Source organism: Eriocheir sinensis, unplaced genomic scaffold, assembly GCF_024679095.1.
Source record: "Eriocheir sinensis breed Jianghai 21 unplaced genomic scaffold, ASM2467909v1 Scaffold240, whole genome shotgun sequence".
NCBI classification, from domain to species: Eukaryota; Metazoa; Arthropoda; class Malacostraca; order Decapoda; family Varunidae; genus Eriocheir; species Eriocheir sinensis.
Window position 1 is genome coordinate 191,834 of NW_026111544.1, and position 144,179 is coordinate 336,012.

Below are 144,179 nucleotides of genomic sequence, written 5' to 3' on the forward strand. Positions count from 1 at the left end.
AAAAAAAAAATTCCGATGAAAGAACGTATATTTGTAGGAAAATAAATATACAAAATACACATAAAATTACGAAAATTTGAATAAAAATATATACAAAAAAACGAAAAAAAAATTTCAATTTGTATGAAAAAAGATATACAAAATACACATATAATTAGTTAAATTTGTATTTAAATACATGTACAAAATACACATAAAATAATGTAAATTTGTATGAAATGAAAACAAATTCACTTAAAATAACGTGCATTTGTATAGAATACATATACAAAATATACATAGAATAATGTAAAATCGTATCAAAATAAATACACAGAATATCAATAAAATAATATAATTTTGTATGAAAATAAAGATGCAAAATACCCATAAAATAAAGCATATTTTGTTTTAAAAACATATACAAGAATACACATAGAATAATAAAATTTGTATTAAAATTAATATACAAAATGCACGTACAATAAGGGAAATTTGTATTGAAAAAATATGCAAAATACACATAAAACAATGTAAATTTGTTTCAAAATATATACACGAGTACACATAAAATAACGTAGATTTCTATAGAAATATATATACAAAATACACTTGAAATAATGTAAATACGTATAAAAATATATATACAAAATACTCATTAAATAATGTTAATTCGTGTCAAAATAAATAAACAAAAAATCATGAAAAGAATGTGTATTTGTATGAAAATAGATATACAAAATACACATAAAATAACCTAAATTTGTATAAAACTGTAAACAAAAATACACAAAAATAATTTAAACTTGTATGAAAATAAATATGCAAAAAACACATAAAATTAGGTAAATTTGTAATGAAATACATATACAAAATACACATAAAATAATGTAAATTTGAATGAAAATATATAAACATATAGACTTTAAATAACGTAAATTTGTATCAAATATATATACAAAAAAAACATTAAATAATGTAAATCTGTATAAAAAATATATATACAAAACACAAATAAAATAATGAAAAATCGTATGAAAATAAATACAGAAAATATTAATAAAATAATGTAAATTTGTATGAAAATTAAGATGCAAAATACCCATAAAATAACGCATTTTTTATAAAAATATATATACGAAAAAACATAAAAAATTTGATTTTGTATTAAAATAAATAGATATACAAAATACACATAAAATAAGCTAAATTTGAATTGAAATATATATACAAAATACATAAAATGATGTAAATTTGTATCAAAATACCTATACAAATACACATATAATAACGTAAATTTGTAAAAAAATATATAAACAATATACACATTAAATAATGTAAATACGTATAAAAAAAAGTAAAAAATACACAAATAATCATGTAATTCGTATCAAAATAAATAGACAAAATACCAATAAAATAATGTAAATTTCTATGAGAAAACATATACAAAATACACATAAATATCGCAAATATCAATAAAAATATATATAATATAATATATTTTTATACATATTTAAAATATTTAATGTATATTTTGTAAATATATATTTTATCCAAAATTACGTGATTTTATATGCATTTGTTTATATATTTTCATACAAATTTACATTATTTATGTGAGTTTTGTATATATATTTCAATACAAATTTGCCTAAATTTATGTGTATTTTGCATATCTATTTTCAAACAAATTTTAATTATTTTTGTGTATTTTTGTATATATTTTTATACAAATTTTAGTTATTTTATTTGTTTTTTGTATATATATTTTACTACAAATATACATTATTTTATTTGAATTTTGTGTATTTATTTTTTTACGAATTTACATTATTTTATGTGTATTTTGTATATATATTTTTCTACGTATTTAAACTATTTAATGTGTATTTTATATATACATTTTCATAAAAAAATTACGTTATTTTATTGTGTGTATTCGTATATATTTAGAAACAAATTTTATACAAATTCATATTATTTTATGTGTATTTGTATATATATTTTCATACAAATTTATATTATTTATTCTTTCATATATTTTATTACAAATTTACCTTATTTTATGTTTATTTGTATATTTATTTCAGTCAATTTTAAATTATTTAATGTGTATATTTGTATTTGTATTTAGGCTACTTTATGTGTATTTTCTATATATATTTTCATCCAAAATTACATTATTTTATTGTTATTTTCTTAATTAACTCGATACGAATTTAGATTTTTTCATAGGTATTTTGTATGCATATTTTTATACTCATTAACATTATCTAATGTGTGTTTTGTATATATTTTTTTATGCAAACTAATTTTATGTGCATTTTTATACATATATTTTTATAGAAACTTAAAACGTTATTTTATGTGTATTTTGTATATGTTTTTTCATACAAATTTACATTATTTAATTAGTTTTTTGTTTATTTATTTTGATACGAATGACTTGATTATTTGTGTATTTTGTACATATTTTTTATACGTATTTACATTACTTAATGTGTATTTTTTATATATATTTTTTACAAATATTATATGTGTATTTGTTAAAAACATTTTGAAACGAATTTACTTTATTTTATGTATTTTATATATATATATATATATATATATATATATATATATATATATATATATATATATATATATATATATATATATATATCTATATATATATATATATATATATATATATATATATATATATATATATTTCAATTCAAATTTAGCTTATTTTGTGTGTATTTTGTATATCTATTTTCATACAAATTTAATTACTTCTGTGTATTTCTGTATATAGTTTTATACAAATTTACGTTATTTTATGTGCATTTTGTATATTTATATTTATACAAATACACATTCTCTTATTATTTTTTTCTTTATTTATATTTATACGAATTTACATTATTTTAAGTGTATTTTGTGTATGTATTTCAATACAAATTTACCTAATTTTATGTGTATTTTGTATATTTATTTTCATAAAAATTTAAATTATTTTTGTGTTTTTTTCTATATACAGTTGGAGTAAATTTTTATGAAATAATATATTCAAAATACATATAAAATTATGTAAATAAGTATAAAAATATATATATCAAATACACCTAAAAAATTAAAATTCGTATCAAAATAAATAAACAAAACTCCGATACAAGAACGTATATTTGTAGGAAAATAAATATACAAAATATACATAAAATTACGAAAATTTGAATAAAAATATATACAAAAAAACTAAAAAGTAAATTTCAATTTGTATGAAAATAGATATACAAAATACACATATAATTAGTTAAATTTGTATTTAAATACATTTAAACACAAATAGAATAATGTAAAATCGTATCAAAATAAATACACAGAATATTAATAATACAATGTAAATTTGTATGAAAATAAAGATGCAAAATACCCAATAAATAACGCATTTTTTATTAAAATATAGATACCAAAATACACATGAAAAAATTAATTTGTATTAAAATAAATACACAAAATACACATACAATAAGGTAAATCTGTATTGAAATAGATATGCAAAATACATATAAAACAATGTAAATTTGATTCAAAATATATATACGAATACACATAAAATAACGTAGATTTGCATAAAAATATATATACAAAATACACGTAAATACGTATAAAAATATATATACAAAATACATATCAAATAATGTAAATTCGTGTCAAAATAAATAAACAAAATATCATGAACAGAATGTGTATTTGTATGAAAATAGATAATAGATAATAAATTTGTATCAAATATATATGCAAGATACACATTAAATAATGTAAATATGTATAAAAAAAGTATATACAAAAAACAAATAGAATAATGTAACATCGTATCAAAATCAATACACCGAATATTAATAAAACAATGTAAATTTGTATGAAAATAAAGATGCAAAATTCCCATAAAATAGCGCATTTCTTATAAAAATATATATACCAAAATACACATAAAATATTTAAATTTGCATTGAAATAAATATACAAAATGCACATACAATAAGGTAAATTTGTATTGAAAGAGATATGCAAAAATACATATAAAACAAAGTAAATTTTTTTCAAAATATATATACGAATACAAATAAAAAAACGTAGATTTCTATAAAAATATATATACAAAATACACATAAAATTAAGTAAATACGTATAAAAAAAATGTATACAAAATAGACATAAAATAACTTAATTTCGAATTAAAATAAATGCAAATTTGAATGAAAATATATAAACAAATACACTTAAAATAGCGTAAATTTGTATAAAATATATATGCAAGATACACATTAAATAATGTAAATGCGTATAAAAAAATATATACAAAAAACAAATAGAATAATGTAAAATCGTATCAAAATAAATACACAGAATATCAATAAAATAATGTAAATTTGTATGAAAATAAAGATTCAAAATTCCCCAAAACTATCGCATTTTTTATAAAAATATATATACCAAAATACACATAAAATATTTAAATTTGTATTGAAATAAATATACAAAATACATATAGAGTAAGGTAAATTTGTATTAAAAGAGATATTAAAAAAAAATATAAAACAATGTAAATTTGTTTCAAAATATATATACGAATACACATCAAATAAAGTAGATTTCTATAGAAATATATATACAAAATACATATGAAATTAAGTAAATACGTATAAAAATATATATACAAAATACATATCAAATAATGTAAATTCGTGTCAAAATAAATAAACAAAATATCATGAAAAGAATGTGTATTTGTATGAAAATAGATAATAGATAACAAATTTGTATAAAATATATATGCAGGATACACATTAAATAATGTAAATATGTATGAAAAAAAGTATATACAAAAAACAAATAGAATAATGTAAAATCGTATCAAAATAAATACACCAAATATTAATAAAATAATGTAAATTTGTATGAAAATAAAGATGCAAAATTCCCATAAAATAGCGCATTTCTCATAAAAATATATATACCAAAATACACATAAAATATTTAAATTTGTATTGAAATAAATATACAAAATGCACATACAATAAGGTAAATTTGTATTGAAAGAGATATGCAAAAATACATATAAAACAATGTAAATTTGTTTCAAAATATATATACGAATACAAATAAAAAAACGTAGATTTCTATAAAAATGTATATACAAAATACACATAAAATTAAGTACATACGTATAAAAAAATGTATACAAAATACACATATAATAATGTAAATTCGATTTAAAATAAATAAACAAAATACCAATAAAAGAATGTGTATTTGGATAAATATAAATATACAATATACATATACAAAATAAACATAAAATAAGGTAGATTTGTAATAAAATATATGTACAAAATACACATAAAACAATGTAAATTTATATGAAAATATGTACAAATACACATAAAATACCATGAATTAGTATAAAAATATATATTCATAATAAATATTAAATAATGTAAAAGCGTATAAAAATTTATATACAAAGTACATATAAAATAATGTATATTCGTATCAATATAAATCAACAAAACACCAATAAAATAATATATATTTGAATGAAAATAAATTTACAAAATACACATAACATAACTAAAATTTGTATTAAAATATATACAAAAATACATAGAAATAATTTGAGTTTGTATGAAAATAGATATACAAAATACACATCAAACAGGTAAATTTCTTTTGAAATGTATATACAAAATAGCCATAAAATATTGTAAATTTGTGTCAAAATATATAAAGAAATACACATAAAATAACGTAAATTTGTATGAAAAATATATACAAAATACACATAGAATAATGTCAATTCGTATCAAAATTAATGAGCAGAATATCAATAAAATAACGTAAATTTGTATGAAAATAAAGATGCAAAATAACCAAAAAATAAAGCATATGTTTATAAAAATACAGATAAAAAATACACATCGAATAATTAAATTTGTATTAAAATTACTATACAAAATGCATATACAATAAAGTAAATTTGTAATGAAAAAATATGCAAAATGCGTATATAGTTTTATATAAATTTACGTTATTTTATGTGTATTTTGTATATTTATATTTACAAATACACATTCTTTTATTGGTATCTGTATTTTGTTTCCATTTTTTTATACGTATTTACTTAATTTTATGTGTATTTTGTATATATATTTTTATAGAAATCTACGTTATTTTTTGTGTATTCGTATACATATTTTGAAACAAATTTACATTCCTTTATATGTATTTTGCATATCTATTTCAATACAAATTTACCTTATTGTACATATAAAACAATGTAAATTTGTTTCAAAATATATGACGAATACACATAAAATAACGTAGATTTCTATAAAAATATATAAACAAAATACACATAAAATTAAGTAAATACGTATAAAAAAAGGTAAACAAAATACACATAAAATAATGTAAATTCGAAACAAAATAGATAAACAAAATACCAATAAAAGAATGAGTATTTGTATAAATATACATGTACAAAATACACATACAAAATAAACATAAAATAAGGTAAATTTGTAATGAAATATATGTACAAAATACACATAAAATAATGTAAATTTATATGAAAATATATATACAAATACACATAAAATACCATTTATTTGTATAAAATTATATATTAAAAATAAATATTAAATAATGTAAATGCGTATAAAAATATATATACAAAGTGCATATAAAATAATGTAAATTCGTATCAATATAAATCAACAAAATACCAATAAAATATTATATATTTGAATGAAAATAGATTTACAAAATACACATAACCTAACTAAAATTTGTATTGAAATATATACAAAAATACATAAAAATAATTTGAGTTTGTATGAAAAGAGATATTCAAAATATACATAAAACTAGGTAAATTTCTTTTCAAATATATATACAAAATACCCATAAAATATTGTAAATTTGTGTCTAAATATATAAACAAATACTCATAAAATAACGTAAATTTGTATGAAAAATATATACAAAATACACATAGAATAATGTCAAATCGTATCAAAATGAATGAGCAGAATATCAATAAAATAACGTAAATTTGTATGAAAATAAAGATGCAAAATATCCATAAAATAAAGCATATTTTTATAAAAATACATATAGAAAAATACACATACAATAATTAAATTTGTATTAAAATTAAAATACAAAATGCATATACAATAAATTTAAATTTGATTATATTAAATGAAATAAATATACAAAATAAACATAAAATAAGGTAAATTTGTAATAAAATATATGTAAGAATACACATAAAATGATATAAATTTGTATGAAAATATATATACAAATACACATAAAATAACATGAATTTGTATAAAATTTGTTTCAAAATAAAATAACGTAAATTTTTATGAAAATGTATATATAAAATACACATAAAATAATTTTAATACGTAGAAAAATATATATACAAAATACACATAAAATAATGTAAATTCGTAAAAAAATAAATACACAAAATTCCAATAAAAGAATGTATATTTGTAGGAAAATATATATACAAAAAACAAATAAAATAACTAAAATTTGTATAAAAATATATACAAAAATACTCAAAAATAATTTAAATTTGTTTGAAAATATATATGCAAAATACACATAAAGTTAGGCAAATTTGTATAGAAATACATATACAAAACTCACATAAAATAATGTAAATTTGTTTGAAAATATATAAACAAATACATATAAAATAACGTAAATTTGGATAAAATATATATACAAAATATACATTAAATATTTTAAATATGTATAAGATTATATTATATTATATATATTTTTATTAATATTTGCGTTATTTATGTGTATTTATATATTTTCTCATAGAAATTACATTATTTTATTGTTATTTTCTATTTATTTTGATACAAAATACATGATTATTTGTTTATTTTCTACATTTTTTTATACGTATTTACATTATACGTATTTACATAATTTCATATGTATTTTGTATATATATTTCTATAGAAATCTACTTTATTTTATGTGTATTCGTATATATATTTTGAAACAAATTTACATTGTTTTATCTGTATTTTTTAACATCTCTTTTAATACAAATTTACCTTACTGTATATGCATTTTGTATATTTATTTCAATACAAATTTAAATATTTTACGTGTATTTAGTATATATATTTTATAAAAAAGATAATTTATCTTTATTTTCATACAAATTTACATTATTTTATTGATATTCTGTGTATTTATTTTGATACGATTTTAATTATTCTATTTATTTTTATATATTTTTATACACATTTACATTATTTTATGTGTATTTTGTATATATATTTATACAAATTTACGTTATTTTAAGTGTATTTGTTTTATATTTTCATTCAAATTTACATTTATTTTAATTGAAATTACATTATTTTATGTGTATTTTGTATACATTTTTGATTCGTATTTACTTAATTTTATTTGTATTTTGTATATATATATTTATAGAAAACTACGTTATTTATGTGTATTCATATATATTTTTTGAAACAAATTTACATTGTTTTATATGTTTTTTGCATATCTATTTCAATAAAAATTTACCTTATTGTATGTGCATTTTGTATATTTGTTTTAATACAAATTCAAATATTTTATGTGTATTTTGGTATATATAATTTTATAAAAAATGCGTTATTTTATAGGTATTTTGCACCTTAGTTTTCATACAAATGTACTTTATTTTATTATTATTCTGTGTATATATTTTGATACGATTTTATATTATACTATTTGTATTTTGTATATATTTTTTTTATACATATTTTCATTATTTAATGTGTATATTTATTTTATACGAATTTACGTTATTTTATACAAATTTAGTGTATTTTTGTATATAATTTTATACAAATTTACGATATTTTGTGTATTTTGTATATTGATATTTCAAATACACATTCTTTTACTGTATTTTGTTTATTTATTTGTATTTTGTATTCATTTTATACGTATTTAATTCATTTATGTGTATTTTGTATATATTTTTATAAAATCTACGTTATTTTATGTGTATTTGTATATATATTTTGAAACAAATTTACATTATTTTATATGTATTTTGCATATCTATTTCAATACAAATTTAAATTTACTTTATTTTATGTGCATTTTGTACATATATACAAATGAAAATAAATAAACAAAATATACATAAAATAAACTATATTTGTTTAAATATATATACAAAATACATAAAATTACGAAAATTTGAATAAAAAAATATACAAAAAAACAAAAAAATAAATTTCAATTTGTATGAAAATAGATATACAAAATACACATATAATTAGTTAAATTTATATTTAAATACATTTAAACACAAAAAGAATAATGTAAAATCGTATCAAAATAAATACACAGAATATTAATAAAACAATGTAAATTTGTAGGAAAATAAAGATGCAAAATACCCATTAAATAATGCATTTTTTATAAAAATATAGATACCAAAATACACATGAAAAAATTAATTTGTATTAAAATAAATATACAAAATACACATACAATAAGGTAAATCTGTATTGAAATAGATATGCAAAATACATATAAAACAATGTAAATTTGTTTCAAAATATATATACGAATACACATAAAATAACGTAGATTTGTATAAAAATATATATACAAAATACACGTAAATACGTATAAAAATATATATACAAAATACATATTAAATAATGTAAATTCGTGTCAAAATAAATAAACAAAATATCATGAAAAGAATGTGTATTTGTATGAAAATAGATAATAGATAATAAATTTGTATAAAATATATATGCAAGATACACATTAAATAATGTAAATATGTATAAAAAAGTATATACAAAAAACAAATAGAATAATGTAACATCGTATCAAAATAAATACACTGAATATTAATAAAATAATGTAAATTTGTATGAAAATAAGGATGCAAAATTCCCATAAAATAGCGAATTTCTTATAAAAATATAAATACCAAAATACACATAAAATATTTAAATTTGCATTGAAATAAATATACAAAATGCACATTCAATAAGGTAAATTTGTATTGAAAGAGATATGCAAAAATACATATAAAACAATGTAAATTTGTTTCAAAATATATATACGAAAACAAATAAAAAAACGTAGATTTTTATAAAAATATATATACAAAATTCATATAAAATTAGGTAAATACGTATAAAAAAAATGTATACAAAATATACATAAAATAATGTAATTTCGAATTAAAATAAATGTAAATTTGAATGAAAATATATACACAAATACACTTAAAATAACTTAAATTTGTATAAAATATATATGCAAGATACACATTAAATAATGTAAATGCGTATAAAAAAATATATACAAAAAACAAATAGAATAATGTAAAATCGTATCAAAATAAATACACAGAATATCAATAAAATAATGTAAATTTGTATGAAAATAAATGAAAATTTTAAAATTATCGCATTTTTTATAAAAATATATATACCAAAATACACATAAAATATTTAAATTTGTACTGAAATAAATATACAAAATGCATATACAGTAAGGTAAATTTCTATTAAAAGAGATATTCAAAAATACATATAAAACAATGTAAATTTGTTTCAAAATATATATACGAATACACATAAAATAAAGTAGATTTCTATAGAAATATATATACAAAATACATATGAAATTATGTAAATACGTATAAAAATATATATACAAAATACATATCAAATAATGTAAATTCGTGTCAAAATAAATAAACAAAATATCGAAAAAAAATTGTATTTGTATGAAAATAGATAATAGATAATAAATTTGTATAAAATATATATGCAAGATACACATTAAATAATGTAAATATGTATAAAAAAGTATATACAAAAAACAAATAGAATAATGTAAAATCGTATCAAAATAAATACACCAAATATTAATAAAATAATGTAAATTTGTATGAAAATAAAGATGCAAAATTCCCATAAAATAGCGCATTTCTTATAAAAATATATATACCAAAATACAGTGTAAATTTGTTTAAAAATCATATATACGAATACACATAATATAACGTAGATTTCTATAGAAATATATATACAAAATACACATGAAATGATGTAAATACGTATAAAAATATATATACAAAATACACATTAAATAATTTAAATTCTCGTCAAAATAAATAAACAAAATATCAATAAAAGAATGTGTATTTGTATGAAAATAGATATACAAAAAACTCATTAAATTATTTTGTATATCTATTTTATACAAATCTATTAAAAAATTTAATTTAAATAATTTACATTATTTAATGTATTTGTATAAATATATATATACAAATTCATACACAAAATCTACTTTTTTTTTTTGTAAATTTCTATTGATATAATTATACAAAATACACATAAAATAATGTAAATTTGTATGAAAATATATATACAAAATACATATAAAATAAAGCAATTTTATTTTCAAATAGATGTAGAGAATACACTTAAAATAATGTAAATTTAAATAAAAATACAAATACAAATGCACATAAAATAACGTAAAATCGTATCAAAATAAATACACAGAATATTAATAAAATAATGTAAATTTGTATAAAATACATATACAAAATACACATTAAATAATGTATTTTTATGAAAATAAATATAACAAAATACCAATAAAATAATGTAAATTTATATAAAAATACATATACAAAATAAACATAAAATAAGGTAGATTTGTAATAAAATATATGTACAAAATACACATAAAATAATGTAAATTTATATAAAAATATATATACAAATACACATATAATACCATGAATTTGTATAAAAATATATATTCAAAATAAATATTAAATAATGTAAAAGCGTATAAAAATATAAATATAAAATAATGTAAATTCGTATCAATATAAATCAACAAAACACCAATAAAATAATATATATTTGAATGAAAATAAATTTACAAAATACACATAACATAACTAAAATTTGTATTAAAATATATTCAAAAATACATAGAAATAATTTGATTTGTATAAAAATATATATACAAAAATACACATAAAATAACTGTATTTGTATTACAATAAATATACAAAATACACATAAAATATTGTAAATTTGTATCAAAATATATATACAAATACATATAAAATAACGTAAATTTCTATGAAAATTAATATACAAAATGCGTATATAATAAGGTAAATTTGTATTGAAAAAATATGCAACAAACACGTTTACTCATACAAATTTATATTATTTTATTAGTATTTTGTTTATTTATTTTCATACGAATTACATGATTATATGTGTATTTTGTACATATTTTTTATACGTATTTACATTATTTAATGTGTATTTTGTTTATGTATTTTCATGCAAATATACGTTATTATATGTGTATTTGTATAAATATTTTGATACAAATTTACTTTATTTCATGAATTTTGTATATATATTTCAATTCAAATTTAGCTTATTTTGTGTGTATTTTGTATATATTTTCATACAAATTTAATTACTTCTGTGTATTTTTGTATATAGTTTTATATAAATTTATGTAATTTTATGTGTATTTTGTATATTTATATTTATACAAATACACATTCTTTTATTGGTGTTTTGTTTATTTATTTTGATACGAATTTACATTATTTTATGTGTATTTTGTATACATTTTTTTATACGTATTTACTTCATTTTATGTGTATTTTGTATATATATTTTTATAGAAATCTACGTTATTTTATGTGTATTCGTATATATATTTTGAAACAAATTTACGTTGTTTTATATGTATTTTCCATATCTATTTCAATACAAATTTTCCTTATTGTATGTGTTTTTTGTATATTTATTTTAATACAAATTTAATTTTTTGATGTGTATTTTGGTATATATATTTTTAAAAAAAAGCGTTATTTTATGGGTATTTTGCTTCTTTATTTTCATACAAATTTACATTATTTTATTAATATTCAGTGTATTTATTTTGATACGATTTTACATTATTCTATTTGTGTTTTGTACATATTTTTTTATACAAATTTACGTTATTTTAAGTGTATTTGTTTATGTATTTTCATTCAAATTTACATTATTTTATGTGTATTTTGTGTATGTATTTCAATACAAATTTACATAATTTTATGTGTATTTTGTATATTTATTTTCATACAAATTTGAAATATTTTTGTGTATTTTAGTATATAGTTTGATACAAATTTAGGTTATTTTATGTGTATTTTGTATATCTATTTTCATACAAATACACATTCTTTTATTGATATTTTGTTTATTTATTTTGACGCGAATTTTATGTCAATTTGTTTTCATTTCATACAAATTTACATTATTTTATATGTATTTTGTACATGTATTTAAATACAAATTTAACTAATTATATGTGTATTTTGTATATCTATTTTCATACAAATTGAAATTTATTTTTTTGTTTTTTTGTATATATTTTTATTCAAATTTTCGTACCAAAATACACATAAAATATTTAAATTTGCATTGAAATAAATATACAAAATGCACATACAATAAGGTAAATTTGTATTGAAAGAGATATGCAAAAATAAACAATGTAAATTTCTTTCAGAATATATATACGAATACAAATAAAAAAACGTAGATTTCTATAAAAATATATATACAAAATACACATAAAATTAAGTAAATACGTATAAAAAAATGAATACAAAATACACATAAAATAATGTAAATTCAATTTAAAATAATTAAACAAAATACCAATAAAAGAATGTGTATTTGGATAAATATAAATATACAAAATACACATACAAAATAAACATAAAATAAGGTAGATTTGTACAAAAATATATGTACAAAATACACATAAAATATGGTAAATTTATATAAAAATATATATACAAATACACATAAAATACCATGAATTTGTATAAAAATATATATTCAAAATTAATATTAAATAATGTAAAAGCGTATAAAAATATATATACAAAGTACATATAAAATAATGTAAATTCGTATCAATATAAATCAACAAAACACCAATAAAATAATATATATTTGAATGAAAATAAATTTACAAAATACACATAACATAACTAAAATTTGTATTAAAATATATACAAAAATACATAGAAATAATTTGAGTTTGTATGAAAATAGATATACAAAATACACATAGAACTAGGTAAATTTCTTTTGAAATGTATTTACAAAATACCCATAAAATATTGTAAATTTGTGTCAAAATATATAAAGAAATACACATAAAATAACGTAAATTTGTATGAAAAATATATACAAAATACACATAGAATAATGTCAATTCGTATCAAAATGAATGAGCAGAATATCAATAAAATAATGTAAATTTGTATGAAAATAAAGATGCAAAATACCCAAAAAATAAAGCATATGTTTATAAAAATACAGATACAATAATACACATCGAATAATTAAATTTGTATTAAAATTAATATACAAAATGCATATATAAAAAGGTAAATTTGTATTGAAAAAATATGCAACATACACGTTTACTCATACAAATTTGTATTATTTTATTGGTATTTTGTTTATTTATTTTGATACGAATTACATGATTATATGTGTATATTGTACAGATTTTTTTATACGTATTTACATTATTTAATGTGTATTTTGTTCATATATTTTCATACAAATTTACGTTATTATATGTGTATTTTATAAATATTTTGATACAAATTTACTTTATTTCATGTATTTTGTATATATATTTCAATTCAAATTTAGCTTATTTTGTATGTATTTTGTATATATTTTCATACAAATTTAATTACTTCTGTGTATTTTTGTATATAGTTTTATATAAATTTTCGTTATTTTATGTTGATTTTGTATATTTATATTTATACAAATACACATTCTTTTATTGGTATTTTGTTTATTTATTTTGATACGAATTTACATTATTTTATGTGTATTTTGTATACATTTTTTATACGTATTTACTTCATTTTATGTGTATTTTGTATATATATTTTTATAGAAATCTATGTTATTTTATGCGTATTCGTATATATATTTTGAAACAAATTTACATTGTTTTATATGTATTTTGCTTATCTATTTCAATACAAATTTACCTTATTGTATGTGTTTTTTGTATATTTATTTTAATAAAAATTATTTTTTTTGATATGTATTTTGGTATATATATTTTTATAAATAAAAAAAATGCGTTATTTTATGGGTATTTTGCTTCTTTATTTTCATACAAATTTACATTATTTTATTAATATTCTGTGTATTTATTTTGATACGATTTTACATTATTCTATTTGTGTTTTGTACATATTTTTTTTATACAAATTTACGTTATTTTAAGTGTATTTGTTTATGGATTTTCATTCAAATTTACATTATTTTAAGTGTATTTTGTGTATGTATTTCAATACAAATTTACCTAATTTTATGTGTATTTTGTATATTTATTTTCATACAAATTTAAAATATTTTTGTTTATTTTTGTATATAGTTTGATACAAATTTAGGTTATTTTATGTGTATTTTGTATATCTATTTTCATACAAATACACATTCTTTTATTGATATTTTGTTTATTTATTTTGACGCGAATTTACATTATTTAATGTGTATTTTGTATATATAATTTTATACGTATTTACATTATTTCATGTGTATTTTGTATAGTTTTAAACAAATTTATATTATTTAACATGTATTTTGTATATATATATATATATATATATATATATATATATATATATATATATATATATATATATATATATATATATACAAATACACATTCTTTTATTGGTATTTTGTTTATTTATTTTGATACTAGTTTACATTATTTTATGAGTATTTTGTATACATTTTTTATACGTATTTACTTAATTTTATGTGTATTTTGTATATATATTTTTATAGAAGTCTACCTTATTTCATGTGTATTCGTATATATATTTTGAAACAAATTTACATTGTTTATATGTATTTTGCATATCTATTTTTGTGTATTCTGTATTGAAATATATACAAAAATACATAAATATAATTTGAGTTTGTATGAAAATAGATATTCAAAATATACATAAAACTAGGTAAATTTCTTTTGAAATATATATACAAAATACCCATAAAATATTGTAAATTTGTGTCTAAATATATAAACAAATACTCATAAAATAACGTAAATTTGTATGAAAAATATATACAAAATACACATAGAATAATGTCAAATCGTATCAAAATGAATGAGCAGAATATCAATAAAATAACGTAAATTTGTATGAAAATAAAGATGCAAAATACCCATAAAATAAAGCATATTTTTATAAAAATACATATAGAAAAATACACATAGAATAATTAAATTTGTATTAAAATTAATATACAAAATGCATATAGAATAAATTTAAATTAGATTATATTAAATGAAATAAATATACAAAATAAACATAAAATAAGGTAAATTTGTAATAAAATATATGTAAGAATACACATAAAATAATATAAATTTGAATGAAAATATATATACAAATACACATAAAATAACATGAATTTGTATAAAATTTGTTTCAAAATATATACGAATACACACAATAAAATAACGTAAATTTTTATGAAAATGTATATATAAAATACACATAAAATAATTTAAATACGTAGAAAAATATATATACAAAATACACATAAAATAATGTAAATTCGTAAAAAAATAAATACACAAAATTCCAATAAAAGAATGTATATTTGTAGGAAAATATATATACAAAAAACAAATAAAATAACTAAAATTTGTATAAAAATATATACAAAAATACTCAAAAATAATTTAAATTTGTTTGAAAATAGATATGCAAAATACACATAAAGTTAGGCAAATTTGTACTGAAATACATATTCAAAACTCACATAAAATAATGTAAATTTGTATGAAAATATATAAACAAATACATATAAAATAACGTAAATTTGGATAAAATATATATACAAAATATACATTAAATATTTTAAATATGTATAAAAATATATTATATTATATATATTTTTATTGGTATTTGCGTTATTTATGTGTATTTTGTATATGTTTTCTCATAGAAATTTATATTATTTTATTGGTATTTTGTCTATTTATTTTGATACGAATTACATGATTATTTGTGTATTTTCTACATTTTTTTATACGTATTTACATTATTTAATGTGTATTTTGTTTATATATTTTTATACAAATTTACGTTATTATATGTGTATTTGTATAAGTATTTTAATACAAATTTACATTATTTTATGTATTTTGTATATATATTTCAATTCAAATTTAGCTTATTTTATGTGTATTTTGTATATCTATTTATTTTAATACAAAATCAAATATTTTATGTTTTTTCGTATATATATTTTTATAAAAAATGCGTTATTTTATGGGTATTTTGCATCTTAATTTTCATACAAATTTACATTATTTTATTAATATCTTCTGTATTTATTTTGATACGATTTTACATTATTTTATTTGTGTTTTGTATATTTTTTTTATACATATTTACATTATTTAATGTGTTTTTTGTATATATATTTGATACAAATTTACGTTATTTTAAGTCTATATGTTTATATATTTTCATTCAAATTTACATTATTTTCAGTGTATTTTGTATATGTATTTCAATACAAATTTACCTAATTTTATATGTTTTTTGTATATTTATTTTCATACAAGTTTAAATTATTTTTGTGTATTTTTGTTTATAGTTTTATACAAATTTAGGTTATTTTATATGTATTTTGTATATCTATTTTCATACAAATACACATTCTTTTCATGATATTTTGTTTATTTATTTTGACACGAATTAATATTATTTAATGAGTATTTTGTATATATATTTTTATACGTATTTACATTATTTCAAGTGTATTTTGTATATATATTTCTATAGAAATCTGCGTTATTTTATGTGTATTCGTATATATATTTTGAAACAAATTTACATTGTTTTATATGTATTTTGCATATTTTTTCAATACAAATTTACCTTATTGTATGTGCATTTTGTATATTAATTTTAATACAAATTTGATTAATCTATGTGTATTTTTGTATATGTATTTTTATAAAAAAATTGCTTTATTTAATGGTTATTTTGCATCTTTATTTTCATACAAATTTACATTATTTTATTGATATTCTGAGTATTTATTTTGATATGATTTTACATTATTCTATGTGTATTTTGTATATATATTCTATATAAATTGTATTTGTTTTCATTTCATACAAATCTACATTATTTTATGTGTTTTTTGTACATGTATTAAAATACAAATTTAACTAGTTATATGTGTACTTTGTATATCTATTTTGTATGTATATTTTCATAGAAATTTACTCTATTTTATGAGTCTTCGTATATATATTTTGATACAAATTTACATTATTAATGTGTATTTTGCATATCTATTTCAATACAAATTTACTTTATTGTACGTGCATTTTGTATATTTATTTTAATACAAATTTAATTATTTTATATGTATTTTTGTATTTATATTTTTATGCAAATATGCGTTATTATATGGATATTTTGCATCTTTATTTTCATACAAATTTACATTATGTTATTAATATTCTCTTTATTTATTTTGATACGATTTAACATTATTCTATGTGTTTTTTGTATATATATATATATATATATATATATATATATATATATATATATATATATATATATAAATATATATATATATATATATATATATATATATATATATATATATATATATATATTTACATTATTTAATGTTCATTTTGTATATATATATTATCCAAATTTACATTATTTTATGTGTATTTGTTTATATATTTTCATACATATTTACATTATTTTATGTGTTTTTTGTATATATATTTTTCTACTTATTTAAATTATTTTATGTGTATTTTGTATATATATTTTCATAAAAAAATTACGTTATTTTATTGTGTGTATAAGTATATATTTTGATACAAATTTTATACAAATTCAAGTTATTTAATGTGTATATGTATATATATTTTCATACAAATTTATATAATTTTATGTGTATTTTTTCATATATTTCATTACAAATTTACCTTATTTTATGTTTATTTTGTATATTTATTTCATTCAATTTTAATTTATTTTATGTGTATATTTGTATTTGTATTTAGGTTATTTTATGTGTATTTTGTATATATATTTTCATCCAAAATTACATTATTTTATTGGTATTTCTTAATTTAATTCGATACGAATTTAGATTATTTCATAGGTATTTTGTATACATATTTTTATACTCATTTACATTATCTAATGTGTGTTTTGTATATATATTTTTATGCAAATTTATCTAATGTTCATTTTTGTACATATATTTTTATAGAAATTTGCGTTATTTTATGTATATAGTTTTATATAAATTTACGTTATTTTATGTGCATTTTGTATATTTATATTTATACAAATACACATTCTTTTATTGGTATATTGTTTATTTACATTTATACGAATTTACATTATTTTATGTGTATTTTGTATACATTTTTTTATACGTATTTACTTAATTTTATGTGTATTTTGTATATGTATTTTATAGAAATCTACGTTATTTTATGTGTATTCGTATATATATTTTGAAACAAATGTACATTATTTTATATGTATTTTGCATATCTATTTCAATACAAATTTACCTTATTGTATGTGCATTTTGTATATTTATTTTAAAACAAGTTCAAATATTTTATATGTATTTTGGTATCAATAATTTTATAAAATATGCGTTATTTTATAGGTATTTTGCATCTTTATTTTCATTTTATATGTACTTTGTATATATATTTTTATACGCTCTTACATTATTTAATATTTATTTTGAATACATATTTTTATACAAATTCATGGTATTTTTATGTGTATTTGTATATATATTTTCATATAAATTTACATTATTGTATGTGTATTTTGTACATATATTTTATTACAAATCTATCTTATTTTATGTTTATTTCGTATGTGTATTTCGTATATTTATATTTATCCAAATACTCATTCTTTTATTGGTATTTTGTTTATTTATTTTAATTCGAATTTACAATATTTTATGTGTATTTTGTATACATTTTTTTATACGTATTTACTTAATTTTATGTGTATTTTGTATATATATTTTTATAGAAATCTACGTTTTTTTTATTTGTATTCGTATATATATTTTGAAACAAATTTACATTGTTTTATATGTATTTTTGCATATCTCTTTCAATACAAATTTACCTTATTGTATGTGCATTTTGAATATTTATTTCAATACATATTTAAAAATTTTATGTGTATTTTGGTATATATATTTTTATAAGAAATGCGCTATTTTATGGGAATTTTGCATCTTTATTTTCATACAAATTTAAATTATTTTATTAATATTCGGTGTATTTATTTTGATACGATTTTACATTATTCTATTTGTTTTTTGTATATACTTTTTTTTATACATATTTACATTATTTAATGTGTATCTTGCATATATATTTTATTCAAATTTATTATCTATTATCTATTTTCATACAAATACACATTCTTTTCATGATATTTTGTTTATTTATTTTGATACGAATTTACATTATTTGATATGTATTTTGTATATATATTTTTATACGTATTTACATAATTTCATATGTATTTTTTATATATATTTCTATAGAAATCTACTTTATTTTATGTGTATTCGTATATGTATTTTGAAACAAATTTACAATGTTTTATATGTATTTTTGAATATCTCTTTTAATACAAATTTACCTTAATGTATATACATTTTGAATATTTATTTCAATACAAATTTAAATATTTGATGTGTATTTTGGTATATATATTTTTATAAAAAATGCGATAATCTTTGGTAATTTTGCATCTTTATTTTCATACAAATTTACATTATTTTATTGATATTCTGTGTATTTATTTTCATACGATTTTACATTATTCTATTTGTTTTTTGAATATATTTTTTTATACACATTTACATTATTTAATGTGTATGTTGCATATATATTTGATACAAATTTACGTTATTTTAAGTGTATTTGTTTATATATTTTCATTCAAATTTACATTTATTTTAATTCGAAATTACATTATTTTATTTGTATTTTGAATACATTTTTTTATACGTATTTACTTAATTATATGTGTATTTTGTATATGTATTTTTATAGAAATCTACTTTTTTTTATTTGTATTCGTATATATATTTTGAAACAAATTTACATAGTTTTATATGTATTTTTGCATATCTCTTTCTATACAAATTTACCTTATTGTATGTGCATTTTGTATATTTATTTCAATGCAAATTTAAATATTTTATGTGTATTTTGGTATATATATTTTTATAAGAAATGCGCTATTTTATTGGAATTTTGCATCTTTATTTTTATACAAATTTACATTATTTTATTAATATTCGGTGTATTTATTTTGATACGATGTTACATTATTCTATTTGTTTTTTGTATATACTTTTTTATACATATTTACATTATTTAATGTGTATCTTGCATATATGTTTTATACAAATTTATTATTCGTATTTACTTAATTTTATTTGAATTTTGTATATATATTTATAGAAATCTACGTTATTATATGTGTATTCGTATATATATTTTGAAACAAATTTACATTGTTTTATATGTATTTTGCAAATCTATTTCAATACAAATTTACCTTATTGTGTGTGCATTTCGTATATTTATTTTAATACAAATTCAAATATTTTATGTGTGTTTTGATATATATATTTTTAAAAAAAATGCGTTATTTTATGGGTATTTTGCATCTTTATTTTAATGCAAATTTATATTATTTTATTAATATTCTGTGTATTTATTTTGATACGATTTTACATTATTCTATTTGTGTTTTGTATATATTGTTTTATACATATTTACATTATTTAATGTGTATTTTGTATATATATTTCATACAATTTTACGTTATTATAAGTGTATTTGTTTATATATAATTTCTTTCAAACTTACATTATTTTATGTGTATTTTGTATATGTATTTCAATACAAATTTGCCTAATTTTATGTGTATTTTGCATATCTATTTTCAAACAAATTTAAATAATTTTTGTGTGTTTTTGTATATATTTTTTTACAAATTTTAGTTATTTTATTTGTATTTTCTATATATATTTTCCTACAAATATACATTCTTTTATTGGAATTTTATCTATTTATTCTGATACGAATTTACTTTATTTTATGTGTATTTTGTATATATATATATATATATATATATATATATATATATATATATATATATATATATATATATATATATATATATATATATATATATATATATTTTTTTTTTTTTTTTTTTTCTACGTATTTACATTATTTTATGTGTATATTGTATATATATTTTATAAAAAATTACTTTATTTTATTGTGTGTATTCGTATATAATTTGATACAAATTTTATACAAATTCATGTTATTTTATGTGTATTTGTATATATATTTTCATACAAATCTACATTATTTTATATGCATTTTTACATATATTTCATTCCAAATTTACCTTATTTTATGTTTATTTTGAATATTTATTTTCTACAATTTAAAATTATTTTATGTGTATATATGTATTTGTATTTAGGTTATTTTATGTGTATTTTCTATATATATTTTCATAAAAAATTACATTATTTTATTGGTATTTTGTTAGTTTAATTCGATACGAATTTAGATTATTTCATATTTATTTTGTATACATATTTTTATACGCATTTACATTATTTAATGTGTGTTTTGTATATTTATTTTTATGCAAATCTACTTTATTTTATGTGTATTTGTATAAATATAAATATACAAAATGCACATAAAATAAGGTAAATTTATGTAAAACAATATATAAAGATACACAAAAGTAATTAAATTTGTATGAAAATAGATATACAAAATACGCACAAAATAAGATTAATTTGAATTGAAATATATATACAAAATACATAAAATAAAGTAAATTTGTATCAAAATATTTTTACAAATACACATATAATTACGTAAATTTTATATAAAAATATATAAACAAAATACACATTAAATAATGTAATTACGTATAAAAAATATATATAAAATACACATATAATCATGTAAAAATTACGTAGATTTGTATAAAAATATTTATACAAAATACACATAAAATGAAGTAAATACTTATTAGAAAATGTATACAAAATACACATAAAATAATGTAAATTCGTATCAAAATAAATAAACAAAATACCAATAAAAGAATGTGTATTTGTATAAATAGAAATATACAAAATACACATAAAATAACGTAAATTTGTATAAAACTATATACAAAAATACACAGAAGTAATTAAATTCGTATGAAAATAGATATACAAAATACAGGTAAAATAAGCTAAATTTGAATTGAAATGTATATACAAAATACATAATATTTATAAAAATACATATAATAACGTAAATTTTGATACGATTTTACATTATTCTATTTGTGTTTTGTATATATTTTTTATACATATTTACATTATTTAATGTGTATTTTGTATATATATTTCATACATATCTACGTTGTTATATGTGTATTTGTTTATATATTTTCTTTCAAATCTACATTATTTGATGTGTATTTTGTATATGTATTTCAATACAAATTAACCTATTTTTATGTGTATTTTGTATATTTCTTTTCATACAAATTTAAATTATTTTTGTGTATTTTTGTACATAATTTTATACAAATTTAGGTTATTTTATGTACGCATTTACATTATTTAATGTGTGTTTTGTATACATATTTTTATCCATAGTTACTTTATTTTACGTTCATTTTTGGACATATTTTTATAAAAATTAGCGTTATTTTATATGTATTTGTATATGTTTTCTCCTATAAATTTACATTATTTTATTGATATTTTGTTTATTTAGTTTGATACGAATTACATGATTATATGTGTATTTTGTAAATATTTTTTATACGTATTTACATTACTTAATGTGTATTTTGTTTACATATTTTTAAACAAATTTACGTTATTATATTTATTTTTATAAATATTTTGATACAAATTTACATTATTTTATGAATTTTGTATATACATTTCAATTCAAATTTAGCTTATTTTATCTGTATTTTGTATATCTATTTTCATACGAATTTAATTACTTCTGTGTATTTTTGTATATAGTTTTATACAAATTTACGATATTTGATGCGTATTTTGTATATTTATATTTATACAAATACACATTCTTTTATTGGTATTTTGTTTATCTATTTTGATAAGAATTTACATTATTTTATGTGTATTTTGTATACATTTTCTTATACGTATTTACTTCATTTTAAGTGTATTTTGTATATATATTTTTATACAAATCTACGTTATTTTATGTGTATTCGTATATATATTTTGAAACAAATTTACATTGTTTTATATTTATTTTGCATATCTATTTCAATACAGATTTACCTTATTGTATGTGTATTTTGTATATTTGTTTTAATACAAATTAATTTTTTCATGTGTATTTTCGTATATATATTTTTATTAAAAATGCGTTATTAAATAGGTATTTTGCATCTTTATTTTCATACAAATTTACATTGTTTTATTAATATTCTGTGTATTTATTTTGATACGATTTTACATTATTCTATATCTGTTTTGTATATATTTTTTTTATACATATTTACATTATTTAAGGTGTATTTTGTATATTTTAAAACAAATTTACGCTATTTTATGCGCATCTGTTAAAATATTTTGATACATATTTACATTATTTTATGTATTTTGTATATATATTTCAATACAAATTTAGTTTATTTTATGTATATTTTGTATATCTATTTTCATTCGTATCAAAATAAATAAACAAAATAGCAATAAAATAATGTAAATTTGTATGAGAAAACATATACAAATACACATAAAATAACACAAATTTCTAAAAAAAATATATGTACAAAGATGCACATAAAATAAAGTAATTTTGCATAAAAATATATATACAAAACACACATTAAATATTGTAAATGCTTACATAAAATAACCTAAATTTGTATAAAACTATATACAAAAATACACAAAAATATTTAAAATTTGTATGGAAAGATATATACAAAATACACATAAAATTAGGTAAATTTGTATTGAATACATATACTAAATACACATAAAATAATGTAAATTTGAATGAAAATATATAAACAAATACACTTAAAATAACGTAAATTTGTATAAAATATATATGCAAGATACACATTAAATAATGTAAATGTGTATAAAAAAAATATATACAAAAATAAATAGAATAATGTAAAATCCTATCAATATAAATACACAGAATATCAATAAAATAATGTAAATTTGTATGAAAAGAAAGATGCAAAATTCCCATAAAATAGCACATTTTTTATAAAAATATATATACCAAAATACACATAAAATTTTTAAATTTGTATTGAAATAAAAAACAGAATATAAATAAAATAATGTAAATTTGTATGAAAATAAAAATGCAAAATACCCATAAAACAAAGCATACACATAGCATAATTAAATTTGTATTAAAATTAATATACAAAATGCATATACAATAAGGTAAATTTGTATTGAAAAAATATGCAAATTACACATAAAACAGTGTAAATTTATTTCAAAATCTATATATGAATACTCATAAATCAACGTAGATTTCTATAGAAATATATATACAAAATACACATCAAATGATGTAAACACGTATAAAAATATATATATAAAATACACATATAATCATGTAAAAATTACGTAGATTTGTATAAAAATATATATACAAAATACACATAAAATGAAGTAAATACGTATAAGAAAATGTATAGAAAATACACATAAAATAATGTAAATTCGTATCAAAATAAATAAACAAAATACCAATAAAAGAATGTGTATTTGTATAAATAGAAATATACAAAATACATATACAATAACGTAAATTTGTATAAAACTATATACAAAAATACACAGAAGAAATTAAATTCGTATGAAAATAGATATACAAAATACAGGTAAAATAAGCTAAATTTGAATTGAAATGTATATACAAAATACATAAAATAATGTAGATTTGTATCAAAATATTTATAAAAATACATATAATAATGTAAATTTTGATACGATTTTACATTATTCTATTTGTGTTTTGTGTATATTTTTTTATACATATTTACATTATTTAATGTGTATTTTGTATATATATTTCATACATATCTACGTTATTATATGTGTATTTGTTTATATATTTTCTTTCAAATCTACATTATTTGATGTGTATTTTGTATATGTATTTCAATACAAATTAAACTATTTTTATGTGTATTTTGTATATTTCTTTTCATACAAATTTAAATTATTTTTGTGTATTTTTGTACATAATTTTATACAAATTTAGGTTATTTTAAGTACGCATTTACATTATTTAATGTGTGTTTTGTATATATATTTTTATCCATAGTTACTTTATTTTACGTTCATTTTTGGACATATATTTTTATAGAAATTAGCGTTATTTTATATGTATTTGTATATGTTTTCTCATATAAATTTACATTATTTTATTGATATTTTGTTTATTTAGTTTGATACGAATTACATGATTATATGTGTATTTTGTACATATTTTTTATACGTATTTACATTACTTAATGTGTATTTTGTTTACATATTTTTAAACAAATTTACGTTATTATATTTATTTTTATAAATATTTTGATACAAATTTACATTATTTTATGTATTTTGTATATACATTTCAATTCAAATTTAGCTTATTTTATCTGTATTTTGTATATCTATTTTCATACGAATTTAATTACTTCTGTGTATTTTTGTATATAGTTTTATACAAATTTACGATATTTGATGTGTATTTTGTATATTTATATTTATACAAATACACATTCTTTTATTGGTATTTTGTTTATCTATTTTGATAAGAATTTACATTATTTTATGTGTATTTTGTATACATTTTCTTATACGTATTTACTTCATTTTAAGTGTATTTTGTATATATATTTTTATACAAATCTACGTTATTTTATGTGTATTCGAATATATATTTTGAAACAAATTTACATTGTTTTATATTTATTTTGCATATCTATTTCAATACAGATTTACCTTATTGTATGTGTATTTTGTATATTTATTTTAATACAAATTAATTTTTTCATGTGTATTTTCGTATATATATTTTTATGAAAAATGCGTTATTAAATAGGTATTTTGCATCTTTATTTTCATACAAATTTACATTGTTTTATTAATATTCTGTGTATTTATTTTGATACGATTTTACATTATTCTATATCTGTTTTGTATATATTTTTTTATACATATTTACATTATTTAAGGTGTATTTAGTATATTTTAAAACAAATTTACGCTATTTTATGCGCATCTGTTAAAATATTTTGATACAAATTTACATTATTTTATGTATTTTGTATATATATTTCAATACAAATTTAGTTTATTTTATGTATATTTTGTATATCTATTTTCATTCGTATCAAAATAAATAAACAAAATAGCAATAAAATAATGTAAATTTGTATGAGAAAACATATTCAAATACACATAAAATAACACAAATTTCTAAAAAAATATATGTACAAAGATGCACATAAAATAAAGTAAATTTGCATAAAAATATATATACAAAACACACATTAAATATTGTAAATGCTTACATAATATAATCTAAATTTGTATAAAACTATATACAAAAATACACAAAATATTTAAAATTTGTATGGAAAGAAATATACAAAATGTGAAATTTGTATTGAAATACATATACAAAATACACATAAAATAATGTAAATTTGAATGAAAATATATAAACAAATACACTTAAAATAACGTAAATTTGTATAAAATATATATGCAAGATACACATTAAATAATGTAAATGTGTATAAAAAAAATATATACAAAAAAAATAGAATAATGTAAAATCCTATCAATATAAATACAGAGAATATCAATAAAATAATGTAAATTTGTATGAAAAGAAAGATGCAAAATTCCCATAAAATAGCACATTTTTTATAAAAATATATATACCAAAATACACATAAAATTTTTAAATTTGTATTGAAATAAAAAACAGAATATAAATAAAATAATGTAAATTTGTATGAAAATAAAAATGCAAATTACCCATAAAATAAAGCATACACATAGCATAATTAAATTTGTATTAAAATTAATATACAAAATGCATATACAATAAGGTAAATTTGTATTGAAAAAATATGCAAATTACACATAAAACAGTGTAAATTTATTTCAAAATCTATATACGAATACTCATAAATCAACGTAGATTTCTATAGAAATATATATACAAAATACACATCAAATGATGTAAACACGTATAAAAATATATATATAAAATACACATTAAATAAAGTAAATTCGTGTCAAAATAAATAAATACAATATCAATAAAAGAATGTGTATTTGTATGAAAATAGATAAACAATATACACATAAAATCACCTAAATTTGTATAAAACTATATACAAAAATACACAAAAATAATTTTAATTTGTATTAAAATAAATATACAAAATACACATAAAATTAGGTAAATTTGTATTGAAATACATTTACAAAATACACATAAAATAATGTAAATTTGAATGTAAATATATAAACAAATACACTTAAAATAACGTAAATTTGTATAAAATATATATAAAAAATACACATTAAATAATGTAAATATGTATAAAAAAATATATTCAAAACACAAATAGAATAATATAAAATCGTATCAAAATTTATACACAGAATATTAATAAAATAATGTAAATTTGTATGAAAATAAAGATGCAAGATACCTATTTAATAACGCATTTTTCATAATAATATAAAATATTTGAATTTGTATTAAAATAAATATACAAAATGCACATACAATAAAGTAAATTTGTATTGAAATAGATATGCAAGATACATATAAAACCATGTAAATTTGTTTCAAAATATATATACGAATACACATAAAATAACGTAGATTTCTATGAAAATAAATATACAAAATACACATAAAATGAAGTAAATACGTATAAAAAAAGGTATACAAAATACACATAAAATAATGTAAACTCGTATGAAAATAAATAAACAAAATACTAATAAAAGAATGTGTATTGTATAAATATAAACGTACAAAATTCAAATAAAATAACGTAAATTTATATAAAACTATATGCAAAAATACACAAAAGTAATTAAATTTGTGTGAAAATAGATATACAAAATACATGTGTATTTTGTATATTTATTTTCATAAAAATTGAAATTATTTTTGTTTATTTTTTTATATATTTTCATACAAATTTTAGTTATTTTATGTGTATTTTGTATATTTATTTTTTCTACAAATATACGTTCTTTTATCTGAATTTTGTTTATTGAATTTGAAACGAATTTACCTGATTTTGTATATCTATTTTCATACAAATTAAAATACTTCTGTGTATTTTTGTATATAGTTTTATATAAATTTACGTTATTTTATGTGTATTTTGTATATTTATATTTATACAAATACACATTCTTTTATTGGTATTTTGTATATTTATTTTGATGAGAATTTAAATTATTTTATGTGTATTTTGTATACATTTTTTTATACGTATATACTTCATTTTATGTGTATTTTAAATATATATTTTTATAGAAATCTACGTTATTTTATGTGTATTCGTATATATATTTTGAAACAAGTTTACATTGTTTTATATGTATTTTGCATATCTATTTCAATACAAATTTACCTTATTGTTTGTGTTTTTTATATATTTATTTTAATTCAAATTTAATTTTTTATGTGTATTTTGGAATATATATTTTTATAAATAAAAAAAAATGCGTTATTTTATGGGTATTTTGCCTCTTTATTTTCATACAAATTTACATTATTTTATTAATATTTTGTGTATTTATTTTGATACGATTTTACATTATTCTATTTGTGTTTTGTATATATTTTTTTATACAAATTTACGTTATTTTATGTGTATTTGTTAGTCTTTTCATTCATATTTACATTATTTTATGTGTATTTTGTATATGTATTTCAATACAAATTTACCTAATTTTATGTGTATTTTGAATATTTAATTTCATACAAATTTAAAATACTTTTGTGTATTTTTGTATATATTTTGATACAAATTTAGGTTATTTTATGTGTATTTTGTATATCTATTTTCATACAAATACACATTTTTTTATTGATATTTTGTTTATTATTTTGACGCGAATTTACAGTATTTAATGTGTATTTTGTATATATATTTTTATACGTATTTACATCATTTCATGTGTATTTTGTATATATATTCCTTTAGAAATCAACGTTATTTTATGTGTATTCGTATATATATTTTGAAACAAATTTACACTGTTTTATTTATTTTGCGTTTTTTTTCAATACAAACTTACCTTATTGTATGTGCATTTTGTATATTAATTTTAATACAAATTTAATTATTCTATGTGTATTTTTGTATATGTATTTTTTTAAAAATATGCTTTATTTTATGGGTATTTTGCATCTTTATTTTCATACAAATTTAAATTATTTTATTGATATTCTGTGTACTTATTTTGATACGATTTTACATTATTCTATGTATAACAAAAATAAATACAGAATACACAAAAATAGATATGCAAAATATATATAAACAATGTAAATTTATTTCAAAATATATATACGAATACACATGAAATAAGGATTTTGTATATATATTTCAATTCAAATTTAGCTTATTTTGTGTGTATTTTGTATATCTATTTTCATACAAATTTAATTACTTCTGTGTTTTTTTGTATATAGTTTTATACAAATTTACGTTTTTTTATGTGCATTTTGTATATTTATATTTATACAAATACACATTCCCTTATTGGTATTTTGTTTATTTATATTTATACGAATTTACATTATTTTATGTGTATTTTGTATACATTTTTGATTCGTATTTACTTAATTTTATTTGTATTTTGTATATATATATATTTATAGAAATCTACGTTATTTTATGTGTATTCGTATATATATTTTGAAACAAATTTACATTGTTTTATATGTATTTTGCATATCTATTTCAATACAAATTTACCTTATTGTATGTGCATTTTGTATATTTGTTTTAATACAAATTCAAATATTTTATGTGTATTTTGGTATATATAATTTTATAAAAAATGCGTTATTTTATAGGTATTTTGCAACTTAGTTTTCATACAAATGTACATTATTTTATTAATATTCTGTGTATATATTTTGATACGATTTTATATTATACTATTTGTGTTTTGTATATATTTTTTTATACATTTTTTCATTATTTAATGTGTATTTTTATATATATTTTATACAAATTAACGTTATTTTAAGTGTATTTGTTTATTTAATTTCATTCAAATTTACATTATTTTAAGTGTATTTTGTATATGTATTTCAATACAAATTTACCTAATTTTATGTGTATTTTGAATATTTATTTTCATACAAATTTAAATTATTTTTTGTGTTTTTTTTGTATATACATATAGAGTAAATTTCTATGAAAATATATATTCAAAATACATATAAAATGATGTAAATAATTATAAAAATATATATATCAAATACACCTAAAAAAATGAAAATTCGTATCAAAATAAATAAACAAAATTCCGATAAAAGAACGCATATTTGTAGGAAAATAAATATACAAAATACACATAAAATTACGAAAATTTCAATAAAAATATATACAAAAAAACAAAAAAATAAATTTCAATTTGTATGAAAATAGATATACAAAATACACATATACCTAATTAGTTAAATTTATATTTAAATACATGTACAAAATACACATAAAATAATGTAAATTTGTACGTTTTTTATCGGAATTTTGTTTATTGATTTTGATACGAATTTTCATTATTTTAGGTGTATTTGATATATATATATATATATATATATATATATATATATATATATATATATATATATATATATATATATATATATATATATATATATATATATATATATATATATATTTTTATTTTTTTATTTTATTTTTTTTTTTTTTTTTTATACTTACATAGTTTTATATGTATTTTTAATACATATTTTCATAGAAATTTACTCTATTTTATGTGTATTCGTATATTTATTTTGATACAAATTTACATTATTTATGTGTATTTCGCATATCTATTTCAATACAAATTTTCTTTATTGTATGTGCCTTTTGTATATTTATTTTGATACAAATTTAATTATTTTATGTGTATTTCTGTATATATATTTTTAAACAAATATGCGTTATTATATGGGTATTTTGCATCTTTATTTTCATACAAATTTACATTATTTTATTGATAGTCTGTGTATTTGTTTTGATACGATTTTAAGTTATTCTGTGTATTTTGTATACATATTTTTAGACATATTTACATTATTTAATGTATATTTTGTACATATATTCTATGGAAATTTACGTTATCTTATGTGTATTTGTTTATATAGTTTTATACAAATTTACATTATTTTATGTGTATTTTGTATATGTATTTCAATAAAAATTTGCCTAATTTCATGTGTATTTTGCTTATCTATTTTCAAACAAAATTAATTTTTTTTTGTGTATTTTTGTATATATTTTTATACAAATTTTTGTTATTTTATTTGTATTTTGTATATATATTTTCCTACAAATATACATTCTTTTAGAGGAAATTTTGTTTATTTATTCTGATACGAATTTACATTATTTTATGTGTATTTTGGATATATATTTTTCTATGTTTTTACATTATTTTATGTGTATTTTGTATATATATTTTCATAAAAAATTACGTAATTTTATTGTGTGTATTCGTATATATTTTGATAAAAAATTTCATTATTTTATGAGTTTTTTGCATGTCTATTTCAATAAAAATCTACCTTATTGTATGTGTATTTTGTATATTTATTTTAACACAAATTCAATTATTTAATGTGTATTTTTGTATATATTTTTTTTTAAATATGAGTTATTTTATGGGTATTTTGCATCTTTAATTTTATAAATTTTTACATTACATACATATCTTTTATACGTATTTACATTATTTAATGTGTATTTTGTTTATATATTTTTATACAAATTTACGTTATTATATGTGTATTTGAATATATATTTTGATACAAATTTACATTATTTTATGTATTTTCTATATTTATTTCAATTCAAATTTAGCTTATTTTATGTGTCTTTTCTATATCTATTTTCATACAAATTTAATTATTTTTGTTTATTTTTGTATATAGTTTTATACAATTTTACGTTATTTTATGTGTATTTTGTATATTTATATTTATACAAGTGCACATTCTTTTATTGGCATTTAGTTTATTTATTTTGATACGAATTTACATTATTTTATGTGTATTTTGTATATATATTTTTATAGAAATCTACGTTATTTTATGTGTATTCGTATATATATTTTGAAAGAAATTTACATTGTTTTATATGTATTTTGCATATCTATTTCAATACAAATTTACCTTATTGTATGTTCATTTTGTATATCTATTGTAATACAAATTTAAATATTTTATGTGTATTTTGTTATATATATTTTCATAAAAAATGCGTTCTTTTATGGGTATTTTGCATCTTTATTTTCATACAAATTTACATTATTTTATCAATATTCTGTGTATTTATTTTGATACTATTTTACATTATTCTATTTGTCTTTTGTATATATTTTTTTAATACATATTTACATTATTTAATGTGTATTTTATATATATATTTCATACAAATTCACGTTTTTTTAAGTGTATTTGTTTATTTATTTTATGTGTATTTTGTATATGTATTTCAATACAAATTTACCTAATTTTATGTGTATTTTGTATATTTATTTTCATACAAATTTAAATTATTTTTTGTGTATTTTTGTATAGAGTTTTATACAAATTTACAATATTTAATGTGTATTTTGTATATCTATTTTCATACAAATACACATTCTTTTATTGATATTTTGTTTATATATTTTGACACGAATTTACATTATTTAATGTGTATTGTGTATATATATTTTTATACGTATTTACGTCTTTTCATCTTTTTTTTGTATATATATTTCTATAGAAATCTACGTTATTTTATGTGTATTCGTATATATATTTTGAAACAAATATACATTGTTTTATGTGTATTTTGCATATTCTTTCAATACAAATTTACCTTGTATATATATATATATATATATATATATATATATATATATATATATATATATATATATATATATATATATATATATATATATATATATATATATATATATATATATATATATATATTCCTACAAATATACATTCTTTTATTGGAATTTTGTTTATTTATTTTGATTCGAGTTTACATTATTTTATGTGTTTTTTGTATATGTATTTTTCTACGTATTTACATTATTTTATGTGTATTTTGTATATATATTTTCATAAAAATTTACGTTATTTTATTGTGTGTATTTGTATCTATTTTGATACAAATTTACATTATTTTATGTGTATTTTGCATTTCTATTTCAATACAAATTTACCTTATTGTATGTGTATTTTGTATATTTTTTTTAATACAGATTTAATTATTTTATGTGTATTTTTGTATATATTTTTCTTAAATATGAGTTATTTTATGTGTATTTTGTATATCTATTTTCATACAAATTTAATTACTTTTGTGTATTTTTGTATATACTTTTATATCAATTTATGTTATTTTATGTGTATTTTGTATATTTATATTTATACAAATACACATTCTTTTATTAGTATTTTCTTTATTTATTTCGATACGAGTTTACATTATTTTATGTGTATTTTGTACACATTTTTTAATACGTATTTACTTCATTTTATGTGTATTTTGTATATATATCTTTATAGAAATCTGCGTTATTTTATGTGTTTTCGTATATATATTTTGAAACAAATTTACATTGTTTTATATGTATTTTGCAAATCTATTTCAATACAAATTTACCTTATTGTGTGTGCATTTCGCATATTTATTTTAATACAAATTCAAATATTTTTTGTGTGTTTTGGTATATATATTTTTATAAAAAATGCGTTATTTTATGGGTATTTTGCATGTTTATTTTCATGCAAATTTATATTATTTTATTAATATTCTGTGTATTTATTTTGATACGATTTTACATTATTCTTTTTGTGTTTTGTATATATTTTTTTATACATATTTACATTTTTTAATGTGTATTTTGTATATATATTTCATACAATTTTACGTTATTATAAGTGTATTTGTTTATATATAATTTCTTTCAAACTTACATTATTTTATGTGTATTTTGTATATGTATTTCAATACAAATTTGCCTAATTTTATGTGTATTTTGCATATCTATTTTCAAACAAATTTAAATATTTTTTGTGTGTTTTTGTATATATTTTTATACAAATTTTTGTTATTTTATTTGTATTTTCTATATATATTTATATATATATATATTTATCTATATATATATATATATATAAATCTATATCTATATGTATATATATAGATATATATATATATATATATATATATATATATATATATATATATATATATATATATATATATATATATATATATATATATATATATATATATATATATATATATATATATATATATATATATATATATATATATATATATATATATATATATATATATATATATATATATATATATATATATATATATATATATATATATTTCTACGTATTTACATTATTTTATGTGTATTTTGTATATATATTTTCATAAAAATTTACTTTATTTTATTGTGTGTATTCGTATATAATTTGATACAAATTTTATACAAATTCATGTTATTTTATGTGTATTTGTATATATATTTTCATACAAATCTACATTATTTTATGTGCATTTTTACATATATTTCATTTAAAATTTACCTTATTTTATGTTTATTTTGAATATTTATTTTCTTCAATTTTAAATTATTTTATGTGTATATATGTTTTTGTATATAGGTTATTTTATGTGTATTTTCTATATATATTTTCATCAAAAATTACATTATTTTATTGGTATTTTGTTAGTTTAATTCGATACGAATTTAGATTATTTCATAGGTATTTTGTATACATATTTTTATACGCATTTACATTATTTAATGTGTGTTTTGTATATTTATTTTTATGCAAATCTACTTTATTTTATGTGTATTTGTATAAATATGAATATACAAAATGCACATAAAATAAGGTAAATTTATGTAAAACAATATATAAAGATACACAAAAGTAATTAAATTTGTATGAAAATAGATATACAAAATACACACAAAAGCTTAATTTGAATTGAAATATATGTACAAAATACATCAAATAAAGTAAATTTGTATCAAAATATTTTTACAAATACACATATAATTACGTAAATTTTATATAAAAATATATAAACAAAATACACATTAAATAATGTAATTACGTATAAAAAAATATATACAAAATACACATATAATCATGTAATTCGTATCAAAATAAATAAACAAAATACCAATAATATAATGTAAATTTGTATGAGAAAACATATACAAAATACATATAAAATAACGCTAATTTCTTTAAAAATATATGTACAAAAATGCACATCAAATAAAGTAAATTTGCATCAAAATATATATACAAAACACACATTAAATAATGTAAATGCGTATAAAAAAATGTATAAAAAATACCTTTGAAATAATCTAAATTCGTATCGAATTAAATGAACAAAATACCAATAAAATAATGTAGTTTTGGATGAAAATATATATAGAAAATACAAATAAAATAACCTAAATGAAGTACAAATATACACATTAAATAATTTAAAATTGCATGAAATGAATATATGAAACAAACATAAAATAAGGTAAATTTGTAATGAAATATATGTAAAAATACACATAAAATAATTTAAATTTGTATGAAAATATGTATTCAAATACACATGAAAAAACATGAATTTGTATAAAATTTGTATCAAAATATGTACGAGAGCACACAATAAAATAACGTAAATTTTTATGAAAATATATATCCAAAATACACATAAAAGAATGTAAATACGTAGAAACATATATATACAAAAACACATAAAGTAATGGAAATTCGTATCAAAATAAATAAACAAAACTGCAACAATAGAATGTATATATGTAGGAAAATATATATACAAAATACAAATAAAATAACTAAAATTTGTATAAAAATTTATACAAAAATACGCAAAAATAGTTTAAATATGTTTGAAAATAGATAGGCAAAATACACATAAAATTAGGCAAATTTGGATTGAAATACATATACAAAACACTCATAAAATAATGTAAATCTATATGAAAATATATAAACAATGTATTTAAATACATTTACAAAATACACATCAAATAGTGTAAATTTGAATTAAAATATATATACAAATGCACTTAAATTAACGTAAATTTGTATAAAATATATATATAAAATCACATTAAATAATGTAAATATGTATACAAAAATATATACAAAGCACAAATAGAATAATGTAAAATCGTATCAAAATAAATAAACAGAATATTAATAAAATAATATAAATTTGTATGAAAATTAAGATGCAAAATACCCCCAAAATAGCGCATTTTTTATAAAAATATATATACCAAAGCACTCATAAAATATTTGAATTTGTATTAAAATAAATATACGAAATGCACACACAATAAGGTAAATTTGTATTGAAATAGATATGCAAAATACATATAAAACAATGTAAATTTGTTTCAAAATATATATACGAATACACATAAAATAACGCATATTTTATAAAGATATATATACAAAATACACATAAAATGAAGTAAATACGTATAAAAAAATGTGTACAAATTACACATAAAATAATGTAAACTCGTATCGAAATAAATAAACAAAATACTAATAAAAGAATGTGTATTTGTATAAATATAGATATACAAAATACACATAAAATAACGTAAGTTGATATAAAAGTATATACAAAAATACACAAATTTAGTTTATTTTATGTGTATTTTGTATATCTATTTTCATACAAATACACATTTTTTATTGGTATTTTGTTTATTTATTTTGATACGAATTTACATTATTTTATGTGTATTTTGTATACATTTTTTTATACGTATTTACTTCATTTTATGTGTATTTTGTATATATATTTTTATAGAAATCTACGTTATTTTAGGTGTATTCGTATATATATTTTGAAACAAATTTTACATTGTTTTATATGTATTTTGCATATCTATTTCAATATAAATTTAGTTATTGTATACAAAATACACATAAAATTAGGTAAATTTGTATTGAAATACATATACAAAATACACATAAAATAATGTAAATTTGAATGAAAATATATAAACAAATACACTTAAAAAAACGTAAATTTCTATGAAATATATATATAAAATACACATTAAATAATGTAAATATGTATAAAAAATATATACAAAAGACAAATAGAATAATGTAAAATAGTATCAAAATAAATACACAGAATATCAATAAAATAATGTAAATTTGTATGAAAATAAAGATGCAAAATACCCATAAAACAACGCATTTTTTATGAAAATATATATACCAAAATACACAAAATATTTAAATTTGTATTACAATATATATACAAAATGAACATACAATAAGGTAAATTTGTATTGAAAGAGATATGCAAAATACATATAAAACAATGTAAATTTCTTTCAAAATATATATACGAATACACATAAAATAACGTAGATTTCTATAAAAATATATATACAAAATACACATAACATGAAGTAAATACGTATAAGAAAATGTATACAGAATACACATAAAATAATGTGAATTCGTATCAAAATAAATAAACTAAATGCCAATAAAAGAATGTGCACTTGTATAAATATAAATATACAAAATCCACATAAAATAACGTAAAATTGTATAAAACTATATACAAAAATAAAAAATAAATAAATTTGTATTAAAATAGATATACAAAAGACACTTAAAATCAGCTAGATTTGAATTGAAATAAATATAGAAAATACATAAAATAATGTAAATTTGTATCAAAATATATATTCAAATACACATATAATAACGTAAATTTGTATAAAAATATATAAACAAAATACACATTAAATAATGTAAATACGTATAAAAGATATGTACGTAATGTAAAAATTTATAAAATTAAAGATGCAATATACCCATAAAATAACTCATATTAAAAAAAATATATATACAAAAATATACATCAAATAATTAATTTTGTATTAAAATAAATATACAAAATACACATACAATAAGGTAGATTTTTATTGAAATAGATATGCAAAAAACATAAAATAAAGTAAATTTGTATCAATATATATACGAATACACTAAATAAAATAACGTAAATTTTATGAAAATATATATACAAAATACACATTAAATAATGTAAATACATAGAAAAATATATATACAAAATACACATAAAATAATGTAAATTCGTATCAAAATAAATAAACAAAATTTCCTCTAAAAGAATGTATATTTGTAGGAAAATATATATACAAAATACAAATAAAATAACAAAATTTGTATAAAAATATATACAAAAATACACAAAAAAATTTAAATTTGTTTGAAAATAGATATGCAAAGTACACATGAAATTAGGCAAATTTTTATTGAAATACATATACAAAATACACATAAAATAATGTAAATTTGTATGAAACTATATAAACAAATACACATAAGATAACGTAAATTTCCATAAAATATATGTATTTATATACATTAAATAATGTAAATATGTCTAAAAATATATATACAAAATACACAGAATAACGTAAAATCGTATCAAAATAAATAAACAGACTATCAATAAAATAATGTAAATTTGTATGAAAATAAAGATGCAAAATACCCATATAATAACGCATATTTGTTTAAAAATATATATACAAAAATACACATAAAATAATAAAATTTGTATCAAAATAAATATACAAAAGGCACATACAATAAAGAAAATTTGTATTGAAACAGATATGCGAAATACACATAAATAATGAAAATTTGTATCAAAATATATATACGAATACACATAAAATAGAGTAAATTTCTATAAAAATATATATTAAAAATACATATAAAATTATGTAAATAAGTCAATACACATTCTTTTATTAGTATTTTGTTCATTTAATTTGATACGAGTTTACATCATTTGATGTGTATTTTGTATACCTTTTTTTATACGTATTTACCTCATTTATGTGTATTTTGTATATTTATTTTCATAGAAATCTACGTTATTTTATGTGTATTCGTATATATATTTTGAAAAAATTTACATGGTTTTATATTTATTTTGCATATCTATTTCAATACAAATTTATCTTATTGTATGTGCATTTTGTATATTTATTTTAATACAAATTCAAATATTTTATGTGTGTCTTGGCATAAATATTTAAAAAAAAATGCGTTATTTTATGAGTATTTTGCATCTTAATTTTCATACAAATTTACATTATTTTATTAATATTCTGTGTATTTATTTTGATACGATTTTATATTATTCTATTTGTGTTTTGTATATATTTTTTTATACATATTTACATTATTTAATGTGTATTTTTTATATATATTTTATACAAATTTACGTTATTTTAAGTGTATTTGCTTATATATTTTCATTCAAATTTACATTATTTTATGTGTATTTTGTAAATATATTTCAATACAAATTTACCTAATTTTATGTGTATTTTGTATATTTATTTTCATACAAATTAAAATTATTTTTGTGTATTTTTGTATATAGTTTTATACAAATTTAGGTGATTTTATGTGTATATTGTATATCTATTATCATACAAATACACATTCTTTTATTGATATTTTGTTTATTTATTTTGACGCGAATTTACATTATTTAATGTGTATTTTATATATATATTTTTATACGTGTTTACATCATTTGATGTGTATTTTGTATATATATTTCTATAGAAATCTACGTTGATTTATGAGTATTCGTATATAGATTTTAAAATAAATTTACACTGTTTTATGTTTTTTTTGCATATTTTTTCAATAAATTGACCTTATTGTATATGCATTTTGAATATTAATTTTAATACAAATTTAATTATGCTATGTGTATTTTTTTATATGTATTTTTATAAAAATATGCTTTATTTTATGGGTATTTTGCATTTTTATTTTCATACAAATTTAAATTATTTTATTTATATTCTGTTTATTTTTTTTTAAATAATTTTACATTATTCTATGTGTATTTTGTATATCTATTTTTATACGTATTTACTTAATTTATGTGTATTTTGTATATATATTTTTATAGAAATCTACGTTATTTTATGTGTATTCGTATATATATTTTGAAACAAATTTACGTTGTTTTATATGTATTTCTGCATATCTCTTTTAATACAAGTTTACCTTATTGTATGTGCATTTTGTATATTTACTTCAATGCAAATTTAAATATTTTATGTGTATTTTGGTATATATATTTTTATAAGAAATGCGCTATTTGATGGGAATTTTGCACTTTATTTTCATACAAATTTACATTATTTTATTAATATTCGGTGTATTTATTTTGATACGATTTCACATTATTCTATTTGTTTTTTGTATATATTTTTTTTTATACATATTTACATTATTTAATGTGTATCTTGCATATATATTTCATACAAATTTATTATCTATTATTTAGTTTCATACATACATTTCATACATTCTTTTCATGATATTTTGTTTATTTATTTTGACACGAATTTACCTAGATATGTATTTTGTATATATATTTTTATACGTATTTACATAATTTCATGTGTATTTTGTATATATATTTTTCTAGAAATCTACGTTATTTTATGTGTATTCGTATATATATTTTGAAACAAATTTACTTTGTTTTATATGTATTTTTGAATATCTCTTTCAATACATATTTACCTTACTGTATATGCATTTTGTATATTTATTTCAATATAAATTTAGATATTTGATCTGTATTTTGTTATATATATTTTTATAGAAAATGCGCTATTTTATGGGAATTTTGCATCTTTCTTTTCATACAAATTTACATTATTTTATTGATATTCTGTGTATTTATATTGATAGGATTTTACATTATTCTATTTCTTTTTTGTATATATTTTTTTATACACATTTACATTATTTAATGTGTATCTTCCATATAACGTAGATTTCTATAGAAATATATATACAAAATACACATGAAATTGTGTAAATACGTATAAAAATATATATATAAAATATATATTAATTAATGTAAATTCGTTACAAAATAAATAAACAAAATATCATGAAAAGAATGTTTATTTGTATGAAAATAAATAGTAGATAATAAATTTATATGTAATATATATGCAAGATATATTTAAATAATGTAAATATGTATAAAAAAATATATATATACAAAAAACAAATAGAATAATGTAAAATCGTATCAAAATAAATACACCGAATATTAATAAAATAATGTAAATTTGTATGAAAATAAAGATGCAAAATTCCCATCAAATAGCGCATTTCTTATAAAAATATATATACCAAAATACACATAAAATATTTAAATTTGTATTGAAATAAATATACAAAATGCACATACAATAAGGTAAACTTCTATTGAAAGAGATATGCAAAAATACATATAAAACAATGTAAATTTGTTTCAAAATATATATACGAATACACATAAAATAACGTAGATTTCTATAAAAATATATATACAAAATACACATAAAATTAAGTAAATACGTATAAAAAAATGTAAACAAAATACACATAAAATAATGTAAATTCGAAACAAAATAAATAAACAAAATACCAATAAAAGAATGTATATCTATTTATTTTAATACAATATCAAATATTTTATGTTTTTTCGTATATATATTTTTATAAAAAATGCGTTATCTTATGGGTATTTTGCATCTTAATTTTCATACAACTTTACATTATTTTATTAATATTTTCTTTATTTATTTTGATACGATTTTACATTATTTTATTTATGTTTTGTATATATTTTTTTATACATATTTTTATTATTTAATGTGTTTTTTGTATATATATTTGATACATATTTACGTTATTTTAAGTTATTTTATGTGTATTTGTTTATATATTTTGACACAAATTTACAATATTTTATGGGTATTTTGTATATATATTTCAAAAGAAATTTACCTAGTTTTATATGTATTTTGAATATCTATTTTCATACAAACTCAAATTATTTTTATCTATTTTTGTATATATTTCAATACAAATTTTAGTTATGTTATGTGTATTTTGTAAATCTATTTTCATTCAAATATATATTATTTTATTGGTATTTTGTTGATTTATATTGATACGAATTTACATTATTTTATATATACTTTGTATATATATTTTTATACGCATTTACATTATTTAATATTTATTTTGAATATATAATTTTATACAAATTCATGGTATTTTATGTGTATTTGTATATATATTTTCATATACATCTACATTATTTTATGTGTATTTTGTACATATATTTCATTACAAATTTAACTTATTTAATGTTTATTCTGTATGTGTATTTTGTACATTTATATTTATACAAATACACATTCTTTTATTGGTATTTTGTTTATTTATTTATTTTGTATATATATTTTTATAGAAATCTACGTTATTTTATGTGTATTCGTATATATATTTTGAAACAAATTTACATTGTTTTATATATATTTTTGCATATCTCTTTCAATAGAAGTTTACCTTATTGTATGTGCATTTTGTATATTTATTTCAATACAAATTTAAATATTTTATGTGAATACATGTACAAAAAATACATTAAATAATGTAGATTTGTATGAAATGAAAACAAATACATTTTATATAAAATATATATACAAAATACACATAGAATAATGTAAAATCATATTAAAATAAATACACAGAATATCAATAAAATAATGTAAATTTGTATGAAAATAAAGATGCAAAATACCCATTAAATTAAGCATATTTTTATAAAAATACATATACAAAAATACACATAGATTAATCAGATTTGTATTAAAATTAATATACAAAATGCACTGACAATAAGGTAAATTTGTATTGAAAAAATATGCAAAATTCACATTAAACAATGTAAATTTGTTTCAAAATATATATATGAATACACATAAAATAACGCAGATTTCTATAGAAATATATATACAAAATACACTTGAAATAATGTAAATACGTATATATATATATATATATATATATATATATATATATATATATATATATATATATATATATATATATATATATATATATATATATATATATATATATATATACAGTATACACATTAAATAATGTTAATTCGTGTCAAAATAAATAAACAAAATATCATGAAAAGAATGTGTATTTGTATGAAAATAGATATACAAAATACATAAAATAACCTAAATTTGTATAAAACTATATACAAAAATACACAAAAATAATTTAAACTTGTATGAAAATAAATATACAAAAAATATATAAAAATAGGTAAATTTGTATTGAAATACATATACAAAATACACATAAAATAATGTAAATTTGAATGAAAATATATAAACATATAGACTTAAAATAACGTAAATTTGTATCAAATATATATACAAAAAAACATTAAATAATGTAAATATGTATAAAAAAATATATACAAAACACAAATAAAATAATGTAAAATCGTATCAAAATAAATACAGAAAATATTAATAAAATAATGTAAATTTGTATGAAAATTAAGATGCAAAATACCCATAAAATAACGCATTTTTTATAAAAATATTTATACGAAAAAACATAAATATTTGATTTTGTATTAATATAAATAGATATACAAAATACACATAAAATAGGCTAAATTTTAATTGAAATATATATACAAAATACATAAAATAATATAAATTTGTATCAAAATACCTATACAAATAGACATATAATAACGTAAATTTGTATAAAAACATATAAACAAAATACACATTAAATAATGTAAATACGTATAAAAAAATGTAAAAAATACACAAATAATCATGTAATTCGTATCAAAATAAATAGACAAAATACTAATAAAATAATGTAGATTTCTATGAGAATACAAATAAATAACGCAAATATCAATAAAAATATATATATATATATATATATATATATATATATATATATATATATATATATATATATATATATATATATATATATATATATATATATATATATATATATATATATATATATATATATATATATTTTATCCAAATTTACGTGATTTTATATGTATTTGTTTATATATTTTCATACAAATTTACATTATTTTATGTGAGTTTTGTATATATATTTAAATACAAATTTGCCTAACTTTATGTGTATTTTGCATATCTATTTTCAAACAAATTTAAATTATTTTTGTGTATTTTTGTATATATTTTTATACAAATTTTAGTTATTTTATTTGTTTTTTGTATATATATTTTCCTATTGGAATTTTGTGTATTTAATTTTTTACGAACTTACTTTATTTTATGTGTATTTTGTATATGTATTTTTCTACGTATTTAAACTATTGGAATTTTGTGTATTTAATTTTTTACGAATTTACATTATTTTATGTGTATTTTGTATATATATTTTTCTACGTATTTAAACTATTTTATGTGCATTTTATATATACATTTTCATAAAAATTTACGTTATTTTATTGTGTGTATTCGTATATATTTTGAAACAAATTTTATACAAATTCATGTTATTTAATGTGTATTTGTATATATATTTTCATACAAATTTATATTATTTTATGTGTATTCTTACATATATTTCATTACAAATTTACCTTATTTTATGTTTATTTTGTATATTTATTTCATTCAATTTTAAATTATTTACTGTGTATATATGTATTTGTATTTAGGTTGTTTTATGTGTGTTTTCTATATATATTTTCATCCAAAATTACATTATTTTATTGTTATTTTCTTAATTTAACTCGATACGGATTTAGATTATTTCATTGGTATTTTGTATACATATTTTTATACTCATTTACATTATCTAATGAGTGTTTTGTATATATTTTTTTATGCAAACTAATTTTATGTTTATTTTTGGACATATATTTTTATAGAAACTTAAAACGTTATTTTATGTGTATTTTGTATATGTTTTCTCATACAAATTTACATTATTTAATTAGTTTTTTGTTTATTTATTTTGATACGAATGACTTCATTATTGGTGTATTTTGTAAATATTTTTTTATACGTATTTACATTACTTAATGTGTATTTTGTTTATATGTTTTTTTTACACATTTACGTTATTATATGTGTATTTGTTAAAAATATTTTGAAACGAATTTACTTTATTTTATGTATTTTGTATATATATTTCAATTCAAATTTTGCTTATTTTGTGTGTATTTTGTATATCTATTTTCATACAAATTTAATTACTTCTGTGTATTTTTGTATATAGTTTTATACAAATTTACGTTATTTTATGTGCATTTTGTATATTTATATTTATACAAATACACATTCTCTTATTGGTATTTTGTTTATTTACATTTATACGAATTTACACTATTTTATGTGTATTTTGTATACATTTTTGATTCGTATTTACTTAATTTTATTTGTATTTTGTATATATATATTTATAGAAATCTACGTTATTTTATGTGTATTCGTATATATATTTTGAAACAAATTTACATTGTTTTATATTTTTTTTGCATATCTATTTCAATACAAATTTACCTTATTGTATGCTCATTTTGTATATTTATTTTAATGCAAATTCAAATATTTTATGTGTATTTTGGTATATATTATTTTATAAAAAATGCGTTATTTTATAGGTATTTTGCATCTTAATTTTCATACAAATGTACATTATTTTATTAATATTCTGTGTATATATTTTGATACGATTTTATATTATACTATTTGTGTTTTGTATATATTTTTTTATACATATTTTCATTATTTAATGTGTATTTTTTATATATATTTTATACAAATTAACGTTATTTTAAGTGTATTTGTTTATATAATTTCATTCAAATTTACATTATTTTAAGTGTATTTTGTATATGTATTTCAATACAAATTTACCTAATTTTATGTGTATTTTGTATATTTCTTTTCATACAAATTTAAATTATTTTTGTTTTTTTGTATATACATATAGAGTAAATTTCTATGAAAATATATATTCAAAATACATATAAAATTATGTAAATAAGTATAAAAATATATATATCAAATACACCTAAAAAAATGAAAATTCGTATCAAAATTAATAAACAAAATTCCGATAAAAGAACGTATATTTGTAGGAAAATAAATATACAAAATACACATAAAATTACGAAAATTTGAATAAAAATATATACAAAAAAACAAAAAAATAAATTTCAATTTGTATGAAAACAGATATACAAAATACACATATAATTAGTTAAATTTGTATTTAAATACATGTACAAAATACACATAAAATAATGTAAATTTGTATGAAATGAAAACAAATTTACATAAAATAACGTACATTTGTAAAAAAATAGATATACAAAATATACATAGAATAATGTAAAATCGTATCAAAACAAATACACAGAATATCAATAAAATAATGTAATTTTGTATGAAAATAAAGATGCAAAATACCCATAAAATAAAGCATATTTTTATTAAAATACATATACAAGAATACACATAGGATAATTAAATTTGTATTAAAATTAATATACAAAATGCACGTACAATTAGGTAAATTTGTTTTGAAAAAATATACAAAATGCACATAAAACAATGTATATTTGTTTCAAAATATATATACGAATACACATAAAATAACATATATTTTTATAGAAATATATATACAAAATACACATGAAATGACGTAAATACGTATAAAAATATATATACACAATACACATTAAATAATGTAAATTCGGATCAAAATAAATAAACAAAATATCAATAAAAGAATGTGTATTTGTATGAAAATAGATATACAAAATACACATAAAATATTGTAAATTTGTATAAAACTATTAAAAAAATACACAAAAATAATTTAAATTTGTATAAAAATATATATACAAAATACACATAAAACTAGTTAAATTTCTATTGAAATACATATACAAAATACACATAAAATAATGTAAATTTGAATGAAAATATATAAACAAATACACTTAAAATAACGTAAATTTGTATGAAATATATATAGAAAATACACATTAAATAATGTAAATATGCATAAAAAAATATATACAAAACACAAATAGAATAATGTAAAATAGTATCAAAATAAATACACAGAATATTAATAAAATAATGTAAATTTGTATGAAAATAAAGATGCAAAATACCCATAAAACAACGCATTTTTTATGAAAATATGTATATCAAAATACACATAAAATATTTAAATTTGTATTACAATAAATATACAAAATGCATATACAATAAGGTAAATTTGTATTGAAATAGATATGCAAAATACACATAAAACAATGTAAATTTGTTTCAAAATATATATACGAATACACATAAAATAACGTAGATTTCTATAAAAATATATATTCAAAATACACATAAAATGAAGTAAATACGTATAAGAAAATGTATACAAAATACACATAAAATAATGTAAATTCGTATCAAAATAAATAAACTAAATGCCAATAAAAGAATGTTTACTTGCATAAATATAAATATACAAAATACACATAAAATAACGTAAAATTGTATAAAACTATATACAAAAATAAACAAAAATAATTAAATTTGTATGAAAATAGATATACAAAAGACATAAAATAAGCTAAATTTGAATTAAAATAAATATAGAAAATACATAAAATAATGTAAATTTGTATCAAAATATATATTCAAATACACATATAATAACGTAAATTTGTATAAACATACATAAACAAAATACACATTAGATAATGTAAATACGTATAAAAGATATGTACGTAATGTAAAAATTTATAAAATTAAAGATGCAAAATACCCATAAAATAACGCATATTTAAAAAAAAAATATATACAAAAATACACATCAAATAATTGAATTTGTGTTAAAATAAATATACAAAATACACATACAATAAGGTAGATTTTTATTGAAATAGATATGCAAAAAACACATAAAATAATGAAATTTTTTATCAAAATATATACGAATACACACATTAAAATTACGTAATTTTTTATGAAAATATATATACAAAATACACATAAAATAATGTAAATACATAGAAAAATATATATACAAAATACACATAAAATAATGTAAATTCGTATCAAAATAAATAAACAAAATTTCCTCTAAAAGAATGTATATTTGTAGGATTATATATATTCAAAATACAAACAAAATAACAAAATTTTTTATAAAAATATATACAAAAATACACAGAAAATAATTTAAATTTGTTTGAAAATAGATATGCAAAATACACATGGAATTAGGCAAATTTTTATTGAAATACATATACAAAATACACATAAAATAATGTAAATTTGTATGAAAATATATAAACAAATACACATAAGATTACGTAAATTTCCATAAAATATATGTACTAAATATATATTAAATAATGTAAATATGTCTAAAAATATATATATACAAAATACACAGAATAACGTAAAATCGTATCAAAATAAATAAACAGACTATCAATAAAATAATGTAAATTTGTATGAAAATAAAAATGCAAAATACCCATATAATAACGCATATTTGCTTAAATATATATATATACAAAAATACACATAAAATAACTAAATTTGTATCAAAATAAATATACAAAAGGCACATACAATAAAGAAAATTTGTATTGAAATAGATATGCGAAATACACATAAATAATGTAAATTTGTATCAAAATATATATACGAATACACATAAAATAGAATAAATTTCTATGAAAATATATATTCAAAATACATATAAAATTATGTAAATAAGTATAAAAATATATATATCACATACACCTAAAATAATGAAAATTCGTATCAAAATAAATAAACAAAATTCCGATTAAAGAATGTATATTTGTAGGAAAATAAATATACAAAACACACATAAAATAACGAAAATTTGAATAAAAATATATACTTAAATACACAAAATTAATTTCGATTTGTGTGAAAATAGATATACATAATACACATATAATTAGTTAAATTTGCATTTAAATACATGTACAAAATACACATGAAATAATATAAATTTGTATGAAATGAAAACAAATTCACATAAAATAACGTTCATTTGTATGAAATATATATACAAAATATACATAGAATAATGTAAAATCGTATCAAAATAAATACACAGAATATCAATAAAATAAAGTAAATTTGTATGAAAATAAAGATGCAAAATACTCATAAAATAGAGCTTTTTTTATGAAAATACATATACAAAAATACACATAGAATAATTAAATTTGTATTATTTTATATGTACTTTGTATATATATTTTTATACGCATTTACATTATTTAACATTTATTTAATGTAATTACTTCTGTGTATTTTTGTATATAGTTTTATACAAATTTACGATATTTTATGTGTATTTTGTATATTTATATTTATACAAATACACATTCATTTATTGGTATTTTGTTTATTTATTTTGATACGATTTTACATTATTTTATGTGTATTTTGTATTCATTTTTTTATACGAGTTTATTTCATTTTATGTGTATTTTGTATATATTTTTATAGAAATCTACGCAATTTTATGTGTATTCGTATATATATTTTGAAACAGATTTACATTGTTTTATATGTATTTTGCATATCTATTTCAATACAAACTTACAAAAATGCACATAAAATAAAGTATATTTGCATTAAAATATATATACAAAACACACATTAAATAATGTAAATGCGTACATAAAATAACCTAAATTTGTATAAAACTATATACAAAAATACACAAAAATAATAAAAATTTGTATGAAAAGAAATATACAAAATACACATAAAATTAGGTAAATTTCTATTGAAATACATATACAAAATACACATATAATAATGTAAATATGAATGAAAATATATAAACAAATACACTTAAATAACGTAAATTTGTATAAAATATATATGCAAGATACACATTAAATACTGTAAATGTGTAAAAAAAAAATATATACAAAAAAGAAATAGAATAATGTAAAATCGTATCAAAATAAATACAGAGAATATCAACAAAATAATGTAAATTTGTATGAAAAGAAAGATGCAAAATTCCCATAAAATAGCGCATTTTTTCTAAAAATATATATACTAAAATACACATAAAATATTTAAATTTGTATTGAAATAAATATACAAAATGCATATACAGTAAGGTAAATTTGTATTGAAAGAGATATTCAAAAATACATATAAAACAATGTAAATTTGTTTCAAAATATATATACGAATACACATAAAATAACGTAGATTTCTATAGAAATATATATACAAAATACACATGAAATTATGTAAATACCTATAAAAATATATATACAAAATACATATTAAGTAATGTAAATTCGTGTCAAAATAAATAAACAAAATATCATGAAAAGAATGTGTATGTGTATGAAATCAAATAATAGATAATAAATTTGTATGAAATATATATGCAAGATACACATTAAATAATGTAAATATGTATAAAAAAATATATACAAAAAACAAATAGAATAATGTAAAATCGTATCAAAATAAATACACCGAATATTAATAAAATAATGTAAATTTGAATGAAAATAAAGATGTAAAATTCCCATCAAATAGCGCATTTCTTATAAAAATATATATACCAAAATACACATAAAATATTTAAATTTGTAATACACAAAAAAAATTTGATTTGTATTAAAATAAATATATAAAAAACACATACAATAAGGTAAATTTGTATTGAAATAGATATGCAAAATACATATAAAGCATTGTAAATTTGTTTCAAAATATGTATACGAATTCATATAAATTACGTAGATTTCTATAAATATATATATATATATATATATATATATATATATATATATATATATATATATATATATATATATATATATATATATATATATATATATATATATATATATATAAGTAAATACGTATAAAAAAAATGTATACAAAATACACATAAAATAATGTAAATTCGTATCAAAATAAATAAACAAAATACCAATAAAAGAATGTGTATTTGTATCAATATAAATATACAAAATACACATAAAATAACGTAAATTTATATAAAATTATATACAAAAATACACAGAAGTAATTAAATTTGTATGAAAATATATATAAAATACACACAAAATAAGCTAAATTTGAATTAAAATATATATACAAAATACATGAAATAAAGTTAATTTGTATCAAAATATTTATACAAATACACATATAATAACGTAAATTTGTATGAAAATATATAAACAAAATACACATTGAATAATGTAAATACGTATAAAAAAATCTGTACAAAATACACATATAATCATGTATTTCGTATCAAAATAAATAAACAAAATACCAATAAAATAATATAAATTTGTACGAGTAAACGTGTATGTTGCATATTTTTTCAATACAAATTTACCTTATTATATACGCATTTTGTATATTAATTTTAATACAAATTTAATTATTAGATGTGTATTTTTGTATCTGTATTTTTATAAACATATGCTTTATTTTTCGGGTATTTTGCATCTTTATTTTCATACAAATTTACATTACTTTATTGATATTCTGCTCATTCATTTTGATACGAATTGACATTATTCTATGTGTATTTTGTATATATTTTTCAAACAAATTTACGTTATTTTATGTGTATTTGTTTATATATTTTGACACAAATTTACAATATTTTATGGCTATTTTGTATATACATTTCAAAAGAAATTTACCTAGTTTTATGTGTATTTTGTATATCTATTTTCATACAAACTCAAATTATTTCTATATATTTTTGTATATATTTTAATATTTTATACGCTTTTACATTACTTAATATTTATTTTGAATATATATTTTTATACAAATTCATGGTATTTTATGTGTATTTGTATATATATTTTCATATAAATTTACATTATTTTATGTGTATATTGTACATATATTTTATTACATGTGTATTTTGTAAATTTATTTTCATTCAAATATATATTATTTTATTGGTGTTTTGTTGATTTATATTGATACGAATTTACATTATTTTATATGTACTTTGTATATATATTTTTATACGCTTTTACATTACTTAATATTTATTTTGAATATATATTTTTATACAAATTCATGGTATTTTATGTGTATTTGTATATATATTTTCATATAAATTTACATTATTTTATGTGTATATTGTACATATATTTTATTACAAATCTACCTCTTTCAATACAAATTTACCTTATTGTATTTGCATTTTGTATATTTATTTCAATACAAATTTAAATATTTTATGTGTATTTTGGTATATATATTTTTATAAGAAATGCGCTATTTTATGGTAATTTTGCATCTTTATTTTCATACAAATTTACATTATTTTAATAATATTCGGTGTATTTATTTTGATACGATTTTACATTATTCTATTTGTTTTTTGTATATACTTTTTATACATATTTACATTATTTAATGTGTATCTTGCATATATATTTTATACAAATTTATTATCTATTATCTATTTTCATATAAATTCACATTCTTCTCATGATATTTTGTTTATTTATTTTGACACGAATTTACATTATTTGATATGTATTTTGTATATATATTTTTATACGTATTTACATAATTTCATATATATTTTGTATATATATTTCTATAGAAATCTACTTTATTTTATGTGTATTCGTATATATGTTTTGAAACAAATTTACATTCTTTTATATGTATTTTTGAATATCTATTTTAATACAAATTTACCTTACTGTATATGCATTTTGTATATTTATTTCAATACAAATTTAAATATTTTATGTGTATTTTGGTATATATATTTTTATAAAAAAATGCGGTAATTTTGGGGAATTTTGCATCTCTATTTTCATACAAATTTACATTATTTTATTGATATTCTGTGTGTTTATTTTGATACGATTTTACATTATTCTATTTGTTTTTTGTATATATTTTTTTATACACATTTACATTATTTAATGTGTATCTTGCATATATATTTTATACAAATTTACGTTATTTTAAGTGTATTTGTTTATATATTTTCATTCAAATTTACATTATTTGATGTGTATTTTTTATATGTATTTCAATACAAATTTACCTAATTTTATGTGTATTTTGTATATTTCTTTTCAAACAAATTTAAATTATTTTTGTGTATTTTTCTATATAGTTTTATACAAATTTAGGTTATTTTATGTACGCATTTACATTATTTAGTGTGTGTTTTGTATATATATTTTTATGCAAATTTACTTTATTTTATGTGCATTTTTGTACATATATTTTTATAGAAATTTGCGTTATTTGTATTTGTTTTCTCTTACAAATTTACATTATTTTATTGCTATTTTGTTTATTTATTTTGATACGAATTACATGATTATATGTGTATTTTGTACATATTTTTTATACGTATTTACATTACTTAATGTTTATTTTGTTTATATATTTTTAAACAAATCTACGTTATTACATGTATTTGTATAAATATTTTGATACAGATTTACATTATTTTATGTATTTTGTATGTACATTTCAATTCAAATTTAGCTTATTTTAGCTGTATTTTGTATATATATTTTCATATAAATTTAATTACTACTGTGTATTTTTGTATATAATTTTATACAAATTTACGATTTTTTTATGTGTATTTTGTATATTTATATTTATACAAATACACATTCTTTTCTGGTATTTTGTTTATTTATTTTGATACGATTTTTATGTATATTTTGTATTCATTTTTTTATACGTATTTACTTCATTTTATGTGTATTTTGTATATATTTTTATAGAAATCTACGTTATTTTATGTGTATTCGTATATATATTTTGAAACAAATTTACATTATTTTATATGTATTTTGCATATCTATTTCAATACAAATTTACCTTATAGTATGTGCATTTTTTATATTTATTTTAATACAAATTTTAATATTTTATGTGTATTTTGGTATATATATTTTTATAAAAAATGCGGTATTTTATGGCTATTTTGCATCTTTATTCTCATACAAATTTACATTATTTTATTAATATTCTGTGTATTTATTTTTGATACGATTTTACATTATTCTATTTGTGTTTTGTATATATTTTTTTATACATATTTACATTATTTAATGTGTATTTTGTATATATATTTGATACAAATTTACGTTATTTTAAGTGTATATGTTTATATATTTTCATTCAAATTTCCATTATTTTATGTGTATTTTGTATATGTATTTCAATACAAATTTACCTAATTTTATGTGTATTTTGTATATTTATTTTCATACAAATTCTAATTATTTTTGTGTATTTTTGTATATAGTTTTATACCAATTTAGGCTATTTTATGAATATTTTGTATATCTATTTTCATACAAATACACATTCTTTTATTGATATTTTGTTTATTTATTTTGACGAGAATTTAAATTATTTAATGTGTATTTTGTACATATATATTTTTATACGTATTTACATCATTTCATGTGTATTTTGTATATATATTTCTATAGAAATCTACGTTATTTTATGTGTATTCTCATATAGATTTTTAAACAAATTTACACTTTTATGAGCATTTTGTATATTTTTTCAATACAAATTTACCTTATTGTACGTGCATTTTGTATATTAATTTTAATACAAATTTAATTATTCTATGTGTATTTTTGTACATGTATTTTTAAAACAATATGCTTTATTTTATGGGTATTTTGCATCTTTATTTTCATACAAAATAACATTATTTTATTGATATTCTGTGTATTTATTTTGATACGATTTTACATTATTCTATGTATATTTTGTATATCTATTTTATACAAATGTACGTTATTTTATATGAATTTGTTTTCATTTTATACAAATTTACATTATTTTATGTGTATTTTGTACATGTATTTAAATATAAATTTAACTAATTATATGTGTATTTTGTATATCTATTTTTATACAAATTGAAATTAATTTTTTTGTTTTTTTGTATATATTTTTATTCAAATTTTCGTAATTTTATGTGTATTTTGTATATTTATTTTCCTACAAATATACGTTCTTTTATCGGAGTTTTGCTTATTTATTTTGATACGAATTTTCATTTTTTAGGTGTATTTGATATATATATATTTTTACTTATTTAAATAATTTTATATGTATTTTGAATATATATTTTCATAGAAATTTACTCCATATGTTTTTACAAAAAAACACAAAAAATAATTTAAATTTGTATGAAAATAAATATACAAAATACACATAAAATTGTGTAAATTTGTATTTAAATACATATACAAAATACACTTAAAATAATGTAAATTTGAATGAAATTATGTGTATTTGTATATATATTTTCATATAAATTTACATTATTTTATGTGTATTTGGTACATATATTTTATTACAAATCTACCTTATTTTATGTTTATTTTGTATATGTACACATACAAAATAAACATAAAATAAGTTAGATATGTAATAAAATATATGTACAAAATACACATAAAATAATGTAAATTTATATGAAAATATATATACAAATACACATAAAATACCATTAATTTGTATAAAAATATATATTCAAAATAAATATTAAATAATGTAAAAGCGTATAAAAAAATATATACAAAGTACATATAAAATGAAAATTAAGATGCAAAATACCTATAAAATAATGCATTTTTTATAAAATTATTGATACCAAAATACACATAAAATATTTGAGCTTGTATTAAAATAAATATACAAAATGCACATACAATAAGGTAAATTTGTATTGAAATAGATATGCAAAATACATATAAAATAATGTAAATTTGTTTCAAAATATATATACGAATACACATAAAATAACGTAGATTTCTAAAAAAATACATATACAAAATACACATAAAATTAAGTAAATACGTATAAAAAAATGTATAAAAAATAAACATAAAATAATGTAAATTCGTATAAATGTAAATAAACAATATACCAATAAAAGAATGTGTATTTGTATAAATATAAATATACAAAATGCACATAAAATAACGTAAATTTATATAAAACTATATACATAAAATAACGCAAATTTCTATAAAAATATATGTACAAAAATGAACATTAAATAAATTTGCATAAAAATATATATACAAAACACACATTAGATAAAGTACATGAGTATAAAAATATGTATACAAAATACCTATGAAATAATCTAAATTCGTATCAAATTAAATTAAGAAAAAACAATAAAATAATGTAATTTTGGATGAAAATATATATACAAAATACACATAAAATAACCAAAATACAAATACAAATATACACATAAAATATTTAAAAATTGAATGAAATAAATATACAAAATAAACATAAAATAAGGTAAATTTGTAATGAAATATATGAAAAAATACACATAAAATAATATAAATTTGTATGAAAATATATATACAAATACACATTAAATAACATGAATTTGTATAAAATTTGTATCAAAATATATACTTATACACACAATAAAATAACGTAATTTTTTTATTAAAATTTATATAAAAAATAAAAATAAAATAATTTAAATAATTATAAAAATATATATAAAAAAAAAAAATAAAATAATTTAAATATTTATTAAAATATATAAACAAATACACATAAAATAATGTAAATTTGGATAAAATATATATACAAAATGAACATTAAATAATGTAAATATGTATAAAAAAAATATATACAAAAAACACATAGAATAATGTTAAATCGTATCAAAATAAATAAAGAGAATATCAATAAAATAATGTAAATTTGTATGAAAATAAAGCTGCAAAATATCCATATAATAACGCATATTTGCATAAAAATATATATACAAAAATACATATAAAATAATTAAATTTGTATTAAAATAAATATACAAAATGCACGTATTGTATTGAAATAGATACGCAAAATACACATTAATAATGTAAATTTGTATCAAAATATATATACGAATTCTCATAAAATAGAGTAAATTTCTATGAAAATATACATACAAAATAGATATAGAAAATACACATATAACTAGTTAAATTTGTATTTAAATACATGTACAAAAAACACATAAAATAATGTAGATTTGTATGAAATGAAAACAAATACATTTTATATAAAATATATATACAAAATATACATAGAATAATGTAAAATCATATCAAAATAAATACACAGAATATCAATAAATTAATGTAAATATGTATGAAAAAAAAGAAGCAAAATACCCATAAAATAAAGCATATTTTTATAAAAATACATATACAAAAATACACATAGATTAATCAAATTTGTATTAAAATTAATATACAAAATGCACATACAATAAGGTAAATTTGTATTGAAAAAATATGCAAAATACACATAAAACAATGTAAATTTATTTCAAAATATATATACGAATATACATAAAATAACGCAGATTTCTATAGAAATATATATACAAAATACACTTGAAATAATGTAAATACGTATAAAAATATATATACAAAATACACATTAAATAATGTTAATTCGTGTCAAAATAAATAAACAAAATATCATGAAAAGAATGTGTATTTGTATGAAAATAGATATACAAAATACATAAATAAATTTGTATAAAACTATAAACAAAAATACACAAAAATAATTTAAACTTGTATGAAAATAAATATACAAAAAACATACAAAATTAGGTAAATTTGTATTGAAATACATATACAAAATACACATAAAATAATGTAAATTTGAAAGAAAATATATAAACATATAGACTTAAAATAACATAAATTTGTATCAAATATATATACAAAAAACACATTAAATAATGTAAATATGTATAACAAAATATATACAAAACACAAATAAAATAATGTAAAATCGTATCAAAATAAATACAGAAAATATTAATAAAATAATGTAAATTTGTTTGAAAATTAAGATGCAAAATACCCATAAAATAACGCATTTTTTATAAAAATATGTATACGAAAAAAAAAAAAATTTTGATTTTGTATTAAAATAAATAGATATACAAAATACACATAAAATAAGATAAATTTGAATTCAAATATATATACAAAATACATAAAATAATGTAAATTTGTATCAAAATACCAATACAAATACACATATAATAACGTAAATTTGTATAAAAATATATAAACAAAATAAACATTAAATAATGTAAATACTTATAAAAAAATATACAAAATACACATAAATAACGCAAATATAAAAAAAAATATATATAATATAATATATTTTTATACATATTTAAAATATTTAATGTATATTTTGTATATATACTTTATCCAAATTTACGTGATTTTATATGTATTTGTTTATATATTTTCATACAAATTTACATTATTTTTTGTGAGTTTTGTGTATGTATTTCAATACAAATTTGCCTAACTTTATGTGTATTTTGCATATCTATTTTCAAACAAATTTAAATTATTTATGTGTATTTTTGTATATATTTTATTTGTTTTTTGTATATATATTTTCCTACAAATATATATTCTTTCATTGGAATTTTGTGTATTTAATTTTTTACGAATTTACATTATTTTATGTGTATTTTGTATATATTTTTTTCTACGTATTTACATTTTCATAAAAATTTACGTTATTTTATTGTGTGTATTCGTATATATTTTGAAACAAATTTTATACAAATTCATGTTATTTTATGTGTATTTGCATATATATTTTCAAACAAATTTATATTATTTTATGTGTATTCTTACATATATTTTATTACAAATTTACCTTATTTTATTTTTATTTTGTATATTTATTTCATTCAATTTTAAATTATTTAATGGGTATTTTTGTATTTGTATTTAGGTTATCTTAGGTTATCTTAAGGTTACCTTATTTTATGTTTATTTTGTATATTTATTTCATTCAATTTTAAATTATTTTATGTGTAAATTTGTATTTGTATTTAGGTTATTTTATGTGTATTTTGTATATATATTTTCATCCAAAATTACATTATTTTATTGGTATTTTCTTAATTTAATTCGATACGAATTTATGTGTTTTGTATATTTATTTTTATGCAAATTTATTTTATGTTCATTTTTGTACATATATTTTTATAGAAATTTGCGTTATTTTATGTATATAGTTTTATATAAATCTACGTTATTTTATGTGCATTTTGTATATTTATATTTATACAAATACACATTCTTTTATTGGTATATTGTTTATTTACATTTATACGAATTTACATTATTTTATGTGTATTTTGTATACATTTTTTTATACGTATTTACTTAATTTTATGTGTATTTTGTATATGTATTTTTATAGAAATCTACGTTTTTTTATGTGCATTCGTATATATATTTTGAAACAAATTTACATTATTTTATATGTATTTTGCATATCTATTTCAATACAAATTTACCTTATTGTATGTGCATTTTGTATATTTATTTTAATACAAGTTCAAATATTTTATGTGTATTTTGGTATCAATAATTTAAAAAAAAATGCGTTATTTTATAGGTATTTTGCATCTTAATTTTCATACAAATTTACATTATTTTATTAATATTCTGTGTATATATTTTGATACGATTTTACATTATTCTATATGTGTTTTGTATATATTTTTTTATACAAATTTACATTATTTAATGTGTATTTTGTATATATATTTCATACAAATTTACGTTATTATATGTGTATTTGTTTATATATTTTCTTGCAAATTTACATTGTTTTATGTGTATTTTGTATATGTATTTCAATACAAATTAACCTAATTTTATGTGTATTTTGTATATTTCTTTTTATACAAATTTAAATTATTTTTGTGTATTTGTGTATATAGTTTTATACAAATTTAGGTTATTTTACGTACGCATTTACATTATTTAATGTGTGTTTTGTATATATATTTTTATCCAAAGTTACTTTATTTTACGTTAATTTTTGGACATATATTTTTATAGAAATTAGCGTTATTTTATATGTATTTGTATATGTTTTCTCATACAAATTTACATTATTCTTTTATTGATATTTTGTTTGTTTATTTTGACGCGAATTTACATTATTTAATGTGTATTTTATATATATATTTTTATACGTGTTTACATCATTTGATGTGTATTTTGTATATATATTTCTATAGAAATCTACGTTGATTTATGAGTATTCGTATATAGATTTTGAAAAAAATTTACACTGTTTTTTGTGTATTTTGCATATTTTTTCAATACAAATTTACCTTATTGTATATGCATTTTGTATATTAATTTTAATACAAATTTAATTATGCTATGTGTATTTTTGTATATGTATTTTTATAAAAATATGCTTAATTTTATGGGAATTTTCCATTTTTATTTTCATACAAATCTACATTATTTTATTTATATTGTGTATTTTTTTTAAACAATTTTACATTATTCTATGTGTATTTTGTATATCTATTTTTATACGTATTTACGTAATTTTATGTGTATTTTGTATATATATTTATAGAGAAATCTACGTTATTTTATGTGTATTCGTATTTTGAAACAAATTTACATTGTTTTATATGTATTTTTGCATATCTCAATACAAGTTTACCTTATTGTATGTGTATTTGGTATATTTATTTCAATACAAATTTAAATATTTTATGTGTATTTTGGTATATATATTTTTATAAGAAATGCGCTATTTGATGGGAATTTTGCATCTTTATTTTCATACAAATTTACATTATTTTATTAATATTCGGTGTATTTATTTTGATACGATTTCACATTATTCTATTTGTTTTTTGTATATATTTTTTTTATACATATATACATTATTTAATGTGTATCTTGCATATATATTTCATACAAATTTATTATCTATTATTTATTTTCATACAAATACACATTCTTTTCATGATATTTTGTTTATTTATTTTGACACGAATTTACCTAGATATGTATTTTGTATATATATTTTTTTATGTATTTATATAATTTCATGTGTATTTTGAATATATATTTCTATAGAAATCTACGTTATTTTATGTGTATTCGTATATATATTTTGAAACAAATTTACTTTGTTTTATATGTATTTTTGAATATCTCTTTCAATACATATTTACCTTACTGTATATGCATTTTGTACATTTATTTCAATGCAAAGTTAAATATTTTATGTGTATTTTGATATATATATTTTTATAAAAAATGCGCTATTTTATGGGAATTTTGCATCTTTCTTTTCATACAAATTTACATTATTTTATTGATATTCTGTGTATTTATATTGATAGGATTTTACACTATTCTATTTCTTTTTTGTATATATTTTTTTATACACATTTACATTATTTAATGTGTATCTTGCATATATATTTTATACAAATTTACGTTATTTTAAGTGTATTTGTTTATATATTTTCATTCAAATTTACATTATTCTATGATTATTTTGTATATGTATTTCAATACAAATTTACCTAATTTTATTTGTATTTTGTATATTTCTTTTCATACAAATTTAAAATATTTTTGTGTATTTTTGTATATAGTTTAATACAAATTTAGGTTATTTTATGTACGCATTTACATTATTTAATGTGTGTTTTGTATATATATTTTTATGCAAATTTACTTTATTTTATGTGCATTTTTGTACATATATTTTATGAGAAATTTGCGTTAATTTATGTGTATTTGTATATGTTTTCTCATACTAATTTACATTATTTTATTGCTATTTTGTTTATTTATTTTGATACTAATGAAAATAGATATACAAAATATATATAAAATAAACTAAATTTGTATTGAAATATATAAACAAAATACATAAAATAATGTAAATTTGTATCAAAATATTTTAACAGATGCGCATAAAATAACGTAAATTTGTTTTAAAATATACAAAATAAACATTAAATATTGTAAATATGTATAAAAAAATATATACAAAACACAAATAGAATTAAAACTATACAAAATACACATGAAATGATGTAAATACGTATAAAAATATATATACAAAATTCACTTTAAATAATGTAAATTCGCGTCAAAATAAATAAACAAAATATCAATAAAAGAATGTGTATTTGTATGAAAATAGATATACAAAATATACATAAAATAACCTAAATTTGTATCAAACTATATACAAAAATACACAAAAATATTTTAAATTTGTATTGAAATACATACACAAAATACACATAAAATAATGTAAATTTGAATGAAAATATATAAACAAATACACTTAAAATAACGTAAATTTGTATAAAAAAATATGTACAAAACACAAATAGAATAATGTAAAATCGTATCAAAATAAATACACAGAATATTAATAAAATAATGTAAATTTGTATGAAAATAAAGAAGCAAAATACCTATAAAATAACGCATTTTTTTATTTATGAAATTATATATACCAAAATACACATAAAAAAATTGAATTTGTATTTAAATAAATATACAAAAAACACATACAATAAGGTAAATTTGTATTGAAATAGATATGCAAAATACATATAAAACAATGTAAATTTGTTTCAAAATATATATACGAATAATCATAAAATAACGTAGATTTCTATAAAAATATATATACAAAATACACATAAAATGAAGTAAATACGTATAAAAAAATGTATACAAAATACACATAAAATAATGTAAATTCGTATCAAAATAAATAAACAAAATACCAATAAAAGAATGTTTATTTGTATAAATATAAATATACAAAATACACATAAAATAACGTAAATTTGTATAAAAATATATACAAAAATACACAGAAGTAATTAAATTTGTATGAAAATATATACAAAATACACACAAAATAAGCTAAATTTGAATTGAAATATATATACAAAATACATGAAATAAAGTAAATTTGTATGAAAATATTTATACAAATACACATATAATAACGTAAATTTGTATGAAAATATATAAACAAAATACACATTAAATAATGTTAATACGTATATAAAAATATGTACAAAATACACATATAATCATGTAATTCGTATCAAAATAAATAAACTAAATACCAATAAAATAATATAAATTTGTATGAGTAAACGTGTATGTTGCATATTTTTTCAATACAAATTTACCTTATTATATACGCATTTTCTATATTAATTTTAATACAAATTTAATTATTCGATGTGTATTTTTGTATCTGTATTTTCATAAACATATGCTTTATTTTTTGGGCATATTGCATCTTTATTTTCATACAAATTTGCATTATTTTATTGATATTCTCCTCATTCATTTTGATACGAATTGACATTATTCTATGTGTATTTTGTATATATTTTTCAAACAAATTTACGTTATTTTATGTGTATTTGTTTATATATTTTGACACAAATTTACAATATTTTATGGGTATTTTGTATATACATTTCAAAAGAAATTTACCTAGTTTTATGTGTATGTTGTATATCTATTTTCATACAAACTCAAATTACTTCTATGTATTTTTGTATATATTTTAATACAAATTTTAGTTATGTGTATTTTGTAAATTTATTTTCATTCAAATATATATTATTTTATTGGTGTTTTGTTGATTTATATTGATACGAATTTACATTATCTTATATGTACTTTGTATATATATTTTTATACGCTTTTACATTATTTAATATTTATTTTGAATATATATTTTTATACAAACTCATATTATTTTATGTGTATTTGTATATATATTTTCATATAAATTTACAATATTTTATGTGTATTTTGTACATATATTTTATTACAAATCTACCTTATTTTATGTTTATTTTGTATGTGTATTTTGTATATTTATATTTAACCAAATACACATTCTTTTATTGGTATTTTGTTTATTTATTTTAACTCGAATTTACATTATTTTATGTGTATTTTGTATTCATTTTTTTTATACGTATTTACTTAATTTTATGTGTATTTTGTATATATATTTTTATAGAAATCTACGTTTTTTTATTTGTATTCGTATATATATTTTGAAACAAATTTACATTGTTTTATATGTATTTTTGCATATCTCTTTCAATACAAATTTACCTTATTGTATGTGCATTTTGTATATTTATTTCAATGCAAATTTAAATATTTTATGTGTATTTTGGTATATATATTTTTATAAGAAATGCGCTATTTTATGGGAATTTTGCATCTTTATTTTTATACAAATTTACATTATTTTATTAATATTCGGTGTATTTATTTTGATACGATGTTACATTATTCTATTTGTTTTTTGTATATACTTTTTTATACATATTTACATTATTTAATGTGTATCTTGCATATATATTTTATACAAATTTATTATCTATTATCTATTTTCATACAAATACACATTCTTTTCATGATATTTTGTTAATTTATTTTGACACGAATTTACATTATTTGATATGTATTTTGTATATATATTTTTATACGTATTTACATAACTTCATATGTATTTTGTATATATATTTCTATAAAAATCTACTTTTTTATGTGTATTCGTATATATATTTTGTAACAAATTTACATTGTTTTATATGTATTTTTGAATATCTCTTTCAATACAAATTTATCTTACTGTATATGCATTTTGTTTATTTATTTCAATACAAATTTAAATATTTTATGTGTATTTTGGTATATATATTTTTATAAAAAATGCGATAATTTTTGAGAATTTTGCATCTTTATTTTCATACAAATTTACATTATTTTATTGATATTCTGTGTATATATTTTGAAACGGTTTTACATTATTCTATTTGTTTTTTGTATATATTTTTTTATACACATTTACATTATTTAATGTGTATCTTGCATATATATTTTATACAAATTTACGTTATTTTAAGTGTATTTATTTATATATTTTCATTCAAATTTACATTATTTGATGTGTATTTTGTATATGTATTTCAATACAAATTTACCTAATTTTGTGTATTTTGTATATTTCTTTTCAAACAAGTTTAAATTATTTTTGTGTATTTTTGTATGTAGTTTTATACAAATTTAGGTTATTTTATGTACGCATTTACATTATTTAGTGTGTGTTTTGTATATATATTTTTATGCAAATTTACTTAATTTTATGTGCATTTTTGTACATATATTTTTATAGAAATTTGCGTTATTTGTATATGTTTTCTCATACAAATTTACATTATTTTATTGCTATTTTATTTATTTTTTTTGATGCGAATTACATGATTATATGTGTATTTTGTACATATTTTTTATACGTATTTACATTACTTAATGTGTATTTTGTTTATATATTTTTAAACAAATCTACGTTATTATATATATTTGTATAAATATTTTGATACAGATTTACATTATTATATGTATTTTGTATGTACATTTCAATTCAAATTTAGCTTATTTTAGCTGTATTTTGTATATATATTTTCATACAAATTTAATTACTTTTGTGTATTTTTGTATATAGTTTTATACAAATTTACGATATATTTTGTGTATTTTGTATATTTATATTTATACAAATACACATTCTTTTACTGGTATTTTGTTTATTTATTTTGATACGATTTTTATGTGTATTTTGTATTCATTTTTTTATACGTATTTACTTCATTTTATGTGTATTTTGTATATATTTTTATAGAAATCTATGTTATTTTATTTTGAAACAAATTTACATTGTTTTATATGTATTTTTGAATATCTCTTTCAATACAAATTTACCTTACCATATATACCAAAATACATATAAAAAAAAAAAAATTGTATTAAAATAAATATATAAAAAACACATACAATAAGGTAAATATGTATTGAAATAGATATGCAAAATACATATAAAACAATGTAAATTTGTTTCAAAATATATATACGAATACACATAAAATAACGTAGATTTCTATAAAAATATATATACAAAATACACATATAATGAAGTAAATACGTATAAAAAAATGTATACAATATACACATAAAATAATGTAAATTCGCATCAAAATAAATATACAAAATACCAATAAAAGAATGTGTATTTGTATAAATATAAATATACAAAATACACATAAAATAACGTAAATTTATATAAAACTATATACATTTGTAGAAAAAATAGATATACAAAATACACATAAAATATCGAAAATTTGTATGAAAATATATAAAAAAATAAACAAAAATAATTTCAATTTGTATGAAAATAAATAAAATTAGGTTAATTTGTATTGAAATACATATACAAAATACACATAAAATAATGTAAATTTGAAAGAAAATATATAAACAAATAAACATATAATAACGTAAATTTGTATGAAATATATGTACAAAATACATATTAAATAATGTAAATATGTATAAAAAGATATATACAAAACACAAATAGAATAAAGTAAAATCGTATCAAAATATATACACAGAATATTAATAAAATAATGCAAATTTGTATGAAAATTAAGATGCAAAATACCTATAAAATAACGCATTTTTTATAAAATTATTGATACCAAAATACACATAAAATATTTCAATTTGTATTAAAATAAATATACAAAATGCACATACAATAAGGTAAATTTGTATTGAAATAGATATACAAAATACATATAAAATAATGTAAATTTGTTTCAAAATATATATACGAATACACATAAAATAACGTAGATTTCTATAAAAATACATATACAAAATACACTTAAAAGTAAGTAATACTTATAAAAAATGTATACAAAATACACATAAAATAATGTAAATTCGTATAAATGTAAATAAACAATATACCAATAAAAGAATGTGTATTTGTATAAATATAAATAACAAAATGGACATAAAATAACGTAAATTTATATAAAACTATATACATAAAATAACGCAAATTTCTATAAAAATATATGTACAAAAATGAACATGAAATAAATTTGCATAAAAATATATATACAAAACACACATTAGATAATGTAAATGAGTACAATAAGGTAAATTTGTATTGAAATAGATATGCAAAATACATATAAAACCATGTAAATTTTTTTCAAAATATATATACGAATACACATAAAATAACGTAGATTTCTATGAAAATAAATATACAAAATACACATAAAATGAAGTAAATACGTATAAAAAAAGGTATACAAAATACACATAAAATAATGTAAACTCGTATCAAAATAAATAAACAAAATACTAATAAAAGAATGTGTATTGTATAAATATAAATATACAAAATACAAATAAAAAAACGTAAATTTATATAAAACTATATGCAAAAATACACAAAAGTAATTAAATTTGTGTGAAAATAGATATACAAAATACATGTGTATTTTGTATATTTATTTTCATACAAATTGAAATTATTTTTGTTAATATTTTTATATATTTTCATACAAATTTTCGTTATTTTATGAGTATTTTGTATATTTATTTTTTCTACAAATATACGTTTTTTTATCTGAATTTTGTTTATTGAATTTGAAACGAATTTACCTTATTTTGTATATCTCTTTTCATACAAATTAAAATACTTCTGTGTATTTTTGTATATAGTTTTATATAAATTTACGTTATTTTATGTGTATTTTGTATATTTATATTTATACAAATACAGATTCTTTTATTGGTATTTTGTATATTTATTTTGATACGAATTTACATTATTTTATGTGTATTTTGTATACATTTTTTTATACGTATCTAATTGATTTTAAGTGTATTTTGTATATATATTTTTTATAGAAATCTACGTTATTCTATTTGTGTTTTGTATATATTTTTTTATACAAATTTACGTTATTTTAAGTGTATTTGTTTATGTCTTTTCATTCAAATTTACATTATTTTATGTATATTTTGTATATGTATTTCAATACAAATTTACCTATTTTTATGTGTATTTTGTATATTTATTTTCATACAAATTTAAAATATTTTTGTGTATTTTTGTATATAGTTTGATACAAATTTAGGTTATTTTATGTGTATTTTGTATATCTATTTTTATACAAATACACATTCTTTTATTGATATTTTGTTTATTTATTTTGACGCGAATTTACATTATTTAATGTGTATTTTGTATATATATTTTTATACGTATTTACATCATTTCATGTGTATTTTGTATAGTTTTAAACAAATTTATATTATTTAATGTGTATTTTGTATATATATATTTATACAAATACACATTCTTTTATTGGTATTTTGTTTATTTATATTGATACTAATTTACATTTTTTTTTGTGTATTTTGTATACATTTTTTATACGTATTTACTTAATTTTATGTGTATTTTGTATATATATTTTTATAGAAATCTACCTTATTTCATGTGTATTCGTATATATATTTTGAAACAAATTTACATTATTTATATGTATAATTAAATTTGCATTAAAATTAATATACAAAATGCATATATAATAAGGTAAATTTGTATTGAAAAAATATGCAACATACACGTTTACTCATACAAATTTATATTATTTTATTGGTATTTTGTTTATTTATTTTGATACGAATTACATGATTATATGTGTATTTTGTACATATTTTTTTATACGTATTTAAATTATTTAATGTGTATTTTGTTTATATATTTTCATACAAATTTACTTTATTTCATGTATTTTGTATATATATTTCAATTCAAATTTAGCTTATTTTGTGTGTATTTTGTATATATTTTCATACAAATTTAATTACTTCTGTGTAATTTTGTATATAGTTTTATATAAATTTACGTTATTTTATGTGTATTTTGTATATTTATATTTATACAAATACACATTCTTTAATTGGCATTTTGTTTATTTATTTTGATACGAATTTATATTATTTTATGTGTATTTTGTATACATTTTTTTATACGTATTTACTTCATTTTATGTGTATTTTGTATATATATTTTTATAGATATCTACGTTATTTTATGTGTATTCGTATATATATTTTGAAACAAATTTACTTTGTTTTATATGTATTTTGCATATCTATTTAAATACAAATTTACCTTATTGAATGTCTTTTTTGTATATTTATTTAAATACAAATTTAATTTTTTGATGTGTTTTTTGGTACATATATTTTTATAAATAAAAAAATGCGTTATTTTATGGGTATTTTGCTTCTTTATTTTCATAAAAATTTACATTATTTTATTAATATTCTGTGTATTTATTTTGATATGATTTTACATTATTCTATTTGTGTTTTGTACATATTTTTTTTTATACAAATTTACGTTATTTTAAGTGTATTTGTTTATGTATTTTCATTCAAATTTACATTATTTTATGTGTATTTTGTGTATGTATTTCAATACAAATTTACCTAATTTTATGTGTATTTTGTATATTTATTTTCATACAAATTTAAAATATTTTTGTGAATTTTTGTATATAGTTTGATACAAATTTAGGTGATTTTATGTGTATTTTGTATATCTATTTTCATACAAATACACATTCTTTTACTGATATTTTGTTTATTTATTTTGACGCGAACTTACAGTATTTAATGTGTATTTTGTATATATATTTTTATACGTATTTACATCATTCGCGTCAAAATAAATAAACAAAATATCAATAAAAGAATGTGTATTTGTATGAAAATAGATATACAAAATACACATAAAATAACCTAAATTTGTATCAAACTATATGCAAAAATACACAAAAATAATTTAAATTTGTAAGGAAATAAATATACAAAATACACATAAAATAAGGTAAATTTGCATTGAAATGCATACACAAAATACACATAAAATAATGAAAATTTGAATGAAAATACATAAACAAATACAATTAAAATAACGTAAATTTGTTTAAAAAAATATGTACAAAACACAAATAGAATAATGTAAAATCGTATCAAAATAAATACACAGAATATTAATAAAATAATGTAAATTTGTATGAGAATAAAGAGGCAAAATACCCATAAAATAACGCATTTTTTTATTTATAAAAATATATATACCAAAATACACATAAAAATTAAATTTAAATTAATATAAATATATAAAAAACACATACAATAATGTAAATTTATATTGAAATAGATATGCAAAATACATATAAAACAATGTAAATTTGTATCAAAATATATATACGAATACACATAAAATAACGAAGATTTCTATAGAAATATATATACAAAATACACATTAAATAATGTAAATTCGTGTCAAAATAAATAAGGAAAATATCAATAAAAGAATGTGTATTTGTATGAAGATACATATACAAAATACACATAAAATAACGTAAATTTGTATAAAACTATATATATAAATACACGAAAATAAATTAAATTTGTATGAAAATAAATATACAAAATACACATAAAATTAGGTAAATTTGTATTGAAACACATATACAAAATACACATAAATAATGTAAATTTGAATGAAAATATATAAACAAATACACTTAACGTAAATTTGTATAAAATATATATACAAAATACTCATTAATTAATGTAAATATGTATAAAAAATTTATATACAAAACACAAATAGAATAATGTAAAATCGTATCATAATAAATACACAGAATGTAAATAAAATAATGTAAATTTGTATGAAAATAAAGATGCAAAATACCCATAAAATAACGCATTTTTTATAAATATACAAAATACACATGAAAGGATGTAAATACGTATAAATATATATACAAAATACACATTAAATAAAGTAAATTCGCGTCAAAATAAATAAACAAAATATCAATAAAAGAATGTGTATTTGTATGAAAATAAATATACAAAATACACATAAGATAACATAAATTTGTATAAAACAATATACAAAAATACACAAAAATAATTTAAATTTGTATGAAAATAAATATACAAAATACACATAAAATTAGATAAATTTGTATTTAAATACATATACAAAATACACATAAAATAATGTGAATTTTAATGAAAATACATAATCAAATACACTTAAAATAACGTAAATTTGTATAAAAAAATATATACAAAACACAAATAGAAAAATGTAAAATCATATCAAAATAAATACACAGAATATTAATAAAATAATGTAAATTTGTGTGAAAATAAAGAAGCAAAATACCCATAAAATAAAGCATTTTTTTTATAAAAATATATATACCAAAATACACATAAAAAAATTAATTTGTATTAAAATAAATATACAAAATACACATACAATAAGGTTAATTTGTATTGAAATAGATATGCAAAATACATATAAAACAATGTAAATTTGTTTCAAAATATATATACACATAAAATATTTGAATTTGTATTAAAATAAATATACAAAATGCACATACAATAAGGTAAATTTGTATTGAAATAGATATGCAAAATACATATAAAACCATTTAAGTTTTTTTCAAAATATATAAACGAATACACATAAAATAACGTAGATTTCTATGAAAATAAATATACAAAATACACATAAAATTAACTAAGTACGTATAAAAAAAAGGTATAAAAAATACACATAAAATAATGTAAACTCGTATCAAAATAAATAAACAAAATACTAATAAAAGTATGTGTATTGTATAAATATAAATATACAAAATACAAATAAAATAACGTAAATTTATATAAAACTATATGCAAAAATACACAAAAGTAATTAAATTTGTGTGAAAATAGATATACAAAATACATGGGATTTTTGTATATTTATTTTCATATAAATTGAAATTATTTTTGTTTATTTTTTATATATTTTCATACAAATTTTCGTTATTTTATGTGTATTTTGTATATTTATTTTTTCTACAAATATACGTTCTTTTATCTGAATTTCGTTTATTGAATTTGAAACGAATTTACCTTATTTTGTATATCTATTTTCATACAAATTAAAATACTTCTGTGTATTTTTTAATATAGCTTTATATAAGTTTACGTTATTTTATGTGTATTTTGTATATTTATATTTATACAAATACACATTCTTTTATTGGTATTTTGTATATTTATTTTGATACGAATTTACATTATTTTATGTGTATTTTGTATACATTTTTTATACGTATTTACTTCATTTTATGTGTATTTTGTATATATATATTTTTATAGAAATCTACGTTATTTTATGTGTATTCGTATATATATTTTTGAAACAAATTTACATTGTTTTATATGTATTTTGCATATGTATTTCAATACAAATTTACCTTATTGTATGTGTTTTTTATATATTTATTTTAATACAAATTTAATTTTTTATGTGTATTTTGGTATATATATTTTTATAAATAAAAAAAATGCGTTATTTTATGGGTATTTTGCCTCTTTATTTTCATACAAATTTACATTATTTTATTAATATTCTGTGTATTTATTTTGATACGATTTTACATTTTCTATTTGTGTTTTGAATATATTTTTTTTATACAAATATACGTTATTTTAAGTGTATTTGTTTATGTCTTTTCATTCAAATTTACATTATTTTATGTGTATTTTGTATATGTATTTCAATACAAATTTATTTAATTTCATGTGTATTTTGTATATTTATTTTCATACAAATTTAAAATATTTCTGTGTAGTTTTGTATATAGTTTGATACAAATTTAGGTTATTTTATGTGTATTTTGTATATCTATTTTCATACAAATACATATTCTTTTATTGATTTTTTGTTTATTTATTTTGACGCGAATTTACAGTATTTAATGTGTATTTTGTATATATATTTTTATACGTATTTACATCATTTCATGTGTATTTTGTATATATATTCCTATAGAAATCAACGTTATTTTATGTGTATTCGTATATATATTTTGAAACAAATTTATACTGTTTTATGTGTATTTTGCGTTTTTTTTCAATACAAATTTACCTTATTGTATGTGTATTTTGTATATTAATTTTAATACGAATCTAATTATTCTAAGTGTATTTTTGTATATGTATTTAAAAAAAAAATATGCTTTATTTTATGTGTATTTTGCATCTTTATTTTCATACAAATTTAAATTATTTTATTGATATTCTGTGTACTTATTTTTATATGATTTTACATGATTCTATGTATAACAAAAATAAATACAGAATACACAAAAATAGATATGCAAAATACATATAAACAATGTAAATTTGTTTCAAAATATATAAATACATGTACAAAATACACATAAAATAATGTAAATTTGTACGTTCTTTTATCGGAATTTTGTTTATTGATTTTGATACTATTTTCATTATTTTAGGTGTATTTGATATATATATATATATATATATATATATATATATATATATATATATATATATATATATATATATATATATATATATATATATATATATATATATATATATATATATATATAAATAGATATATATATTATATATATTTTATTTTTATGTATTTTTAGTATATATTTTTATAAAAACTTAGTCTATTTTTGTGTATTCGTATATATATTTTGATACAAATTTACATTTTTTATGTGTATTTCGCATATCTGTTTCAATACAAATTTTCTTTATTGTATGTGCCTTTTGTATATTTATTTTGATACAAATTTAATTATTTTATGTGTATTTTTGTATATATATTTTTATACAAATATGCGTCATTATATGGGTATTTTGCATCTTTATTTTCATACAAATTTACATTATTTTATTGATAGTCTGTTTATTTATTTTAATACGATTTTACGTTATTCTGTGTATTTTGTATACATATTTTTAGACATATTTACATTATTTAATGTATATTTTGTACATATATTTTATGGAAATTTACGTTATCTTATGTGTATTTGTTTATATAGTTTCATACAAATTTACATTATTTTATGTGTATTTTGTATATGTATTTCAATAAAAATTTGCCTAATTTCAAGTTTACTTTGCATATCTATTTTCAAACAATTTTAAATTTTTTGTGTGTATTTTTGTATATATTTTTATACAAATTTTGTTATTTTATTTGTATTTTGTATATATATTTTCCTACAAATATACATTCTTTTAGAGGAAATTTTGTTTATTTATTTTGATACGAATTTACATTATTTTATGTGTATTTTGTATATATATTTTTCTATGTATTTACATTATTTAATGTGTATTTTGTATATATATTTTCATAAAATTTACGTTATTTTATGGTGTGTATTCGTATATATTTTGATACAAATTTACTTTATTTTATGTTTTTTGCATATATATTTCAATAAAAATCTACCTTATTGTATGTGTATTTTGTATATTTATGTTAATACAAATTTAATTATTTTATGTGTATTTTTGTATATATATTTTTTTTTAATATGAGTTATTTTATGGGTATATTGAATCTATAGTTTTATAAATTTTTACATTACGTACATATCTTTTATACGTATCTACATTATTTAATGTGTTTTTTGTTTATATATTTTTATACAAATTTACGTTATTATATGTGTATTTGAATATATATTTTGATACAAATTTACATTATTTTATGTATTTTCTATATTTATTTCAATTCAAATTTAGCTTATTTTAAGTGTCTTTTGTATATCTATTTTCATACAAATCTATTTTTTATTTTATTTTTGTATATAGTTTTATACAATTTTACGTTATTTTATGTGTATTTTATATATTTATATTTATACAAGTGCCCATTCTTTTGTTGGCATTTAGTTTATTTATTTTGATACGAATTTACATTATTTTATGTGTATTTTGTATACATTTTCTTATACGTATTTACTTCATGTTATGTGTATTTTGTATATATATTTTTATAGAAATCTACGTTATTTTATGTGTATTCGTATATATATTTTGAAAGAAATTTACATTGTTTTATATGTATTTTACATATCTCTTTTAATACAAATTTACCTTATTGTATGTTCATTTTGTATATCTATTGTAATACAAATTTAAATATTTTATGTGTATTTTGGTATATATATTTTCATAAAAAATGCGTTGTTTTATGGGTATTTTGCATCTTTATTTTCATACAAATTTACATTATTTTATTAATATTCTGTGTATTTATTTTGATACTATTTTACATTATTCTATTTGTCTTTTGTATATATTTTTTTATACATATTTACATTATTTAATGTGTATTTTATATATATTTTATACAAATTAACGATATTTTAAGTGTATTTGTTTATATATTTTCATTCAAATTTACATTATTTTATGTGTATTTTGTATATGTATTTCAATACAAATTTACCTAATTTTATGTGTATTTTGTATACAATTAGGTAAATTTATATTGAAATAGATATGCAAAATACATATTAAACAATGTAAAATTTGTTTCAAAATATATATACGAATACACCTAAAATAACTTAGATTTCTATAAAAATATATATACAAAATACACATAAAATGAAGTAAATACGTATAAAAAAAATGTATACAAAATACACATAAAATAATGTAAATTCGTATCAAAATAAATAAACAAAATTCCAATAAAAAATGTGTATTTGTATAAAAATAAATATACAAAATACACATACAATATTGTAAATTTATATAAAACTATATCCAAAATACACAAAAGTAGTTAAATTTGTATGAAAATAGATATTCAAAATACACATAAAATAAACTAAATTTGTGTATTTTTGTATATACTTTTATATCAATTTACGTTATTTTATGTGTATTTTGTATATTTATATTTATACAAATACACATTCTTTTATTAGTATTTTGTTTATTTATTTCGATACGAGTTTACATTATTTTATGTGTAATTTGTACACATTTTTTTATACGTATTTACTTCATTTTATGTGTATTTCGTATATATATCTTTATAAAATATGTTTTATTTTATGTGTATTCGTATATATATTTTGAAACAAATTTACATTGTTTTATATGTATTTTGCATATCTATTTCAATACAAATTTACCTTATTGTGTGTGCATTTCGTATATTTATTTTAATACAAATTCAAATATTTTATGTGTGTTTTGGTATATATTTTTTTATAAAAAATGCGCTATTTTGGGGGTATTTTGCATCTTAATTTTCATACAAATTTACATTCATTTATTAATATTCCGTTTATTTATTTTGATACGATTTTAAATTATTCTATTTGTGTTTTGTATATATTTTTGTATATATATTTACATTATTTAATGTGATTTTATATATATATATATATATATATATATATATATATATATATATATATATATATATATATATATATATATATATATATATATATATATATATATATATATATATATATATTTTATACAAATTTACGTTAATTTAAGTGTATTTGTATATATATTTTGATTCAAATTTACACTATTTGATGTGTATTTTGTAAATGTATTTAAATACATTTTTTATATATTTTCATATAGATTTACATTATTTTATGAGTGTTTTGTATATGTATTTATATCCAAATTTGCCTAATTTTATGTGTATTTTGCCTATCTATTTTCAAACAAATTTAAAATATTTTTGCGTATTTTGTATAAATTTTTATACAAATTTTAGTTATTTTATTTGTATTTTGTATATATATTTTCCAACATATATACTTTCTATTATTGCAATTTTGTTTATTTATTTTGAAACGAATTTCCATTACTTTATGTGTATTTTGTATATATTTGTTTCTACGTATTTACATTATTTTATGTGTATTTTAGATATATATTTTCATAAAAATTTACGTTATTTTATTGTGTGCTCTCGTATATATTTTGATACAAATTTTATACAAATTCATGTTATTTTATGTGTATTTGAATACATATTTTCATACAAATTTAAATTATTTCATGTGTATTTTCCATATATTTCATTACAAATTTACCTTATTTTATGTTTGTTTCATATATTCATTTCATGCAATTTTAAATTATTTTATGTGTATATTTGTATCTGTATTTAGGTTATTTTATTTGTATTTTCTATATACATTTTTATCCAAAACTACATTATTTTATTGGTATTTTGTTAATTTAATTCGATACGAATTTAGATTATTTCAAAGGTATTTTTTATACATTTTTTTATACGCATTTACATTATTTAATGTGTGTTTTGTATATATATTTTTATGCAAATTTACTTTATTTGATGTGCATTTTTGTACATATATTTTTAAAGAAATTAGCGTTATTTTATATGTATTTTGTATATGTTTTCTCATACAAATTTACATTATATTATTGGTATTTTGTTTAATTATTTTGATACGAATTACATGATTATATGTGTATTTTCTACATATTTTTTTATACGTATTTACATTATTTAATGTGTATTTTATATATATTTTATACAAATTAACGATATTTTAAGTGTATTTGTTTATATATTTTCATTCAAATTTACATTATTTTATGTGTATTTTGTATATGTATTTCAATACAAATTTACCTAATTTTATGTGTATTTTGTATACAATTAGGTAAATTTATATTGAAATAGATATGCAAAATACATATTAAACAATGTAAAATTTGTTTCAAAATATATATACGAATACACCTAAAATAACTTAGATTTCTATAAAAATATATATACAAAATACACATAAAATGAAGTAAATACGTATAAAAAAAATGTATACAAAATACACATAAAATAATGTAAATTGTATCAAAATAAATAAACAAAATTCCAATAAAAATGTGTATTTGTATAAAATAAAAATACACATAAAATATCGTAAATTTATATAAAACTATATACAAAAATACACAAAAGTAGTTAAATTTTTATGATAATAGATATTCAAAATACACATAAAATAAACTAAATTTGTGTATTTTTGTATATACTTTTATATCAATTTACGTTATTTTATGTGTATTTTGTATATTTATATTTATACAAATACACATTCTTTTATTAGTATTTTGTTTATTTATTTCGATACGAGTTTACATTATTTTATGTGTAATTTGTACACATTTTTTTATACGTATTTACTTCATTTTATGTGTATTTTGTATATATCTTTATAGAAATTTGTTTTTTTTTATTTTTATTCGTATATATATTTTGAAACAAATTTACATTGTTTTATATGTATTTTGCATATCTATTTCAATACAAATTTACCTTATTGTGTGTGCATTTCGTATATTTATTTTAATACAAATTCAAATATTTTATGTGTGTTTTGGTATATATATTTTTATAAAAAATGCGCTATTTTGGGGGTATTTTGCATCTTAATTTTCATACAAATTTACATTCATTTATTAATATTGTGTTTATTTTTGTTTATACGAGTTTAAATTATTCTATTTTTGTTTTTTATATATATTTGTCTAGATATTAAAATTATTTATAGTGATTTTATATATATATATATATATAGATATATATATATATATATATATATATATATATATATATATATATATATATATATATATATATATATATATATATATTTTATACAAATTTACGTTAATTTAAGTGTATTTGTATATATATTTTGATTCAAATTTACACTATTTGATGTGTATTTTGTAAATGTATTTAAATACATTTTTTATATATTTTCATATAGATTTACATTATTTTATGAGTGTTTTGTATATGTATTTATATCCAAATTTGCCTAATTTTATGTGTATTTTGCCTATCTATTTTCAAACAAATTTAAAATATTTTTGCGTATTTTTGTATAAATTTTTATACAAATTTTAGTTATTTTATTTGTATTTTGTATATATATTTTCCTACATATATACTTTCTATTATTGCAATTTTGTTTATTTATTTTGATACGAATTTCCATTACTTTATGTGTATTTTGTATATATTTGTTTCTACGTATTTACATTATTTTATGTGTATTTTAGATATATATTTTCATAAAAATTTACGTTATTTTATTGTGTGCTCTCGTATATATTTTGATACAAATTTTATACAAATTCATGTTATTTTATGTGTATTTGAATACATATTTTCATACAAATTTAAATTATTTCATGTGTATTTTTACATATATTTCATTACAAATTTACCTTATTTTATGTTTGTTTCATATATTCATTTCATGCAATTTTAAATTATTTTATGTGTATATTTGTATCTGTATTTAGGTTATTTTATTTGTATTTTCTATATACATTTTTATCCAAAACTACATTATTTTATTGGTATTTTGTTAATTTAATTCGATACGAATTTAGATTATTTCAAAGGTATTTTTTATACATTTTTTTATACGCATTTACATTATTTAATGTGTGTTTTGTATATATATTTTTATGCAAATTTACTTTATTTGATGTGCATTTTTGTACATATATTTTTAAAGAAATTAGTTATTTTATATGTATTTTGTATATGTTTTCTCATACAAATTTACATTATATTATTGGTATTTTGTTTAATTATTTTGATACGAATTACATGATTATATGTGTATTTTCTACATATTTTTTTTATACGTATTTACATTATTTAATGTGTATTTTGTTTATGTGTTTTTATACAAATTTACGTTATTATATGTGTATTTGTATAAATATTTTGAGACAAATTTACATTATTTGATGTATTTTGTAAATATATATATATATATATATATATATATATATATATATATATATATATATATATATATATATATATATATATATATATATATATATATATATATATATATATATATATATATATATATATATATATATATATATATATATATTTTAATTCAAATTTAGTTTATTTTATGTGTATTTTGTATATCTATTTTCATACAAATTTAACTACTTTTGTGTATTTTTGTATATAGTTTTATATAAATTTACGATATTTTATGTGTATTTTGTATATTTATTTTTATACAAATACACATTTTTTTATTGGAATTTTGTTTATTTATTTTGAAACGAATTTACATTATTTTATGTGTATTTTGTGTACATTTTTTTATACGTATTTACTTCATTTTATGTGTATTTTGTATATATATTTTTATAGAAATCTACGTTATTTTATGTGTATTCGTATATATATTTTGAAACAAATTTTACATTGTTTTATGTGTATTTTGCATATCAATATAAATTTACCTTATTGTATATGCATTTTGTATATTTATTTTAATACAAATTTTAATTTCTATATGTCTTTTGGTATATATATTAAAAAAAATAATGCGTTATTTTATGGATATTTTGCTCCTTTATTTTCATACAAATTTACATTATTTTATTAATATTCTGTGTATTTATTTTGTTACGATTTTACATGATTCTATTTGGGTTTTGTATATATTTTTTTATACATATTTACATTACTTAATGTGTATTTTGTATATATGTTTTATACAAATTTACGTTATTTTAAGTGTATTTGTTTATATATTTTCATTCAAGTTTACATTATTTTATGTGTATTTTGTAAATGTATTTCAATACAAATTTACCTAATTTTTTTGTGTATTTTGTATACTTATTTTCAAACAAATTTAAATTATTTTTGTGTATTTTTGTATATAGTTTTATACAAATTTACGTTATTTTATGTGTATTTTGTATATCTATTTTCATACAAATACAAATTCTTTTATTGATATTTTGTTTATTTATTTTGACACGAATTTACATTATTTAATGTCTATATTGTATATATATTTTTATACGTGTTTACAGCATCTCAAGTGTATTTTGTATATATATTTCTATAGAAATCTGCGTTATTTTATGTGTATTCGTATATATATTTTGAAACGAATTTACATTGTTTTATGTGTATTTTGCATATTTTTTTAATAAAAATTTACCTTATTGTATGTGCATTTTGTATATTAATTTTACTACAAATTTAATTATTGAATGGTTATTTATGTATATGTATTTTTATAAAAATATGCTTTATTTTATTGGTATTTTGCATCTTTATTTTCATACAAATTTACATTATTTTATTGATATTTTGTGTATTTATTTGGATACGATTTTACATTATTTTCTACGTGTATTTTGTATATATATTTAATACAAATGTACGTTATTTTATGTGTATATTTTTCATTTCATACAAATTTACATTATTTTATGAGTATTTTGTACATGTACAAATTTTGTACAAATTTAACTAATTATATGTGTATTTTGTATATCAATTTTCATACAAATTGAAATTATTTTTGTTTTTTTTTGTATATATTTTTATACAAATTTTCGTTATTTTATGTGTATTTTGTATATTTATTTTCCTACACATATACGTTCTTTAACGGAATTTTGTTTGTTTATTTTGATACGAATTTACATTATTTTAGGTGTATTTCGTGTATATATTTTTATACTATTTACATCATTTTATATGTATTTTGTATGTATATTTTCATAGAAATTTACTCTATTTTATGTGTATTCGTATATATATTTTGATACAAATTTACATTATTGATGTGTATTTTGCATATGTATTTCAATACAAATTTACTTTATTGTATATGCATTTTGTATATTTATTTCAATACAAATTTAATTATTTCATGTGTATTTTTGTATATATATTTTTATGCATATATTCGTTATTATATGGGTATTTTGCATCTTTCTTTTCATACAAATTTAAATTATTTTATTGATATTCTGTCTATTTATTTTGATACGATTTAACATTATTCTATGTGTATTTTGTATAACTATTTTTATACATATTTACATTATTTAATGTATATTTTGTATATATATTTTATCCAAATTTACGTTATTTACGTTATATATTTTCATACAAATTTACATTATTTTATGTGTATTTTGTATATGTATTTCAATACAAATTTGCCTAACTTTATGTGTATTTTGCATATCTATTTTCAAACATATTTAAATTATTTTTGTGTATTTTTGTATTTATTTTTATACAAGTTTTAGTTATTTGATTTGTATTTTGTATATATATTTTCCTTCAAATATAAAATCTTTTATTATAATTTTGTTTATTTATTTTGGTACGAGTTTACATTATTTTATGTGTATTTTGTATATATATTTTTCTACGTATTTACATTATTTTATATGTATTTTGTATATATATTTTAATAAAAATTTACATTATTTTATTGTGTGTATTCCTATTTATTTTGATAAAAATTTTATACAAATTCATGTTATTTTATATGTAATTTGTATATATATTTTCATATAAATTTATATTATTTTACGGGTATTTTTACATATTTTTCATTACAAATTTACCTTATTTTATGATTATTTTGAATATTTATTTCATTCAATTTTAAATTATTTTATGTGTATATTTGTATTTGTATATACGTAGTTTTATGTGTATTTTCTATATATATTTTCATCAAAAATTACATTATTTTATTGGAATTTTCTTTATTTAACTCATTCGAATTTAGATTTTTTCATAGGAATTTTGTATACATATGTTTATACTCATTTATATTATGTAATGTGTGTTTTGTATATATTTTTTAATGCAAATTTATTTTATGTCTATTTTTGTACATATATTTTTATGGAAATTTATTTATTTATGTGTATTTTGTATATGTTTTCTCATAAAAATTTACATTATTTTATTGGTATTTTGTTTATTTATTTTGATACGAATTACATGATTATATGTGTATTTTGTATATATTTTTTATACGTAATTACATTATTTAATGTGTATTTTGTTTATATATTTTTATATAAAATTTACGTAATTATATGTGTATTTGTAAAAATATTTTGATACAAATTTACTTTATTTTATGTATTTTGTACATATATTTCAATTCAAATTAATCTTATTTTGTGTGTATTTTGTATATCTATTTTCATACAAATTTAATTACTTTTGTGTATCTTTAAATATTGTTTTACATAAATTTACCTTATTTTATGTGCATTTTGTATATTTATATTTATACAAATACACATAAAATAAAGTAGATTTGCATAAAAATAGATATTCAAAACACACATTAAATAATGTAAATGCGTATAAAAGTATGCATACAAAATACCTATGAAATAATCTAGATTCGTTTCGAATTAAACTAATAAAATACCAATAAAATAATGTAATTTTTGATGAAAATATATATAGAAAATACACATAAAATAACCTAAATACAAATACATATATACACATAAAATAATTTAAAATTGAAGAAAATAAATATTCAAAATAAACAATAAATAAGGTAAATTTGTAATGAAATATATGTAAAAATGTACATAAAATAATGTAGATTTGTATGAAAATATGTATACAAATACACAAAAAATAACATGAATTTGTATAAAATTTGTATCAAATTATATACGAATACACACAATAAAATAAAGTAAATTTTTATGAAAATATATATACAAAATACACATAAAATAATGTAAATACGTAGAAAAATATATATACAAAATACACATAAAATAAAGTAAATTCGTATCAGAATAAATAGATAAAATTCCAATAAAAGAATGTATATTTGTAGGAAAATATATATAGAAAATACAAATAAAATAACTAAAATTTGTATAAAAATATATACAAAAACACACAAAAATTATTTAAATTTGTTTGAAAAAAGATATGCAAAATACACATAAAATTACGCAAATTTGTATTGAAATACATATAGAAAATACACATAAAATAATGTAAATTTGAAAGAAACTATATAAACAAATACACTTAAAATAACGTAAAATTGTATGAAATATATATACAAAATACACATTAAACAATGTAAATATGTATGAAAAAATATATACAAAACAAAAATAGAATAATGTAAAATCGTATCAAAATAAATACACAGAATATTAATAAAATAATATAAATTTGCTTGAAAATAAAGATGCAAAATACCCATAAAATAACGCATTTTTTATAAAAATATATATACCAAAACACACATAAAATATTTGAATTTGAATTAAAATAAATATACGAAATGCACACACAATAAGGTAAATTTGTATTGAAATAGATATGCAAAATACATATACAACAATGTAAATTTGTTTCAAAATATATAAACGAAAACACATGAAATAACGCAGATTTCTATAAAGATATATATACAAAATACACATAAAATGAAGTAAATACGTATAAAAAAATGTGTACAAAATACATATAAAATAATGTAAACTCGTATCAAAATAAATAAAGAAAATACTATTAAAAGATTGTGTATTTATATAATTATAAATATACAAAATACATATAAAATAACGTAAATTGATATAAAAGTATATACAAAAATACACAAAAGTAATTAAATTTGTATGAAAATAGATATACAAAATACACATAAAATAACTCATATTTAAAAAAAAATATATACAAAAATACACATAAAATAATTAAATTTGTATTAAAATAAATATACAAAATACACATAGTATAAGGTAAATTTGTATTAAAATAGAAATGCAAAATACACATAAAATAATGTAAATCTGTATCAAAATAGATACGTTTATATACAATATATAATATATATATATATATATATATATATATATATATATATATATATATATATATATATATATATATATATATATATATATATATATATATATATATATATATATATATATATATATATATATATATATATATATATATATATATATATATATATATATATCTATATATATATATATATATATATATATATATATATATATATATATATATATATATATATATATATATACAAAATGCACATACAATAAGGTAAATTTGTATTGAAAGAATATGCAAAATACACATAAAACAATGTATATTTGTTTCAAAATTTATATATGAATACATATAAAATAACGTAGATTTCTATTGAAATATATATACAAAAAATAGATGAAATGACGTAAATCCGTATAAAAATATATATACACAATACACATTAAATAATGTAAATTCATGTCAAAATAAATAAAATATCAATAAAAGAATGTGTATTTGTATGAAAATAGATATACAAAATACACATTAAATATTGTAAATTTGTATAAAACTCTATACAAAAATACACAAAAAATAATTTATATTTTTGAATGAAAATTAATATATAAAATACACATAAAATTAGGTAAATTTGTATTGAAATACATATACAAAATACACAAAATAATGTAAATTTGAATGAAAATATATAAACAAATACACTTAAAAAAACGTAAATTTGTATGAAATATATATATATATATATATATATATATATATATATATATATATATATATATATATATATATATATATATATATATATATATATATAATACACATTAAATAATGTAAATATGTATAAAAAAATATATACAAAAGACAAATAGAATAATGTAAAATAGTATCAAAATAAATACACAGAATATTAATAAAATAATGTAAATTTGAATGAAAATAAGGATGCAAAATACCCATAAAACAACGCATTTTTTATGAAAATATAAATACCAAAATACACATAAAATATTTAAATTTGTATTACAATAGATATACAAAATGAACATACAATAAGGTAAATTTGTATTGAAATAGATATGCAAAATACATATAAAACAATGTAAATTTCTTTCAAAATATATATACGAATACACATAAAATAACGTAGATTTCTATAAAAATATATAAAAAAAAAAAACATAAAATGAAGTAAATACGTATAAGAAAATGTATAGAAAATACACATAAAATAATGTAAATTCGTATCAAAATAAATAAACTAAATGCCAATAAAAGAATGTGCACTTGTATAAATATAAATATACAAAATACACATAAAATAACGTAAAATTGTATAGAACTATATACAAAAATAAACAAAAAAAAATTGTATGAAAATAGATATACAAAAGACACATAAAATAAGTTCAATTTGAATTGAAATATATATAGAAAATACATAAAATAATGTAGATTTGTATCAAAATATATATTCAAATACACACATAATAACGTAAATTTGTATAAAAATATATAAACAAAATACACATTAAATAATGTAAATACGTATAAAAGATATGTACGTAATGTAAAAATTTATAAAACTAAAGATGCAATATACCCATAAAATAACTCATATTTAAAAAAATATATATACAAAAATACACATAAAATAATTAAATTTGTATTAAAATAAATATACAAAATACACATACAATAAGGTAGATTTTTATTGAAATAGATATGCAAAAAACACATAAAATAAAGTAAATTTGTATCAAAATATATACGAATACACAGAATAAAACAACGTAAATTTTTATGAAAATATATATACAAAATACACATTAAATAATGTAAATATATAGAAAAATATATATACAAAATACACATAAAATAATGTAAATTCGTATCAAAATAAATAAACAAAATTTCCTCTCAAAGAATGTATATTTGTAGGAAAATATATATACAAAATACAAATAAAATAACAAAAATTTGTATAAAAATATATACAAAAATACACAATTTTTTTTTAATTTTTGTTTGAAAATAGATATGCAAAATACACATGATATTAGGCAATTTTTTATTGAAATACATATACAAAATACACATAAAATAATGTAAATTTGTATGAAACTATATAAACAAATACACATAAGATAACGTAAATTTCCATAAATTATATGTATAAAATATACATTAAATAATGTAAATATGTCTAAAAATATGTATACAAAATACACAGAATAACGTAAAATCGTAATAAAAAAAATTAACAGACTATCAATAAAATAATGTAAATTTGTATGAAAATAAAGATGCAAAATACCCATATAATAACGCATATTTGTTTAAAAATATATATAAAAAAATACACATAAAATAATTAAATTTGTATCAAAATAAATATACAAAAGTCACATACAATAAAGAAAATTTGTATTGAAATAGATATGCGAAATACACATAAATAATGTAAATTTGTATCAAAATATATATTCGAATACACATAAAATATATATATATATATATATATATATATATATATATATATATATATATATATATATATATATATATATATATATATATATATATATATATATATATATATATATATATATATATATATATATATATATATATATATATATATATATATATATATATATATATCAAAATAATGAAAATTCGTATCAAAATCAATTAACAAAATTTCGATAAAAGAACGTACAAATTTACATTATTTAATGTGTATTTTGTACATGTATTTAAATATAAATTTAAGTAATTATATGTGTATTTTGTATATCTATTTTTATACAAATTGAAATTTATTTTTTTGTTTTTTTGTATATATTTTTATTAAAATTTTCGTAATTTTATGTGTATTTTGTATATTTATTTTCCTACATATATACGTTCTTTTATCGGAATTTTGTTTATTTATTTTGATACGAATTTTTATTTTTTTAGGTGTATTTGATATATATATTTTTATACTTATTTACATAATTTTATATGTATTTTGAATATGTATTTTCATAGAAATTTACTCTATATGTATATACAAAAAAACACAAAAATAATTTAAATTTGTATGAAAATAAATATACAAAATACACATAAAATTATGTAAATTTGTATTGAAATACATATACAAAATACACATAAAATAATGAAAATATGAATGAAAAGACATAAACAAATACACTTAAAATAACGTAAATTTGTATAAAAAAATATATACAAAACACAAATAGAATAATGTAAAATCGTATCAAAATAAATACACAGAATATTAATAAAATAATGTAAATTTGTATGAAAATAAAGATGCAAAATACCCATAAAATAACGCATTTTTTTTTATTTATAAAAATATATATACCAAAATAAACATAAAAAAAATAAATTTGAATTAAAATAAATATATAAAAAACACATACAGTAAGGTAAATTTGTATTGAAATAGATATGCAAAATACATATAAAACAATGTAAATTTCTTTCAAAATATATATAAGAGTACACATATAATAACGTAGATTTCTATAAAAATATATATACAAAATACACATAAAATGAAGTAAATACGTATAAAAAAATGTATACAAAATACACATAAAATAATGTTAATTCATATCAAAATAAATATACAAAATACCAATAAAAGAATGTGTATTTGTATAAATATAAATATACAAAATACACATAAAATAACGTAAATTTATATAAAACTATATACAAAAATACACAGAAGTATTTTAATTTGTATGAAAAGAGATATACAAAATAAGGTAAATTCGTTTCAAATTCAATAAACAAAATTCAGATAAATGAACGTATATTTGTAGAAAAAATGAATACACATAATACACATAAAATAACGAAAATTTGTATGAAAATTTATAAAAAAATAAACAAAAATAATTTCAATTTGTATGAAAATAAATATACAAAATACACATGTATTTTGTATATGTATTTCCACACAAATTTAATTACTTTTGTGTATTTTTGCATATAGTTTTATATAAATTTACGTTGTTTTATTTGTATTTTGTACGTTTATATTTATACAATACACATTCTTTTATTAGTATTTTGTTTATTTATTTTCATACGAGTTTACATTATTTTATGTGTATTTTAATACCTTTTTTTTATACGTATTTACTTCATTTTATGTGTATTTTGTATACTTATTTTCATAGAAATCTACGTTATTTTATGTGTATTCGTATATATATTTTGAAAATTTTTTACATGGTTTTATATGTATTTTGCATATCTATTTCAATACAAAATTACCTTATTGTATGTGCATTTTGTATATTTATTTTAATACAAATTTAAATATTTTATGTGTGCCTTAGTATATATATTTTTATAAAAAATGCGTTGTTTTATGGGTATTTTGCATCTTAATTTTCAAACAAATTTACATTATTTTATTAATATTCTGTGTATTTATTTTGATACGATTTTATATTATTCTATTTGTGTTTTGTATATATTTTTTTTATACATATTTACATTATTTAATGTGTATATTTTATATATATTTTATACAAATTTACGTTATTTTAAGTGTATTCGTTTATATATTTTCATTCAAATTTACATTATTTTATGTGTATTTTGTAAATGTATTTCAATACAAATTTACCTAATTTAATGTGTATTTTGTATATTTATTTTCATACAAATTAAAACTATTTTTGTGTATTTTTGTATATAGTTTTATACAAATTTAGGTGATTTTATGTGTATATTGTATATCTATTTTCATACAAATACACATTCATTTATTGATATTGTGTTTATTTATTTTGACGCGAATTTACATTATTTAATGTGTTTTTTATATATCTATATCTATATCTATATCTATATCTATATCTATATCTATATCTATATCTATATATATATATATATCTATCTATATATATATATATATATATATATATATATATATATATATATATATATATATATATATATATATATATATATATATATATATATATATATCTATCTATCTATCTATATCTATCTATTTCTATCTATCTATCTATCTATCTATCTATATATATATATATATATATATATATATATATATATATATATATATATATATATATATATATATATATATCTATATATATATATATATATATATATATATAGATATATATATATATATATATATATATATATATATATATATATATTTTACATCATTTGATGTGTATTTTGTATATATATTTCTATAGAAATCTACGTTGATTTATGAGTATTCGTATATAGATTTTGAAATAAATTTACACTGTTTTATGTGTATTTTGCATATTTTTTCAATACAAATTTACCTTATTGTATATGCATTTTGTATATTAATTTTGATACAAATTTAATTATGCTATGTGTATTTTTGTATATGTATTTTTATAAAAATATGCTTTATTTTATGGGTATTTTGCATTTTTATTTTCATACAAATTTACATTATTTTATTTATATTCTGTTTATTTTTTTTAAAGAATTTTACATTATTCTGTGTATTTTGTATATCTATTTTTATACGTATTTACTTAATTTTATGTGTTTTTTGTATATATATTTTTTATAGAAATCTACGTTATTTTATGTGTATTCGCATATATATTTTGAGACAAATTTACATTGTTTTATATGTATTTTTGCATATCTCTTTCAATACAAATTTACCTTATTGTATGTGCATTTTGTATATTTATTTCAATACAAATTTAAATATTTTATGTGTATTTTGGTATATATATTTTTATAAGAAATGCGCTATTTGATGGGAATTTTGCATCTTTATTTTCATTCAAATTTATATTATTTTATGAATACTCGGTGTATTTATTTTGATACGATTTCACATTATTCTATTTGTTTATTTAATGTGTATCTTGCATATATATTTCATACAAATTTATTATCTATTACTTAATTTCATACAAATACACATTCTTTTCATGATATTTTGTTTATTTATTTTGACACGAATTTACCTAGATATGTATTTTCTATATATATTTTTATACGTATTTACATAATTTCATGTGTATTTTGTATATATAATTCTATAGAAATCTACGTTATTTTATGTGCATTCGTATATATATTTTGAAACAAATTTCCTTTTTTTTATATGTATTTTTGAATATCTCTTTCAATACATATTTACCTTTATATGTATATTTATTTTGTACAATATTTCAATTAAAAATTTTATGTGTATTTTGGTTTATAAAATGCGCTATTTTTATAAAAATGCGCTATTTTATGCATTTTTCATCTTTCATACAAATTTTATTTTATTGATATTCTGTTATTGATAGGATTCATTTTTATATTTTATTATTTTTTTTTATATTTATTTTTTTATACATTTTACATTATTTAAGTGTATTTGTTTATATATTTTTATACAAATTTACATTATTTTATGTGTATTTTGTATATATATTTTCAAATTTACTTTATTTTATGTGCATTTTTGTACATATATTTTTATAGAAATTGCGTTATTTGTATATGTTTTCTCATACAAATTTACATTATTTTATTGCTATTTTGTTTATTTATTTTGATACGAATTACATGATTATATGTGTATTTTGTACATATTTTTTATACGTATTTACATTACTTAATGTGTATTTTGTTTATATATTTTTAAACAAATCTACGTTAATATATGTATTTGTATAAATATTTTGATACAGATTTACATTATTTTATGTATTTTGTATGTACATTTCAATTCAAATTTAGCTTATTTTAGCTGTATTTTGTATATATATTTTCATACAAGTATAATTACTTCTGTGTATTTTTGTATATAGTTTTATACAAATTTACGATATTTTTTGTATATTTTGTATATTTATAATTATACAAATACACATTCTTTTACTGGTATTTTGTTTATTATTTTGATACAATTTTTATGTGTATTTTGTATTCATTTTTTTTATACGTATTTACTTCATTTTATGTGTATTTTGTATATATTTTTATAGAAATCTACGTTATTTTATGTGTATTCGTATATATATTTTGAAACAAATTTACATTGATTTAAATGTATTTTGCATATCTATTTCAATACAAATTTACCTTATAGTATGTGCATTTTTTATATTTATTTTAATACAAATTTTAATATTTTATGTGTATTTTGGTATATATATTTTAATAAAAAATGCGTTATTTTATGGCTATTTTGCATCTTTATTTTCATACAAATTTACATTATTTTATTAATATTCTGTGTATTTATTGTTGATACGATTTTACATTATTCTATTTGTGTTTTGTATATATTTTTTTATACATATTTACATTATTTAATGAGTATTTTGTATATATATTTGATACAAATTTACGTTATTTTAAGTGTATATGTTTATATATTTTCATTCAAATTTCCATAAATTTATGTGTATTTTGTATATGTATTTCAATACAAATTTACCTAATTTTATGTGTATTTTGTATATTTATTTTCATACAAATTTAAATTATTTTTGTGTATATGTATTTTGTATATAGTTTTATAGAAACTTAGGTTATTTTATAGTATTTTGTATATCTATTTCAATACACAATTTAAATATTTATGTGTATTTATTTATATTTATATAAATTTATCTTTATATTTTATATATATATATATATATATATATATATATATATATATATATATATATATATATATATATATATATATATATATATATATATATATATATATATATATATATATATATATATATATATATATATATATATATATATATATATATATATATATATATATATATATATATATATATATATATATATATATATATATATATATATATATATATATATATATATATATATATATATATATATATATATATTTATATATACATAATTTCATGTATTTTGTATATATATTTCTATAGAACTCTACGTTATTTTATGTGTATTCGTATATAGATTTTTAAACAAATTTACACTTTTATGTGCATTTTGTATATTTTTTCAATACAAATTTACCTTATTGTACGTGGATTTTGTATATTAATTTTAATACACATATAATTATTCTATGTGTATTTTTGTATATGTATTTTAAAAAAAATATGCTTTATTTTATGGGTATTTTGCATCTTTATTTTCATACAAAATTACATTATTTTATTGATATTCTGTGTATTTATTTTTATACGATTTTACATTATTCTATGTATATTTTGTATATCTATTTTATACAAATGTACGTTATTTTATGTGAATTTGTTTTCATTTCATACAAATTTCCATTATTTTATGTGTATTTTGTACATGTACTTAAATACAAATTTAACTAATTATATGTGTATTTTGTATATCTATTTTCATACAAATTGAAATTTATTTTTTTGTTTTTTTTGGGTATATTTTTATTCAAATTTTCGTAATTTTATGTGTATTTTGTATATTTATTTTCCTACAAATATACGTTCTTTTATCGGAATTTTGTTTATTTATTTTGATACGAATTTTATTTTTCTTATTTGTATTTGATATATATATATTTTTATACTTATTTACATAATTTTGTATGTATTTTGAATATATATTATCATAGAAATTTACTCTATATGTTTATACAAAAAAACACAAAAATAATTTAAATTTGTATGAAAATAAATATACAAAATACACTTAAAATTAGGTAAATTTGTATTTAAATACATATTCAAAATACACTTAAGATGATGGTAAATTTGAATGAAATTATAAAAACAAATACACTTAAAATAACGTTAATTTGTATAAAATATATATATAAAAATACACATTAAATAATGAAAATATGTATAAAAAAATATATACAAAACACAAATAGTATAATATAAAATCGTATCAAAATATATACACAGAATATTAATAAAATAATGTACATTTGTATGAAAACTAAGATGCAAAATACCTATAAAATAACGCATTTTTTATAAAATTATATATACCAAAATACACATAAAATATTTGAATTTGTATTAAAATAAATATACAAAATGCATAAATACATATGCAAAATACATATAAAACAATGTAAATTTGTTTCAAAATATATATACGAATACACATAAAATAACGTAAATTTCTATAAATATATATATATACAAAATACAAATAAAATTAAGTAAATACGAATCAAAAATGTATACAAAATACACATAAAATAATGTAAATTCGTATAAATATAAATAAACAAAATACCAATAAGAGAGTGTGTATTTGTATAAATATAAATGTACAAAATGCACATAAAATAACGTAAATTTGTATAAAACTATATTCAAAAATACACAGAAGTAATTAAATTTGTATGAAAATAGATATACAAAATACACACAAAATAAGCTAAATTTGAATTGAAATATATATACAAAATACATAAAATAAAGTAAATTCGTTTCAAAATATTTTTAACAAATACACATATAATAACGTAAATTTGTAAAAAAATATATAAACAAAATACACATTAAGTAATGTAAATACGTATAAAATTTTTTTACAAAATACACAAATAGTCAAGTCATTCGTATCAAAATAAATAAACAAAAAACTAATTAATAATGTAAATTTGTATGAGAAAACTTATACAAAATACACATAAAATAGCGTTTTAAGTTTCTATAAAAATATATGTACAAAAATGCACATAAAATTAGTTTGCATAAAAAAATATATACATAACACACATTAGATAATGGAAATGAGTATAAAAATATGTATACAAAATACCTATGAAATAATCTAAATTCGTATCGAGTTAAATTAAGAAAATAGCAATAAAATAATGTAATTTTGGATGAAAATATATATAGAAAACACACATAAAATAACCTAAATACAAATACAAATATACACATTAAATAATTTAAAATTGAATGAAATAAATATACAAAATAAACATAAAATAAGGTAAATAATACACATAAAATAATATCAATTTGTATGAAAATATATATACAAATACACATAAAATAACATGAATTTGTATAAAATTTGTTTAAAAATATATACGAATACACACAATAAAATAACGTAAATTTTTATGAAAATGTATATATAAAATACACATAAAATAATTTAAATACGTAGAAAAATATATATACAAAATACACATAAAATAATGTAAACTCCTAAAAAATTAAATACACAAAATTCCAATAAAAGAATGTATATTTGTTGGAAAATATATATACAAAAAACAAATAAAATAAATAAAATTTGGATAAAAATATATACAAAAATACACAAAAATAATTTAAATTTGTTTGAAAATAGATATGCAAAATACACATAAAGTTAGGCAAATTTGTATTGAAATACATATACAAAACTCACATAAAATAATGTAAATTTGTATGAAAATATATAAACAAATACATATAAAATAACGTAAATTTGGATAAAATATACATACAAAATATACATTAAATATTTTAAATATGTATAAAAATGTGTTATATTATATATATTTTTATTGATATTTGCGTTATTTATGTGTATTTTGTATATGTTTTCTCATAGAAATTTACATTATTTCATTGGTATTTTGACTATTTATTTTGATACGAATTACATGATTATTTGTGTATTTTGTACATTTTTTTATACGTATTAACATTATTTAATGTGTATTTTGTTTATATATTTTTATACAAATTTACGTTATTATATGTGTATTTGTATAAGTATTTTGATACAAATTTACATAATTTTATGTATTTTGTAAATATATTTTAATTCAAATTTAGCTTATTTTATGTGTATTTTGTATATGTATTTATTTTAATACAAAATCAAATATTTTATGTTTTTTCGTATATATATTTTTATAAAAAATGCGTTATTTTATGGGTATTTTGCATCTTAATTTTCATACTAATTTACATTATTTTATTAATATTTTCTGTATTTATATTGATACAATTTTACATTATTTTATCTGTGTTTTGTATATGTTTTTTTTATACATATTTACATTATTTAATGTGTTTTTTGTATATATATTTGATACTTATTTATGTTATTTTAAGTTATTTTTTGTGTATTTGTTTATATATTTTGACACAAATTTACAATATTTTATGGGTATTTTGTATATATATTTCAAAAGAAATTTCCCTAGTTTTATGTGTATTTTGAATATCTATTTTCATACTAACTCAAATTATTTTTATGTATTTTTGTATATATTTCAATACAAATTTTAGTTATGTTATGTGTATTTTGTAAATCTATTTTCATTCAAATATATATTATTTTATTGGTATTTTATTGATTTATATTGATACGAATTTACATTAATTTATATGTACTTTGTATATATATTTTTATACGCATTTACATTATTTAATATTTATTTTGAATATATAATTTTATACAAATTCATGGTATTTTATGTGTATTTGTATATATATTTTCATATAAATTTGCATTATTTTATGAGTATTTTGTACATATATTTCATTACAAATTTACCTTATTTTTTGTTTATTTTGTATGTGAATTTTGTACATTTATATTTATACAAATACACTTTCTTTTATTGGTATTTTGTTTATTTATTTTGTTTCGAATTTTCATTATTTTATGTGTGTTTTGTTTACATTTTTTTATACGTATTTACTTAATTTTATGTGTATTTTGTATATATATTTTTATAGAAATCTACGTTATTTTATGTGTATTTGTATATATATTTTGAAACAAATTTACATTGTTTTATATGTATTTTTGCATATCTCTTTCAAAAGAAGTTTACCTTATTGTATGTGGATTTTGTATATTTATTTCAATACAAATTTAAATATTTTATGTGTATTTTGGTATAGATATTTTTTATAAGAAATGCGCTATTTGATGGAAATTTTGCATCTTTATTTTCATACAAATTTACATTATTTTATTAATATTCGGTGTATTTATTTTGATACAATTTTACATTATTCTATGTTTTTTGTATATATATTTTTGTGTATTTTTGTATTTAGTTTTATACAAATTTAGGTTATTTTATGTATGCATTTACATTATTTAATGTGTGTTTTGAATATATATTTTTATGCAAATTTACTTTATTTTATGTGCATTTTTGTACATATATTTTTTTAGAAAATTGCGTTATTTTATGTGTATTTGATATGTTTTCTTATACAAATTTACATTATTTTATTGCTATTTTGTTTATTTATTTTGATGCAAATGAAAAGAGATATACAAAATATACATAAAATAAACTAAATTTCTATTGAAATATATATACAAAATACATAAAATAATGTAAATTTGTATCAAAATATTTTAACAGATGCGCATAAAATAACGTAAATTTGTTTTAAAATATACAAAATACACATTAAATAATGTAAATATGTATAAAAAAATATATTCAAAACACAAATAGAATAATGTAAAATCGTATCAAAATAAATACACAGAAATTAATAAAACAATGTAAATTTGTTAGAAAATAAAGATGCAAAATACCCATTAAATAACGCATTTTTTATAAAAATATATATACCAAAATACACACGAAAAAAATTAATTTGTATTAAAATAAATATACAAAATACACATACAATAAGGTAAATCTGTATTGAAATAGATATGCAAAATACATATAAAACAATGTAAATGTTTCAAAATATATATACGAATACGCATAAAATAACGTAGATTTGTATAAAAATATATATACAAAATACACATAAAATGAAGTAAATACGTATAAGAAAATGTATACAAAATACACATAAAATAATGTAAATTCGTATCTAAATAAATAAACAAAATACCAATAAAAGAATGAGTATTTGTATAAATATAAATATACAAAATACACATAAAATAACGTAAATTTGTATAAAACTATATACAAAAATGCACAGAAGTAAATAAATTCGTATGAAAATAGATATACAAAATACAGATAAAATAAGCTAAATTTGAATTGAAATGTATATACAAAAAACATAAAATAATGTAGATTTGTATCAAAATATTTATAAAAATACCCATAAAATAACGCATTTTTTTTATTTATAAAAATATATATACCAAAATACACATCAAAAAATTAAATTTGTATTAAAATAAATATAAAAAACACATACAATAACGTAAATTTGTATTGAAATAGATATGCAAAATACATATAAAACAATGTAAACTTGTTTCAAAATATATATACGAATACACATAAAATAACGTAGATTTCTAAAAAAATATATATACAAAATACACATAAAATGAAGTAAATACGTATAAAAATATGTATACAAAATACACATAAAATAATGTAAATTCGTATCAAAATAAATTTACAAAATACCAATAAAAGAATGTGTATTTGTATAAATATAAATATACAAAATACACATAAAATAACGTAAATTTATATAAATTTATATACAAAAATACACAAAAGTATTTTAATTTGTATGAAAATAGATATACAAAATAAGGTAAATTCGTTTCAAATTCAATAAACAAAATTCAGATAAAAAAACGTATATTTGTAGAAAAAATAAACATACAAAATACACATTAAATAACGAAAATTTGTATGAAAATATATAAAAAAATAAACAAAAATAATTTCAATTTGTATGAAAGTAAATATACAAAATACATATGTATTTTGTATATCTATTTTCAAACAAATTTAATTACTTTTGTGTATTTTTGCATATAGTTTTATATAAATTTACGTTATTTTATTTGTATTTTGTATATTTATATATATACAATACACATTCTTTTATTAGTATTTTGTTTATTTATTTTGATACGAGTTTACATTATTTTATGTGTATTTTGTATACCTTTTTTTATACGTATTTACTTCATTTTATGTGTATTTTGTATATTTATTTTCATAGAAATTTACGTTATTTTATGTGTATTCGTATATATATTTTGAAAAAAAATTTACATGGTTTTATATGTATTTTGCATATCTATTTCAATACAAATCTACCTTATTGTATGTGCATTTTGTACATTTATTTTAATACAAATTCAAATATTTTATGTGTGTCTTGGTATAAATATATTTATAAAAAATGCGTTATTTTATGGGAATTTTGCATCTTAATTTTCATACAAATTTACTTTATTTTATGAATATTCTGTGTATTTGTTTTGATACGATTTTATATTATTCTATTTGTGTTTTGTATATACTTTTTTATACATATTTACATTATTTAATGTGTATTTTTTATATATATTTTATACAAATTTACGTTATTTTAAGTGTATTTCTTTATTTATTTTCATTCAAATTTACATTATTTTATGTGTATTTTGCAAATGTATTTCAATACAAATTTACCTAATTTTATGTGTATTTTGTATATTTATTTTCATACAAATTAAAACTATTTTTGTGTATTTTTGTATATAGTTTTATTCAAATTTAGCTGATTTTATGTGTATATTGTATATCTATTTTCATACAAATACACATTCTTTTATTGATATCTTGTTTATTTATTTTGACGCGAATTTACATTATTTAATGTGTATTATATATATATATATATATATATATATATATATATATATATATATATATATATATATATATATATATATATATATATATATATATATATATATATATATATATATTTTTTTTATACGTGTTTACATCATTTGATGTGTATTTTGTATATATATTTCTATAGAAATCTACGTTGATTTATGAGTATTCGTATATAGATTTTGAAATAAATTTTGCATATTTTTTCAATACAAATTTACCTTATTGTATATGCATTTTGTATATTAATTTTAATACAAATTTAATTATGCTATGTGTATTTTTGAATATGTATTTTTATAAAAATATGCTTTATTTTATGGGTATTTTGCATTTTTATTTTCATACAAATTTACATTATTTTATTTATATTCTGTTTAATTTTTTTTTGAAACAGTTTTACATTATTTTATGTGTATTTTGTATATCTATTTTTATACGTATCTACTTAATTTTATGTGTATTTTGTATATATATTTTTACAGAAATCTAAGATATTTTATGTGTATTCGTATATATATTTTGAAACAAATTTACATTGTTTTATATGTATTTTTGCATATCTCTTTCAATACAAATTTACCTTATTGTATGTGCATTTTGTTTATTTATTTCAATACATATTTAAATATTTTATGTGTATTTTGGTATATATATTTTTATAAGAAATGCGATATTTGATGGAAATTTTGCATCTTTATTTTCATACAAATTTACATTATTTTATTAATATTCGGTGTATTTATTTTGATACGATTTCATATTATTCTATTTGTTTTTTGTATATATTTTTTTTATACATATTTACATTATTTAATGTGTATCTTGCATATATATTTCATACAAATTTATTATCTATCATTTATTTTCATACAAATACACATTCTTTTCATGATTTTTTGTTTATTTATTTTGACACGAATTTACCTAGATATGTATTTTGTATATATATTTTTATACGTATTTACATAATTTCATGTGTATTTTGTATATATATTTCTATAGAAATCTACGATATTTTATGTGTATTCGTATATATATATATATATATATATATATATATATATATATATATATATATATATATATATATATATATATATATATATATATATATATATATATATATATTTTGAAACAAATTTACTTTGCTTTATATGTATTTTTGAATATATCTTTCAATACATATTTACCTTACTGTATATGCATTTTGTATATTTATTTCAATACAAATTTAAATATTCTATGTGTATTTTGGTATACATATTTTTATAAAAAAAAATGCGCTATTTTATGGGAGTTTTGCTTCTTTCTTTTCATAAAAATTTACATTATTTTATTGATATTCTGTGTATTTATATTGATAGGATTTAACATTATTCTATTTCTTTTTTGTATATATTTTTTTATACACATTTACATTATTTAATGTGTATCTCGCATATATATTTTATACACATTTACGTTATTTTAAGAGTATTTGTTTATATATTTTCATTCAAATTTACATTATTTTATGTGTATTTTGTATATGTATTTAATACAAATTTACCTAATTTTATGTGTATTTTGTATATTTCTTTTCATACAAATTTTAAATATTTTTGTGTATTTTTGTATATAGTTTTATACAAATTTAGGTTATTTTATGTACGCATTTACATTATTTAATTTGTGTTTTGTATATATATTTTTATGCAAAGTTACTTTTATTTATGTGCATTTTTGTACATATATTTTTTTAGAAATTTGCGTTATTTTATGTGTATTTGTATATGTTTTCTCATACAAATTTACATTATTTTATTACTATTTTGTTTATTTATTTTGATACGAATGAAAATAGATATACAAAATATACATAAAATAAACTAAATTTGTATTGAAATATATATACAAAATACATAAAATAATGTAAATTTGTATCAAAATATTTTAAAAGATGCGCACAAAATAACGTAAATTTGTTTTAAAATATACAAAATACACATTATATAATGTAAATATGTATAAAAAAATATATACAAAACACAAATAGAACAATGTAAAATCGTATCAAAATAAACACACAGAATATTAATAAAACAATGTAAATTTGTATGAAAATAAAGATGCAAAATACCCATCAAATAACGCATTTTTTATTAAAATATATATACCAAAATACACATGAAAAAATGAATTTGTATTAAAATAAATATACAAAATACACATACAATAAGGTAAATCTGTATTGAAATAGATATGCAAAATACATATAAAACAATGTAAATTTGTTTCAAAATATACATACGAATACACATAAAATAACGAAGATTTGTATAAAAATATATATACAAAATACATGTGCCTTTTGTATATTAATTTTAATACAAATTTGATTAATCTATGCGTATTTTTGTATTTGTATTTTTATAAAAATATGCGTTATTTTATGGGTATATTGCATCTTTATTTTCATACAAATTGACATTATTTTATTGATATTCTGTGTATTTATGTTGATATGATTTTACATTATTCTAAGTGTATTTTGTATATATATATTTTATATAAATTGTATTTGTTTTCATTTCATACAAATCTACATTATTTTATGTGTTTTTTGTACATGTATTTAAATACAAATTTAACTGGTTATATGTGTATTTTGTATATCTATTTTGTATGTATATTTTCATAGAAATTTACTCTATTTTATAAGTATTGGTATATATATTTTGATACAAATTTACATTAATAATGTGTATTTTGCATATCAATTTCAATACAAATTTACTTTATTGTACGTCCATTTTGTATATTTATTTTAATACAAATTTAATTATTTTATATGTATTTTTGTATATATATTTTTATGCAAATATGAGTTATTATATAGATATTTTGCATTTTCTTTTCATACAAATTTACATTATTTTATTGATATTCTCTTTATTTATTTTGATACGATTTAACATTATTCTATGTGTTTTTTGTATATATATTTAATCAAAATTTACATTATTTTATGTGTATTTGTTTATATATTTTCATACATATTTACATTATTTTATGTGTTTTTTGTATATATATTTTTCTACGTATTTAAATTATTTTATGTGTATTTTGTATATACATTTTCATAAAAAAAATTACGTTATTTTATTGTGTGTATAAGTATATATTTTGATACAAATTTTATATAAATTCATGTTATTTAATGTGTATTTGTATATATATTTTCATACAAATTTATATTATTTTATGTGTATTTTTCATATATTTCATTACAAATTTACCTTATTTTATGTTTATTTTGTATATTTATTTCATTCAATTTTAAACTATTTTATGTGTATATTTGTATTTGTATTTATTTTATTTTATATGTATTTTGTATATAAATTTTCATCCAAAATTACATTATTTTATTGGTATTTCTTAATTTAATTCGATACGAATTTAGATTATTTCATAGGTATTTTGTATACATATTTTTATACTCATTTACATTATCTAATGTGTGTTTTGTATATATATTTTTATGCAAATTTATTTAATGTTCATTTTTGTACATATATTTTTATAGAAATTTGCGTTATTTTATCTATATAGTTTTATATGTGTATTTTGTATATCTATTTTGTATGTATATTTTCATAGAAATTTACTCTATTTTATAAGTATTGGTATATGTATTTTGATACAAATTTACATTAATAATGTGTATTTTGCATATCTATTTCAATACAAATTTACTTTATTGTACGTCGATTTTGTATATTTATTTTAATACAAATTTAATTATTTTATATGTATTTTTATATATATATTTTTATGCAAATATGAGTTATTATAGATATTTTGCATTTTATTTTCATACAAATTTACATTATTTTATTGATATTCTCTTTATTTATTTTGATACGATTTAACATTATTCTATGTGTTTTTTGTATATATATTTAATCAAAATTTACATTATTTTATGTGTATTTGTTTATATATTTTCATACATATTTACATTATTTTATGTGTTTTTTGTATATATATTTTTCTACGTATTTAAATTATTTTATGTGTATTTTGTATATACATTTTCATAAAAAAATTACGTTATTTTATTGTGTGTATAAGTATATATTTTGATACAAATTTTATATAAATTCATGTTATTTAATGTGTATTTGTATATATATTTTCATACAAATTTATATTATTTTATGTGTATTTTTTCATATATTTCATTACAAATTTACCTTATTTTATGTTTATTTTGTATATTTATTTCATTCAATTTTAAATTATTTTATGTGTATATTTGTATTTGTATTTAGGTTATTTTATGTGTATTTTGTATATAAATTTTCATCCAAAATTACATTATTTTATTGGTATTTCTTAATTTAATTCGATACGAATTTAGATTATTTCATAGGTATTTTGTATACATATTTTTATACTCATTTACATTATCTAATGTGTGTTTTGTATATATATTTTCATGCAAATTTATTTAATGTTCATTTTTGTACATATATTTTTATAGACATTTGCGTTATTTTATGTATATAGTTTTATATAAATTTACGTAATTTTATGTGCATTTTGTATATTTATATTTATACAAATACACATTCTTTTATTGGTATATGTTTATTTACATTTATACGAATTTACATTATTTTATGTGTATTTTGTATACATTTTTTCATACGTATTTACTTAATTTTATGTGTTTTTTGTATATGTATTTTTATAGAAATCTACGTTATTTTATGTGTATTCGTATATATATTTTGAAACAAATTTATATTATTTTATATGTATTTTGCATATCTATTTCAATACAAATTTACCTTATTGTATGTGCATTTTGTATATTTATTTTAATACAAGATCAAATATTTTATATGTATTTTGGTATCAATAATTTTACAAAAAAATGCGTTATTTTACAGGTATTTTGCATCTTAATTTTCATTTTATATGTACTTTGTATATATATTTTTATACGCTCTTACATTATTTAATATTTATTTTGAATATATATTTTTATACAAATTCATGGTATTTTATGTGTATTTGTATATATATTTTCATATAAATTTACATTATTGTATGTGTATTTTGTACATATATTTTATTACAAATCTACCTTATTTTATGTTTATTTTGTATGTGTATTTTGTATATTTATATTTATACAAATACACATTCTTTTATTCGTATTTTGTTTATTTATTTTAATTCGAATTTACATTATTTTATGTGTATTTTGAATACATTTTTTTATACGTATTTACTTAATTTTATGTGTATTTTGTATATATATTTTCATAAAAATCTACGTTTTTTTTATTTGTATTCGTATATATATTTTCAAACAAATTTACATTGTTTTATATGTATTTTTGCATATCTCTTTCAATACAAATTTACCTTATTGTATGTGCATTTTGTATATTTATTTCAATACAAATTTAAAAATTTTATGTGTATTTTGGTATATATATTTTTATAAGATTACGAAAATTTGAATAAAAATATATACAAAAAAACAAAATAAATTTCAATTTGTATGAAAATAGATATACAAAATACACATATAATTAGTTAAATTTGTATTTAAATACATGTACAAAAAATACATAAAATAATGTAAATTTGTATGAAATGAAAACAAATTCACATAAAATTCGCGTCAAAATAAATAAACAAAATATCAATAAAAGAATGTGTATTGGTATGAAAATAGATATACAAAATACACATAAAATAGCCTAAATTTGTATCAAACTATATACAAAAATACACAAAAATATTTTAAATTTGTATGAAAATAAATATACAAAATTCACATAAAATTAGGTAAATTTGTATTGAAATACATACATAAAATACACATAAAATAATGTAAATTTGAATGAAAATACATAAACAAATTCACTTAAAATAACGTAAATTTGTATAAAAAAAATATGTACAAAACACAAATAGAATAATGTAAAATCGTATCAAAATAAATACACAGAATATTAATAAAATAATGTAAATTTGTATGAAAATAAAGAAGCAAAATACATACAAAATACCTATGAAATAATCTAAATTCGTATCGAGTTAAATTAAGAAAATAACAATAAAATAATGTAATTTTGGATGAAAATATATATAGAAAACACATAAAATAACCTAAATACAAATACAAATATACACATTAAATAGTTTAAAATTGAATGAAATAAATATACAAAATAAACATAAAATAAGGTAAATTTGTAATAAAATATATGTAAGAATACACATAAAATAATATAAATTTGTATGAAAATATATATACAAATACACATAAAATAACATGAATTTGTATAAAATTTGTTTCAAAATATATACGAATACACGCAATAAAATAACGTAAATTTTTATGAAAATGTATATATAAAATACACATAAAATAGTTTAAATACGTAGAAAAATATACATACAAAATACACATAAAATAATGTAAATTCGTAAAAAATTAAATACACAAAATTCCAATAAAAGAATGTATATTTGTAGGAAAATATATATACAAAAAAAAAACTAAAATTTGTATAAAAATATATACAAAAATACACAAAAATAATTTAAATTTGTTTGAAAATAGATATGCAAAATACACATAAAGTTAGGCAAATTTGTATTGAAATACATATACAAAACTCACATAAAATAATGTAAATTTGTATGAAAATATATAAACAAATACATATAAAATCACGTAAATTTGGATAAAATATATATATACAAAATATACATTAAATATTTTAAATATGTATAAAAATATATTATATTATATATATATTTCTATACATATTTGCGTTATTTATGTGTATTTTGTATATGTTTTCTCACAGAAATTTACATTATTTTATTGGTATTTTGTCTATTTATTTTGATACGAATTACATGATTATTTGTGTATTTTTTACATTTTTTTTATACGTATTTACATTATTTAATGTGTATTTTGTTTATATATTTTTATACAAATTTACGTTATTATATGTGTATTTGTATAGGTATTTTGATATAAATTTACATTTTTTTTTGTATTTTGTATATATATTTCAATTCAAAATTAGCTTATTTTATGTGTAATTGGTATATCTATTTATTTTAATACAAAATCAAATATTTTATGTTTTTTCGTATATATTTTTATAAGAAATGCGTTATTTTATGGGTATTTTGCATCTTAATTTTCATACAAATTTACAATATTTTATTAATATTTTCTGTATTTATTTTGATACGATTTTACATTATTTTATTTGTTTTGTATATATATTTTTTATACATATTTACATTATTTAATGTTTTTTTGTATATATATTTGATACAAATTTACGTAATTTTAAGTCTATATGTTTATATATTTTCATTCAAATCTACATCATTTTATGTGTATTTTGTATATGTATTTCAATACATATTTACCTAATTTTATATGTTTTTTGTATATTTATTTTCATACAAGTTTAAATTATTTTATGTGTATTTTTGTATATAGTTTTATACAAATTTAGGTTATTTTATGTGTATTTTGTATATCTATTTTCATACATATACACATTCTTTTCATGATATTTTGTTTATTTATTTTGACACGAATTAACATTATTTAATGTGTATTTTGTATATATATTTTTATACGTATTTACATTATTTCAAGTGTATTTTTATATATATATTTCTATAGAAATCTGCGTTATTTTATGTGTATTCGTATATATATTTTGAAACAAATCTACATTGTTTTATGTGTATTTTGCATATTTTTTCAATACAAATTTACCTTATTGTATGTGCATTTTGTATATTAATTTTAATACAAATTTGATTAATCTATGTGTATTTTTGTATATGTATTTTTATAAAAATATGCTTTATTTTATGGGAATTTTGCATCTTTATTTTCATACAAATTTACATTATTTTATTGATATTCTGTGTATTTATTTTGATATGATTTTACATTATTCTATGTGTATTTTGTATATATATTTTATATAAAATGTATTTGTTTTCATTTCATACAAATCTACATTATTTTATGTGTTTTTTGTACATGTATTTAAATATAAATTTAGCTAGTTAGATATGTATTTTGTATATCTATTTTGTATGTATATTTTCATAGAAATTTACTCTATTTTATGAGTATTCGTATATATATTTTGATAAAAATTTACATTATTAATGTGTATTTTGCATATCTATTTAAATACAAATTTACTTTATTGTACGTGCATTTTGTATATTTATTTTAATACAAATTTAATTATTTTATATGTCTTTTTGTATATATATTTTTATGCAAATATGCGTTATTATATGGATATTTTGCATCTTTATTTTCATACAAATTTACATTATTTTATTGATATTCTCTTTATTTATTTTGATACGATTTAACATTATTCTATGTGTTTTTTGTATATATATTATATATATATATATATATATATATATATATATATATATATATATATATATATATATATATATATATATATATATATATATATATATATATATATATATATATATATATATATATATATATATATATATATATATATATATATATATATATATTTAATGTTCATTTTGTATATATATTTTATCCAAATTTACATTATTTTATGTGTATTTGTTTATATAAATTCATACATATTTACATTATTTTATGTGTTTTTTGTATATATATTTTTCTACGTATTTAAATTATTTTATGTGTATTTTGAATATACATTTTCATAAAAAAATTACGTTATTTTATTGTGTGTATAAGTATATATTTTTATACAAATTTTATACAAATTCATGTTATTTAATGAGTATTCGTGTCAAAATAAATTAACAAAATATCATGAAAAGAATGTGTATTTGTATAAAAATAGATAATAGATAATAAATTTGTATAAAATATATATGCAAGATACACATTAAATAATGTAAATATGTATAAAAAAGTATATACAAAAAACAAATAGAATAATGTAAAATCGTATCAAAATAAACACACCGAATATTAATACAATAATGTAAATTTGTATGAAAATAGAGATGCAAAATTCCCATAAAATAGCGCATTTCTTATAAAAATATATATACCAAAATACACATAAAATATTTAAATTTGTATTGAAATAAATATACAAAATGCACATACAATAAGGTAAATTTGTATTGAAAGAGATATACAAAAATACATATAAAAGAATGTAAATTTGTTTAAAAATCTATATACGAATACAAATAAAAAAACGTAAATTTCTATAAAAATATATATACAAAATACATATAAAATTAAGTAAATACGTATAAAAAAATATGTTCAAAATACACATACAATAATGTAAATTTATATGAAAATATATATACAAATACACATAAAATACCATGAATTTGTATAAAAATATATATTCAAAATAAATATTAAATAATGTAAAAGCGTATAAAAATATATATATATACAAAGTACATATAAAATAAAGTAAATTCGTATCAATATAAATCAACAAAACACCAATAAAATAATATATATTTGAATGAAAATAAATTTACAAAATATACATAACATAACTAAAATTTGTATTAAAATATATACAAAAATACATAGAAATAATTTGAGTTTGTATGAAAATAGTTATACAAAATACACATAAAACTAGGTAAATTTCTTTTGAAATGTATATACAAAATACCCATAAAATATTGTAAATTTGTGTCAAAATATATAAACAAATACACATAAAATAACGTAAATTTGTATTAAAAATATATACAAAATTCACATAGAATAATGTCAATTCGTATCAAAATGAATGAGCAGAATATCAATAAAATAATGTAAATTTGTATGAAAATAAAGATGCAAAATACCCAAAAAATAAAGCATATGTTTATAAAAATACAGATACAAAAATACACATCGAATAATTAAATTTGTATTAAAATTAATATACAAAATGAATATAATAAGGTAAATTTATATTGAAAAAATATGCAACATACACGTTTACTCATACAAATTTATATTATTTTTATTGGTATTTTGTTTATTTATTTTGATACGAATTACATGATTATATGTGTATTTTGTTCACATTTTTTTAAACGTATTTACATTATTTATTGTGAATTTTGTTTATATATTTTCATACAAATTTACGTTATTATTTGTGTATTTGTATAAATATTTTGATACAAATTTACTTTATTTCATGTATTTTGTATATACATTTCAATTCAAATTTAGCTTATTTTTTGTGTATTTTGTATATATTTTCATACAAATTTAATTACTTCTGTGTATTTTTGTATATAGTTTTATATAAATTTACGTTATTTTATGTGTATTTTATATATTTATATTTATACAAATACACATTCTTTTATTGGTATTTTGTTTATTTATTTTGATTCGAGTTTACATTATTTTATGTGTATTTTGTATACATTTTTTTATACGTATTTACTTCATTTTATGTGTATTTTGTATATATATATATATTTATAGAAATCTACGTTATTTTATGTGCATTCGTATACATATTTTGAAACAAATTTACATTGCTTTATATGTATTTCCCATATCTATTTCAATACAAATTTACCTTATTGTATGTGTTTTTTATATATTTATTTAATTCAAATTTAATTTTTTTATGTGTATTTTGGTATATATATTTTTATAAATAAAAAAAAATGCGTTATTTTATGGGTATGAAAATAAAGAGGCAAAATACCCATAAAATAACGCATTTTTTTTTTATTTATAAAAATATATATACCAAAATACACATAAAAAAAATAGATTTGTATTAAAATAAATATATAAAAAACACATACAATAAGGTAAATTTGTATTGAATAGATATGCAAAATATATATAAAACCATGTAAATTTTTTTAAAAATATGTATACGAATACACATAAAATAACGTAGATTTCTATGAAAATAAATAACAAAATACACATAAAATGAAGTAAATACGTATAAAAAAAGGTATACAAAATACACATAAAATAATGTAAACTCGTATCAAAATAAATAAACAAAATACTAATAAAAGAATGTGTATTGTATAAATATAAATATACAAAATACAAATAAAATAACGTAAATTTATATAAAACTATATGCAAAAATACACAAAAGTAATTAAATTTGTGAAAATAGATATACAAAATACATGTGTATTTTGTATATTTATTTTCATACAAATTGAAATTATTTTTGTTTATTTTTTATATATTTTCAAACAAATTTTCGTTATTTTATGTGTATTTTGTATATTTATTTTTTCTACAAATATACTTTCTTTTATCTGAATTTTGTTTATTGAATTTGAAACGAATTTACCTTATTTTGTATATCTATTTTCATACAAATTAAAATACTTCTGTGTATTTCTGTATATAGTTTTATATAAATTTACGTTATTTTATGTGTATTTTGTATAATTATATTTATACAAATACACATTCTTTTATTGGTATTTTGTTTATTTATTTTGATACGAATTTACATTATTTTATGTGTATTTGTATACATTTCTTTATACGTATTTACTTCATTTTATGTGTATTTTGTATATATATTTTTTTAGAAATCTACGTTATTTTATGCGTATTCGTATATATATTTTGAAACAAAATTACATTGTTTTATATGTATTTTGCATATCTATTTCAATACAAATTTACCTTATTGTATGTGTTTTTTTATATATTTATTTTAATTCAAATTTATTTTTTTTATGTGTATTTTGGTATATATATTTTTATAAATAAAAAAAAGCGTTATTTTATGGGTATTTTGCCTCTTTATTTTCATACAAATTTACATTATTTTATTAATATTCTGTGTATTTATTTTGATACGATTTTATATTATTCTATTTGTGTTTTGTATAAATTATTTTATACAAATTTACGTTATTTTAACTGTATTTGTTTATGTCTTTTCATTCAAATTTACATTATTTTATGTGTATTTTTTATATGTATTTCTATACAAATTTACCTAATTTTATGTGTATTTTGTATATTTATTTTCATACAAATTTATAATATTTTTGTGTATTTTTGTATATAGTTTGATACAAATTTAGGTTATTTTATGTGTATTTTGTATATGTATTTTCATACAAATACAAATTCTTATATTGATATTTTGTTTATTTATTTTGACTCGAATTTACAGTATTTAATGTGTATTTTTATATATATTTTTATACGTATTTACATCATTTCATGTGTATTTTGTATATAAATTCCTATACAAATCAACGTTATTTTATGTGTATTCGTATATATATTTTGAAACATATTTACACTGTTTTATGTGTATTTTGCGTTTTTTTTTTCAATACAAACTTACCTTATTGTGTGTGCATTTTGTATATTAATTTTAACACATATTTAATTATTTTATGTATATTTTTGTATATGTATTTAAAAAAAATATGCTTTATTTTATGGGTATTTTGCATCTTTATTTTCATACAAATTTAAATTATTTTATTGATATTCTGTGTACTTATTTTGATACGATTTTACATTATTCTATGTATAACAAAAATAAATACAGAATACACAAAAATAGATATGCAAAATACATATAAACAATGTAAATTTGTTTCAAAATATAAATACGAATACACATGAAATAAGGTAGATTTCTATAAAAATATATATACAAAATACACATAAAATTAAGTAAATTAGTATCAAAATAAATAAACAATATATACAATAAAATAATGTATATGTATAAAATATATATATATATATATATATATATATATATATATATATATATATATATATATATATATATATATATATATATATATATATATATATATATATATATATATATATATATATATATATATATATATATATATATATATATATATATATATATAAATATATATATATATATATATATATATCTATATATATATATATATATATATATATATATATATATATATATATATATATATATATATATATATATATATATATATATATATATTCAAAATACACATTAAATAATATAATTTTTTTTTAAAACTATACAAAATACACATGAAATGATGTAAACTCGTGTAACAATATATATACAAAATACACATTAAATAATGTAAATTCGCGTCAAAATAAATAAACAAAATATAAATAAAAGAATGTGTATTTGTATGAAAATAGATATACAAAATACACATAAAATAACCTAAATTTGTATCAAACTATATACAAAAATACACAAAAATATTTTAAATTTGTATGGAAATAAATATACAAAATACACATAAAATTACGTAAATTTGTATTGAAATACATACACAAAATACACATAAAATACTGTAAATTTGAATGAAAATATATAAACAAATACACTTAAAATAACGTAGATTTGTATAAAAAAAAATATGTACAAAACACAAATAGAATAATGTAAAATCGTATCAAAATAAATACACAGAATATTAATAAAATAATGTAAATTTGTATGAAAATAAAGAAGCAAAATACCCATAAAATAACGCATTTTTTTATTTATAAAAATATATATACCAAAATACACATCAAAAAATTAAATTTGTATTAAAATAAATATACAAAAAACACATACAATAAGGTAAATTTGTATTCAAATTGATATGCAAAATACATATAAAACAATGTAAATTTGTTTCAAAATATATATACGAATACACATAAAATAATTTAGATTTCTATAAAAATATATATACAAAATACACATAAAATTAAGTAGATACGTATAAAAAAATGTATACAAAATACACATAAAATAATGTAAATTCGTATCAAAATAAATAAACAAAATACCAATAAAAGAATGTGTATTTGTATAAATATAAATATACAAAATACACATAAAATAACGTAAATTTATATAAAACTATATACAAAAATACACAGAAGTAATTAAATTCGTATGAAAATAGATATACAAAATACAGATAAAATAAGCTAAATTTGAATTGAAACGTATATACAAAATACATAAAATAATATAAATTTGTATCAAAATATTTATAAAAATACATATAATAACGTAAATTTGTTTAAAAATATATATAAACAAAATACACATTAAGTAATGTAGATACGTATAAAAAATATGTACAAAATACACATATAATCATTTAATTCGTATCAAACTAAATAAACAAAATATCAATAAAATAATGTAAATTTGTATGAGAAAACATATACAAATACATATAAAATAACGCTAATTTCTATAAAAATATATGTCCAAAAATGAACGTAAAATAAAGTAACTATGGATAAAGATATATATACAAAACACACATTAAATAATGTAAATGCGTACATAAAATAACCTAAATTTGTATAAAACTATATACAAAAATACACAAAAATAATTTAAATTTGTATGAAAAGAAATATACAAAATACACATAAAATTAGGTTAATTTGTATTGAAATACATATACAAAATACACATAAAATAATGTAAATTTGAAAGAAAATATATAAACATATACACATATAATAACGTAAATTTGTATGAAATATATATACAAAATACACATTAAATAATGTATATATGTGTAAAAAAATATATACAAAGCACAAATAGAATAATGTAAAATCGTATCAAAATTTACGTTATTATATGTATTTTTATAAATATTTTGATACAAATCTACATTATTTTATGCATTTTGTATATACATTTCAATTCAAATTTAGATTATTTTATCTGTATTTTGTATATCTATTTTCATACGAATTTAATTACTTCTGTGTATTTTTGTATATAGTTTTATACAAATTTACGTTATTTTATGTGTATTTTGTATATTTATATTTATACAAATACTCATTCTTTTATTGGTATTTTGTATATTTATTTTGATACGAATTTACATTATTTTATGTGTATTTTGTATACATTTTCTTATACGTATTTACTTCATTTTATGTGTATTTTGTATATATATTTTTATACAAATCTACGTTATTTTATGTGTAATCGTATATATATTTTGAAACAAATTTACATTGTTTTATATGTATTTTGCATATCTATTTCAATACAGATTTACTTTATTGTATGTGTATTTTGTATATTTATTTTAATGCAAATTAATTTTTTCATGTGTATTTTGGTATATATATTTAAAAAAAATGCTTTATTTAATAGGTATTTTGCATCTTTATTTTCATACAAATTTACATTGTTTTATTAATAATCTGTGTATTTGTTTTGATACGATTTTACATTATTCTATTTGTGTTTTGTATATATTTTTTATACATATTTACATTATTTAATGTGTATTTTGTATATTTTAAAACAAATTTACGTTATTTTATGCGCATCTGTTAAAATATTTTGATACAAATTTACATTATTTTATGTATTTTGTATATATATTTCAATACAAATTTAGTTTATTTTATGTATATTTTGTATATCTATTTTCATTCGTATCAAAATAAATAAACAAAATAGCAATAAAATAATGTAAATTTGCATGAGAAAAAATATACAAATACACATAAAATAGCGCAAATTTCTAAAAAAATATATGTACAAAAATGCACGTGTATTTATATTGATAGGATTTTTAATTATTCTATTTCTTTTTTGTATATATTTTTTTATACACATTTACATTATTTAATGTGTATCTTGCATATAACGTAGATTTCTATAGAAATATATATACAAAATACACATGAAATTATGTAAATACGTATAAAAATATATATATAAAATACATATTAAGTAATGTAAATTCGTGAAAAATAAATAAACAAAATATCATGAAAAGAATGTGTATTTGTATGAAAATAAGTAATAGATAATAAATTTGTATGTAATATATATGCAAGATACATTTAAATAATGTAAATATATATAAAAAAAAATAGATACAAAAAACAAATAGAATAATGTAAAATCGTATCAAAATAAATACACCGAATATTAATAAAATAATGTAAATTTGTATGAAAATAAAGATGCAAAATTCCCATTAAATAGCGCATTTCTTATAAAAATATATATACCAAAATACACATAAAATATTTAAATTTGTATTGAAATAAATATACAAAATGCACATACAATAAGGTAAACTTCTATTGAAAGAGATATGCAAAAATACATATAAAACAATGTAAATTTGTTTCAAAATATATATACGAATTACTTATAAAAAAATGTAAACAAAATACACATAAAATAATATAAATTCGAAACAAAATAAATAAACAAAATACCAATAAAAGAATGTCTATTTGTTCTGTGTATTTTTGTATATAGTTTTATACAAATTTACGATATTTTATGTGTATTTTGTATATTTATATTTATACAAATACACATTCTTTTACTGGTATTTTGTTTATTTATTTTGATACGATTTTTATGTGTATTTTGTATTCATTTTTTTTAAACGTATTTTCTTCATTTTTTGTGTATTTTGTATATATTTTTATAGAAATCAACGTTATTTTATGTGTATTCGTATATATATTTTGAAACAAATTTACATTGTTTTATATGTATTTTGCATATCTATTTCAATACAAATGTACCTACAGTATGTGCATTTTTTATATTTATTTTAATACAAATTTTAATATTTTATGTGTATTTTGGTATATATATTTTTTATAAAAAATGCGTTATTTTACGGCTATTTTGCATCTTTATTTTCATGCAAATTTACATTATTTAATTAATATTCTGTGTATTTATTTTGATACGATTTTACATTATTCTATTTGTGTTTTGTATATATTTTTTTATGCATATTTACATTATTTAATTAGTATTTTGCATATATATTTGATACAAATTTACGTTATTTTAAGTGTATATGTTTATATATTTTCATTCAAATTTCCATTATTTTATGAGTATTTTGTATATCTATTTTCATACAAATACACATTCTTTTATTGATATTTTGTTTATTTATTTTGACGAGAATTTAAATTATTTAATATGAATTTTGTATATATATATTTTTATACGTATTTACATCATTTCATGTGTATTTTGTATATATATTTCTATAGAAATCTACGTTATTTTATGTGTATTCGTATATAGATTTTTAAACAAATTTACGCTTTAATGTGCATTTTCTATATATTTTCAATACAAATTTACCTTATTGTACGTGCATTTTGTATATTAATTTTAATACAAATTTGATTATTCTATGTGTTTTTTTGTATACAGGAAGGTAAAATAACGTTGATTTCTATAAAAATATATACAAAATACACATAAAATGAGGTAAATACGAATAAAAAAATGAATACAAAATACATATAAAAATCGTATCAAAATAAATAAACAAAATACCAGTAAAAGAATGTGTATTTGTATAAATATAAATATACAAAATACACATAAAATATCGTAAATTTGTACAAAACTATATATAAAAATACACAGAACAAATACATATTCTTTTATTGGTATTTTGTTTATTTATTTTGTTTCGAATTTATATTATTTTATGTGTATTTTGTTTACATTTTTTTATACGTATGTACCTAATTTTATGTGTATTTTGTATATATATTTTTATAGAAATCAACGTTATTTTATGTGTATTCGTATATATATTTTGAAACAAATTTACAATTTTTGATATGTATTTTTGCTATCTCTTTCAACAGAAGTTTACCTTATTGTATGTGCATTTTGTATATTTATTTCAATACAAATTTAAATATTTTATGTGTATTTTGGTATATATATTTTTATAAGAAATGCGCTATTTGATGGGAATTTTGCATCTTTATTTTCATACAAATTTACATTATTTTATTAATATTCGGTGTATTTATTTTGATACGATTTCACATTATTCTATTTGATTTTTGTATATTTTTTTTTATACATATTTACATTATTTAATGTGTATCTTGCATATATATTACATAAAAATTTAATATCTATTATTTATTTTCATACAAATACACATTCTTTTCATGATATTTTGTTTATTTATTTTGTCACGAATTTACATTACTTAATATGTATTTTATATATATATTTTTTTACGTATTTACATAATTTCATGTGTATTTTGTATATATATTTCTATAGAAATCTACGTTATTTTATGTGTATTCGTATATATATTTTGAAACAAATTTACACTGTTTTATTTGTATTTTGCGTTTTTTTTTCAATACAAATTTACCTTATTGTATGTGTGCATTTTGTATATTAATTTTAATACAAATTTAATTATTCTATGTGTATTTTTGTATATGTATTTAAAAAAAAAAAGCTTTATCTTATGGGTATTTTGCATCTTTATTTTCATATAAATTTAAATAATTTTATTGATATTCTGTGTACCTATTTTGATACGATTTTACATTATTCTATGTATAACAAAAATAAATACAGAATACACAAAAATAGATATGCAAAATACATATAAACTATGTAAATTTGTTTCAAAATATATGTACGAATACACATGAAATAAGGTAGATTTCTATAAAAATATATATACAAAATACACATAAAATTAAGTAAATACGTATAAAAAATGTATACAAAATACACATAAAATAATGTAAATTAGTATCAAAATAAATAAACAAAATACCAATAAAAGAATGTGTATTTGTATAAATATATATATACAAAATACACATTAAATAATATAAATTTGTTTAAAACTATAGTAAATACACATGAAATGATGTAAATACGTATAAAAATATATATACAAAATACACATTAAATAATGTAAATTCGCGTCAAAATAAATAAACAAAATATCAATAAAAGAATGTGTATTTGTATGAAAATAGATATACAAAATAAACATAAAATAAACTAAATTTGTATCAAACTATATACAAAAATACACAAAAATATTTTAAATTTGTATGTAAATAAATATACAAAATACACATAAAATTAGGTAAATTTGTATTGAAATACATACACAAAATACACATAAAATAATGTAAATTTGAATGAAAATACATAAACAAATACACTTAAAATAACGTAAATTTGTATATAAAAATATGTACAAAACACAAATAGAATAATGTAAAATCGTATCAAAATAAATATACAGAATATTAATAAAATAATGTAAATTTGTAAGAAAATAAAGAAGCAAAATACCCATAAAATAACGCTTTTTTTTTATAAAAATATATATACCAAAATACACATCAAAAAATTAAATTTGTATTAAAATAAATATACAAAAAACACATACAATAAGGTAAATTTGTATTGAAATAGATATGCAAAATACATATAAAACAATGTAAATTTGTTTCAAAATATATATACGAATACACATAAAATAACATAGATTTCTATAAAAATATATATACAAAATACACATAAAATGAAGTAAATACGTATAAAAAAATGTATACAAAAAACACATAAAATAATGTAAATTCGTATCAAAATAAATAAACAAAATATCAATAAAAGAATGTGTATTTGTAAATATAAATATACAAAATACACATAAAATAACGTAAATTTATATAAAACTATATACAAAAATACACAGAAGTAATTAAATTTGTATGAAAATATATACAAAATACACACAAAATAAGCTAAATTTGAATTGAAATATATACAAAAAACATGAAATAAAGTAAATTTGTATCAAAATATTTAAACAAATACACATATAATAACGTAAATTTGTATGAAAATATATAAAAAAAAATACATTAAATAATGTAAATACGTATAAAAAAATATGTACAAAATACACATATAATCATGTAATTCGTATCAAAATAAATAAACAAAATACCAATAAAATAATATAAATTTGTATAAGTAAACGTGTATGTTGCATATTTTTTCAATACAAATTTACCTTATTCTATACGCATTTTGTATATTAATTTTAATACAAATTTAATTATTCGATGTGTATTTTTGTATCTGTACTTTTATAAACATATGCTTTATTTTTTGGGTATTTTGCATCTTTATTTTCATACAAATTTACATTATTTTATTGATATTCTGCTCATTCATTTTGATGAATTGACATTATTCTATGTATTTTGTATATATTTTTCATACAAATTTACGTTATTTTATGTGTATTTGTTTATATATTTTGACACAAATTTACAATATTTTATGGGTATTTTGTATATACATTTCAAAAGAAATTTACCTAGTTTTATGTGTATCTTGTATATCTATTTTCATACAAACTCAAATTATTTATATGTATTTTTGTATATATTTTAATACAAATTTTAGTTATGTTATGTGTATTTTGTAAATTTATTTTCATTCAAATATATATTATTTTATTGGTGTTTTGTTGATTTATATTGATACGAATTTACATTATTTTATATGTACTTTGTATATATTTTTTTATACGCTTTTACATTATTTAATATTTATTTTTAATATATATATTTTTATACAAATTCATGGTATTTTTTGTGTATTTGTATATATATTTTTATATAAATTTACATTATTTTATATGTATTTTGTACATATATTTTTTTTACAAATCTCCCTTATTTTATGTTTATTTTGTATGTGTATTTTGTATATTTATATTTATCCAAATACACATTCTTTTATTGGTATTTTGTTTATTTATTTTAATTCGAATCTACATTATTTTATGTGTATTTTGTATACATTTTTTTATACGTATTTACTTAATTTTATGTGTATTTTGTATATATATTTTTATAGAAATCTACGTTTTTTTATTTGTATTCGTATATATATTTTTAAACAAATTTACATTGTTTTATATGTATTTTTGCATATCTCTTTCAATACAAATTTATCTTATTGTATGTGCATTTTGTATATTTATTTCAATGCAAATTTAAATATTTTATGTGTATTTTGGTATATATATTTTTATAAGATTACGAAAATTTGAATAAAAATATATACAAAAAAACAAAAAAATATATTTCAATTTGTATGAAAATAGATATACAAAATACACATATAATTAGTTAAATTTGTATTTAAATACATGTACAAAATATACATAAAATAATGTAAATTTGTATGAAATGAAAACAAATTCACATAAAATTCGCGTCAAAATAAATAAACAAAATATCAATAAAAGAATGTGTATTGGTATGAAAATAGATATACAAAATACACATAATATAGCCTAAATTTGTATCAAACTATATACAAAAATACACAAAAATATTTTAAATTTGTATGAAAATAAATATACAAAATTCACATAAAATTAGGTAAATTTGTATTGAAATACATACATAAAATACACATAAAATAATGTAAATTTGAATGAAAATACATAAACAAATTCACTTAAAATAACGTAAATTTGTATAAAAAAATATGTACAAAACACAAATAGAATAATGTAAAATCGTATCAAAATAAATACACAGAATATTAATAAAATAATGTAAATTTGTATGAAAATAAAGAAGCAAAATACATACAAAATACCTATGAAATAATCTAAATTCGTATCGAGTTATATTAAGAAAATAACAATAAAATAATGTAATTTTGGATGAAAATATATATAGAAAACACATAAAATAACCTAAATACAAATACAAATATACACATTAAATAATTTAAAATTGAATGAAATAAATATACAAAATAAACATAAAATAAGGTAAATTTGTAATAAAATATATGTAAGAATACACATAAAATAATATAAATTTGTATGAAAATATATATACAAATACACATAAAATAACATGAATTTGTATAAAATTTGTTTCAAAATATATACGAATACACACAATAAAATAACGTAAATTTTTATGAAAATGTATATATAAAATACACATAAAATAGTTTAAATACGTAGAAAAATATATATACAAAATACACATAAAATAATGTAAATTCGTAAAAAATTAAATACACAAAATTCCAATAAAAGAATGTATATTTGTAGGAAAATATATATACAAAAAAAAAAAAACTAAAATTTGTATAAAAATATATACAAAAATACACAAAAATAATTTAAATTTGTTTGAAAATAGATATGCAAAATACACATAAAGTTAGGCAAATTTGTATTGAAATACATATACAAAACTCACATAAAATAATGTAAATTTGTATGAAAATATATAAACAAATACATATAAAATCACGTAAATTTGGATAAAATATATATATACAAAATATACATTAAATATTTTAAATATGTATAAAAATATATTATATTATATATATTTTTATAGATATTTGCGTTATTTATGTGTATTTTGTATATGTTTTCTCATAGAAATTTACATTATTTTATTGGTATTTTGTCTATTTATTTTGATACGAATTACATGATTATTTGTGTATTTTTTACATTTTTTATACGTATTTACATTATTTAATGTGTATTTTGTTTATATATTTTTATACAAATTTACGTTATTATATGTGTATTTGTATAGGTATTTTGATATAAATTTACATTATTTTTTGTATTTTGTATATATATTTCAATTCAAAATTAGCTTATTTTATGTGGAATTGGTATATCTATTTATTTTAAAACAAAATCAAATATTTTATGTTTTTTCGTATATATATTTTTATAAGAAATGCGTTATTTTATGGGTATTTTGCATCTTAATTTTCATACAAATTTACATTATTTTATTAATATTTTCTGTATTTATTTTGATACGATTTTACATTATTTTATTTGTGTTTTGTATATATATTTTTTATACATATTTACATTATTTAATGTTTTTTTGTATATATATTTGATACAAATTTACGTAATTTTAAGTCTATATGTTTATATATTTTCATTCAAATTTACATTATTTTATGTGTATTTTGTATATGTATTTCAATACATATTTACCTAATTTTATATGTTTTTTGTATATTTATTTTCATACAAGATTAAATTATTTTTGTGTATTTTTGTATATAGTTTTTTACAAATTTAGGTTATTTTATGTGTATTTTGTATATCTATGTTCATACAAATACACATTCTTTTCATGATATTTTGTTTATTTATTTTGACACGAATTTACATTATTTAATGTGTATTTTGTATATATATTTTTATACGTATTTACATTATTTCAAGTGTATTTTTATATATATATATATATTTCTATAGAAATCTGCGTTATTTTATGTGTATTCGTATATATATTTTGAAACAAATTTACATTGTTTTATGTGTATTTTGCATATTTTTTCAATACAAATTTACCTTATTGTATGTGCATTTTGTATATTAATTTTAATACAAAATTTGATTAATCTATGTGTTTTTTTGTATATGTATTTTTATAAAAATATGCTTTATTTTATGGGAATTTTGCATCTTTATTTTCATACAAATTTACATTATTTTATTGATATTCTGTGTATTTATTTTGATATGTTTTTACATTATTCTATGTGTATTTTGTATATATATTTTATATAAAATGTATTTGTTTTCATTTCATACAAATCTACATTATTTTATGTGTTTTTTGTACATGTATTTAAATACAAATTTAGCTAGTTAGATATGTATTTTGTATATCTATTTTGTATGTATATTTTCATAGAAATTTACTCTATTTTATGAGTATTCGTATATATATTTTGATAAAAATTTACATTATTAATGTGTATTTTGCATATCTATTTAATTACAAATTTACTTTATTGTACGTGCATTTTGTATATTTATTTTAATACAAATTTAATTATTTTATATGTCTTTTTGTATATATATTTTTATGCAAATATGCGTTATTATATGGATATTTTGCATCTTTATTTTCATACAAATTTACATTATTTTATTGATATTCTCTTTATTTATTTTGATACGATTTAACATTATTCTCTGTGTTTTTTGTATATATATATATATATATATATATATATATATATATATATATATATATATATATATATATATATATATATATATATATATATATATATATATATATATATATATATATATATATATTTACATTATTTAATGTTCATTTTGTATATATTTTATCCAAATTTACATTATTTTATGTTTATTTGTTTATATATTTTAATTCATATTTACATTATTTTATGTGTTTTTTGTATATATATTTTTCTACGTATTTAAATTATTTTATGTGTATTTTGAATATACATTTTCATAAAAAAATGACGTTATTTTATTGTGTGTATAAGTATATATTTTTATACAAATTTTATACAAATTCATGTTATTTAATGAGTATTCGTGTCAAAATAAATTAACAAAATATCATGAAAAGAATGTGTATTTGTATAAAAATAGATAATAGATAATAAATTTGTATAAAATATATATGCAAGATACACATTAAATAATGTAAATATGTATAAAAAAGTATATACAAAAAACAAATAGAATAATATAAAATCGTATCAAAATAAATACACCGAATATTAATACAATAATGTAAATTTGTATGAAAATAAAGATGCAAAATTCCCATAAAATAGCGCATTTCTTATAAAAATATATATACCAAAAAACACATAAAATATTTAAATTTGTATTGAAATAAATATACAAAATGCACATACAATAAGGTAAATTTGTATTGAAAGAGATATACAAAAATACATATAAAACAATGTAAATTTGTTTAAAAATCTATATACGAATACAAATAAAAAAACGTAAATTTCTATTAAAATATATATACAAAATACATATAAAATTAAGTAAATACGTATAAAAAAATGTATTCAAAATACACATAAAATAATGTAAATTCGATTTAAAATAAATAAGCAAAATACCAATAAAAGAATGTGTATTTGGATAAATATAAATATACAAAATACATATACAAAATAAACATAAAAAAAGGTAGATTTGTAATAAAATATATGTACAAAATACACATACAATAATGTAAATTTATATGAAAATATATATACAAATACACATAAAATACCATGAATTTGTATAAAAATATATATTCAAAATAAATATTAAATAATGTAAAAGCGTATAAAAATATATATACAAAGTACATATAAAATAAAGTAAATTCGTATCAACATAAATCAACAAAACACCAATAAAATAATATATATTTGAATGAAAATAAATTTACAAAATATACATAACATAACTAAAATTTGTATTAAAATATATACAAAAATACATAGAAATAATTTGAGTTTGTATGAAAATAGATATACAAAATACACATAAAACTAGGTAAATTTCTTTTGAAATGTATATACAAAATAGCCATAAAATATTGTAAATTTGTGTCAAAATATATAAACAAATACACATAAAATAACGTAAATTTGTATTAAAAATATATACAAAATTCACATAAAATAATGTCAATTCGTATCAAAATGAATGAGCAGAATATCAATAAAATAATGTAAATTTGTATGAAAATAAAGATGCAAAATACCCAAAAAATAAAGCATATGTTTATAAAAATACAGATACAAAAATACACATCGAATAATTAAATTTGTTTTAAAATTAATATACAAAATGAGTATATAATAAGGTAAATTTATATTGAAAAAATATGCAACATACACGTTTACTCATACAAATTTATATTATTTTATTGGTATTTTGTTTATTTATTTTGATACGAATTACATGATTATATGTGTATTTTGCTCACATTTTTTTAAACGTATTTACATTATTTATTGTGAATTTTGTTTATATATTTTCATACAAATTTACGTTATTATATGTGTATTTGTATAAATATTTTGATACAAATTTACTTTATTTCATGTATTTTGTATATATATTTCAATTCAAATTTAGCTTATTTTTTGTGTATTTTGTATATATTTTCATACAAATTTAATTACTTCTGTGTATTTTTGTATATAGTTTTATATAAATTTACGTTATTTTATGTGTATTTTATATTTATATTTATACAAATACACATTCTTTATTGGTATTTTGTTTATTTATTTTGATTCAATTTACATTATTTTATGTGTATTTATACATTTTTATGTGTATTTTGTATATATATATATATATATATATATATATATATATATATATATATATATATATATATATATATATATATATATATATATATATATATATATATATATATATATATATATATATATATATAGATATATATATATATATATATATATATATATATATATATATATATATATTTATAGAAATCTACATTATTTTATGTGTATTCGTATACATATTTTGACACAAATTTACATTGTTTATATGTATTTCCATATCTATTTCAATACAAATTTACCTTATTGTATGTGTTTTATATATTTATTTTAATTCAAATTTAATTTTTTTGTGTATTTTGGTATATATATTTTTATAAATAAAAAAAAGCGTTATTTTATGGGTATGAAAATAAAGAGGCAAAATACCCATAAAATAACGCATTTTTTTTATTTATAAAAATGTATATACCAAACACATAAAAATTAGATTTGTATTAAAATAAATATATAAAAACACATACAATAAGGTAAATTTGTATTGAATAGATATGCAAAATATATATAAACCATGTAAATTTTTTAAAATATATACGAATACACATAAAATAACGTAGATTTCTATGAAAATAACAAAATACACATAAAATGAAGTAAATACGTATAAAAAAGGTATACAAAATACACATAAAATAATGTAAACTCGTATCAAAATAAATAAACAAAATACTAATAAAGAATGTGTATTGTAAATATAAATATACAAAATACAAATAAAATAACGTAAATTTATATAAAACTATATGCAAAAATACACAAAAGTAATTAAATTTGTGTGAAAATAGATATACAAAATACATGTGTATTTTGTATATTAATTTTCATACAAATTGAAATTTTTTTTGTTTATTTTTTATATATTTTCAAACAAATTTTCGTTATTTTATGTGTATTTTGTATATTTATTTTTTCTACAAATATACTTTCTTTTATCTGAATTTTGTTTATTGAATTTGAAACGAATTTACCTTATTTTGTATATCTATTTTCATACAAATTAAAATACTTCTGTGTATTTTTGTATATAGTTTTATATAAATTTACGTTATTTTATGTGTATTTTGTATATTTATATATATACAAATACACATTCTTTTATTGGTATTTTGTATATTTATTTTGATACGAATTTACATTATTTTATGTGTATTTGTATACATTTCTTTATACGTATTTACTTCATTTTATGTGTATTTTGTATATATATTTTTATAGAAATCTACGTTATTTTATGCGTATTCGTATATATATTTTGAAACAAAATTACATTGTTTTATATGTATTTTGCATATCTATTTCAATACAAATTTACCTTATTGTATGTGTTTTTTTATATATTTATTTCAATTCAAATTTAATTTTTTTATGTGTATTTTGGTATATATATTTAAAAAAAAATGCGTTATTTTATGGGTATTTTGCCTCTTTATTTTCATACAAATTTACATTATTTTATTAATATTCTGTGTATTTATTTTGATACGATTTTATATTATTCTATTTGTGTTTTGTATAAATTATTTTATACAAATTTACGTTATTTTAAGTGTATTTGTTTATGTCTTTTCATTCAAATTTACATTATTTTATGTGTATTTTGTATATGTATTTCAATACAAATTTACCTAATTTTATGTGTATTTTGTATATTTATTTTCATACAAATTTAAAATATTTTTGTGTATTTTTGTATATAGTTTGATACAAATTTAGGTTATTTTATGCGTATTTTGTATATGTATTTTCATACAAATACAAATTATTTTATTGATATTTTGTTTATTTATTTATTTACAGTATTTAATGTGTATTTTTATATATATTTTTATACGTATTTACATCATTTCATGTGTATTTTGTATATAAATTCCTATACAAATCAACGTTATTTTATGTGTATTCGTATATATATTTTGAAACATATTTACACTGTTTTATGTGTATTTTGCGTTTTTTTTTCAATACAAACTTACCTTATTGTGTGTGCATTTTTTATATTAATTTTAACACATATTTAATTATTTTATGTATATTTTTGTATATGTATTTAAAAAAAAATGCTTTATTTTATGGGTGTTTTGCATCTTTATTTTCATACAAATTTAAATTATTTTATTGATATTCTGTGTACTTATTTTGATACGATTTTACATTATTCTATGTATAACAAAAATAAATACAGAATACACAAAAATAGATATGCAAAATACATATAAACAATGTAAATTTGTTTCAAAATATATATACGAATACACATGAAATAAGGTAGATTTCTATAAAAATATATATACAAAATACACATAAAATTAAGTAAATACGTATAAAAAATGTTTACAAAATACACATAAAATAATGTAAATTAGTATCAAAATAAATAAACAAAATATAAAAAAAGAATGTATATTTATATATATATATATATATATATATATATATATATATATATATATATATATATATATATATATATATATATATATATATATATATATATATATATATATATTCAAAATACACATTAAATAATATAAATTTTTTTTAAAACTATACAAAATACACATGAAATGATGTAAACTCGTATAAAAATATATATACAAAATACACATTAAATAATGTATATTCGCGTCAAAATAAATAAACAAAATATAAATAAAAGAATGTGTATTTGTATGAAAATAGATATACAAAATACACATAAAATAACCTTAATTTGTATCAAACTATATACAAAAATACACAAAAATATTTTAAATTTGTATGGAAATAAATATACAAAATACACATAAAATTACGTAAATTTGTATTGAAATACATACACAAAATACACATAAAATAATGTAAATTTGAATGAAAATACATAAACAAATACACTTAAAATAACGTAGATTTGTATAAAAAAAATATGTACAAAACACAAATAGAATAAAGTAAAATCGTATCAAAATAAATACACAGAATATTAATAAAATAATGTAAATTAGTATGAAAATAAAGAAGCAAAATACCCATAAAATAACGCATTTTTTTTATTTATAAAAATATAAATACCAAAATACACATCAAAAAATTAAATTTGTATTAAAATAAATATACAAAAAACACATACAATAAGGTAAATTTGTATTCAAATTGATATGCAAAATACATATAAAACAATGTAAATTTGTTTCAAAATATATATACGAATACACATAAAATAATGTAGATTTCTATAAAAATATATATACAAAATACACATAAAATTAAGTAAATACTTATAAAAAAATGTATACAAAATACACATAAAATAATGTAAATTCGTATCAAAATAAATAAACAAAATACCAATAAAAGAATGTGTATTTGTATAAATATAAATATACAAAATACGCATAAAATAACGTAAATTTATATAAAACTATATACAAAAATACACAGAAGTAATTAAATTCGTATGAAAATAGATATACAAAATACAGATAAAATAAGCTAAATTTGAATTGAAATGTATATACAAAATATATAAAATAATATAAATTTGTATCAAAATATTTATAAAAATACATATAATAACGTAAATTTGTTTAAAAATATATATAAACAAAATACACATTAAGTAATGTATGTACGTATAAAAAATATGTACAAAATACACATATAATCATTTAATTCGTATCAAACTAAATAAACAAAATATCAATAAAATAATGTAAATTTATATGAGAAAACATATACAAATACATATAAAATAACGCTAATTTCTATAAAAATATATGTCCAAAAATGAACGTAAAATAAAGTAACTATGGATAAAGATATATATACAAAACACACATTAAATAATGTAAATGCGTACATAAAATAGCCTAAATTTGTATAAAACTATATACAAAAAAACACAAAAATAATTTAAATTTGTATGAAAAGAAATATACAAAATACACATAAAATTAGGTTAATTTGTATTGAAATACATATACAAAATACACATAAAATAATGTAAATTTGAAAGAAAATATATAAACAAATACACATATAATAACGTAAATTTGTATGAAATATATATACAAAATACACATTAAATAATGTATATATGTGTAAAAAAGTATATACAAAGCACAAATAGAATAATGTAAAATCGTATCAAAATTTACGTTATTATATGTATTTTTATAAATATTTTGATACAAATCTACATTATTTTATGTATTTTGTATATACATTTCAATTCAAATTTAGATTATTTTATCTGTATTTTGTATATCTATTTTCATACGAATTTAATTACTTCTGTGTATTTTTGTATATAGTTTTATACAAATTTACGTTATTTTATGCGTATTTTGTATATTTATATTTATACAAATACACATTCTTTTATTGGTATTTTGTAGATTTATTTTGATACGAATTTACATTATTTTATGTGTATTTTGTATACGTTTTCTTATACGTATTTACTTCATTTTATGTGTATTTTGTATATATATTTTTATACAAATCTACGTTATTTTATGTGTAATCGTATATATATTTTGAAACAAATTTACATTGCTTTATATGTATTTTGCATATCTATTTCAATACAGATTTACTTTATTGTATGAGTATTTTGTATATTTATTTTAATGCAAATTAATTTTTTCATGTGTATTTTGGTATATATATTTTATAAAAAAATGCGTTATTTAATAGGTATTTTGCATCTTTATTTTCATACAAATTTACATTGTTTTATTAATAATCTGTGTATTTGTTTTGATACGTTTTTACATTATTCTATTTGTGTTTTGTATATATTTTTATACATATTATTTAATGTTTATTTTGTATATTTTAAAACAAATTTACGTTATTTTATGCGCATCTGTTAAAATATTTTGATACAAATTTACATTATTTTATGTATTTTGTATATATATTTCAATACAAATTTAGTTTATTTTATGTATATTTTGTATATCTATTTTCATTCGTATCAAAATAAATAAACAAAATAGCAATAAAATAATGTAAATTTGCATGAGAAAAGATATACAAATACACATAAAATAACGCAAATTTCTAAAAAAATATATGTACAAAAATGCACATAAAATAAAGTAAATTTGCATAAAAATATATATACAAGACACACATTAAATAATGTAAATGCGTACATAAAATAACCTAAATTTGTATAAAACTATATACAAAAATACACAAAAATATATATACAAAAAACAAATAGAATAATGTAAAATCGTATCAAAATAAATACACCGAATATTAATAAAATAATGTAAATTTGTATGAAAATAAAGATGCAAAATTCCCATCAAATAGCGCATTTCTTATAAAAATATATATTCCAAAATACACATAAAATATTTAAATTTGTATTGAAATAAATATACAAAATGCACATACCATAAGGTAAACTTCTGTTGAAAGAGATATGCAAAAATACATTTAAAACAATGTAAATTTGTTTCAAAATATATATTCGAATACATATAAAATAACGTAGATTTCTATAAAAATATATATACAAAATACACATAAAATTAAGTAAATACGTATAAAAAAATGTAAACAAAATACACATAAAATAATGTAAATTCGAAACAAAATAAATAAACAAAATACCAATAAAAGAATGTGTATTTGTTCTGTATATTTTTGTATATAGTTTTATACAAATTTACGATATTTTATGTGTATTTTGTATATTTATATTTATACAAATACACATTCTTTTACTGGTATTTTGCTTATTTATTTTGATACGATTTTTATGTGTATTTTGTATTCATTTTTTTTATACGTATTTATATAATTTCATGTGTATTTTATATATATATTTCTATAGAAATCTACGTTATTTTATGTGTATTCGTATATATATTTTGAAACAAATTTACACTCTTTTATGTGTATTTTGAGTTTTTTCAATACAAATTTACCTTATTGTAAGTGCATTTTGTATATTAATTATAATATAAATTTAATTATTCTATGTGTATTTTTGTATATGTATTTTTAAGAAAAAATATGCTTTGTTTTATGGGTATTTTGCATCTTTATTTTCATACAAAGTTAAATTATTTTATTGATGTTCTATGTACTTATTTTGATACGATTTTACATTATTCTATGTATAACAAAAATAAATACAGAATACAAAAAAATAGATATGCAAAATACAGATAAACAATGTAAATTGTTTCAAAATATATATACGAATACACATGAAATAAGGTAGATTTCAATGAAAATATATATACAAAATACACATAAAATTAAGTAAATACGTATAAAAAATGTATACAAAATACACATAAAATAATGTAAACTAGTATCAAAATAAAGAAACAAAATAATAAGAATGTATTTGTATAAATATATACAAAATACACATTAAATAATATAAATATGTTTAAAACTATGCAAAATACACATGAAATGATGTAAATACGTATACAAATATATATACAAAATACACATTAAATAATGTAAATTCGCGTCAAAATAAATAAACAAAATAAAATAATGTCTATTTGTATGAAAATAGATGTACAAAATACACATGAAATAACCTAAATTTGTATCAAACTACATACAAAAATACACAAAAATATTTTAAATTTGTATGAAAATAAATATACAAAATACACATAAAATTAGGTAAATTTGTATTGAAATACATCCACAAAATACACATAAAATAATGTAAATTTGAATGAAAATAACTAAACAAATACACTTAAAATAACGTAAATTTGTATAAAAAAAATATGTACAAAACACAAATAGAATAATGTAAAATCGTATCAAAATAAATACACAGAATATTAATAAAATAATGTAAATTTGTATGAACATAAAGAAGCAAAATACCCATAAAATAACGCATTTTTTATAAAAATATATATACCAAAATACACATCAAAAAATTAAATTTGTATTAAAATAAATATACAAAAAACACATACAATAAGGTAAATTTGTATTGAAATAGATATGCAAAATACATATAAAACAATGTAAATTTGTTTCAAAATATATATACGAATACACATGAAATAACGTAGATTTCTTTAAAAATATATATACAAAATACACATAAAATGAAGTAAATACGTATAAAAAAATGTATACAAAATACACATAAAATAATGTAAATTCCTATCAAAATAAATAAACAAAATACCAATAAAAGAATGTGTATTTGCATAAATATAAATATACAAAATACACATAAATTACGTAAATTTATATAAAACTATATACAAAAATACACAGAAGTAATTAAATTTGTATGAAAATATATACAAAATACACACAAAATAAGCTAAATTTGAATTGAAATATATATACAAAATACATGAAATAAAGTAAATTTGGATCAAAATATTTATACAAATACACATATAATAACGTAAATTTGTATGAAAATATATAAACAAAATACACATTAAATAATGTAAATACATATAAAAAAATATGTACAAAATACACATATAATCATCTAATGCATATCAAAATAAATAAATAAAATACCAATAAAATAATATAAATTTGTATGAGTAAACGTGTATGTTGAATATTTTTTCAATACAAATTTACCTTATTATATACGCATTTTGTATATTAATTTTAATACGAATTTAATTATTCGCTGTGTATTTTTGTATCTGTATTTTTATAAACATATGCTTTATTTTTTGGGTATTTTGCATCTTTATTTTCATACAAATTTACATTTCTTTATTCTGCTCATTCATTTTGATACGAATTGACATTATTCTATGTGTATTTTGTATATATTTTTCATACAAATTTACGTTATTTTATGTGTATTTGTTTATATATTCTGACACAAATTTACAATATTTTATGGGTATTTTGTATATACATTTCAAAAGAAATTTCATACAAACTCAAATTATTATATTTTTATAGAAATCAACGTTATTTTATTTGTATTCGTATATATATATTTTGAAACACATTTACATTGTTTTATATGTATTTTGCATATCTATTTTAATACAAATTTACCTTACAGTGTGTGCATTTTTTATATTTATTTTAATACAAATTTTAATATTTTTATGTGTATTTTGGTATATATATTTAAAAAAAAAAGCGTTATTTTATGGCTATTTTGCATCTATATTTTCATACAAATTTACATTATTTTATTTATATTCTGTGTATTTATTTTGATACGATTTTACATTATTCTATTTGTGTTTTGTATATATTTTTTTATACATATTTACATTATTTAATTAGTATTTTGTATTTATATTTGATACAAATTTACTTTATTTTAAGTGTATATGTTTATATATTTTCATTCAAATTTCCATTATTTTATGTGTATTTTGTATATGTATTTCAATACAAATTTACCTAATTTTATGTGTATTTTGTATATTTATTTTCATACAAATTTAAATTATTTTTGTTTATTTTTTAATATAGTTTTATACAAACTTAGGTTATTTTATGAGTATTTTGTATATCTATTTTCATACAAATACACATTCTTTTATTGATATTTAGTTTATTTATTTTGACGAGAATTTAAATTATTTAAGGTGTATTTTGTATATATATTTTTATTCGTATTTACATAATTTCATGTGTATTTTGTATATATATTTCTATAGAAATCTACGTTATATTATGTGTATTCGTATATAGATTTTTAAACAAATTTACACTTTTATGTGTATTTTGCATATTTTTTCAATACAAATTTACCTTATTGTATATGCATTTTGTATATTAATTTTAATGCAAATTTAATTATTCTATGTGTATTTTTGTATATGTATTTTTATAAGAATATGCTTTATTTTATGGGTATTTTGCATCTTTATTTTCTTACAAAATTTACGTTATTTTATTGATATTCTGCTCATTCATTTTGATACGATTTGAAATTAATCTATGTTTATTTGGAATATATTTTTCATACAAATTTACGTTATTTTATGTGTATTTGTTTATATATTTTGACACAAATTTACAATATTTTATGGGTATTTTGTATATATATTTCAAAAGACATTTACCTAGTTTTATGTGTATTTTGAATATCTATTTTCATACAAACTCAAATTATTTATATGTATTTTTGTATATATTTCAATACAAATTTTAGTTATGTTATGTGTATTTTGTAAATCTATTTTCATTCAAATATATATTATTTTATTGGTATTTAGTTGATTTATATTGATACGAATTTACATTATTTTATATGCACTTTTTATATATATTTTTATACGCATTTACATTATTTAATATTTATTTTGAATATATAATTTTATGCAAATTCATGGTATTTTATGTGTATTTGTATATATATTTTCATATAAATTTACATTATTTTATGTGTATTTTGTACATATATTTCATTACAAATTTACCTTATTTTATGTTTATTTTGTATGTTTATTTTGTACATTTATTTTTATACAAAAACACATTTTTTATTGGTATTTTGTTTATTTATTTTGATTCGAATTTACATTATTTTATGTGTATTTTGTTTAAATTTTTTTTATACGTATTTACTTAATTTTGTGTATTTTCTATATATATTTTTATAGAAATCTACGTTATTTTATGTGTATTCGTATATATATTTTGAAACAAATTTACATTGTTTTATATGTATTTTTGCAAATCTCTTTCAATAGAAGTTTACCTTATTGTATGTGCATTTTGTATATTTATTTCAATACAAATGTAAATATCTTATGTGTATTTTGGTATATATATTTTTATAAGAAATGCGCTATTTGATGGGAATTTTGCATCTTTATTTTCATTCAAATTTACATTATTTTATTAATATTCGGTGTATTTATTTTGATACGATTTTACATTATTCAATTTGTTTTTTGTATATATATTTTTTTTATACATATTTACATTATTTAAATGTATCTTGCATATTATATTTCATACAAATTTTTTATCTATTATTTATTTTCATACAAATACACATTCTTTTCATGATATTTTGTTTATTTATTTTGACACGAATTTACATTACTTAATATGTATTTTGTATATATATTTTTATACGTATTTACATAATTTCATGTTTATTTTGTATATATATTTCTATAGAAATCTACGTTATTTTATGTGTATTCGTATATATATTTTCAAACAAATTTAAATTGTTATATATGTATTTTTCAATATCTCTTTCAATACAAATTTACCTTACTGTATATGCAATCAGTATATTTATTTCAATACAAATTTAAATATTTTATGTGTATTTTGGTATATATATTTTTATAAAAAATGCGCTATTTTATGGGAATTTTGCATCTTTCTTTTCATACAAATTCACATTATTTTGTTGATATTCTCTGTATTTATTTTCATACGATTTTACATTATTCTATTTCTTTTTTGTATATATTTTTTTCATACACATTTACATTATTTAATGTGTATCTTGCATATATATTTTATACAAATTTACGTTATTTAAGTGTATTTCTTTATATATTTTCATTCAAATTTGCATTATTTTATGTGTATTTTGTATATGTATTTCAATACAAATTTACCTAGTTTTATGTGTATTTTGTATATTTCTTTTCATATAAATTTTAATTATTTTTGTGAATTTTTGTATATAGTTTTATACAAATTTAGGTTATTTTATGTACGCATTTACATTATTTAATGTGTTTGTATATAAATTTTAATGCAAATTTACCTTATTTTATGTGCATTTTTGTAAGTTTGTATTGAAATAGATATGCAAAATACATATAAAACAATGTAAATTTGTTTCAAAATATATATACGAATACACATAAAATAACGTAGATTTCTATAAAAATATATACAAAATACATATAAAATGAAATAAACACGTATAAAAAAATGAATACAAAATACACATAAAATAATGTAAAATCGTATCAAAATAAATAAACAAAATACCAATTAAAGAATGTGTATTTGTATAAATATAAATATACAAAATACACATAAAATATCGTAAATTTGTATAAAACTATATACAAAATACACAGAAGTAATTAAATTAAATAAATGTTAAATAATGTAAATGAGTATAAAAATATATATACAAAGTACATATAAAATAATACAAATTTAATTATTCTATGTGTATTTTTGAATATGTATTTTCTTAAAAAAATGCTTTATTTTATGAGTATTTTGCATCTTTATTTTCATACAAATTTACTTTTTTTTATTGATATTCTGTGTATTTATTTTGATACGCTTTTACATTATTCTATGTATATTTTGTATATATATTTCATACAAATGAACGTTATTTTATGTGAATTTGTTTTCATTTCATACAAATTTATATTATTTCATGTGTATTTTGTACATGTATTTAAATGCAAATTTAACTAATTATATGTGTATTATGTATATCTTTTTTCATACAAATCGAAATTAATTTTGTGTATTTTAGTATATATTTTTATTCAAATTTTCGTAATTTTATGTGTATTTTGTATATTTATTTTCCTACAAATATACGTTCTTTTATCGGAATTTTGTTTATTTATTTTGATACGAATTTTCATTATTTTAGGTGTATGTGATATATATATATTTTTATACTTATTTACATAATTTTATATGTATTTTGAATATATATTTTCATAGAAATTTACTCTATTTTATGTGTATTCGTATATATGTTTTGATACAAATTTACATTATTTATGTGTATTTCGCATATCTATTTCAATACAAATTTTCTTTATTGTATGTGCCTTTTGTATATTTATTTTGATACAAATTTAATTATTTTATGTGTATTTTTGTATATATGTTTTTAAACAAATATGCGTTATTATATGGGTAGTTTGCATCTTTATTTTCATACAAATTTACATTATTTTATTGATAGTCTGTTTATTTATTTTGATACGATTTTACATTATTCTGTGTATTTTGTATATATATTTTTAGACATATTTACATAATTTAATGTATATTTTGTACATATATTTTATGGAAATTTACGTTATCTTATGTGTATTTGTTTATATATTTTCATACAAATTTACATTATTTTATGTGTATTTTGTATATGTATTTAAAAAAAAATTTGCCTAATTTCATGTGTATTTTGCATATTTATTTTCAAACAAATTTAAATTATTTTTGTGTATTTTTGTATATATTTTCATACAAATTTTTGTTATTTTATTTGCATTTTGTATATATATTTTCCTACAAATATACATTCTTTTAGAGGAAATTTTGTTTATATATTTTGATACGAATTTACATTATTTTATGTGTATTTTGTATATATATTTTTCTATGTATTTACATTATTTTATGTGTATTTTGTATATATATTTTCATAAAAATTTACGTAATTTTATTGTGTGTATTCGTATATATTTTGATAAAAAATTTCATTATTTTATGTGTTTTTTGCATATATATTTCAATAAAAATCTACCTTATTGTATGTGTATTTTGTAGATTTATTTTAACACAAATTCAATTATTTAATGTGTATTTTTGTATATATATTTTTTTAGATATGAGTTATTTTATGGGTATTTTGCATCTTTAATTTCATAAATTTTTACATTACGTACATATCTTTTATACGTATTTTCATTATTTAATGTGTATTTTGTTTCTATATTTTTATACAAATTTACGTTATTATATGTGTATTTGAATATATATTTTGATACAAATTTACATTATTTTATGTATTTTCTATATTTATTTCAATTCAAATTTAGCTTATTTTATGTGTCTTTTGTATATCTATTTTCATACAAATTTAATTATTTTTGTTTATTTTTGTATATAGTTTTATACAATTTTACGTTATTTTATGTATATTTTGTATATTTATATATATACAAGTAAACATTCTTTTATTGGCATTTAGTTTATTTATTTTGATACGAGTTTACATTATTTTATGTGTATTTTGTATACATTTTCTTATACGTATTTACTTCATTTTATGTGTATTTTGTATATATATTTTTATAGAAATCTACATTATTTTATGTGTATTCGTATATATATTTTGAAACAAATTTACATTGTTTTATGTGTATTTTGCATATCTATTTCAATACAAATTTACCTTTTTGTATGTGCATTTTGTATATTTATTGTAATACAAATTTAAATATTTTATGTGTATTTTGGTATATATATTTTCATAAAAAATGCGTTGTTTTATGGGTATTTTGCATCTTTATTTTCATACAAATTTACATTATTTTATTAATATTCTGTGTATTTATTTTGATACTATTTTACATTATTCTATTTGTCTTTTGTATATATTTTTTTATACATATTTACATTATTTAATGTGTATTTTATATATATATTTCATACAAATTTACGTTATTTTAAGTGTATTTGTTTATATATTTTTATTCAAATTTACATTATTTTATGTGTATTTTGTATATGTATTTCAATAGAAATTTAACTAGTTTTATGTGTATTTTTTATATATATTTTATACAAATTTAAATTATTTTTTGTGTATTTTTGTATAGTTTTATACAAATTTACAATATTTTATGTGTATTTTGTATATCTATTTTCATACAAATACACATTCTTTTATTGATATTTTGTTTATATATTTTGATGCGAATTTACATTATTTAATGTGTATTGTGTATATATATTTTTATACGTATTTACGTCATTTCATGTGTATTTTGTATATATATTTCTATAGATATATACGTTATTCGTATATATATTTTGAAACAAATATACATTGTTTTATGTGCATTTTGCATATTTTTTCAATACAAATTTACCTTATTGTACGTGCATTTTGTATATTAATTTTAATACAAATTTAGCTATTCTATGTGTATTTTTGTATATGTATTTTAATAAAAATATGCTTTATTTTATAGGTATTTTGCATCTTTATTTTCATACAAAATTACATTATTTTATTGATATTCTGTGTATTTATTTTGATACGATTTTACATTATTCTATGTATATTTTGTATATCTATTTTACACAAATGTACGTTATTTTATTTGAATTTGTTTTCATTTCATACAAATTTTCATTATTTTATGTGTATTTTGTACATGTATTTAAATACAAATTTAACTAATTATATGTGTATTTTGTATATCTATTTTCATACAAATTGAAATTAATTTTGTGTATTTTTGTATATATTTTAATTCAAATTTTCGTAATTTTATGTGTATTTTGTATATTATTTTCCTACAAATATACGTTCTTCTATCGGAATTTTATTTATTTATTTTGATACGAATTTTCATTTTTTTAGGTGTATTTGATATATATATTTTTATACTTATTTACATAATTTTATATGTATTTTGAATATATATTTTCATAGAAATTTACTCAATATGTATATGTATAGAAAATACACATGAAATAATCTAAATTCGTATCGAAATAAATGAACAAAATACCGATAAAATAATGTAATTTTGAATGAAAATATATATAGAAAATACACATAAAATAACGTAAATACAAATAAATATATACACGTAAATGATTTGAATTTGAATGAAAATAGATATAAAAATAAACTTAAAATAAGGCAAATTTATAATGAAATAATATACAAAATACACATAAAATAATGTAGATTTGTTTCAAAATATATATACGAATACACATAAAATAACGTAGATTTCTATAGAAATATATATACAAAATACACATGAAATGTTGTAAATAGGTATAAAAATATATATACAAAATACACATTAAATAATGTAAATTCGTGTCAAAATAAATAATTAAAATATCAATAAAAGAATGTGTATTTGTATGAAAATACATATACAAAATACACATCAAATAACGTAAATTTGAATAAAACTATATATAAAAACACACAAAAAAAGTTAAATTTGTATGAAAATAAATATACAAAATACACATAAAATTTGGTAAATTTGTAAAGAAATACATATACAAAATACACATAAAATAATGTAAATTTGAATGAAAATATATAAACAAATACACTTAAATTAACATAAATTTGTAAAGAATGTATATAAAAATACTCATTAAATAATGTAAATATGTATAAAAAATATATATACAAAACACAAATAGAATAATGTAAAATCGTATTAAAATAAATACACAGAATGTAAATAAAATAATGTAAATTTGTATGAAAATAAAGATGCAAAATACCCATAAAATAACGCATTTTTTATAAATATACAAAATACACGTGAAAGGATGTAAATACGTATAAAAATATATATATAAAATACTCATTAAATAATGTAATTTCGCTTCAAAATAAATAAACAAAATGTCAATAAAAGAATGTGTATTTGTATGAAAATAAATTTACAAAATACACATAAGATAACATAAATTTGTATAAAACTATATGCAAAAATACACAAAAATAATTTAAATTTGTATGAAAATAAATATACAAAATACACATAAAATTAGGTAAATTTGTATTAAAATACATATACAAAATACACATAAAATACTGTAAATTTGAATGAAAATACATAAACAAATACACTTAAAATAACGTAAATTTGTATAAAAAATATATACAAAACACAAATAGAATAATGTAAAATCGTATCAAAATAAATACACAGAATATTAATAAAATAATGTAAATTTGTATGAAAATAAAGAAGCAAAATACCCATAAAATAACGCTTTTTTTTAAATATATATACAAAAATACACAATTTTTTTTATTTGTATTAAAATATATATAGAAAATACACATACAATAAGGTAAATCTGTATTGAAATAGATATGCAAAATACATGTAAAACAATGTAAATTTGTTTCAAAATATATATACGAATACACATAAAATAACGTAGATTTGTATAAAAATATATATACAAAATACACGTAAAATGAAGTAAATACGTATAAAAAAAATGTATACAAAATACACATAAAATAATGTAAATTCGTATCAAAATAAATAAACAAAATACCAATAAAAGAAGGTGTATTTGTATAAATATAAATATACAAAATACACATAAAATAACGTAAATTTGTATAAAACTATATACAAAAATACACAGAAGTAATTAAATTCGTATGAAAATAGATATACAAAATACAGATAAAATAAGCTAAATTTGAAATGAAATGTATATACAAAATACATAAAATAATGTAAATTTGTATCAAAATATTTATATAAATACATGTAATAACGTAAATTTGTTTAAAAATATATAAACAAAATACACATTAAGTAATGAAAATACGTATAAAAAATATGTACAAAATACACATATAATCATGTAATTCGTATCAAACTAAATAAACAAAATAGCAATAAAATAATGTAAATTTGTATGAGAAAACATATACAAATACATATAAAATAACGCTATTTTCTATAAAAATATGTCCAAAAATGAACGTAAAATAAATTAACTTTGGATAAAAATATATATTCAAAACACACATTAAATAATGTAAATGCGTACATGAAATAACCTAAATTTGTATCAAACTATATACAAAAATACACAAAAATAATTTAAATTTGTATGAAAAGAAATATACAACATACACATAAAATTAGGTTAATTTATATTGAAATACATATACAAAATACACATAAAATAATGTAAATTTGAAAGAAAATATATAAACAAATACACATATAATAACGTAAATTTGTATGAAATATGTATACAAAATACACATTAAATAATGTAAATATGTATAAAAAAATATATATACAAAACACAAATAGAATAATGTAAAATCGTATAAAAATATATACACAGAATATTAATAAAATAATGTAAATTTGTATGAAAATTAAGATGGAAAAATACCTATAAAATAACGCATTTTTTATAAAATTATTGATACCAAAATACACATAAAATATTTGAATTTGTATCAAAATAAATATACAAAATGCACATTCAATAAGGTAAATTTGTATTGAAATAGACATGCAAAATACATATAAAATAATGTAAATTTGTTTCAAAATATATATGCGAATACACATAAAATAACGTAGATTTAAAAAAAAAATACATATACAATATACACATAAATTTAAGTAAATACGTATAAAAAAATGTATTCAAAATACACATAAAATAATGTAAATTCGTATAAATATAAATAAACAATATAGCATTAAAAGAATGTGTATTTGTATAAATATAAATATACAAAATACACAAAAAATAACGTAAATTTATATAAAACTATATACATAAAATAACGCAAATTTCTATAAAAATATATGTACAAAAATGAACATAAAATAAATTTCCATA